Genomic DNA, 140,178 nt, shown 5'->3' with positions numbered 1-140,178 from the left:
GCACTGGCACCACTGGGGATGCAGTGCAGTGAGTCCAGTGAGTGTACTGGCACCACTGGGGATGCACTGCAGTGAGTCCAGAGAGTGCATTGGCACCACTTGGGATGCACTGCAGTGAGTCCAGAGAGTGCACTGGCACCACTGGGGATGCAGTGCAGTGAGTCCAGAGAGTGCACTGGCTCCACTGAGAATGCACTTCAGTGAGTCCAGAGAGTGCACTGGCACCACTGTGGATGCAGTGCCGTGAGTCCAGCGAATGCACTGGCACCACTGGGGATACGGTGCCGGGAGTCCAGAGAGTGCACTGACACCACTGGGGATGCAGTGCAGTGAGTCCACAGAGTGCACTGACACCAGTGGGAATGCGGTGCAGTGAGTCCAGAGAGTGCACTGGCACCACTGGGGATGCACTGCAGTGAGTCCAGAGTGCACTAGCACCACTGGGGATGCAGAGCAGTGAGTCCAGAGAGTGCACTGGCACCACTGAGAATGCATTTCAGTGAGTCCAGAGAGTGCCGTTCCAGCCTCGGTATCCGCTCCAGCCGAGTCAACCCCGCGGTAGGCCCTCCAGCCGCGGCAGACGCTCCAGCCGCGGCAGCCGCTCCAGCCGCTCCAGCCGCGGCAGCCGCTCCAGCCCCTCCAGCCTCGCCAGCCTCTCCATCCGCGGCAGCCGCTCCAGCCGCGGCAGCCGCTCCAGCCGCTCCAACCGCGGCAGCCGCTCCAGCCGCTACCGAGTGGAGCGGCTGCCGCGGCTGGAGCGGCTGCCGCGGCTGGAGCAGTGCAGTGAGTCCAGGGAGTGCAAAGGCACCAGTGGGGATGGAGTGCAGTGAGTCCAAAGACTTCACTGTCACCACTGGGAATGCAGTGCAGTGAGTCCAGGGAGTGCACTTGCACCACTGGGGATGCAGTGCAGTGACTCCAGTGAGTGCACTGACACCACTGGGGATGCACTTCAGTCAGTCCAGTGAGTGTACTGGCACCACTGGGGATGCACTGCAGTGAGTCAAGAGAGTGCACTGGCAGGACTGGGGATGCAGTGCAGTGAGTCCAGAGAGTGCACTGGCACCACTGGGGATGCCCTGCAGTGAGTCCTGAGAGCGCACTGGCACCACTGGGGATGCAGTGCAGTGAGTCCAGAGAGCGCACTGGCACCAGTGGGAATGCGGTGCAGTGAGTCCAGAGAGTGCAATGGCACCACTGGGGATGCACTGCAGTGAGTCCAGAGAGTGCACTAGCACCACTGGGGATGCAGAGCAGTGAGTCCAGAGAGTGCACTGGCACCACTGAGAATGCATTTCAGTGAGTCCAGAGAGTGCCGTTCCAGCCTCGGCATCCGCTCCAGCCGAGTCAACCCCGCGGTAGCCCCTCCAGCCGCGGCAGACGCTCCAGCCGCGGCAGCCGCTCCAGCCGCTCCAGCCGCGGCAGCCGCTCCAGCCCCTCCAGCCGCGCCAGCCTCTCCATCCGCGGCAGCCGCTCCAGCCGCGGCAGCCGCTCCAGCCGCGGCAGCCGCTCCAGCCGCTACCGAGTGGAGCGGCTGCCACGGCTGGAGGGCTACCGCGGCTGGAGCGGCTGCCGCGGCTGGAGCAGTGCAGTGAGTCCAGGGAGTGCAAAGGCACCAGTGGGGATGGAGTGCAGTGAGTCCAAAGACTTCAATGTCACCACTGGGAATGCACTTCAGTCAGTCCAGTGAGTGTACTGGCACCACTGGGGATGCACAGCAGTGAGTCCAGAGAGTGCATTGGCACCACTGGGGATGCAGTGCAGTGAGTCCAGAGAGTGCACTGGCACCATTGGAGATGCAGTGCAGTGAGTCCAGAGAGTGCACTGGCACCACTGGGGATGCAGTGCAGTGAGTCCAGAGAGTGCACTGGCACCAGTGGGGATGCAGTGCAGAGTGTCCAGAGAGTGCACTGGCACCACTGGGATGCACTGCAGTGAGTCCAGAGAGTGCTCTGGCACCACTGGAGATGCACTTCAGTGAGTGCAGAGACTGCACTGGCACCACTGGGGATGCAGTGCAGTGAGTCCAGTGAGTGTACTGGCACCACTGGGGATGCACTGCAGTGAGTCCAGAGAGTGCATTGGCACCACTTGGGATGCACTGCAGTGAGTCCAGAGAGTGCACTGGCACCACTGGGGATGCAGTGCAGTGAGTCCAGAGAGTGCACTGGCTCCACTGAGAATGCACTTCAGTGAGTCCAGAGAGTGCACTGGCACCACTGTGGATGCAGTGCCGTGAGTCCAGCGAATGCACTGGCACCACTGGGGATACGGTGCCGGGAGTCCAGAGAGTGCACTGACACCACTGGGGATGCAGTGCAGTGAGTCCACAGAGTGCACTGACACCAGTGGGAATGCGGTGCAGTGAGTCCAGAGAGTGCACTGGCACCACTGGGGATGCACTGCAGTGAGTCCAGAGTGCACTAGCACCACTGGGGATGCAGAGCAGTGAGTCCAGAGAGTGCACTGGCACCACTGAGAATGCATTTCAGTGAGTCCAGAGAGTGCCGTTCCAGCCTCGGTATCCGCTCCAGCCGAGTCAACCCCGCGGTAGGCCCTCCAGCCGCGGCAGACGCTCCAGCCGCGGCAGCCGCTCCAGCCGCTCCAGCCGCGGCAGCCGCTCCAGCCCCTCCAGCCTCGCCAGCCTCTCCATCCGCGGCAGCCGCTCCAGCCGCGGCAGCCGCTCCAGCCGCTCCAACCGCGGCAGCCGCTCCAGCCGCTACCGAGTGGAGCGGCTGCCACGGCTGGAGGGCTACCGCGGCTGGAGCGGCTGCCGCGGCTGGAGCAGTGCAGTGAGTCCAGGGAGTGCAAAGGCACCAGTGGGGATGGAGTGCAGTGAGTCCAAAGACTTCACTGTCACCACTGGGAATGCACTTCAGTCAGTCCAGTGAGTGTACTGGCACCACCGGGGATGCACAGCAGTGAGTCCAGAGAGTGCATTGGCACCACTGGGGATGCAGTGCAGTGAGTCCAGAGAGTGCACTGGCACCATTGGAGATGCAGTGCAGTGAGTCCAGAGAGTGCACTGGCACCACTGGGGATGCAGTGCAGTGAGTCCAGAGAGTGCACTGGCACCAGTGGGGATGCAGTGCAGAGTGTCCAGAGAGTGCACTGGCACCACAGGTGATGCACTGCAGTGAGTCCAGAGAGTGCTCTGGCACCACTGGAGATGCACTTCAGTGAGTGCAGAGACTGCACTGGCACCACTGGGGATGCAGTGCAGTGAGTCCAGTGAGTGTACTGGCACCACTGGGGATGCACTGCAGTGAGTCCAGAGAGTGCATTGGCACCACTTCGGATGCACTGCAGTGAGTCCAGAGAGTGCACTGGCACCACTGGGGATGCAGTGCAGTGAGTCCAGAGAGTGCACTGGCTCCACTGAGAATGCACTTCAGTGAGTCCAGAGAGTGCACTGGCACCACTGTGGATGCAGTGCCGTGAGTCCAGCGAATGCACTGGCACCACTGGGGATACGGTGCCGGGAGTCCAGAGAGTGCACTGGCACCACTGGGGATGCACTGCAGTGAGTCCAGAGTGCACTAGCACCACTGGGGATGCAGAGCAGTGAGTCCAGAGAGTGCACTGGCACCACTGAGAATGCATTTCAGTGAGTCCAGAGAGTGCCGTTCCAGCCTCGGCATCCGCTCCAGCCGAGTCAACCCCGCGGTAGGCCCTCCAGCCGCGGCAGACGCTCCAGCCGCGGCAGCCGCTCCAGCCGCTCCAGCCGCGGCAGCCGCTCCAGCCCCTCCAGCCTCGCCAGCCTCTCCATCCGCGGCAGCCGCTCCAGCCGCGGCAGCCGCTCCAGCCGCTCCAACCGCGGCAGCCGCTCCAGCCGCTACCGAGTGGAGCGGCTGCCACGGCTGGAGGGCTACCGCGGCTGGAGCGGCTGCCGCGGCTGGAGCAGTGCAGTGAGTCCAGGGAGTGCAAAGGCACCAGTGGGGATGGAGTGCAGTGAGTCCAAAGACTTCACTGTCACCACTGGGAATGCAGTGCAGTGAGTCCAGGGAGTGCACTTGCACCACTGGGGATGCAGTGCAGTGACTCCAGTGAGTGCACTGACACCACTGGGGATGCACTTCAGTCAGTCCAGTGAGTGTACTGGCACCACTGGGGATGCACTGCAGTGAGTCAAGAGAGTGCACTGGCAGGACTGGGGATGCAGTGCAGTGAGTCCAGAGAGTGCACTGGCACCACTGGGGATGCCCTGCAGTGAGTCCTGAGAGTGCACTGGCACCACTGAGAATGCATTTCAGTGAGTCCAGAGAGTGCCGTTCCAGCCTCGGCATCCGCTCCAGCCGAGTCAACCCCGCGGTAGCCCCTCCAGCCGCGGCAGACGCTCCAGCCGCGGCAGCCGCTCCAGCCGCTCCAGCCGCGGCAGCCGCTCCAGCCCCTCCAGCCGCGCCAGCCTCTCCAGCCGCGGCAGCCGCTCCAGCCGCGGTAGCCCTCCAGCCGTGGCAGCCGCTCCACTCGGTAGCGGCTGGAGCGGCTGCCGCGGCTGGAGCGGCTGGAGCGGCTGCCGCGACTGGAGCGGCTGCCGCGGTTGGAGCGGCTGCCGCGGCTGGAGCGGCTGGAGCGGATGCCGCGGCTGGAGCGGCTGGAGCGGCTGCCGCGGCTGGAGCGGCTGGCGCGGCTGGAGGAGCTACCGCGGCTGGAGCGGTTAACGCGGCTGGAGCGGATGCCGAGGCTGGAGCGGATGCCGCGGCTGGTGCGCCTGGAGAGGCTGCCGCGGCTGGAGCAGTGCAGTGAGTCCAGAGAGTGCACTGGCACCATTGGGGATGCAGTGCAGTGAGTCCAGAGAGTGCACTGGCAGGACTGGGGATGCAGTGCAGTGAGTCCAGAGAGTGCACTGGCACCACTGAGGATGCAATGCAGTGAGTCCAGAGAGTGCACTGGCACCACTGGGCATGCAGTGCTGTGAGTCCAGAGAGTGCACTGGCACCACTGGGGATGCACTTCAGTCAGTCCAGTGAGTGTACTGGCACCACTGGGGATGCACTGCAGTGAGTCAAGAGAGTGCACTGGCAGGACTGGGGATGCAGTGCAGTGAGTCCAGAGAGTGCACTGGCACCACTGGGGATGCCCTGCAGTGAGTCCTGAGAGCGCACTGGCACCACTGGGGATGCAGTGCAGTGAGTCCAGAGAGCGCACTGGCACCAGTGGGAATGCGGTGCAGTGAGTCCAGAGAGTGCAATGGCACCACTGGGGATGCACTGCAGTGAGTCCAGAGAGTGCACTAGCACCACTGGGGATGCAGAGCACTGAGTCCAGAGAGTGCACTGGCACCACTGAGAATGCATTTCAGTGAGTCCAGAGAGTGCCGTTCCAGCCTCGGCATCCGCTCCAGCCGAGTCAACCCCGCGGTAGCCCCTCCAGCCGCGGCAGACGCTCCAGCCGCGGCAGCCGCTCCAGCCGCTCCAGCCGCGGCAGCCGCTCCAGCCCCTCCAGCCGCGCCAGCCTCTCCATCCGCGGCAGCCGCTCCAGCCGCGGCAGCCGCTCCAGCCGCGGCAGCCGCTCCAGCCGCTACCGAGTGGAGCGGCTGCCACGGCTGGAGGGCTACCGCGGCTGGAGCGGCTGCCGCGGCTGGAGCAGTGCAGTGAGTCCAGGGAGTGCAAAGGCACCAGTGGGGATGGAGTGCAGTGAGTCCAAAGACTTCAATGTCACCACTGGGAATGCACTTCAGTCAGTCCAGTGAGTGTACTGGCACCACTGGGGATGCACAGCAGTGAGTCCAGAGAGTGCATTGGCACCACTGGGGATGCAGTGCAGTGAGTCCAGAGAGTGCACTGGCACCATTGGAGATGCAGTGCAGTGAGTCCAGAGAGTGCACTGGCACCACTGGGGATGCAGTGCAGTGAGTCCAGAGAGTGCACTGGCACCAGTGGGGATGCAGTGCAGAGTGTCCAGAGAGTGCACTGGCACCACAGGTGATGCACTGCAGTGAGTCCAGAGAGTGCTCTGGCACCACTGGAGATGCACTTCAGTGAGTGCAGAGACTGCACTGGCACCACTGGGGATGCAGTGCAGTGAGTCCAGTGAGTGTACTGGCACCACTGGGGATGCAGTGCAGTGAGTCCAGAGAGTGCATTGGCACCACTTGGGATGCACTGCAGTGAGTCCAGAGAGTGCACTGGCACCACTGGGGATGCAGTGCAGTGAGTCCAGAGAGTGCACTGGCTCCACTGAGAATGCACTTCAGTGAGTCCAGAGAGTGCACTGGCACCACTGTGGATGCAGTGCCGTGAGTCCAGCGAATGCACTGGCACCACTGGGGATACGGTGCCGGGAGTCCAGAGAGTGCACTGACACCACTGGGGATGCAGTGCAGTGAGTCCACAGAGTGCACTGACACCAGTGGGAATGCGGTGCAGTGAGTCCAGAGAGTGCACTGGCACCACTGGGGATGCACTGCAGTGAGTCCAGAGTGCACTAGCACCACTGGGGATGCAGAGCAGTGAGTCCAGAGAGTGCACTGGCACCACTGAGAATGCATTTCAGTGAGTCCAGAGAGTGCCGTTCCAGCCTCGGTATCCGCTCCAGCCGAGTCAACCCCGCGGTAGGCCCTCCAGCCGCGGCAGACGCTCCAGCCGCGGCAGCCGCTCCAGCCGCTCCAGCCGCGGCAGCCGCTCCAGCCCCTCCAGCCTCGCCAGCCTCTCCATCCGCGGCAGCCGCTCCAGCCGCGGCAGCCGCTCCAGCCGCTCCAACCGCGGCAGCCGCTCCAGCCGCTACCGAGTGGAGCGGCTGCCACGGCTGGAGGGCTACCGCGGCTGGAGCGGCTGCCGCGGCTGGAGCAGTGCAGTGAGTCCAGGGAGTGCAAAGGCACCAGTGGGGATGGAGTGCAGTGAGTCCAAAGACTTCACTGTCACCACTGGGAATGCAGTGCAGTGAGTCCAGGGAGTGCACTTGCACCACTGGGGATGCAGTGCAGTGACTCCAGTGAGTGCACTGACACCACTGGGGATGCACTTCAGTCAGTCCAGTGAGTGTACTGGCACCACTGGGGATGCACTGCAGTGAGTCAAGAGAGTGCACTGGCAGGACTGGGGATGCAGTGCAGTGAGTCCAGAGAGTGCACTGGCACCACTGGGGATGCCCTGCAGTGAGTCCTGAGAGCGCACTGGCACCACTGGGGATGCAGTGCAGTGAGTCCAGAGAGCGCACTGGCACCAGTGGGAATGCGGTGCAGTGAGTCCAGAGAGTGCAATGGCACCACTGGGGATGCACTGCAGTGAGTCCAGAGAGTGCACTAGCACCACTGGGGATGCAGAGCAGTGAGTCCAGAGAGTGCACTGGCACCACTGAGAATGCATTTCAGTGAGTCCAGAGAGTGCCGTTCCAGCCTCGGCATCCGCTCCAGCCGAGTCAACCCCGCGGTAGCCCCTCCAGCCGCGGCAGACGCTCCAGCCGCGGCAGCCGCTCCAGCCGCTCCAGCCGCGGCAGCCGCTCCAGCCCCTCCAGCCGCGCCAGCCTCTCCATCCGCGGCAGCCGCTCCAGCCGCGGCAGCCGCTCCAGCCGCTCCAGCCGCGGCAGCCGCTCCAGCCGCTACCGAGTGGAGCGGCTGCCACGGCTGGAGGGCTACCGCGGCTGGAGCGGCTGCCGCGGCTGGAGCAGTGCAGTGAGTCCAGGGAGTGCAAAGGCACCAGTGGGGATGGAGTGCAGTGAGTCCAAAGACTTCAATGTCACCACTGGGAATGCACTTCAGTCAGTCCAGTGAGTGTACTGGCACCACTGGGGATGCACAGCAGTGAGTCCAGAGAGTGCATTGGCACCACTGGGGATGCAGTGCAGTGAGTCCAGAGAGTGCACTGGCACCATTGGAGATGCAGTGCAGTGAGTCCAGAGAGTGCACTGGCACCACTGGGGATGCAGTGCAGTGAGTCCAGAGAGTGCACTGGCACCAGTGGGGATGCAGTGCAGAGTGTCCAGAGAGTGCACTGGCACCACTGGGATGCACTGCAGTGAGTCCAGAGAGTGCTCTGGCACCACTGGAGATGCACTTCAGTGAGTGCAGAGACTGCACTGGCACCACTGGGGATGCAGTGCAGTGAGTCCAGTGAGTGTACTGGCACCACTGGGGATGCAGTGCAGTGAGTCCAGAGAGTGCACTGGCTCCACTGAGAATGCACTTCAGTGAGTCCAGAGAGTGCACTGGCACCACTGTGGATGCAGTGCCGTGAGTCCAGCGAATGCACTGGCACCACTGGGGATACGGTGCCGGGAGTCCAGAGAGTGCACTGACACCACTGGGGATGCAGTGCAGTGAGTCCACAGAGTGCACTGACACCAGTGGGAATGCGGTGCAGTGAGTCCAGAGAGTGCACTGGCACCACTGGGGATGCACTGCAGTGAGTCCAGAGTGCACTAGCACCACTGGGGATGCAGAGCAGTGAGTCCAGAGAGTGCACTGGCACCACTGAGAATGCATTTCAGTGAGTCCAGAGAGTGCCGTTCCAGCCTCGGTATCCGCTCCAGCCGAGTCAACCCCGCGGTAGGCCCTCCAGCCGCGGCAGACGCTCCAGCCGCGGCAGCCGCTCCAGCCGCTCCAGCCGCGGCAGCCGCTCCAGCCCCTCCAGCCTCGCCAGCCTCTCCATCCGCGGCAGCCGCTCCAGCCGCGGCAGCCGCTCCAGCCGCTCCAACCGCGGCAGCCGCTCCAGCCGCTACCGAGTGGAGCGGCTGCCACGGCTGGAGGGCTACCGCGGCTGGAGCGGCTGCCGCGGCTGGAGCAGTGCAGTGAGTCCAGGGAGTGCAAAGGCACCAGTGGGGATGGAGTGCAGTGAGTCCAAAGACTTCACTGTCACCACTGGGAATGCAGTGCAGTGAGTCCAGGGAGTGCACTTGCACCACTGGGGATGCAGTGCAGTGACTCCAGTGAGTGCACTGACACCACTGGGGATGCACTTCAGTCAGTCCAGTGAGTGTACTGGCACCACTGGGGATGCACTGCAGTGAGTCAAGAGAGTGCACTGGCAGGACTGGGGATGCAGTGCAGTGAGTCCAGAGAGTGCACTGGCACCACTGGGGATGCCCTGCAGTGAGTCCTGAGAGCGCACTGGCACCACTGGGGATGCAGTGCAGTGAGTCCAGAGAGCGCACTGGCACCAGTGGGAATGCGGTGCAGTGAGTCCAGAGAGTGCAATGGCACCACTGGGGATGCACTGCAGTGAGTCCAGAGAGTGCTCTAGCACCACTGGGGATGCAGAGCAGTGAGTCCAGAGAGTGCACTGGCACCACTGAGAATGCATTTCAGTGAGTCCAGAGAGTGCCGTTCCAGCCTCGGCATCCGCTCCAGCCGAGTCAACCCCGCGGTAGCCCCTCCAGCCGCGGCAGACGCTCCAGCCGCGGCAGCCGCTCCAGCCGCTCCAGCCGCGGCAGCCGCTCCAGCCCCTCCAGCCGCGCCAGCCTCTCCATCCGCGGCAGCCGCTCCAGCCGCGGCAGCCGCTCCAGCCGCTCCAGCCGCGGCAGCCGCTCCAGCCGCTACCGAGTGGAGCGGCTGCCACGGCTGGAGGGCTACCGCGGCTGGAGCGGCTGCCGCGGCTGGAGCAGTGCAGTGAGTCCAGGGAGTGCAAAGGCACCAGTGGGGATGGAGTGCAGTGAGTCCAAAGACTTCAATGTCACCACTGGGAATGCACTTCAGTCAGTCCAGTGAGTGTACTGGCACCACTGGGGATGCACAGCAGTGAGTCCAGAGAGTGCATTGGCACCACTGGGGATGCAGTGCAGTGAGTCCAGAGAGTGCACTGGCACCATTGGAGATGCAGTGCAGTGAGTCCAGAGAGTGCACTGGCACCACTGGGGATGCAGTGCAGTGAGTCCAGAGAGTGCACTGGCACCAGTGGGGATGCAGTGCAGAGTGTCCAGAGAGTGCACTGGCACCACTGGGATGCACTGCAGTGAGTCCAGAGAGTGCTCTGGCACCACTGGAGATGCACTTCAGTGAGTGCAGAGACTGCACTGGCACCACTGGGGATGCAGTGCAGTGAGTCCAGTGAGTGTACTGGCACCACTGGGGATGCACTGCAGTGAGTCCAGAGAGTGCATTGGCACCACTTGGGATGCACTGCAGTGAGTCCAGAGAGTGCACTGGCACCACTGGGGATGCAGTGCAGTGAGTCCAGAGAGTGCACTGGCTCCACTGAGAATGCACTTCAGTGAGTCCAGAGAGTGCACTGGCACCACTGTGGATGCAGTGCCGTGAGTCCAGCGAATGCACTGGCACCACTGGGGATACGGTGCCGGGAGTCCAGAGAGTGCACTGACACCACTGGGGATGCAGTGCAGTGAGTCCACAGAGTGCACTGACACCAGTGGGAATGCGGTGCAGTGAGTCCAGAGAGTGCACTGGCACCACTGGGGATGCACTGCAGTGAGTCCAGAGTGCACTAGCACCACTGGGGATGCAGAGCAGTGAGTCCAGAGAGTGCACTGGCACCACTGAGAATGCATTTCAGTGAGTCCAGAGAGTGCCGTTCCAGCCTCGGTATCCGCTCCAGCCGAGTCAACCCCGCGGTAGGCCCTCCAGCCGCGGCAGACGCTCCAGCCGCGGCAGCCGCTCCAGCCGCTCCAGCCGCGGCAGCCGCTCCAGCCCCTCCAGCCTCGCCAGCCTCTCCATCCGCGGCAGCCGCTCCAGCCGCGGCAGCCGCTCCAGCCGCTCCAACCGCGGCAGCCGCTCCAGCCGCGGCAGCCGCTCCAGCCGCGGTAGCCCTCCAGCCGTGGCAGCCGCTCCACTCGGTAGCGGCTGGAGCGGCTGCCGCGGCTGGAGCGGCTGGAGCGGCTGCCGCGACTGGAGCGGCTGCCGCGGTTGGAGCGGCTGCCGCTGCTGGAGCGGCTGGAGCGGATGCCGCGGCTGGAGCGGCTGGAGCGGCTGCCGCGGCTGGAGCGGCTGGCGCGGCTGGAGGAGCTACCGCGGCTGGAGCGGTTAACGCGGCTGGAGCGGATGCCGAGGCTGGAGCGGATGCCGCGGCTGGTGCGCCTGGAGAGGCTGCCGCGGCTGGAGCAGTGCAGTGAGTCCAGAGAGTGCACTGGCACCATTGGGGATGCAGTGCAGTGAGTCCAGAGAGTGCACTGGCAGGACTGGGGATGCAGTGCAGTGAGTCCAGAGAGTGCACTGGCACCACTGAGGATGCAATGCAGTGAGTCCAGAGAGTGCACTGGCACCACTGGGCATGCAGTGCTGTGAGTCCAGAGAGTGCACTGGCACCACTGGGGATGCACTTCAGTCAGTCCAGTGAGTGTACTGGCACCACTGGGGATGCACTGCAGTGAGTCAAGAGAGTGCACTGGCAGGACTGGGGATGCAGTGCAGTGAGTCCAGAGAGTGCACTGGCACCACTGGGGATGCCCTGCAGTGAGTCCTGAGAGCGCACTGGCACCACTGGGGATGCAGTGCAGTGAGTCCAGAGAGAGCACTGGCACCAGTGGGAATGCGGTGCAGTGAGTCCAGAGAGTGCAATGGCACCACTGGGGATGCACTGCAGTGAGTCCAGAGAGTGCACTAGCACCACTGGGGATGCAGAGCAGTGAGTCCAGAGAGTGCACTGGCACCACTGAGAATGCATTTCAGTGAGTCCAGAGAGTGCCGTTCCAGCCTCGGCATCCGCTCCAGCCGAGTCAACCCCGCGGTAGCCCCTCCAGCCGCGGCAGACGCTCCAGCCGCGGCAGCCGCTCCAGCCGCTCCAGCCGCGGCAGCCGCTCCAGCCCCTCCAGCCGCGCCAGCCTCTCCATCCGCGGCAGCCGCTCCAGCCGCGGCAGCCGCTCCAGCCGCGGCAGCCGCTCCAGCCGCTACCGAGTGGAGCGGCTGCCACGGCTGGAGGGCTACCGCGGCTGTAGCGGCTGCCGCGGCTGGAGCAGTGCAGTGAGTCCAGGGAGTGCAAAGGCACCAGTGGGGATGGAGTGCAGTGAGTCCAAAGACTTCAATGTCACCACTGGGAATGCACTTCAGTCAGTCCAGTGAGTGTACTGGCACCACTGGGGATGCACAGCAGTGAGTCCAGAGAGTGCATTGGCACCACTGGGGATGCAGTGCAGTGAGTCCAGAGAGTGCACTGGCACCATTGGAGATGCAGTGCAGTGAGTCCAGAGAGTGCACTGGCACCACTGGGGATGCAGTGCAGTGAGTCCAGAGAGTGCACTGGCACCAGTGGGGATGCAGTGCAGAGTGTCCAGAGAGTGCACTGGCACCACAGGTGATGCACTGCAGTGAGTCCAGAGAGTGCTCTGGCACCACTGGAGATGCACTTCAGTGAGTGCAGAGACTGCACTGGCACCACTGGGGATGCAGTGCAGTGAGTCCAGTGAGTGTACTGGCACCACTGGGGATGCACTGCAGTGAGTCCAGAGAGTGCATTGGCACCACTTGGGATGCACTGCAGTGAGTCCAGAGAGTGCACTGGCACCACTGGGGATGCAGTGCAGTGAGTCCAGAGAGTGCACTGGCTCCACTGAGAATGCACTTCAGTGAGTCCAGAGAGTGCACTGGCACCACTGTGGATGCAGTGCCGTGAGTCCAGCGAATGCACTGGCACCACTGGGGATACGGTGCCGGGAGTCCAGAGAGTGCACTGACACCACTGGGGATGCAGTGCAGTGAGTCCACAGAGTGCACTGACACCAGTGGGAATGCGGTGCAGTGAGTCCAGAGAGTGCACTGGCACCACTGGGGATGCACTGCAGTGAGTCCAGAGTGCACTAGCACCACTGGGGATGCAGAGCAGTGAGTCCAGAGAGTGCACTGGCACCACTGAGAATGCATTTCAGTGAGTCCAGAGAGTGCCGTTCCAGCCTCGGTATCCGCTCCAGCCGAGTCAACCCCGCGGTAGGCCCTCCAGCCGCGGCAGACGCTCCAGCCGCGGCAGCCGCTCCAGCCGCTCCAGCCGCGGCAGCCGCTCCAGCCCCTCCAGCCTCGCCAGCCTCTCCATCCGCGGCAGCCGCTCCAGCCGCGGCAGCCGCTCCAGCCGCTCCAACCGCGGCAGCCGCTCCAGCCGCTACCGAGTGGAGCGGCTGCCACGGCTGGAGGGCTACCGCGGCTGGAGCGGCTGCCGCGGCTGGAGCAGTGCAGTGAGTCCAGGGAGTGCAAAGGCACCAGTGGGGATGGAGTGCAGTGAGTCCAAAGACTTCACTGTCACCACTGGGAATGCAGTGCAGTGAGTCCAGGGAGTGCACTTGCACCACTGGGGATGCAGTGCAGTGACTCCAGTGAGTGCACTGACACCACTGGGGATGCACTTCAGTCAGTCCAGTGAGTGTACTGGCACCACTGGGGATGCACTGCAGTGAGTCAAGAGAGTGCACTGGCAGGACTGGGGATGCAGTGCAGTGAGTCCAGAGAGTGCACTGGCACCACTGGGGATGCCCTGCAGTGAGTCCTGAGAGCGCACTGGCACCACTGGGGATGCAGTGCAGTGAGTCCAGAGAGCGCACTGGCACCAGTGGGAATGCGGTGCAGTGAGTCCAGAGAGTGCAATGGCACCACTGGGGATGCACTGCAGTGAGTCCAGAGAGTGCACTAGCACCACTGGGGATGCAGAGCAGTGAGTCCAGAGAGTGCACTGGCACCACTGAGAATGCATTTCAGTGAGTCCAGAGAGTGCCGTTCCAGCCTCGGCATCCGCTCCAGCCGAGTCAACCCCGCGGTAGCCCCTCCAGCCGCGGCAGACGCTCCAGCCGCGGCAGCCGCTCCAGCCGCTCCAGCCGCGGCAGCCGCTCCAGCCCCTCCAGCCGCGCCAGCCTCTCCATCCGCGGCAGCCGCTCCAGCCGCGGCAGCCGCTCCAGCCGCTCCAGCCGCGGCAGCCGCTCCAGCCGCTACCGAGTGGAGCGGCTGCCACGGCTGGAGGGCTACCGCGGCTGGAGCGGCTGCCGCGGCTGGAGCAGTGCAGTGAGTCCAGGGAGTGCAAAGGCACCAGTGGGGATGGAGTGCAGTGAGTCCAAAGACTTCAATGTCACCACTGGGAATGCACTTCAGTCAGTCCAGTGAGTGTACTGGCACCACTGGGGATGCACAGCAGTGAGTCCAGAGAGTGCATTGGCACCACTGGGGATGCAGTGCAGTGAGTCCAGAGAGTGCACTGGCACCATTGGAGATGCAGTGCAGTGAGTCCAGAGAGTGCACTGGCACCACTGGGGATGCAGTGCAGTGAGTCCAGAGAGTGCACTGGCACCAGTGGGGATGCAGTGCAGAGTGTCCAGAGAGTGCACTGGCACCACTGGGATGCACTGCAGTGAGTCCAGAGAGTGCTCTGGCACCACTGGAGATGCACTTCAGTGAGTGCAGAGACTGCACTGGCACCACTGGGGATGCAGTGCAGTGAGTCCAGTGAGTGTACTGGCACCACTGGGGATGCACTGCAGTGAGTCCAGAGAGTGCATTGGCACCACTTGGGATGCACTGCAGTGAGTCCAGAGAGTGCACTGGCACCACTGGGGATGCAGTGCAGTGAGTCCAGAGAGTGCACTGGCTCCACTGAGAATGCACTTCAGTGAGTCCAGAGAGTGCACTGGCACCACTGTGGATGCAGTGCCGTGAGTCCAGCGAATGCACTGGCACCACTGGGGATACGGTGCCGGGAGTCCAGAGAGTACACTGACACCACTGGGGATGCAGTGCAGTGAGTCCACAGAGTGCACTGACACCAGTGGGAATGCGGTGCAGTGAGTCCAGAGAGTGCACTGGCACCACTGGGGATGCACTGCAGTGAGTCCAGAGTGCACTAGCACCACTGGGGATGCAGAGCAGTGAGTCCAGAGAGTGCACTGGCACCACTGAGAATGCATTTCAGTGAGTCCAGAGAGTGCCGTTCCAGCCTCGGTATCCGCTCCAGCCGAGTCAACCCCGCGGTAGGCCCTCCAGCCGCGGCAGACGCTCCAGCCGCGGCAGCCGCTCCAGCCGCGGCAGCCGCTCCAGCCCCTCCAGCCTCGCCAGCCTCTCCATCCGCGGCAGCCGCTCCAGCCGCGGCAGCCGCTCCAGCCGCTCCAACCGCGGCAGCCGCTCCAGCCGCTACCGAGTGGAGCGGCTGCCACGGCTGGAGGGCTACCGCGGCTGGAGCGGCTGCCGCGGCTGGAGCAGTGCAGTGAGTCCAGGGAGTGCAAAGGCACCAGTGGGGATGGAGTGCAGTGAGTCCAAAGACTTCACTGTCACCACTGGGAATGCAGTGCAGTGAGTCCAGGGAGTGCACTTGCACCACTGGGGATGCAGTGCAGTGACTCCAGTGAGTGCACTGACACCACTGGGGATGCACTTCAGTCAGTCCAGTGAGTGTACTGGCACCACTGGGGATGCACTGCAGTGAGTCAAGAGAGTGCACTGGCAGGACTGGGGATGCAGTGCAGTGAGTCCAGAGAGTGCACTGGCACCACTGGGGATGCCCTGCAGTGAGTCCTGAGAGCGCACTGGCACCACTGGGGATGCAGTGCAGTGAGTCCAGAGAGCGCACTGGCACCAGTGGGAATGCGGTGCAGTGAGTCCAGAGAGTGCAATGGCACCACTGGGGATGCACTGCAGTGAGTCCAGAGAGTGCACTAGCACCACTGGGGATGCAGAGCAGTGAGTCCAGAGAGTGCTCTGGCACCACTGAGAATGCATTTCAGTGAGTCCAGAGAGTGCCGTTCCAGCCTCGGCATCCGCTCCAGCCGAGTCAACCCCGCGGTAGCCCCTCCAGCCGCGGCAGACGCTCTAGCCGCGGCAGCCGCTCCAGCCGCTCCAGCCGCGGCAGCCGCTCCAGCCCCTCCAGCCGCGCCAGCCTCTCCATCCGCGGCAGCCGCTCCAGCCGCGGCAGCCGCTCCAGCCGCTCCAGCCGCGGCAGCCGCTCCAGCCGCTACCGAGTGGAGCGGCTGCCACGGCTGGAGGGCTACCGCGGCTGGAGCGGCTGCCGCGGCTGGAGCAGTGCAGTGAGTCCAGGGAGTGCAAAGGCACCAGTGGGGATGGAGTGCAGTGAGTCCAAAGACTTCAATGTCACCACTGGGAATGCACTTCAGTCAGTCCAGTGAGTGTACTGGCACCACTGGGGATGCACAGCAGTGAGTCCAGAGAGTGCATTGGCACCACTGGGGATGCAGTGCAGTGAGTCCAGAGAGTGCACTGGCACCATTGGAGATGCAGTGCAGTGAGTCCAGAGAGTGCACTGGCACCACTGGGGATGCAGTGCAGTGAGTCCAGAGAGTGCACTGGCACCACTGGGATGCACTGCAGTGAGTCCAGAGAGTGCTCTGGCACCACTGGAGATGCACTTCAGTGAGTGCAGAGACTGCACTGGCACCACTGGGGATGCAGTGCAGTGAGTCCAGTGAGTGTACTGGCACCACTGGGGATGCACTGCAGTGAGTCCAGAGAGTGCATTGGCACCACTTGGGATGCACTGCAGTGAGTCCAGAGAGTGCACTGGCACCACTGGGGATGCAGTGCAGTGAGTCCAGAGAGTGCACTGGCTCCACTGAGAATGCACTTCAGTGAGTCCAGAGAGTGCACTGGCACCACTGTGGATGCAGTGCCGTGAGTCCAGCGAATGCACTGGCACCACTGGGGATACGGTGCCGGGAGTCCAGAGAGTGCACTGACACCACTGGGGATGCAGTGCAGTGAGTCCACAGAGTGCACTGACACCAGTGGGAATGCGGTGCAGTGAGTCCAGAGAGTGCACTGGCACCACTGGGGATGCACTGCAGTGAGTCCAGAGTGCACTAGCACCACTGGGGATGCAGAGCAGTGAGTCCAGAGAGTGCACTGGCACCACTGAGAATGCATTTCAGTGAGTCCAGAGAGTGCCGTTCCAGCCTCGGTATCCGCTCCAGCCGAGTCAACCCCGCGGTAGGCCCTCCAGCCGCGGCAGACGCTCCAGCCGCGGCAGCCGCTCCAGCCGCTCCAGCCGCGGCAGCCGCTCCAGCCCCTCCAGCCTCGCCAGCCTCTCCATCCGCGGCAGCCGCTCCAGCCGCGGCAGCCGCTCCAGCCGCTCCAACCGCGGCAGCCGCTCCAGCCGCTACCGAGTGGAGCGGCTGCCACGGCTGGAGGGCTACCGCGGCTGGAGCGGCTGCCGCGGCTGGAGCAGTGCAGTGAGTCCAGGGAGTGCAAAGGCACCAGTGGGGATGGAGTGCAGTGAGTCCAAAGACTTCACTGTCACCACTGGGAATGCAGTGCAGTGAGTCCAGGGAGTGCACTTGCACCACTGGGGATGCAGTGCAGTGACTCCAGTGAGTGCACTGACACCACTGGGGATGCACTTCAGTCAGTCCAGTGAGTGTACTGGCACCACTGGGGATGCACTGCAGTGAGTCAAGAGAGTGCACTGGCAGGACTGGGGATGCAGTGCAGTGAGTCCAGAGAGTGCACTGGCACCACTGGGGATGCAGTGCAGTGAGTCCAGAGAGTGCACTGGCACCACTGAGAATGCATTTCAGTGAGTCCAGAGAGTGCCGTTCCAGCCTCGGCATCCGCTCCAGCCGAGTCAACCCCGCGGTAGCCCCTCCAGCCGCGGCAGACGCTCCAGCCGCGGCAGCCGCTCCAGCCGCTCCAGCCGCGGCAGCCGCTCCAGCCCCTCCAGCCGCGCCAGCCTCTCCAGCCGCGGCAGCCGCTCCAGCCGCGGTAGCCCTCCAGCCGTGGCAGCCGCTCCACTCGGTAGCGGCTGGAGCGGCTGCCGCGGCTGGAGCGGCTGCCGCGACTGGAGCGGCTGCCGCGGTTGGAGCGGCTGCCGCGGCTGGAGCGGCTGGAGCGGATGCCGCGGCTGGAGCGGCTGGAGCGGCTGCCGCGGCTGGAGCGGCTGGCGCGGCTGGAGGAGCTACCGCGGCTGGAGCGGTTAACGCGGCTGGAGCGGATGCCGAGGCTGGAGCGGATGCCGCGGCTGGTGCGCCTGGAGAGGCTGCCGCGGCTGGAGCAGTGCAGTGAGTCCAGAGAGTGCACTGGCACCATTGGAGATGCAGTGCAGTGAGTCCAGAGAGTGCACTGGCAGGACTGGGGATGCAGTGCAGTGAGTCCAGAGAGTGCACTGGCACCACTGAGGATGCAATGCAGTGAGTCCAGAGAGTGCACTGGCACCACTGGGCATGCAGTGCTGTGAGTCCAGAGAGTGCACTGGCACCACTGGGGATGCACTTCAGTCAGTCCAGTGAGTGTACTGGCACCACTGGGGATGCACTGCAGTGAGTCAAGAGAGTGCACTGGCAGGACTGGGGATGCAGTGCAGTGAGTCCAGAGAGTGCACTGGCACCACTGGGGATGCCCTGCAGTGAGTCCTGAGAGCGCACTGGCACCACTGGGGATGCAGTGCAGTGAGTCCAGAGAGCGCACTGGCACCAGTGGGAATGCGGTGCAGTGAGTCCAGAGAGTGCAATGGCACCACTGGGGATGCACTGCAGTGAGTCCAGAGAGTGCACTAGCACCACTGGGGATGCAGAGCAGTGAGTCCAGAGAGTGCACTGGCACCACTGAGAATGCATTTCAGTGAGTCCAGAGAGTGCCGTTCCAGCCTCGGCATCCGCTCCAGCCGAGTCAACCCCGCGGTAGCCCCTCCAGCCGCGGCAGACGCTCCAGCCGCGGCAGCCGCTCCAGCCGCTCCAGCCGCGGCAGCCGCTCCAGCCCCTCCAGCCGCGCCAGCCTCTCCATCCGCGGCAGCCGCTCCAGCCGCGGCAGCCGCTCCAGCCGCGGCAGCCGCTCCAGCCGCTACCGAGTGGAGCGGCTGCCACGGCTGGAGGGCTACCGCGGCTGGAGCGGCTGCCGCGGCTGGAGCAGTGCAGTGAGTCCAGGGAGTGCAAAGGCACCAGTGGGGATGGAGTGCAGTGAGTCCAAAGACTTCAATGTCACCACTGGGAATGCACTTCAGTCAGTCCAGTGAGTGTACTGGCACCACTGGGGATGCACAGCAGTGAGTCCAGAGAGTGCATTGGCACCACTGGGGATGCAGTGCAGTGAGTCCAGAGAGTGCACTGGCACCATTGGAGATGCAGTGCAGTGAGTCCAGAGAGTGCACTGGCACCACTGGGGATGCAGTGCAGTGAGTCCAGAGAGTGCACTGGCACCAGTGGGGATGCAGTGCAGAGTGTCCAGAGAGTGCACTGGCACCACAGGTGATGCACTGCAGTGAGTCCAGAGAGTGCTCTGGCACCACTGGAGATGCACTTCAGTGAGTGCAGAGACTGCACTGGCACCACTGGGGATGCAGTGCAGTGAGTCCAGTGAGTGTACTGGCACCACTGGGGATGCACTGCAGTGAGTCCAGAGAGTGCATTGGCACCACTTGGGATGCACTGCAGTGAGTCCAGAGAGTGCACTGGCACCACTGGGGATGCAGTGCAGTGAGTCCAGAGAGTGCACTGGCTCCACTGAGAATGCACTTCAGTGAGTCCAGAGAGTGCACTGGCACCACTGTGGATGCAGTGCCGTGAGTCCAGCGAATGCACTGGCACCACTGGGGATACGGTGCCGGGAGTCCAGAGAGTGCACTGACACCACTGGGGATGCAGTGCAGTGAGTCCACAGAGTGCACTGACACCAGTGGGAATGCGGTGCAGTGAGTCCAGAGAGTGCACTGGCACCACTGGGGATGCACTGCAGTGAGTCCAGAGTGCACTAGCACCACTGGGGATGCAGAGCAGTGAGTCCAGAGAGTGCACTGGCACCACTGAGAATGCATTTCAGTGAGTCCAGAGAGTGCCGTTCCAGCCTCGGCATCCGCTCCAGCCGAGTCAACCCCGCGGTAGGCCCTCCAGCCGCGGCAGACGCTCCAGCCGCGGCAGCCGCTCCAGCCGCTCCAGCCGCGGCAGCCGCTCCAGCCCCTCCAGCCTCGCCAGCCTCTCCATCCGCGGCAGCCGCTCCAGCCGCGGCAGCCGCTCCAGCCGCTCCAACCGCGGCAGCCGCTCCAGCCGCTACCGAGTGGAGCGGCTGCCACGGCTGGAGGGCTACCGCGGCTGGAGCGGCTGCCGCGGCTGGAGCAGTGCAGTGAGTCCAGGGAGTGCAAAGGCACCAGTGGGGATGGAGTGCAGTGAGTCCAAAGACTTCACTGTCACCACTGGGAATGCAGTGCAGTGAGTCCAGGGAGTGCACTTGCACCACTGGGGATGCAGTGCAGTGACTCCAGTGAGTGCACTGACACCACTGGGGATGCACTTCAGTCAGTCCAGTGAGTGTACTGGCACCACTGGGGATGCACTGCAGTGAGTCAAGAGAGTGCACTGGCAGGACTGGGGATGCAGTGCAGTGAGTCCAGAGAGTGCACTGGCACCACTGGGGATGCCCTGCAGTGAGTCCTGAGAGCGCACTGGCACCACTGGGGATGCAGTGCAGTGAGTCCAGAGAGCGCACTGGCACCAGTGGGAATGCGGTGCAGTGAGTCCAGAGAGTGCAATGGCACCACTGGGGATGCACTGCAGTGAGTCCAGAGAGTGCACTAGCACCACTGGGGATGCAGAGCAGTGAGTCCAGAGAGTGCACTGGCACCACTGAGAATGCATTTCAGTGAGTCCAGAGAGTGCCGTTCCAGCCTCGGCATCCGCTCCAGCCGAGTCAACCCCGCGGTAGCCCCTCCAGCCGCGGCAGACGCTCCAGCCGCGGCAGCCGCTCCAGCCGCTCCAGCCGCGGCAGCCGCTCCAGCCCCTCCAGCCGCGCCAGCCTCTCCATCCGCGGCAGCCGCTCCAGCCGCGGCAGCCGCTCCAGCCGCTCCAGCCGCGGCAGCCGCTCCAGCCGCTACCGAGTGGAGCGGCTGCCACGGCTGGAGGGCTACCGCGGCTGGAGCGGCTGCCGCGGCTGGAGCAGTGCAGTGAGTCCAGGGAGTGCAAAGGCACCAGTGGGGATGGAGTGCAGTGAGTCCAAAGACTTCAATGTCACCACTGGGAATGCACTTCAGTCAGTCCAGTGAGTGTACTGGCACCACTGGGGATGCACAGCAGTGAGTCCAGAGAGTGCATTGGCACCACTGGGGATGCAGTGCAGTGAGTCCAGAGAGTGCACTGGCACCATTGGAGATGCAGTGCAGTGAGTCCAGAGAGTGCACTGGCACCACTGGGGATGCAGTGCAGTGAGTCCAGAGAGTGCACTGGCACCAGTGGGGATGCAGTGCAGAGTGTCCAGAGAGTGCACTGGCACCACTGGGATGCACTGCAGTGAGTCCAGAGAGTGCTCTGGCACCACTGGAGATGCACTTCAGTGAGTGCAGAGACTGCACTGGCACCACTGGGGATGCAGTGCAGTGAGTCCAGTGAGTGTACTGGCACCACTGGGGATGCACTGCAGTAAGTCCAGAGAGTGCATTGGCACCACTTGGGATGCACTGCAGTGAGTCCAGAGAGTGCACTGGCACCACTGGGGATGCAGTGCCGTGAGTCCAGCGAATGCACTGGCACCACTGGGGATACGGTGCCGGGAGTCCAGAGAGTGCACTGACACCACTGGGGATGCAGTGCAGTGAGTCCACAGAGTGCACTGACACCAGTGGGAATGCGGTGCAGTGAGTCCAGAGAGTGCACTGGCACCACTGGGGATGCACTGCAGTGAGTCCAGAGTGCACTAGCACCACTGGGGATGCAGAGCAGTGAGTCCAGAGAGTGCACTGGCACCACTGAGAATGCATTTCAGTGAGTCCAGAGAGTGCCGTTCCAGCCTCGGTATCCGCTCCAGCCGAGTCAACCCCGCGGTAGGCCCTCCAGCCGCGGCAGACGCTCCAGCCGCGGCAGCCGCTCCAGCCGCTCCAGCCGCGGCAGCCGCTCCAGCCCCTCCAGCCTCGCCAGCCTCTCCATCCGCGGCAGCCGCTCCAGCCGCGGCAGCCGCTCCAGCCGCTCCAACCGCGGCAGCCGCTCCAGCCGCTACCGAGTGGAGCGGCTGCCACGGCTGGAGGGCTACCGCGGCTGGAGCGGCTGCCGCGGCTGGAGCAGTGCAGTGAGTCCAGGGAGTGCAAAGGCACCAGTGGGGATGGAGTGCAGTGAGTCCAAAGACTTCACTGTCACCACTGGGAATGCAGTGCAGTGAGTCCAGGGAGTGCACTTGCACCACTGGGGATGCAGTGCAGTGACTCCAGTGAGTGCACTGACACCACTGGGGATGCACTTCAGTCAGTCCAGTGAGTGTACTGGCACCACTGGGGATGCACTGCAGTGAGTCAAGAGAGTGCACTGGCAGGACTGGGGATGCAGTGCAGTGAGTCCAGAGAGTGCACTGGCACCACTGGGGATGCCCTGCAGTGAGTCCTGAGAGCGCACTGGCACCACTGGGGATGCAGTGCAGTGAGTCCAGAGAGCGCACTGGCACCAGTGGGAATGCGGTGCAGTGAGTCCAGAGAGTGCAATGGCACCACTGGGGATGCACTGCAGTGAGTCCAGAGAGTGCACTAGCACCACTGGGGATGCAGAGCAGTGAGTCCAGAGAGTGCACTGGCACCACTGAGAATGCATTTCAGTGAGTCCAGAGAGTGCCGTTCCAGCCTCGGCATCCGCTCCAGCCGAGTCAACCCCGCGGTAGCCCCTCCAGCCGCGGCAGACGCTCCAGCCGCGGCAGCCGCTCCAGCCGCTCCAGCCGCGGCAGCCGCTCCAGCCCCTCCAGCCGCGCCAGCCTCTCCATCCGCGGCAGCCGCTCCAGCCGCGGCAGCCGCTCCAGCCGCTCCAGCCGCGGCAGCCGCTCCAGCCGCTACCGAGTGGAGCGGCTGCCACGGCTGGAGGGCTACCGCGGCTGGAGCGGCTGCCGCGGCTGGAGCAGTGCAGTGAGTCCAGGGAGTGCAAAGGCACCAGTGGGGATGGAGTGCAGTGAGTCCAAAGACTTCAATGTCACCACTGGGAATGCACTTCAGTCAGTCCAGTGAGTGTACTGGCACCACTGGGGATGCACAGCAGTGAGTCCAGAGAGTGCATTGGCACCACTGGGGATGCAGTGCAGTGAGTCCAGAGAGTGCACTGGCACCATTGGAGATGCAGTGCAGTGAGTCCAGAGAGTGCACTGGCACCACTGGGGATGCAGTGCAGTGAGTCCAGAGAGTGCACTGGCACCAGTGGGGATGCAGTGCAGAGTGTCCAGAGAGTGCACTGGCACCACTGGGATGCACTGCAGTGAGTCCAGAGAGTGCTCTGGCACCACTGGAGATGCACTTCAGTGAGTGCAGAGACTGCACTGGCACCACTGGGGATGCAGTGCATTGAGTCCAGTGAGTGTACTGGCACCACTGGGGATGCACTGCAGTGAGTCCAGAGAGTGCATTGGCACCACTTGGGATGCACTGCAGTGAGTCCAGAGAGTGCACTGGCACCACTGGGGATGCAGTGCAGTGAGTCCAGAGAGTGCACTGGCTCCACTGAGAATGCACTTCAGTGAGTCCAGAGAGTGCACTGGCACCACTGTGGATGCAGTGCCGTGAGTCCAGCGAATGCACTGGCACCACTGGGGATACGGTGCCGGGAGTCCAGAGAGTGCACTGACACCACTGGGGTTGCAGTGCAGTGAGTCCACAGAGTGCACTGACACCAGTGGGAATGCGGTGCAGTGAGTCCAGAGAGTGCACTGGCACCACTGGGGATGCACTGCAGTGAGTCCAGAGTGCACTAGCACCACTGGGGATGCAGAGCAGTGAGTCCAGAGAGTGCACTGGCACCACTGAGAATGCATTTCAGTGAGTCCAGAGAGTGCCGTTCCAGCCTCGGTATCCGCTCCAGCCGAGTCAACCCCGCGGTAGGCCCTCCAGCCGCGGCAGACGCTCCAGCCGCGGCAGCCGCTCCAGCCGCTCCAGCCGCGGCAGCCGCTCCAGCCCCTCCAGCCTCGCCAGCCTCTCCATCCGCGGCAGCCGCTCCAGCCGCGGCAGCCGCTCCAGCCGCTCCAACCGCGGCAGCCGCTCCAGCCGCTACCGAGTGGAGCGGCTGCCACGGCTGGAGGGCTACCGCGGCTGGAGCGGCTGCCGCGGCTGGAGCAGTGCAGTGAGTCCAGGGAGTGCAAAGGCACCAGTGGGGATGGAGTGCAGTGAGTCCAAAGACTTCACTGTCACCACTGGGAATGCAGTGCAGTGAGTCCAGGGAGTGCACTTGCACCACTGGGGATGCACTTCAGTCAGTCCAGTGAGTGTACTGGCACCACTGGGGATGCACTGCAGTGAGTCAAGAGAGTGCACTGGCAGGACTGGGGATGCAGTGCAGTGAGTCCAGAGAGTGCACTGGCACCACTGGGGATGCCCTGCAGTGAGTCCTGAGAGCGCACTGGCACCACTGGGGATGCAGTGCAGTGAGTCCAGAGAGCGCACTGGCACCAGTGGGAATGCGGTGCAGTGAGTCCAGAGAGTGCAATGGCACCACTGGGGATGCACTGCAGTGAGTCCAGAGAGTGCACTAGCACCACTGGGGATGCAGAGCAGTGAGTCCAGAGAGTGCACTGGCACCACTGAGAATGCATTTCAGTGAGTCCAGAGAGTGCCGTTCCAGCCTCGGCATCCGCTCCAGCCGAGTCAACCCCGCGGTAGCCCCTCCAGCCGCGGCAGACGCTCCAGCCGCGGCAGCCGCTCCAGCCGCTCCAGCCGCGGCAGCCGCTCCAGCCCCTCCAGCCGCGCCAGCCTCTCCAGCCGCGGCAGCCGCTCCAGCCGCGGTAGCCCTCCAGCCGTGGCAGCCGCTCCACTCGGTAGCGGCTGGAGCGGCTGCCGCGGCTGGAGCGGCTGGAGCGTCTGCCGCGACTGGAGCGGCTGCCGCGGTTGGAGCGGCTGCCGCGGCTGGAGCGGCTGGAGCGGATGCCGCGGCTGGAGCGGCTGGAGCGGCTGCCGCGGCTGGAGCGGCTGGCGCGGCTGGAGGAGCTACCGCGGCTGGAGCGGTTAACGCGGCTGGAGCGGATGCCGAGGCTGGAGCGGATGCCGCGGCTGGTGCGCCTGGAGAGGCTGCCGCGGCTGGAGCAGTGCAGTGAGTCCAGAGAGTGCACTGGCACCATTGGGGATGCAGTGCAGTGAGTCCAGAGAGTGCACTGGCAGGACTGGGGATGCAGTGCAGTGAGTCCAGAGAGTGCACTGGCACCACTGAGGATGCAATGCAGTGAGTCCAGAGAGTGCACTGGCACCACTGGGCATGCAGTGCTGTGAGTCCAGAGAGTGCACTGGCACCACTGGGGATGCACTTCAGTCAGTCCAGTGAGTGTACTGGCACCACTGGGGATGCACTGCAGTGAGTCAAGAGAGTGCACTGGCAGGACTGGGGATGCAGTGCAGTGAGTCCAGAGAGTGCACTGGCACCACTGGGGATGCCCTGCAGTGAGTCCTGAGAGCGCACTGGCACCACTGGGGATGCAGTGCAGTGAGTCCAGAGAGAGCACTGGCACCAGTGGGAATGCGGTGCAGTGAGTCCAGAGAGTGCAATGGCACCACTGGGGATGCACTGCAGTGAGTCCAGAGAGTGCACTAGCACCACTGGGGATGCAGAGCAGTGAGTCCAGAGAGTGCACTGGCACCACTGAGAATGCATTTCAGTGAGTCCAGAGAGTGCCGTTCCAGCCTCGGCATCCGCTCCAGCCGAGTCAACCCCGCGGTAGCCCCTCCAGCCGCGGCAGACGCTCCAGCCGCGGCAGCCGCTCCAGCCGCTCCAGCCGCGGCAGCCGCTCCAGCCCCTCCAGCCGCGCCAGCCTCTCCATCCGCGGCAGCCGCTCCAGCCGCGGCAGCCGCTCCAGCCGCGGCAGCCGCTCCAGCCGCTACCGAGTGGAGCGGCTGCCACGGCTGGAGGGCTACCGCGGCTGTAGCGGCTGCCGCGGCTGGAGCAGTGCAGTGAGTCCAGGGAGTGCAAAGGCACCAGTGGGGATGGAGTGCAGTGAGTCCAAAGACTTCAATGTCACCACTGGGAATGCACTTCAGTCAGTCCAGTGAGTGTACTGGCACCACTGGGGATGCACAGCAGTGAGTCCAGAGAGTGCATTGGCACCACTGGGGATGCAGTGCAGTGAGTCCAGAGAGTGCACTGGCACCATTGGAGATGCAGTGCAGTGAGTCCAGAGAGTGCACTGGCACCACTGGGGATGCAGTGCAGTGAGTCCAGAGAGTGCACTGGCACCAGTGGGGATGCAGTGCAGAGTGTCCAGAGAGTGCACTGGCACCACAGGTGATGCACTGCAGTGAGTCCAGAGAGTGCTCTGGCACCACTGGAGATGCACTTCAGTGAGTGCAGAGACTGCACTGGCACCACTGGGGATGCAGTGCAGTGAGTCCAGTGAGTGTACTGGCACCACTGGGGATGCACTGCAGTGAGTCCAGAGAGTGCATTGGCACCACTTGGGATGCACTGCAGTGAGTCCAGAGAGTGCACTGGCACCACTGGGGATGCAGTGCAGTGAGTCCAGAGAGTGCACTGGCTCCACTGAGAATGCACTTCAGTGAGTCCAGAGAGTGCACTGGCACCACTGTGGATGCAGTGCCGTGAGTCCAGCGAATGCACTGGCACCACTGGGGATACGGTGCCGGGAGTCCAGAGAGTGCACTGACACCACTGGGGATGCAGTGCAGTGAGTCCACAGAGTGCACTGACACCAGTGGGAATGCGGTGCAGTGAGTCCAGAGAGTGCACTGGCACCACTGGGGATGCACTGCAGTGAGTCCAGAGTGCACTAGCACCACTGGGGATGCAGAGCAGTGAGTCCAGAGAGTGCACTGGCACCACTGAGAATGCATTTCAGTGAGTCCAGAGAGTGCCGTTCCAGCCTCGGTATCCGCTCCAGCCGAGTCAACCCCGCGGTAGGCCCTCCAGCCGCGGCAGACGCTCCAGCCGCGGCAGCCGCTCCAGCCGCTCCAGCCGCGGCAGCCGCTCCAGCCCCTCCAGCCTCGCCAGCCTCTCCATCCGCGGCAGCCGCTCCAGCCGCGGCAGCCGCTCCAGCCGCTCCAACCGCGGCAGCCGCTCCAGCCGCTACCGAGTGGAGCGGCTGCCACGGCTGGAGGGCTACCGCGGCTGGAGCGGCTGCCGCGGCTGGAGCAGTGCAGTGAGTCCAGGGAGTGCAAAGGCACCAGTGGGGATGGAGTGCAGTGAGTCCAAAGACTTCACTGTCACCACTGGGAATGCAGTGCAGTGAGTCCAGGGAGTGCACTTGCACCACTGGGGATGCAGTGCAGTGACTCCAGTGAGTGCACTGACACCACTGGGGATGCACTTCAGTCAGTCCAGTGAGTGTACTGGCACCACTGGGGATGCACTGCAGTGAGTCAAGAGAGTGCACTGGCAGGACTGGGGATGCAGTGCAGTGAGTCCAGAGAGTGCACTGGCACCACTGGGGATGCCCTGCAGTGAGTCCTGAGAGCGCACTGGCACCACTGGGGATGCAGTGCAGTGAGTCCAGAGAGCGCACTGGCACCAGTGGGAATGCGGTGCAGTGAGTCCAGAGAGTGCAATGGCACCACTGGGGATGCACTGCAGTGAGTCCAGAGAGTGCACTAGCACCACTGGGGATGCAGAGCAGTGAGTCCAGAGAGTGCACTGGCACCACTGAGAATGCATTTCAGTGAGTCCAGAGAGTGCCGTTCCAGCCTCGGCATCCGCTCCAGCCGAGTCAACCCCGCGGTAGCCCCTCCAGCCGCGGCAGACGCTCCAGCCGCGGCAGCCGCTCCAGCCGCTCCAGCCGCGGCAGCCGCTCCAGCCCCTCCAGCCGCGCCAGCCTCTCCATCCGCGGCAGCCGCTCCAGCCGCGGCAGCCGCTCCAGCCGCGGCAGCCGCGGCAGCCGCTCCAGCCGCTACCGAGTGGAGCGGCTGCCACGGCTGGAGGGCTACCGCGGCTGGAGCGGCTGCCGCGGCTGGAGCAGTGCAGTGAGTCCAGGGAGTGCAAAGGCACCAGTGGGGATGGAGTGCAGTGAGTCCAAAGACTTCACTGTCACCACTGGGAATGCACTTCAGTCAGTCCAGTGAGTGTACTGGCACCACCGGGGATGCACAGCAGTGAGTCCAGAGAGTGCATTGGCACCACTGGGGATGCAGTGCAGTGAGTCCAGAGAGTGCACTGGCACCATTGGAGATGCAGTGCAGTGAGTCCAGAGAGTGCACTGGCACCACTGGGGATGCAGTGCAGTGAGTCCAGAGAGTGCACTGGCACCAGTGGGGATGCAGTGCAGAGTGTCCAGAGAGTGCACTGGCACCACAGGTGATGCACTGCAGTGAGTCCAGAGAGTGCTCTGGCACCACTGGAGATGCACTTCAGTGAGTGCAGAGACTGCACTGGCACCACTGGGGATGCAGTGCAGTGAGTCCAGTGAGTGTACTGGCACCACTGGGGATGCACTGCAGTGAGTCCAGAGAGTGCATTGGCACCACTTCGGATGCACTGCAGTGAGTCCAGAGAGTGCACTGGCACCACTGGGGATGCAGTGCAGTGAGTCCAGAGAGTGCACTGGCTCCACTGAGAATGCACTTCAGTGAGTCCAGAGAGTGCACTGGCACCACTGTGGATGCAGTGCCGTGAGTCCAGCGAATGCACTGGCACCACTGGGGATACGGTGCCGGGAGTCCAGAGAGTGCACTGGCACCACTGGGGATGCACTGCAGTGAGTCCAGAGTGCACTAGCACCACTGGGGATGCAGAGCAGTGAGTCCAGAGAGTGCACTGGCACCACTGAGAATGCATTTCAGTGAGTCCAGAGAGTGCCGTTCCAGCCTCGGCATCCGCTCCAGCCGAGTCAACCCCGCGGTAGGCCCTCCAGCCGCGGCAGACGCTCCAGCCGCGGCAGCCGCTCCAGCCGCTCCAGCCGCGGCAGCCGCTCCAGCCCCTCCAGCCTCGCCAGCCTCTCCATCCGCGGCAGCCGCTCCAGCCGCGGCAGCCGCTCCAGCCGCTCCAACCGCGGCAGCCGCTCCAGCCGCTACCGAGTGGAGCGGCTGCCACGGCTGGAGGGCTACCGCGGCTGGAGCGGCTGCCGCGGCTGGAGCAGTGCAGTGAGTCCAGGGAGTGCAAAGGCACCAGTGGGGATGGAGTGCAGTGAGTCCAAAGACTTCACTGTCACCACTGGGAATGCAGTGCAGTGAGTCCAGGGAGTGCACTTGCACCACTGGGGATGCAGTGCAGTGACTCCAGTGAGTGCACTGACACCACTGGGGATGCACTTCAGTCAGTCCAGTGAGTGTACTGGCACCACTGGGGATGCACTGCAGTGAGTCAAGAGAGTGCACTGGCAGGACTGGGGATGCAGTGCAGTGAGTCCAGAGAGTGCACTGGCACCACTGGGGATGCCCTGCAGTGAGTCCTGAGAGTGCACTGGCACCACTGAGAATGCATTTCAGTGAGTCCAGAGAGTGCCGTTCCAGCCTCGGCATCCGCTCCAGCCGAGTCAACCCCGCGGTAGCCCCTCCAGCCGCGGCAGACGCTCCAGCCGCGGCAGCCGCTCCAGCCGCTCCAGCCGCGGCAGCCGCTCCAGCCCCTCCAGCCGCGCCAGCCTCTCCAGCCGCGGCAGCCGCTCCAGCCGCGGTAGCCCTCCAGCCGTGGCAGCCGCTCCACTCGGTAGCGGCTGGAGCGGCTGCCGCGGCTGGAGCGGCTGGAGCGGCTGCCGCGACTGGAGCGGCTGCCGCGGTTGGAGCGGCTGCCGCGGCTGGAGCGGCTGGAGCGGATGCCGCGGCTGGAGCGGCTGGAGCGGCTGCCGCGGCTGGAGCGGCTGGCGCGGCTGGAGGAGCTACCGCGGCTGGAGCGGTTAACGCGGCTGGAGCGGATGCCGAGGCTGGAGCGGATGCCGCGGCTGGTGCGCCTGGAGAGGCTGCCGCGGCTGGAGCAGTGCAGTGAGTCCAGAGAGTGCACTGGCACCATTGGGGATGCAGTGCAGTGAGTCCAGAGAGTGCACTGGCAGGACTGGGGATGCAGTGCAGTGAGTCCAGAGAGTGCACTGGCACCACTGAGGATGCAATGCAGTGAGTCCAGAGAGTGCACTGGCACCACTGGGCATGCAGTGCTGTGAGTCCAGAGAGTGCACTGGCACCACTGGGGATGCACTTCAGTCAGTCCAGTGAGTGTACTGGCACCACTGGGGATGCACTGCAGTGAGTCAAGAGAGTGCACTGGCAGGACTGGGGATGCAGTGCAGTGAGTCCAGAGAGTGCACTGGCACCACTGGGGATGCCCTGCAGTGAGTCCTGAGAGCGCACTGGCACCACTGGGGATGCAGTGCAGTGAGTCCAGAGAGCGCACTGGCACCAGTGGGAATGCGGTGCAGTGAGTCCAGAGAGTGCAATGGCACCACTGGGGATGCACTGCAGTGAGTCCAGAGAGTGCACTAGCACCACTGGGGATGCAGAGCACTGAGTCCAGAGAGTGCACTGGCACCACTGAGAATGCATTTCAGTGAGTCCAGAGAGTGCCGTTCCAGCCTCGGCATCCGCTCCAGCCGAGTCAACCCCGCGGTAGCCCCTCCAGCCGCGGCAGACGCTCCAGCCGCGGCAGCCGCTCCAGCCGCTCCAGCCGCGGCAGCCGCTCCAGCCCCTCCAGCCGCGCCAGCCTCTCCATCCGCGGCAGCCGCTCCAGCCGCGGCAGCCGCTCCAGCCGCGGCAGCCGCTCCAGCCGCTACCGAGTGGAGCGGCTGCCACGGCTGGAGGGCTACCGCGGCTGGAGCGGCTGCCGCGGCTGGAGCAGTGCAGTGAGTCCAGGGAGTGCAAAGGCACCAGTGGGGATGGAGTGCAGTGAGTCCAAAGACTTCAATGTCACCACTGGGAATGCACTTCAGTCAGTCCAGTGAGTGTACTGGCACCACTGGGGATGCACAGCAGTGAGTCCAGAGAGTGCATTGGCACCACTGGGGATGCAGTGCAGTGAGTCCAGAGAGTGCACTGGCACCATTGGAGATGCAGTGCAGTGAGTCCAGAGAGTGCACTGGCACCACTGGGGATGCAGTGCAGTGAGTCCAGAGAGTGCACTGGCACCAGTGGGGATGCAGTGCAGAGTGTCCAGAGAGTGCACTGGCACCACAGGTGATGCACTGCAGTGAGTCCAGAGAGTGCTCTGGCACCACTGGAGATGCACTTCAGTGAGTGCAGAGACTGCACTGGCACCACTGGGGATGCAGTGCAGTGAGTCCAGTGAGTGTACTGGCACCACTGGGGATGCACTGCAGTGAGTCCAGAGAGTGCATTGGCACCACTTGGGATGCACTGCAGTGAGTCCAGAGAGTGCACTGGCACCACTGGGGATGCAGTGCAGTGAGTCCAGAGAGTGCACTGGCTCCACTGAGAATGCACTTCAGTGAGTCCAGAGAGTGCACTGGCACCACTGTGGATGCAGTGCCGTGAGTCCAGCGAATGCACTGGCACCACTGGGGATACGGTGCCGGGAGTCCAGAGAGTGCACTGACACCACTGGGGATGCAGTGCAGTGAGTCCACAGAGTGCACTGACACCAGTGGGAATGCGGTGCAGTGAGTCCAGAGAGTGCACTGGCACCACTGGGGATGCACTGCAGTGAGTCCAGAGTGCACTAGCACCACTGGGGATGCAGAGCAGTGAGTCCAGAGAGTGCACTGGCACCACTGAGAATGCATTTCAGTGAGTCCAGAGAGTGCCGTTCCAGCCTCGGCATCCGCTCCAGCCGAGTCAACCCCGCGGTAGGCCCTCCAGCCGCGGCAGACGCTCCAGCCGCGGCAGCCGCTCCAGCCGCTCCAGCCGCGGCAGCCGCTCCAGCCCCTCCAGCCTCGCCAGCCTCTCCATCCGCGGCAGCCGCTCCAGCCGCGGCAGCCGCTCCAGCCGCTCCAACCGCGGCAGCCGCTCCAGCCGCTACCGAGTGGAGCGGCTGCCACGGCTGGAGGGCTACCGCGGCTGGAGCGGCTGCCGCGGCTGGAGCAGTGCAGTGAGTCCAGGGAGTGCAAAGGCACCAGTGGGGATGGAGTGCAGTGAGTCCAAAGACTTCACTGTCACCACTGGGAATGCAGTGCAGTGAGTCCAGGGAGTGCACTTGCACCACTGGGGATGCAGTGCAGTGACTCCAGTGAGTGCACTGACACCACTGGGGATGCACTTCAGTCAGTCCAGTGAGTGTACTGGCACCACTGGGGATGCACTGCAGTGAGTCAAGAGAGTGCACTGGCAGGACTGGGGATGCAGTGCAGTGAGTCCAGAGAGTGCACTGGCACCACTGGGGATGCCCTGCAGTGAGTCCTGAGAGCGCACTGGCACCACTGGGGATGCAGTGCAGTGAGTCCAGAGAGCGCACTGGCACCAGTGGGAATGCGGTGCAGTGAGTCCAGAGAGTGCAATGGCACCACTGGGGATGCACTGCAGTGAGTCCAGAGAGTGCACTAGCACCACTGGGGATGCAGAGCAGTGAGTCCAGAGAGTGCACTGGCACCACTGAGAATGCATTTCAGTGAGTCCAGAGAGTGCCGTTCCAGCCTCGGCATCCGCTCCAGCCGAGTCAACCCCGCGGTAGCCCCTCCAGCCGCGGCAGACGCTCCAGCCGCGGCAGCCGCTCCAGCCGCTCCAGCCGCGGCAGCCGCTCCAGCCCCTCCAGCCGCGCCAGCCTCTCCATCCGCGGCAGCCGCTCCAGCCGCGGCAGCCGCTCCAGCCGCTCCAGCCGCGGCAGCCGCTCCAGCCGCTACCGAGTGGAGCGGCTGCCACGGCTGGAGGGCTACCGCGGCTGGAGCGGCTGCCGCGGCTGGAGCAGTGCAGTGAGTCCAGGGAGTGCAAAGGCACCAGTGGGGATGGAGTGCAGTGAGTCCAAAGACTTCAATGTCACCACTGGGAATGCACTTCAGTCAGTCCAGTGAGTGTACTGGCACCACTGGGGATGCACAGCAGTGAGTCCAGAGAGTGCATTGGCACCACTGGGGATGCAGTGCAGTGAGTCCAGAGAGTGCACTGGCACCATTGGAGATGCAGTGCAGTGAGTCCAGAGAGTGCACTGGCACCACTGGGGATGCAGTGCAGTGAGTCCAGAGAGTGCACTGGCACCAGTGGGGATGCAGTGCAGAGTGTCCAGAGAGTGCACTGGCACCACTGGGATGCACTGCAGTGAGTCCAGAGAGTGCTCTGGCACCACTGGAGATGCACTTCAGTGAGTGCAGAGACTGCACTGGCACCACTGGGGATGCAGTGCAGTGAGTCCAGTGAGTGTACTGGCACCACTGGGGATGCACTGCAGTAAGTCCAGAGAGTGCATTGGCACCACTTGGGATGCACTGCAGTGAGTCCAGAGAGTGCACTGGCACCACTGGGGATGCAGTGCCGTGAGTCCAGCGAATGCACTGGCACCACTGGGGATACGGTGCCGGGAGTCCAGAGAGTGCACTGACACCACTGGGGATGCAGTGCAGTGAGTCCACAGAGTGCACTGACACCAGTGGGAATGCGGTGCAGTGAGTCCAGAGAGTGCACTGGCACCACTGGGGATGCACTGCAGTGAGTCCAGAGTGCACTAGCACCACTGGGGATGCAGAGCAGTGAGTCCAGAGAGTGCACTGGCACCACTGAGAATGCATTTCAGTGAGTCCAGAGAGTGCCGTTCCAGCCTCGGTATCCGCTCCAGCCGAGTCAACCCCGCGGTAGGCCCTCCAGCCGCGGCAGACGCTCCAGCCGCGGCAGCCGCTCCAGCCGCTCCAGCCGCGGCAGCCGCTCCAGCCCCTCCAGCCTCGCCAGCCTCTCCATCCGCGGCAGCCGCTCCAGCCGCGGCAGCCGCTCCAGCCGCTCCAACCGCGGCAGCCGCTCCAGCCGCTACCGAGTGGAGCGGCTGCCACGGCTGGAGGGCTACCGCGGCTGGAGCGGCTGCCGCGGCTGGAGCAGTGCAGTGAGTCCAGGGAGTGCAAAGGCACCAGTGGGGATGGAGTGCAGTGAGTCCAAAGACTTCACTGTCACCACTGGGAATGCAGTGCAGTGAGTCCAGGGAGTGCACTTGCACCACTGGGGATGCAGTGCAGTGACTCCAGTGAGTGCACTGACACCACTGGGGATGCACTTCAGTCAGTCCAGTGAGTGTACTGGCACCACTGGGGATGCACTGCAGTGAGTCAAGAGAGTGCACTGGCAGGACTGGGGATGCAGTGCAGTGAGTCCAGAGAGTGCACTGGCACCACTGGGGATGCCCTGCAGTGAGTCCTGAGAGCGCACTGGCACCACTGGGGATGCAGTGCAGTGAGTCCAGAGAGCGCACTGGCACCAGTGGGAATGCGGTGCAGTGAGTCCAGAGAGTGCAATGGCACCACTGGGGATGCACTGCAGTGAGTCCAGAGAGTGCACTAGCACCACTGGGGATGCAGAGCAGTGAGTCCAGAGAGTGCACTGGCACCACTGAGAATGCATTTCAGTGAGTCCAGAGAGTGCCGTTCCAGCCTCGGCATCCGCTCCAGCCGAGTCAACCCCGCGGTAGCCCCTCCAGCCGCGGCAGACGCTCCAGCCGCGGCAGCCGCTCCAGCCGCTCCAGCCGCGGCAGCCGCTCCAGCCCCTCCAGCCGCGCCAGCCTCTCCATCCGCGGCAGCCGCTCCAGCCGCGGCAGCCGCTCCAGCCGCTCCAGCCGCGGCAGCCGCTCCAGCCGCTACCGAGTGGAGCGGCTGCCACGGCTGGAGGGCTACCGCGGCTGGAGCGGCTGCCGCGGCTGGAGCAGTGCAGTGAGTCCAGGGAGTGCAAAGGCACCAGTGGGGATGGAGTGCAGTGAGTCCAAAGACTTCAATGTCACCACTGGGAATGCACTTCAGTCAGTCCAGTGAGTGTACTGGCACCACTGGGGATGCACAGCAGTGAGTCCAGAGAGTGCATTGGCACCACTGGGGATGCAGTGCAGTGAGTCCAGAGAGTGCACTGGCACCATTGGAGATGCAGTGCAGTGAGTCCAGAGAGTGCACTGGCACCACTGGGGATGCAGTGCAGTGAGTCCAGAGAGTGCACTGGCACCAGTGGGGATGCAGTGCAGAGTGTCCAGAGAGTGCACTGGCACCACTGGGATGCACTGCAGTGAGTCCAGAGAGTGCTCTGGCACCACTGGAGATGCACTTCAGTGAGTGCAGAGACTGCACTGGCACCACTGGGGATGCAGTGCATTGAGTCCAGTGAGTGTACTGGCACCACTGGGGATGCACTGCAGTGAGTCCAGAGAGTGCATTGGCACCACTTGGGATGCACTGCAGTGAGTCCAGAGAGTGCACTGGCACCACTGGGGATGCAGTGCAGTGAGTCCAGAGAGTGCACTGGCTCCACTGAGAATGCACTTCAGTGAGTCCAGAGAGTGCACTGGCACCACTGTGGATGCAGTGCCGTGAGTCCAGCGAATGCACTGGCACCACTGGGGATACGGTGCCGGGAGTCCAGAGAGTGCACTGACACCACTGGGGTTGCAGTGCAGTGAGTCCACAGAGTGCACTGACACCAGTGGGAATGCGGTGCAGTGAGTCCAGAGAGTGCACTGGCACCACTGGGGATGCACTGCAGTGAGTCCAGAGTGCACTAGCACCACTGGGGATGCAGAGCAGTGAGTCCAGAGAGTGCACTGGCACCACTGAGAATGCATTTCAGTGAGTCCAGAGAGTGCCGTTCCAGCCTCGGTATCCGCTCCAGCCGAGTCAACCCCGCGGTAGGCCCTCCAGCCGCGGCAGACGCTCCAGCCGCGGCAGCCGCTCCAGCCGCTCCAGCCGCGGCAGCCGCTCCAGCCCCTCCAGCCTCGCCAGCCTCTCCATCCGCGGCAGCCGCTCCAGCCGCGGCAGCCGCTCCAGCCGCTCCAACCGCGGCAGCCGCTCCAGCCGCTACCGAGTGGAGCGGCTGCCACGGCTGGAGGGCTACCGCGGCTGGAGCGGCTGCCGCGGCTGGAGCAGTGCAGTGAGTCCAGGGAGTGCAAAGGCACCAGTGGGGATGGAGTGCAGTGAGTCCAAAGACTTCACTGTCACCACTGGGAATGCAGTGCAGTGAGTCCAGGGAGTGCACTTGCACCACTGGGGATGCACTTCAGTCAGTCCAGTGAGTGTACTGGCACCACTGGGGATGCACTGCAGTGAGTCAAGAGAGTGCACTGGCAGGACTGGGGATGCAGTGCAGTGAGTCCAGAGAGTGCACTGGCACCACTGGGGATGCCCTGCAGTGAGTCCTGAGAGCGCACTGGCACCACTGGGGATGCAGTGCAGTGAGTCCAGAGAGCGCACTGGCACCAGTGGGAATGCGGTGCAGTGAGTCCAGAGAGTGCAATGGCACCACTGGGGATGCACTGCAGTGAGTCCAGAGAGTGCACTAGCACCACTGGGGATGCAGAGCAGTGAGTCCAGAGAGTGCACTGGCACCACTGAGAATGCATTTCAGTGAGTCCAGAGAGTGCCGTTCCAGCCTCGGCATCCGCTCCAGCCGAGTCAACCCCGCGGTAGCCCCTCCAGCCGCGGCAGCCGCTCCAGCCGCGGCAGCCGCTCCAGCCGCTCCAGCCGCGGCAGCCGCTCCAGCCCCTCCAGCCGCGCCAGCCTCTCCAGCCGCGGCAGCCGCTCCAGCCGCGGTAGCCCTCCAGCCGTGGCAGCCGCTCCACTCGGTAGCGGCTGGAGCGGCTGCCGCGGCTGGAGCGGCTGGAGCGTCTGCCGCGACTGGAGCGGCTGCCGCGGTTGGAGCGGCTGCCGCGGCTGGAGCGGCTGGAGCGGATGCCGCGGCTGGAGCGGCTGGAGCGGCTGCCGCGGCTGGAGCGGCTGGCGCGGCTGGAGGAGCTACCGCGGCTGGAGCGGTTAACGCGGCTGGAGCGGATGCCGAGGCTGGAGCGGATGCCGCGGCTGGTGCGCCTGGAGAGGCTGCCGCGGCTGGAGCAGTGCAGTGAGTCCAGAGAGTGCACTGGCACCATTGGGGATGCAGTGCAGTGAGTCCAGAGAGTGCACTGGCAGGACTGGGGATGCAGTGCAGTGAGTCCAGAGAGTGCACTGGCACCACTGAGGATGCAATGCAGTGAGTCCAGAGAGTGCACTGGCACCACTGGGCATGCAGTGCTGTGAGTCCAGAGAGTGCACTGGCACCACTGGGGATGCACTTCAGTCAGTCCAGTGAGTGTACTGGCACCACTGGGGATGCACTGCAGTGAGTCAAGAGAGTGCACTGGCAGGACTGGGGATGCAGTGCAGTGAGTCCAGAGAGTGCACTGGCACCACTGGGGATGCCCTGCAGTGAGTCCTGAGAGCGCACTGGCACCACTGGGGATGCAGTGCAGTGAGTCCAGAGAGAGCACTGGCACCAGTGGGAATGCGGTGCAGTGAGTCCAGAGAGTGCAATGGCACCACTGGGGATGCACTGCAGTGAGTCCAGAGAGTGCACTAGCACCACTGGGGATGCAGAGCAGTGAGTCCAGAGAGTGCACTGGCACCACTGAGAATGCATTTCAGTGAGTCCAGAGAGTGCCGTTCCAGCCTCGGCATCCGCTCCAGCCGAGTCAACCCCGCGGTAGCCCCTCCAGCCGCGGCAGACGCTCCAGCCGCGGCAGCCGCTCCAGCCGCTCCAGCCGCGGCAGCCGCTCCAGCCCCTCCAGCCGCGCCAGCCTCTCCATCCGCGGCAGCCGCTCCAGCCGCGGCAGCCGCTCCAGCCGCGGCAGCCGCTCCAGCCGCTACCGAGTGGAGCGGCTGCCACGGCTGGAGGGCTACCGCGGCTGTAGCGGCTGCCGCGGCTGGAGCAGTGCAGTGAGTCCAGGGAGTGCAAAGGCACCAGTGGGGATGGAGTGCAGTGAGTCCAAAGACTTCAATGTCACCACTGGGAATGCACTTCAGTCAGTCCAGTGAGTGTACTGGCACCACTGGGGATGCACAGCAGTGAGTCCAGAGAGTGCATTGGCACCACTGGGGATGCAGTGCAGTGAGTCCAGAGAGTGCACTGGCACCATTGGAGATGCAGTGCAGTGAGTCCAGAGAGTGCACTGGCACCACTGGGGATGCAGTGCAGTGAGTCCAGAGAGTGCACTGGCACCAGTGGGGATGCAGTGCAGAGTGTCCAGAGAGTGCACTGGCACCACAGGTGATGCACTGCAGTGAGTCCAGAGAGTGCTCTGGCACCACTGGAGATGCACTTCAGTGAGTGCAGAGACTGCACTGGCACCACTGGGGATGCAGTGCAGTGAGTCCAGTGAGTGTACTGGCACCACTGGGGATGCACTGCAGTGAGTCCAGAGAGTGCATTGGCACCACTTGGGATGCACTGCAGTGAGTCCAGAGAGTGCACTGGCACCACTGGGGATGCAGTGCAGTGAGTCCAGAGAGTGCACTGGCTCCACTGAGAATGCACTTCAGTGAGTCCAGAGAGTGCACTGGCACCACTGTGGATGCAGTGCCGTGAGTCCAGCGAATGCACTGGCACCACTGGGGATACGGTGCCGGGAGTCCAGAGAGTGCACTGACACCACTGGGGATGCAGTGCAGTGAGTCCACAGAGTGCACTGACACCAGTGGGAATGCGGTGCAGTGAGTCCAGAGAGTGCACTGGCACCACTGGGGATGCACTGCAGTGAGTCCAGAGTGCACTAGCACCACTGGGGATGCAGAGCAGTGAGTCCAGAGAGTGCACTGGCACCACTGAGAATGCATTTCAGTGAGTCCAGAGAGTGCCGTTCCAGCCTCGGTATCCGCTCCAGCCGAGTCAACCCCGCGGTAGGCCCTCCAGCCGCGGCAGACGCTCCAGCCGCGGCAGCCGCTCCAGCCGCTCCAGCCGCGGCAGCCGCTCCAGCCCCTCCAGCCTCGCCAGCCTCTCCATCCGCGGCAGCCGCTCCAGCCGCGGCAGCCGCTCCAGCCGCTCCAACCGCGGCAGCCGCTCCAGCCGCTACCGAGTGGAGCGGCTGCCACGGCTGGAGGGCTACCGCGGCTGGAGCGGCTGCCGCGGCTGGAGCAGTGCAGTGAGTCCAGGGAGTGCAAAGGCACCAGTGGGGATGGAGTGCAGTGAGTCCAAAGACTTCACTGTCACCACTGGGAATGCAGTGCAGTGAGTCCAGGGAGTGCACTTGCACCACTGGGGATGCAGTGCAGTGACTCCAGTGAGTGCACTGACACCACTGGGGATGCACTTCAGTCAGTCCAGTGAGTGTACTGGCACCACTGGGGATGCACTGCAGTGAGTCAAGAGAGTGCACTGGCAGGACTGGGGATGCAGTGCAGTGAGTCCAGAGAGTGCACTGGCACCACTGGGGATGCCCTGCAGTGAGTCCTGAGAGCGCACTGGCACCACTGGGGATGCAGTGCAGTGAGTCCAGAGAGCGCACTGGCACCAGTGGGAATGCGGTGCAGTGAGTCCAGAGAGTGCAATGGCACCACTGGGGATGCACTGCAGTGAGTCCAGAGAGTGCACTAGCACCACTGGGGATGCAGAGCAGTGAGTCCAGAGAGTGCACTGGCACCACTGAGAATGCATTTCAGTGAGTCCAGAGAGTGCCGTTCCAGCCTCGGCATCCGCTCCAGCCGAGTCAACCCCGCGGTAGCCCCTCCAGCCGCGGCAGACGCTCCAGCCGCGGCAGCCGCTCCAGCCGCTCCAGCCGCGGCAGCCGCTCCAGCCCCTCCAGCCGCGCCAGCCTCTCCATCCGCGGCAGCCGCTCCAGCCGCGGCAGCCGCTCCAGCCGCGGCAGCCGCGGCAGCCGCTCCAGCCGCTACCGAGTGGAGCGGCTGCCACGGCTGGAGGGCTACCGCGGCTGGAGCGGCTGCCGCGGCTGGAGCAGTGCAGTGAGTCCAGGGAGTGCAAAGGCACCAGTGGGGATGGAGTGCAGTGAGTCCAAAGACTTCACTGTCACCACTGGGAATGCACTTCAGTCAGTCCAGTGAGTGTACTGGCACCACCGGGGATGCACAGCAGTGAGTCCAGAGAGTGCATTGGCACCACTGGGGATGCAGTGCAGTGAGTCCAGAGAGTGCACTGGCACCATTGGAGATGCAGTGCAGTGAGTCCAGAGAGTGCACTGGCACCACTGGGGATGCAGTGCAGTGAGTCCAGAGAGTGCACTGGCACCAGTGGGGATGCAGTGCAGAGTGTCCAGAGAGTGCACTGGCACCACAGGTGATGCACTGCAGTGAGTCCAGAGAGTGCTCTGGCACCACTGGAGATGCACTTCAGTGAGTGCAGAGACTGCACTGGCACCACTGGGGATGCAGTGCAGTGAGTCCAGTGAGTGTACTGGCACCACTGGGGATGCACTGCAGTGAGTCCAGAGAGTGCATTGGCACCACTTCGGATGCACTGCAGTGAGTCCAGAGAGTGCACTGGCACCACTGGGGATGCAGTGCAGTGAGTCCAGAGAGTGCACTGGCTCCACTGAGAATGCACTTCAGTGAGTCCAGAGAGTGCACTGGCACCACTGTGGATGCAGTGCCGTGAGTCCAGCGAATGCACTGGCACCACTGGGGATACGGTGCCGGGAGTCCAGAGAGTGCACTGGCACCACTGGGGATGCACTGCAGTGAGTCCAGAGTGCACTAGCACCACTGGGGATGCAGAGCAGTGAGTCCAGAGAGTGCACTGGCACCACTGAGAATGCATTTCAGTGAGTCCAGAGAGTGCCGTTCCAGCCTCGGCATCCGCTCCAGCCGAGTCAACCCCGCGGTAGGCCCTCCAGCCGCGGCAGACGCTCCAGCCGCGGCAGCCGCTCCAGCCGCTCCAGCCGCGGCAGCCGCTCCAGCCCCTCCAGCCTCGCCAGCCTCTCCATCCGCGGCAGCCGCTCCAGCCGCGGCAGCCGCTCCAGCCGCTCCAACCGCGGCAGCCGCTCCAGCCGCTACCGAGTGGAGCGGCTGCCACGGCTGGAGGGCTACCGCGGCTGGAGCGGCTGCCGCGGCTGGAGCAGTGCAGTGAGTCCAGGGAGTGCAAAGGCACCAGTGGGGATGGAGTGCAGTGAGTCCAAAGACTTCACTGTCACCACTGGGAATGCAGTGCAGTGAGTCCAGGGAGTGCACTTGCACCACTGGGGATGCAGTGCAGTGACTCCAGTGAGTGCACTGACACCACTGGGGATGCACTTCAGTCAGTCCAGTGAGTGTACTGGCACCACTGGGGATGCACTGCAGTGAGTCAAGAGAGTGCACTGGCAGGACTGGGGATGCAGTGCAGTGAGTCCAGAGAGTGCACTGGCACCACTGGGGATGCCCTGCAGTGAGTCCTGAGAGTGCACTGGCACCACTGAGAATGCATTTCAGTGAGTCCAGAGAGTGCCGTTCCAGCCTCGGCATCCGCTCCAGCCGAGTCAACCCCGCGGTAGCCCCTCCAGCCGCGGCAGACGCTCCAGCCGCGGCAGCCGCTCCAGCCGCTCCAGCCGCGGCAGCCGCTCCAGCCCCTCCAGCCGCGCCAGCCTCTCCAGCCGCGGCAGCCGCTCCAGCCGCGGTAGCCCTCCAGCCGTGGCAGCCGCTCCACTCGGTAGCGGCTGGAGCGGCTGCCGCGGCTGGAGCGGCTGGAGCGGCTGCCGCGACTGGAGCGGCTGCCGCGGTTGGAGCGGCTGCCGCGGCTGGAGCGGCTGGAGCGGATGCCGCGGCTGGAGCGGCTGGAGCGGCTGCCGCGGCTGGAGCGGCTGGCGCGGCTGGAGGAGCTACCGCGGCTGGAGCGGTTAACGCGGCTGGAGCGGATGCCGAGGCTGGAGCGGATGCCGCGGCTGGTGCGCCTGGAGAGGCTGCCGCGGCTGGAGCAGTGCAGTGAGTCCAGAGAGTGCACTGGCACCATTGGGGATGCAGTGCAGTGAGTCCAGAGAGTGCACTGGCAGGACTGGGGATGCAGTGCAGTGAGTCCAGAGAGTGCACTGGCACCACTGAGGATGCAATGCAGTGAGTCCAGAGAGTGCACTGGCACCACTGGGCATGCAGTGCTGTGAGTCCAGAGAGTGCACTGGCACCACTGGGGATGCACTTCAGTCAGTCCAGTGAGTGTACTGGCACCACTGGGGATGCACTGCAGTGAGTCAAGAGAGTGCACTGGCAGGACTGGGGATGCAGTGCAGTGAGTCCAGAGAGTGCACTGGCACCACTGGGGATGCCCTGCAGTGAGTCCTGAGAGCGCACTGGCACCACTGGGGATGCAGTGCAGTGAGTCCAGAGAGCGCACTGGCACCAGTGGGAATGCGGTGCAGTGAGTCCAGAGAGTGCAATGGCACCACTGGGGATGCACTGCAGTGAGTCCAGAGAGTGCACTAGCACCACTGGGGATGCAGAGCACTGAGTCCAGAGAGTGCACTGGCACCACTGAGAATGCATTTCAGTGAGTCCAGAGAGTGCCGTTCCAGCCTCGGCATCCGCTCCAGCCGAGTCAACCCCGCGGTAGCCCCTCCAGCCGCGGCAGACGCTCCAGCCGCGGCAGCCGCTCCAGCCGCTCCAGCCGCGGCAGCCGCTCCAGCCCCTCCAGCCGCGCCAGCCTCTCCATCCGCGGCAGCCGCTCCAGCCGCGGCAGCCGCTCCAGCCGCGGCAGCCGCTCCAGCCGCTACCGAGTGGAGCGGCTGCCACGGCTGGAGGGCTACCGCGGCTGGAGCGGCTGCCGCGGCTGGAGCAGTGCAGTGAGTCCAGGGAGTGCAAAGGCACCAGTGGGGATGGAGTGCAGTGAGTCCAAAGACTTCAATGTCACCACTGGGAATGCACTTCAGTCAGTCCAGTGAGTGTACTGGCACCACTGGGGATGCACAGCAGTGAGTCCAGAGAGTGCATTGGCACCACTGGGGATGCAGTGCAGTGAGTCCAGAGAGTGCACTGGCACCATTGGAGATGCAGTGCAGTGAGTCCAGAGAGTGCACTGGCACCACTGGGGATGCAGTGCAGTGAGTCCAGAGAGTGCACTGGCACCAGTGGGGATGCAGTGCAGAGTGTCCAGAGAGTGCACTGGCACCACAGGTGATGCACTGCAGTGAGTCCAGAGAGTGCTCTGGCACCACTGGAGATGCACTTCAGTGAGTGCAGAGACTGCACTGGCACCACTGGGGATGCAGTGCAGTGAGTCCAGTGAGTGTACTGGCACCACTGGGGATGCAGTGCAGTGAGTCCAGAGAGTGCATTGGCACCACTTGGGATGCACTGCAGTGAGTCCAGAGAGTGCACTGGCACCACTGGGGATGCAGTGCAGTGAGTCCAGAGAGTGCACTGGCTCCACTGAGAATGCACTTCAGTGAGTCCAGAGAGTGCACTGGCACCACTGTGGATGCAGTGCCGTGAGTCCAGCGAATGCACTGGCACCACTGGGGATACGGTGCCGGGAGTCCAGAGAGTGCACTGACACCACTGGGGATGCAGTGCAGTGAGTCCACAGAGTGCACTGACACCAGTGGGAATGCGGTGCAGTGAGTCCAGAGAGTGCACTGGCACCACTGGGGATGCACTGCAGTGAGTCCAGAGTGCACTAGCACCACTGGGGATGCAGAGCAGTGAGTCCAGAGAGTGCACTGGCACCACTGAGAATGCATTTCAGTGAGTCCAGAGAGTGCCGTTCCAGCCTCGGTATCCGCTCCAGCCGAGTCAACCCCGCGGTAGGCCCTCCAGCCGCGGCAGACGCTCCAGCCGCGGCAGCCGCTCCAGCCGCTCCAGCCGCGGCAGCCGCTCCAGCCCCTCCAGCCTCGCCAGCCTCTCCATCCGCGGCAGCCGCTCCAGCCGCGGCAGCCGCTCCAGCCGCTCCAACCGCGGCAGCCGCTCCAGCCGCTACCGAGTGGAGCGGCTGCCACGGCTGGAGGGCTACCGCGGCTGGAGCGGCTGCCGCGGCTGGAGCAGTGCAGTGAGTCCAGGGAGTGCAAAGGCACCAGTGGGGATGGAGTGCAGTGAGTCCAAAGACTTCACTGTCACCACTGGGAATGCAGTGCAGTGAGTCCAGGGAGTGCACTTGCACCACTGGGGATGCAGTGCAGTGACTCCAGTGAGTGCACTGACACCACTGGGGATGCACTTCAGTCAGTCCAGTGAGTGTACTGGCACCACTGGGGATGCACTGCAGTGAGTCAAGAGAGTGCACTGGCAGGACTGGGGATGCAGTGCAGTGAGTCCAGAGAGTGCACTGGCACCACTGGGGATGCCCTGCAGTGAGTCCTGAGAGCGCACTGGCACCACTGGGGATGCAGTGCAGTGAGTCCAGAGAGCGCACTGGCACCAGTGGGAATGCGGTGCAGTGAGTCCAGAGAGTGCAATGGCACCACTGGGGATGCACTGCAGTGAGTCCAGAGAGTGCACTAGCACCACTGGGGATGCAGAGCAGTGAGTCCAGAGAGTGCACTGGCACCACTGAGAATGCATTTCAGTGAGTCCAGAGAGTGCCGTTCCAGCCTCGGCATCCGCTCCAGCCGAGTCAACCCCGCGGTAGCCCCTCCAGCCGCGGCAGACGCTCCAGCCGCGGCAGCCGCTCCAGCCGCTCCAGCCGCGGCAGCCGCTCCAGCCCCTCCAGCCGCGCCAGCCTCTCCATCCGCGGCAGCCGCTCCAGCCGCGGCAGCCGCTCCAGCCGCTCCAGCCGCGGCAGCCGCTCCAGCCGCTACCGAGTGGAGCGGCTGCCACGGCTGGAGGGCTACCGCGGCTGGAGCGGCTGCCGCGGCTGGAGCAGTGCAGTGAGTCCAGGGAGTGCAAAGGCACCAGTGGGGATGGAGTGCAGTGAGTCCAAAGACTTCAATGTCACCACTGGGAATGCACTTCAGTCAGTCCAGTGAGTGTACTGGCACCACTGGGGATGCACAGCAGTGAGTCCAGAGAGTGCATTGGCACCACTGGGGATGCAGTGCAGTGAGTCCAGAGAGTGCACTGGCACCATTGGAGATGCAGTGCAGTGAGTCCAGAGAGTGCACTGGCACCACTGGGGATGCAGTGCAGTGAGTCCAGAGAGTGCACTGGCACCAGTGGGGATGCAGTGCAGAGTGTCCAGAGAGTGCACTGGCACCACTGGGATGCACTGCAGTGAGTCCAGAGAGTGCTCTGGCACCACTGGAGATGCACTTCAGTGAGTGCAGAGACTGCACTGGCACCACTGGGGATGCAGTGCAGTGAGTCCAGTGAGTGTACTGGCACCACTGGGGATGCAGTGCAGTGAGTCCAGAGAGTGCACTGGCTCCACTGAGAATGCACTTCAGTGAGTCCAGAGAGTGCACTGGCACCACTGTGGATGCAGTGCCGTGAGTCCAGCGAATGCACTGGCACCACTGGGGATACGGTGCCGGGAGTCCAGAGAGTGCACTGACACCACTGGGGATGCAGTGCAGTGAGTCCAGAGAGTGCACTGACACCAGTGGGAATGCGGTGCAGTGAGTCCAGAGAGTGCACTGGCACCACTGGGGATGCACTGCAGTGAGTCCAGAGTGCACTAGCACCACTGGGGATGCAGAGCAGTGAGTCCAGAGAGTGCACTGGCACCACTGAGAATGCATTTCAGTGAGTCCAGAGAGTGCCGTTCCAGCCTCGGTATCCGCTCCAGCCGAGTCAACCCCGCGGTAGGCCCTCCAGCCGCGGCAGACGCTCCAGCCGCGGCAGCCGCTCCAGCCGCTCCAGCCGCGGCAGCCGCTCCAGCCCCTCCAGCCTCGCCAGCCTCTCCATCCGCGGCAGCCGCTCCAGCCGCGGCAGCCGCTCCAGCCGCTCCAACCGCGGCAGCCGCTCCAGCCGCTACCGAGTGGAGCGGCTGCCACGGCTGGAGGGCTACCGCGGCTGGAGCGGCTGCCGCGGCTGGAGCAGTGCAGTGAGTCCAGGGAGTGCAAAGGCACCAGTGGGGATGGAGTGCAGTGAGTCCAAAGACTTCACTGTCACCACTGGGAATGCAGTGCAGTGAGTCCAGGGAGTGCACTTGCACCACTGGGGATGCAGTGCAGTGACTCCAGTGAGTGCACTGACACCACTGGGGATGCACTTCAGTCAGTCCAGTGAGTGTACTGGCACCACTGGGGATGCACTGCAGTGAGTCAAGAGAGTGCACTGGCAGGACTGGGGATGCAGTGCAGTGAGTCCAGAGAGTGCACTGGCACCACTGGGGATGCCCTGCAGTGAGTCCTGAGAGCGCACTGGCACCACTGGGGATGCAGTGCAGTGAGTCCAGAGAGCGCACTGGCACCAGTGGGAATGCGGTGCAGTGAGTCCAGAGAGTGCAATGGCACCACTGGGGATGCACTGCAGTGAGTCCAGAGAGTGCACCAGCACCACTGGGGATGCAGAGCAGTGAGTCCAGAGAGTGCACTGGCACCACTGAGAATGCATTTCAGTGAGTCCAGAGAGTGCCGTTCCAGCCTCGGCATCCGCTCCAGCCGAGTCAACCCCGCGGTAGCCCCTCCAGCCGCGGCAGACGCTCCAGCCGCGGCAGCCGCTCCAGCCGCTCCAGCCGCGGCAGCCGCTCCAGCCCCTCCAGCCGCGCCAGCCTCTCCATCCGCGGCAGCCGCTCCAGCCGCGGCAGCCGCTCCAGCCGCTCCAGCCGCGGCAGCCGCTCCAGCCGCTACCGAGTGGAGCGGCTGCCACGGCTGGAGGGCTACCGCGGCTGGAGCGGCTGCCGCGGCTGGAGCAGTGCAGTGAGTCCAGGGAGTGCAAAGGCACCAGTGGGGATGGAGTGCAGTGAGTCCAAAGACTTCAATGTCACCACTGGGAATGCACTTCAGTCAGTCCAGTGAGTGTACTGGCACCACTGGGGATGCACAGCAGTGAGTCCAGAGAGTGCATTGGCACCACTGGGGATGCAGTGCAGTGAGTCCAGAGAGTGCACTGGCACCATTGGAGATGCAGTGCAGTGAGTCCAGAGAGTGCACTGGCACCACTGGGGATGCAGTGCAGTGAGTCCAGAGAGTGCACTGGCACCAGTGGGGATGCAGTGCAGAGTGTCCAGAGAGTGCACTGGCACCACTGGGATGCACTGCAGTGAGTCCAGAGAGTGCTCTGGCACCACTGGAGATGCACTTCAGTGAGTGCAGAGACTGCACTGGCACCACTGGGGATGCAGTGCAGTGAGTCCAGTGAGTGTACTGGCACCACTGGGGATGCAGTGCAGTGAGTCCAGAGAGTGCACTGGCTCCACTGAGAATGCACTTCAGTGAGTCCAGAGAGTGCACTGGCACCACTGTGGATGCAGTGCCGTGAGTCCAGCGAATGCACTGGCACCACTGGGGATACGGTGCCGGGAGTCCAGAGAGTGCACTGACACCACTGGGGATGCAGTGCAGTGAGTCCACAGAGTGCACTGACACCAGTGGGAATGCGGTGCAGTGAGTCCAGAGAGTGCACTGGCACCACTGGGGATGCACTGCAGTGAGTCCAGAGTGCACTAGCACCACTGGGGATGCAGAGCAGTGAGTCCAGAGAGTGCACTGGCACCACTGAGAATGCATTTCAGTGAGTCCAGAGAGTGCCGTTCCAGCCTCGGTATCCGCTCCAGCCGAGTCAACCCCGCGGTAGGCCCTCCAGCCGCGGCAGACGCTCCAGCCGCGGCAGCCGCTCCAGCCGCTCCAGCCGCGGCAGCCGCTCCAGCCCCTCCAGCCTCGCCAGCCTCTCCATCCGCGGCAGCCGCTCCAGCCGCGGCAGCCGCTCCAGCCGCTCCAACCGCGGCAGCCGCTCCAGCCGCTACCGAGTGGAGCGGCTGCCACGGCTGGAGGGCTACCGCGGCTGGAGCGGCTGCCGCGGCTGGAGCAGTGCAGTGAGTCCAGGGAGTGCAAAGGCACCAGTGGGGATGGAGTGCAGTGGGTCCAAAGACTTCACTGTCACCACTGGGAATGCAGTGCAGTGAGTCCAGGGAGTGCACTTGCACCACTGGGGATGCAGTGCAGTGACTCCAGTGAGTGCACTGACACCACTGGGGATGCACTTCAGTCAGTCCAGTGAGTGTACTGGCACCACTGGGGATGCACTGCAGTGAGTCAAGAGAGTGCACTGGCAGGACTGGGGATGCAGTGCAGTGAGTCCAGAGAGTGCACTGGCACCACTGGGGATGCCCTGCAGTGAGTCCTGAGAGCGCACTGGCACCACTGGGGATGCAGTGCAGTGAGTCCAGAGAGCGCACTGGCACCAGTGGGAATGCGGTGCAGTGAGTCCAGAGAGTGCAATGGTACCACTGGGGATGCACTGCAGTGAGTCCAGAGAGTGCACTAGCACCACTGGGGATGCAGAGCAGTGAGTCCAGAGAGTGCACTGGCACCACTGAGAATGCATTTCAGTGAGTCCAGAGAGTGCCTTTCCAGCCTCGGCATCCGCTCCAGCCGAGTCAACCCCGCGGTAGCCCCTCCAGCCGCGGCAGACGCTCCAGCCGCGGCAGCCGCTCCAGCCGCTCCAGCCGCGGCAGCCGCTCCAGCCCCTCCAGCCGCGCCAGCCTCTCCATCCTCGGCAGCCGCTCCAGCCGCGGCAGCCGCTCCAGCCGCTCCAGCCGCGGCAGCCGCTCCAGCCGCTACCGAGTGGAGCGGCTGCCACGGCTGGAGGGCTACCGCGGCTGGAGCGGCTGCCGCGGCTGGAGCAGTGCAGTGAGTCCAGGGAGTGCAAAGGCACCAGTGGGGATGGAGTGCAGTGAGTCCAAAGACTTCAATGTCACCACTGGGAATGCACTTCAGTCAGTCCAGTGAGTGTACTGGCACCACTGGGGATGCACAGCAGTGAGTCCAGAGAGTGCATTGGCACCACTGGGGATGCAGTGCAGTGAGTCCAGAGAGTGCACTGGCACCATTGGAGATGCAGTGCAGTGAGTCCAGAGAGTGCACTGGCACCACTGGGGATGCAGTGCAGTGAGTCCAGAGAGTGCACTGGCACCAGTGGGGATGCAGTGCAGAGTGTCCAGAGAGTGCACTGGCACCACTGGGATGCACTGCAGTGAGTCCAGAGAGTGCTCTGGCACCACTGGAGATGCACTTCAGTGAGTGCAGAGACTGCACTGGCACCACTGGGGATGCAGTGCAGTGAGTCCAGTGAGTGTACTGGCACCACTGGGGATGCACTGCAGTGAGTCCAGAGAGTGCATTGGCACCACTTGGGATGCACTGCAGTGAGTCCAGAGAGTGCACTGGCACCACTGGGGATGCAGTGCAGTGAGTCCAGAGAGTGCACTGGCACCACTGAGAATGCACTTCAGTGAGTCCAGAGAGTGCACTGGCACCACTGTGGATGCAGTGCCGTGAGTCCAGCGAATGCACTGGCACCACTGGGGATACGGTGCCGGGAGTCCAGAGAGTGCACTGACACCACTGGGGATGCAGTGCAGTGAGTCCACAGAGTGCACTGACACCAGTGGGAATGCGGTGCAGTGAGTCCAGAGAGTGCACTGGCACCACTGGGGATGCACTGCAGTGAGTCCAGAGTGCACTAGCACCACTGGGGATGCAGAGCAGTGAGTCCAGAGAGTGCACTGGCACCACTGAGAATGCATTTCAGTGAGTCCAGAGAGTGCCGTTCCAGCCTCGGTATCCGCTCCAGCCGAGTCAACCCCGCGGTAGGCCCTCCAGCCGCGGCAGACGCTCCAGCCGCGGCAGCCGCTCCAGCCGCTCCAGCCGCGGCAGCCGCTCCAGCCCCTCCAGCCTCGCCAGCCTCTCCATCCGCGGCAGCCGCTCCAGCCGCGGCAGCCGCTCCAGCCGCTCCAACCGCGGCAGCCGCTCCAGCCGCTACCGAGTGGAGCGGCTGCCACGGCTGGAGGGCTACCGCGGCTGGAGCGGCTGCCGCGGCTGGAGCAGTGCAGTGAGTCCAGGGAGTGCAAAGGCACCAGTGGGGATGGAGTGCAGTGAGTCCAAAGACTTCACTGTCACCACTGGGAATGCAGTGCAGTGAGTCCAGGGAGTGCACTTGCACCACTGGGGATGCAGTGCAGTGACTCCAGTGAGTGCACTGACACCACTGGGGATGCACTTCAGTCAGTCCAGTGAGTGTACTGGCACCACTGGGGATGCACTGCAGTGAGTCAAGAGAGTGCACTGGCAGGACTGGGGATGCAGTGCAGTGAGTCCAGAGAGTGCACTGGCACCACTGGGGATGCCCTGCAGTGAGTCCTGAGAGCGCACTGGCACCACTGGGGATGCAGTGCAGTGAGTCCAGAGAGCGCACTGGCACCAGTGGGAATGCGGTGCAGTGAGTCCAGAGAGTGCAATGGCACCACTGGGGATGCACTGCAGTGAGTCCAGAGAGTGCACTAGCACCACTGGGGATGCAGAGCAGTGAGTCCAGAGAGTGCACTGGCACCACTGAGAATGCATTTCAGTGAGTCTAGAGAGTGCCGTTCCAGCCTCGGCATCCGCTCCAGCCGAGTCAACCCCGCGGTAGCCCCTCCAGCCGCGGCAGACGCTCCAGCCGCGGCAGCCGCTCCAGCCGCTCCAGCCGCGGCAGCCGCTCCAGCCCCTCCAGCCGCGCCAGCCTCTCCATCCGCGGCAGCCGCTCCAGCCGCGGCAGCCGCTCCAGCCGCTCCAGCCGCGGCAGCCGCTCCAGCCGCTACCGAGTGGAGCGGCTGCCACGGCTGGAGGGCTACCGCGGCTGGAGCGGCTGCCGCGGCTGGAGCAGTGCAGTGAGTCCAGGGAGTGCAAAGGCACCAGTGGGGATGGAGTGCAGTGAGTCCAAAGACTTCAATGTCACCACTGGGAATGCACTTCAGTCAGTCCAGTGAGTGTACTGGCACCACTGGGGATGCACAGCAGTGAGTCCAGAGAGTGCATTGGCACCACTGGGGATGCAGTGCAGTGAGTCCAGAGAGTGCACTGGCACCATTGGAGATGCAGTGCAGTGAGTCCAGAGAGTGCACTGGCACCACTGGGGATGCAGTGCAGTGAGTCCAGAGAGTGCACTGGCACCAGTGGGGATGCAGTGCAGAGTGTCCAGAGAGTGCACTGGCACCACTGGGATGCACTGCAGTGAGTCCAGAGAGTGCTCTGGCACCACTGGAGATGCACTTCAGTGAGTGCAGAGACTGCACTGGCACCACTGGGGATGCAGTGCAGTGAGTCCAGTGAGTGTACTGGCACCACTGGGGATGCACTGCAGTGAGTCCAGAGAGTGCATTGGCACCACTTGGGATGCACTGCAGTGAGTCCAGAGAGTGCACTGGCACCACTGGGGATGCAGTGCAGTGAGTCCAGAGAGTGCACTGGCTCCACTGAGAATGCACTTCAGTGAGTCCAGAGAGTGCACTGGCACCACTGTGGATGCAGTGCCGTGAGTCCAGCGAATGCACTGGCACCACTGGGGATACGGTGCCGGGAGTCCAGAGAGTGCACTGACACCACTGGGGATGCAGTGCAGTGAGTCCACAGAGTGCACTGACACCAGTGGGAATGCGGTGCAGTGAGTCCAGAGAGTGCACTGGCACCACTGGGGATGCACTGCAGTGAGTCCAGAGTGCACTAGCACCACTGGGGATGCAGAGCAGTGAGTCCAGAGAGTGCACTGGCACCACTGAGAATGCATTTCAGTGAGTCCAGAGAGTGCCGTTCCAGCCTCGGTATCCGCTCCAGCCGAGTCAACCCCGCGGTAGGCCCTCCAGCCGCGGCAGACGCTCCAGCCGCGGCAGCCGCTCCAGCCGCTCCAGCCGCGGCAGCCGCTCCAGCCCCTCCAGCCTCGCCAGCCTCTCCATCCGCGGCAGCCGCTCCAGCCGCGGCAGCCGCTCCAGCCGCTCCAACCGCGGCAGCCGCTCCAGCCGCTACCGAGTGGAGCGGCTGCCACGGCTGGAGGGCTACCGCGGCTGGAGCGGCTGCCGCGGCTGGAGCAGTGCAGTGAGTCCAGGGAGTGCAAAGGCACCAGTGGGGATGGAGTGCAGTGAGTCCAAAGACTTCACTGTCACCACTGGGAATGCAGTGCAGTGAGTCCAGGGAGTGCACTTGCACCACTGGGGATGCAGTGCAGTGACTCCAGTGAGTGCACTGACACCACTGGGGATGCACTTCAGTCAGTCCAGTGAGTGTACTGGCACCACTGGGGATGCACTGCAGTGAGTCAAGAGAGTGCACTGGCAGGACTGGGGATGCAGTGCAGTGAGTCCAGAGAGTGCACTGGCACCACTGGGGATGCCCTGCAGTGAGTCCTGAGAGCGCACTGGCACCACTGGGGATGCAGTGCAGTGAGTCCAGAGAGCGCACTGGCACCAGTGGGAATGCGGTGCAGTGAGTCCAGAGAGTGCAATGGCACCACTGGGGATGCACTGCAGTGAGTCCAGAGAGTGCACTAGCACCACTGGGGATGCAGAGCAGTGAGTCCAGAGAGTGCACTGGCACCACTGAGAATGCATTTCAGTGAGTCCAGAGAGTGCCGTTCCAGCCTCGGCATCCGCTCCAGCCGAGTCAACCCCGCGGTAGCCCCTCCAGCCGCGGCAGACGCTCCAGCCGCGGCAGCCGCTCCAGCCGCTCCAGCCGCGGCAGCCGCTCCAGCCCCTCCAGCCGCGCCAGCCTCTCCATCCGCGGCAGCCGCTCCAGCCGCGGCAGCCGCTCCAGCCGCTCCAACCGCGGCAGCCGCTCCAGCCGCGGCAGCCGCTCCAGCCGCTCCAGCCGCGGCAGCCGCTCCAGCCGCTACCGAGTGGAGCGGCTGCCACGGCTGGAGGGCTACCGCGGCTGGAGCGGCTGCCGCGGCTGGAGCAGTGCAGTGAGTCCAGGGAGTGCAAAGGCACCAGTGGGGATGGAGTGCAGTGAGTCCAAAGACTTCAATGTCACCACTGGGAATGCACTTCAGTCAGTCCAGTGAGTGTACTGGCACCACTGGGGATGCACAGCAGTGAGTCCAGAGAGTGCATTGGCACCACTGGGGATGCAGTGCAGTGAGTCCAGAGAGTGCACTGGCACCATTGGAGATGCAGTGCAGTGAGTCCAGAGAGTGCACTGGCACCACTGGGGATGCAGTGCAGTGAGTCCAGAGAGTGCACTGGCACCAGTGGGGATGCAGTGCAGAGTGTCCAGAGAGTGCACTGGCACCACTGGGATGCACTGCAGTGAGTCCAGAGAGTGCTCTGGCACCACTGGAGATGCACTTCAGTGAGTGCAGAGACTGCACTGGCACCACTGGGGATGCAGTGCAGTGAGTCCAGTGAGTGTACTGGCACCACTGGGGATGCACTGCAGTGAGTCCAGAGAGTGCATTGGCACCACTTGGGATGCACTGCAGTGAGTCCAGAGAGTGCACTGGCACCACTGGGGATGCAGTGCAGTGAGTCCAGAGAGTGCACTGGCTCCACTGAGAATGCACTTCAGTGAGTCCAGAGAGTGCACTGGCACCACTGTGGATGCAGTGCCGTGAGTCCAGCGAATGCACTGGCACCACTGGGGATACGGTGCCGGGAGTCCAGAGAGTGCACTGACACCACTGGGGATGCAGTGCAGTGAGTCCACAGAGTGCACTGACACCAGTGGGAATGCGGTGCAGTGAGTCCAGAGAGTGCACTGGCACCACTGGGGATGCACTGCAGTGAGTCCAGAGTGCACTAGCACCACTGGGGATGCAGAGCAGTGAGTCCAGAGAGTGCACTGGCACCACTGAGAATGCATTTCAGTGAGTCCAGAGAGTGCCGTTCCAGCCTCGGTATCCGCTCCAGCCGAGTCAACCCCGCGGTAGGCCCTCCAGCCGCGGCAGACGCTCCAGCCGCGGCAGCCGCTCCAGCCGCTCCAGCCGCGGCAGCCGCTCCAGCCCCTCCAGCCTCGCCAGCCTCTCCATCCGCGGCAGCCGCTCCAGCCGCGGCAGCCGCTCCAGCCGCTCCAACCGCGGCAGCCGCTCCAGCCGCTACCGAGTGGAGCGGCTGCCACGGCTGGAGGGCTACCGCGGCTGGAGCGGCTGCCGCGGCTGGAGCAGTGCAGTGAGTCCAGGGAGTGCAAAGGCACCAGTGGGGATGGAGTGCAGTGAGTCCAAAGACTTCACTGTCACCACTGGGAATGCAGTGCAGTGAGTCCAGGGAGTGCACTTGCACCACTGGGGATGCAGTGCAGTGACTCCAGTGAGTGCACTGACACCACTGGGGATGCACTTCAGTCAGTCCAGTGAGTGTACTGGCACCACTGGGGATGCACTGCAGTGAGTCAAGAGAGTGCACTGGCAGGACTGGGGATGCAGTGCAGTGAGTCCAGAGAGTGCACTGGCACCACTGGGGATGCCCTGCAGTGAGTCCTGAGAGCGCACTGGCACCACTGGGGATGCAGTGCAGTGAGTCCAGAGAGCGCACTGGCACCAGTGGGAATGCGGTGCAGTGAGTCCAGAGAGTGCAATGGCACCACTGGGGATGCACTGCAGTGAGTCCAGAGAGTGCACTAGCACCACTGGGGATGCAGAGCACTGAGTCCAGAGAGTGCACTGGCACCACTGAGAATGCATTTCAGTGAGTCCAGAGAGTGCCGTTCCAGCCTCGGCATCCGCTCCAGCCGAGTCAACCCCGCGGTAGCCCCTCCAGCCGCGGCAGACGCTCCAGCCGCGGCAGCCGCTCCAGCCGCTCCAGCCGCGGCAGCCGCTCCAGCCCCTCCAGCCGCGCCAGCCTCTCCATCCGCGGCAGCCGCTCCAGCCGCGGCAGCCGCTCCAGCCGCGGCAGCCGCTCCAGCCGCTACCGAGTGGAGCGGCTGCCACGGCTGGAGGGCTACCGCGGCTGGAGCGGCTGCCGCGGCTGGAGCAGTGCAGTGAGTCCAGGGAGTGCAAAGGCACCAGTGGGGATGGAGTGCAGTGAGTCCAAAGACTTCAATGTCACCACTGGGAATGCACTTCAGTCAGTCCAGTGAGTGTACTGGCACCACTGGGGATGCACAGCAGTGAGTCCAGAGAGTGCATTGGCACCACTGGGGATGCAGTGCAGTGAGTCCAGAGAGTGCACTGGCACCATTGGAGATGCAGTGCAGTGAGTCCAGAGAGTGCACTGGCACCACTGGGGATGCAGTGCAGTGAGTCCAGAGAGTGCACTGGCACCAGTGGGGATGCAGTGCAGAGTGTCCAGAGAGTGCACTGGCACCACAGGTGATGCACTGCAGTGAGTCCAGAGAGTGCTCTGGCACCACTGGAGATGCACTTCAGTGAGTGCAGAGACTGCACTGGCACCACTGGGGATGCAGTGCAGTGAGTCCAGTGAGTGTACTGGCACCACTGGGGATGCACTGCAGTGAGTCCAGAGAGTGCATTGGCACCACTTGGGATGCACTGCAGTGAGTCCAGAGAGTGCACTGGCACCACTGGGGATGCAGTGCAGTGAGTCCAGAGAGTGCACTGGCTCCACTGAGAATGCACTTCAGTGAGTCCAGAGAGTGCACTGGCACCACTGTGGATGCAGTGCCGTGAGTCCAGCGAATGCACTGGCACCACTGGGGATACGGTGCCGGGAGTCCAGAGAGTGCACTGACACCACTGGGGATGCAGTGCAGTGAGTCCACAGAGTGCACTGACACCAGTGGGAATGCGGTGCAGTGAGTCCAGAGAGTGCACTGGCACCACTGGGGATGCACTGCAGTGAGTCCAGAGTGCACTAGCACCACTGGGGATGCAGAGCAGTGAGTCCAGAGAGTGCACTGGCACCACTGAGAATGCATTTCAGTGAGTCCAGAGAGTGCCGTTCCAGCCTCGGTATCCGCTCCAGCCGAGTCAACCCCGCGGTAGGCCCTCCAGCCGCGGCAGACGCTCCAGCCGCGGCAGCCGCTCCAGCCGCTCCAGCCGCGGCAGCCGCTCCAGCCCCTCCAGCCTCGCCAGCCTCTCCATCCGCGGCAGCCGCTCCAGCCGCGGCAGCCGCTCCAGCCGCTCCAACCGCGGCAGCCGCTCCAGCCGCTACCGAGTGGAGCGGCTGCCACGGCTGGAGGGCTACCGCGGCTGGAGCGGCTGCCGCGGCTGGAGCAGTGCAGTGAGTCCAGGGAGTGCAAAGGCACCAGTGGGGATGGAGTGCAGTGAGTCCAAAGACTTCACTGTCACCACTGGGAATGCAGTGCAGTGAGTCCAGGGAGTGCACTTGCACCACTGGGGATGCAGTGCAGTGACTCCAGTGAGTGCACTGACACCACTGGGGATGCACTTCAGTCAGTCCAGTGAGTGTACTGGCACCACTGGGGATGCACTGCAGTGAGTCAAGAGAGTGCACTGGCAGGACTGGGGATGCAGTGCAGTGAGTCCAGAGAGTGCACTGGCACCACTGGGGATGCCCTGCAGTGAGTCCAGAGAGTGCACTGGCACCACTGGGGATGCAGTGCAGTGAGTCCAGAGAGCGCACTGGCACCAGTGGGAATGCGGTGCAGTGAGTCCAGAGAGTGCAATGGCACCACTGGGGATGCACTGCAGTGAGTCCAGAGAGTGCACTAGCACCACTGGGGATGCAGAGCAGTGAGTCCAGAGAGTGCACTGGCACCACTGAGAATGCATTTCAGTGAGTCCAGAGAGTGCCGTTCCAGCCTCGGCATCCGCTCCAGCCGAGTCAACCCCGCGGTAGCCCCTCCAGCCGCGGCAGACGCTCCAGCCGCGGCAGCCGCTCCAGCCGCTCCAGCCGCGGCAGCCGCTCCAGCCCCTCCAGCCGCGCCAGCCTCTCCATCCGCGGCAGCCGCTCCAGCCGCGGCAGCCGCTCCAGCCGCTCCAGCCGCGGCAGCCGCTCCAGCCGCTACCGAGTGGAGCGGCTGCCACGGCTGGAGGGCTACCGCGGCTGGAGCGGCTGCCGCGGCTGGAGCAGTGCAGTGAGTCCAGGGAGTGCAAAGGCACCAGTGGGGATGGAGTGCAGTGAGTCCAAAGACTTCAATGTCACCACTGGGAATGCACTTCAGTCAGTCCAGTGAGTGTACTGGCACCACTGGGGATGCACAGCAGTGAGTCCAGAGAGTGCATTGGCACCACTGGGGATGCAGTGCAGTGAGTCCAGAGAGTGCACTGGCACCATTGGAGATGCAGTGCAGTGAGTCCAGAGAGTGCACTGGCACCACTGGGGATGCAGTGCAGTGAGTCCAGAGAGTGCACTGGCACCAGTGGGGATGCAGTGCAGAGTGTCCAGAGAGTGCACTGGCACCACTGGGATGCACTGCAGTGAGTCCAGAGAGTGCTCTGGCACCACTGGAGATGCACTTCAGTGAGTGCAGAGACTGCACTGGCACCACTGGGGATGCAGTGCAGTGAGTCCAGTGAGTGTACTGGCACCACTGGGGATGCACTGCAGTGAGTCCAGAGAGTGCATTGGCACCACTTGGGATGCACTGCAGTGAGTCCAGAGAGTGCACTGGCACCACTGGGGATGCAGTGCCGTGAGTCCAGCGAATGCACTGGCACCACTGGGGATACGGTGCCGGGAGTCCAGAGAGTGCACTGACCCCACTGGGGATGCAGTGCAGTGAGTCCACAGAGTGCACTGACACCAGTGGGAATGCGGTGCAGTGAGTCCAGAGAGTGCACTGGCACCACTGGGGATGCACTGCAGTGAGTCCAGAGTGCACTAGCACCACTGGGGATGCAGAGCAGTGAGTCCAGAGAGTGCACTGGCACCACTGAGAATGCATTTCAGTGAGTCCAGAGAGTGCCGTTCCAGCCTCGGTATCCGCTCCAGCCGAGTCAACCCCGCGGTAGGCCCTCCAGCCGCGGCAGACGCTCCAGCCGCGGCAGCCGCTCCAGCCGCTCCAGCCGCGGCAGCCGCTCCAGCCCCTCCAGCCTCGCCAGCCTCTCCATCCGCGGCAGCCGCTCCAGCCGCGGCAGCCGCTCCAGCCGCTCCAACCGCGGCAGCCGCTCCAGCCGCTACCGAGTGGAGCGGCTGCCACGGCTGGAGGGCTACCGCGGCTGGAGCGGCTGCCGCGGCTGGAGCAGTGCAGTGAGTCCAGGGAGTGCAAAGGCACCAGTGGGGATGGAGTGCAGTGAGTCCAAAGACTTCACTGTCACCACTGGGAATGCAGTGCAGTGAGTCCAGGGAGTGCACTTGCACCACTGGGGATGCAGTGCAGTGACTCCAGTGAGTGCACTGACACCACTGGGGATGCACTTCAGTCAGTCCAGTGAGTGTACTGGCACCACTGGGGATGCACTGCAGTGAGTCAAGAGAGTGCACTGGCAGGACTGGGGATGCAGTGCAGTGAGTCCAGAGAGTGCACTGGCACCACTGGGGATGCCCTGCAGTGAGTCCTGAGAGCGCACTGGCACCACTGGGGATGCAGTGCAGTGAGTCCAGAGAGCGCACTGGCACCAGTGGGAATGCGGTGCAGTGAGTCCAGAGAGTGCAATGGCACCACTGGGGATGCACTGCAGTGAGTCCAGAGAGTGCACTAGCACCACTGGGGATGCAGAGCAGTGAGTCCAGAGAGTGCACTGGCACCACTGAGAATGCATTTCAGTGAGTCCAGAGAGTGCCGTTCCAGCCTCGGCATCCGCTCCAGCCGAGTCAACCCCGCGGTAGCCCCTCCAGCCGCGGCAGACGCTCCAGCCGCGGCAGCCGCTCCAGCCGCTCCAGCCGCGGCAGCCGCTCCAGCCCCTCCAGCCGCGCCAGCCTCTCCATCCGCGGCAGCCGCTCCAGCCGCGGCAGCCGCTCCAGCCGCTCCAGCCGCGGCAGCCGCTCCAGCCGCTACCGAGTGGAGCGGCTGCCACGGCTGGAGGGCTACCGCGGCTGGAGCGGCTGCCGCGGCTGGAGCAGTGCAGTGAGTCCAGGGAGTGCAAAGGCACCAGTGGGGATGGAGTGCAGTGAGTCCAAAGACTTCAATGTCACCACTGGGAATGCACTTCAGTCAGTCCAGTGAGTGTACTGGCACCACTGGGGATGCACAGCAGTGAGTCCAGAGAGTGCATTGGCACCACTGGGGATGCAGTGCAGTGAGTCCAGAGAGTGCACTGGCACCATTGGAGATGCAGTGCAGTGAGTCCAGAGAGTGCACTGGCACCACTGGGGATGCAGTGCAGTGAGTCCAGAGAGTGCACTGGCACCAGTGGGGATGCAGTGCAGAGTGTCCAGAGAGTGCACTGGCACCACTGGGATGCACTGCAGTGAGTCCAGAGAGTGCTCTGGCACCACTGGAGATGCACTTCAGTGAGTGCAGAGACTGCACTGGCACCACTGGGGATGCAGTGCAGTGAGTCCAGTGAGTGTACTGGCACCACTGGGGATGCACTGCAGTGAGTCCAGAGAGTGCATTGGCACCACTTGGGATGCACTGCAGTGAGTCCAGAGAGTGCACTGGCACCACTGGGGATGCAGTGCAGTGAGTCCAGAGAGTGCACTGGCTCCACTGAGAATGCACTTCAGTGAGTCCAGAGAGTGCACTGGCACCACTGTGGATGCAGTGCCGTGAGTCCAGCGAATGCACTGGCACCACTGGGGATACGGTGCCGGGAGTCCAGAGAGTGCACTGACACCACTGGGGATGCAGTGCAGTGAGTCCACAGAGTGCACTGACACCAGTGGGAATGCGGTGCAGTGAGTCCAGAGAGTGCACTGGCACCACTGGGGATGCACTGCAGTGAGTCCAGAGTGCACTAGCACCACTGGGGATGCAGAGCAGTGAGTCCAGAGAGTGCACTGGCACCACTGAGAATGCATTTCAGTGAGTCCAGAGAGTGCCGTTCCAGCCTCGGTATCCGCTCCAGCCGAGTCAACCCCGCGGTAGGCCCTCCAGCCGCGGCAGACGCTCCAGCCGCGGCAGCCGCTCCAGCCGCTCCAGCCGCGGCAGCCGCTCCAGCCCCTCCAGCCTCGCCAGCCTCTCCATCCGCGGCAGCCGCTCCAGCCGCGGCAGCCGCTCCAGCCGCTCCAACCGCGGCAGCCGCTCCAGCCGCTACCGAGTGGAGCGGCTGCCACGGCTGGAGGGCTACCGCGGCTGGAGCGGCTGCCGCGGCTGGAGCAGTGCAGTGAGTCCAGGGAGTGCAAAGGCACCAGTGGGGATGGAGTGCAGTGAGTCCAAAGACTTCACTGTCACCACTGGGAATGCAGTGCAGTGAGTCCAGGGAGTGCACTTGCACCACTGGGGATGCAGTGCAGTGACTCCAGAGAGTGCACTGACACCACTGGGGATGCACTTCAGTCAGTCCAGTGAGTGTACTGGCACCACTGGGGATGCACTGCAGTGAGTCAAGAGAGTGCACTGGCAGGACTGGGGATGCAGTGCAGTGAGTCCAGAGAGTGCACTGGCACCACTGGGGATGCAGTGCAGTGAGTCCAGAGAGTGCACTGGCACCACTGAGAATGCATTTCAGTGAGTCCAGAGAGTGCCGTTCCAGCCTCGGCATCCGCTCCAGCCGAGTCAACCCCGCGGTAGCCCCTCCAGCCGCGGCAGACGCTCCAGCCGCGGCAGCCGCTCCAGCCGCTCCAGCCGCGGCAGCCGCTCCAGCCCCTCCAGCCGCGCCAGCCTCTCCAGCCGCGGCAGCCGCTCCAGCCGCGGTAGCCCTCCAGCCGTGGCAGCCGCTCCACTCGGTAGCGGCTGGAGCGGCTGCCGCGGCTGGAGCGGCTGGAGCGGCTGCCGCGACTGGAGCGGCTGCCGCGGTTGGAGCGGCTGCCGCGGCTGGAGCGGCTGGAGCGGATGCCGCGGCTGGAGCGGCTGGAGCGGCTGCCGCGGCTGGAGCGGCTGGCGCGGCTGGAGGAGCTACCGCGGCTGGAGCGGTTAACGCGGCTGGAGCGGATGCCGAGGCTGGAGCGGATGCCGCGGCTGGTGCGCCTGGAGAGGCTGCCGCGGCTGGAGCAGTGCAGTGAGTCCAGAGAGTGCACTGGCACCATTGGGGATGCAGTGCAGTGAGTCCAGAGAGTGCACTGGCAGGACTGGGGATGCAGTGCAGTGAGTCCAGAGAGTGCACTGGCACCACTGAGGATGCAATGCAGTGAGTCCAGAGAGTGCACTGGCACCACTGGGCATGCAGTGCTGTGAGTCCAGAGAGTGCACTGGCACCACTGGGGATGCACTTCAGTCAGTCCAGTGAGTGTACTGGCACCACTGGGGATGCACTGCAGTGAGTCAAGAGAGTGCACTGGCAGGACTGGGGATGCAGTGCAGTGAGTCCAGAGAGTGCACTGGCACCACTGGGGATGCCCTGCAGTGAGTCCTGAGAGCGCACTGGCACCACTGGGGATGCAGTGCAGTGAGTCCAGAGAGCGCACTGGCACCAGTGGGAATGCGGTGCAGTGAGTCCAGAGAGTGCAATGGCACCACTGGGGATGCACTGCAGTGAGTCCAGAGAGTGCACTAGCACCACTGGGGATGCAGAGCAGTGAGTCCAGAGAGTGCACTGGCACCACTGAGAATGCATTTCAGTGAGTCCAGAGAGTGCCGTTCCAGCCTCGGCATCCGCTCCAGCCGAGTCAACCCCGCGGTAGCCCCTCCAGCCGCGGCAGACGCTCCAGCCGCGGCAGCCGCTCCAGCCGCTCCAGCCGCGGCAGCCGCTCCAGCCCCTCCAGCCGCGCCAGCCTCTCCATCCGCGGCAGCCGCTCCAGCCGCGGCAGCCGCTCCAGCCGCGGCAGCCGCTCCAGCCGCTACCGAGTGGAGCGGCTGCCACGGCTGGAGGGCTACCGCGGCTGGAGCGGCTGCCGCGGCTGGAGCAGTGCAGTGAGTCCAGGGAGTGCAAAGGCACCAGTGGGGATGGAGTGCAGTGAGTCCAAAGACTTCAATGTCACCACTGGGAATGCACTTCAGTCAGTCCAGTGAGTGTACTGGCACCACTGGGGATGCACAGCAGTGAGTCCAGAGAGTGCATTGGCACCACTGGGGATGCAGTGCAGTGAGTCCAGAGAGTGCACTGGCACCATTGGAGATGCAGTGCAGTGAGTCCAGAGAGTGCACTGGCACCACTGGGGATGCAGTGCAGTGAGTCCAGAGAGTGCACTGGCACCAGTGGGGATGCAGTGCAGAGTGTCCAGAGAGTGCACGGGCACCACAGGTGATGCACTGCAGTGAGTCCAGAGAGTGCTCTGGCACCACTGGAGATGCACTTCAGTGAGTGCAGAGACTGCACTGGCACCACTGGGGATGCAGTGCAGTGAGTCCAGTGAGTGTACTGGCACCACTGGGGATGCACTGCAGTGAGTCCAGAGAGTGCATTGGCACCACTTGGGATGCACTGCAGTGAGTCCAGAGAGTGCACTGGCACCACTGGGGATGCAGTGCAGTGAGTCCAGAGAGTGCACTGGCTCCACTGAGAATGCACTTCAGTGAGTCCAGAGAGTGCACTGGCACCACTGTGGATGCAGTGCCGTGAGTCCAGCGAATGCACTGGCACCACTGGGGATACGGTGCCGGGAGTCCAGAGAGTGCACTGACACCACTGGGGATGCAGTGCAGTGAGTCCACAGAGTGCACTAGCACCACTGGGGATGCAGAGCAGTGAGTCCAGAGAGTACACTGGCACCACTGAGAATGCATTTCAGTGAGTCCAGAGAGTGCCGTTCCAGCCTCGGCATCCGCTCCAGCCGAGTCAACCCCGCGGTAGGCCCTCCAGCCGCGGCAGACGCTCCAGCCGCGGCAGCCGCTCCAGCCGCTCCAGCCGCGGCAGCCGCTCCAGCCCCTCCAGCCTCGCCAGCCTCTCCATCCGCGGCAGCCGCTCCAGCCGCGGCAGCCGCTCCAGCCGCTCCAACCGCGGCAGCCGCTCCAGCCGCTACCGAGTGGAGCGGCTGCCACGGCTGGAGGGCTACCGCGGCTGGAGCGGCTGCCGCGGCTGGAGCAGTGCAGTGAGTCCAGGGAGTGCAAAGGCACCAGTGGGGATGGAGTGCAGTGAGTCCAAAGACTTCACTGTCACCACTGGGAATGCAGTGCAGTGAGTCCAGGGAGTGCACTTGCACCACTGGGGATGCACTTCAGTCAGTCCAGTGAGTGTACTGGCACCACTGGGGATGCACTGCAGTGAGTCAAGAGAGTGCACTGGCAGGACTGGGGATGCAGTGCAGTGAGTCCAGAGAGTGCACTGGCACCACTGGGGATGCCCTGCAGTGAGTCCTGAGAGTGCACTGGCACCACTGAGAATGCATTTCAGTGAGTCCAGAGAGTGCCGTTCCAGCCTCGGCATCCGCTCCAGCCGAGTCAACCCCGCGGTAGCCCCTCCAGCCGCGGCAGACGCTCCAGCCGCGGCAGCCGCTCCAGCCGCTCCAGCCGCGGCAGCCGCTCCAGCCCCTCCAGCCGCGCCAGCCTCTCCAGCCGCGGCAGCCGCTCCAGCCGCGGTAGCCCTCCAGCCGTGGCAGCCGCTCCACTCGGTAGCGGCTGGAGCGGCTGCCGCGGCTGGAGCGGCTGGAGCGGCTGCCGCGACTGGAGCGGCTGCCGCGGTTGGAGCGGCTGCCGCGGCTGGAGCGGCTGGAGCGGATGCCGCGGCTGGAGCGGCTGGAGCGGCTGCCGCGGCTGGAGCGGCTGGCGCGGCTGGAGGAGCTACCGCGGCTGGAGCGGTTAACGCGGCTGGAGCGGATGCCGAGGCTGGAGCGGATGCCGCGGCTGGTGCGCCTGGAGAGGCTGCCGCGGCTGGAGCAGTGCAGTGAGTCCAGAGAGTGCACTGGCACCATTGGGGATGCAGTGCAGTGAGTCCAGAGAGTGCACTGGCAGGACTGGGGATGCAGTGCAGTGAGTCCAGAGAGTGCACTGGCACCACTGAGGATGCAATGCAGTGAGTCCAGAGAGTGCACTGGCACCACTGGGCATGCAGTGCTGTGAGTCCAGAGAGTGCACTGGCACCACTGGGGATGCACTTCAGTCAGTCCAGTGAGTGTACTGGCACCACTGGGGATGCACTGCAGTGAGTCAAGAGAGTGCACTGGCAGGACTGGGGATGCAGTGCAGTGAGTCCAGAGAGTGCACTGGCACCACTGGGGATGCCCTGCAGTGAGTCCTGAGAGCGCACTGGCACCACTGGGGATGCAGTGCAGTGAGTCCAGAGAGCGCACTGGCACCAGTGGGAATGCGGTGCAGTGAGTCCAGAGAGTGCAATGGCACCACTGGGGATGCACTGCAGTGAGTCCAGAGAGTGCACTAGCACCACTGGGGATGCAGAGCAGTGAGTCCAGAGAGTGCACTGGCACCACTGAGAATGCATTTCAGTGAGTCCAGAGAGTGCCGTTCCAGCCTCGGCATCCGCTCCAGCCGAGTCAACCCCGCGGTAGCCCCTCCAGCCGCGGCAGACGCTCCAGCCGCGGCAGCCGCTCCAGCCGCTCCAGCCGCGGCAGCCGCTCCAGCCCCTCCAGCCGCGCCAGCCTCTCCATCCGCGGCAGCCGCTCCAGCCGCGGCAGCCGCTCCAGCCGCGGCAGCCGCTCCAGCCGCTACCGAGTGGAGCGGCTGCCACGGCTGGAGGGCTACCGCGGCTGGAGCGGCTGCCGCGGCTGGAGCAGTGCAGTGAGTCCAGGGAGTGCAAAGGCACCAGTGGGGATGGAGTGCAGTGAGTCCAAAGACTTCAATATCACCACTGGGAATGCACTTCAGTCAGTCCAGTGAGTGTACTGGCACCACTGGGGATGCACAGCAGTGAGTCCAGAGAGTGCATTGGCACCACTGGGGATGCAGTGCAGTGAGTCCAGAGAGTGCACTGGCACCATTGGAGATGCAGTGCAGTGAGTCCAGAGAGTGCACTGGCACCACTGGGGATGCAGTGCAGTGAGTCCAGAGAGTGCACTGGCACCAGTGGGGATGCAGTGCAGAGTGTCCAGAGAGTGCACTGGCACCACAGGTGATGCACTGCAGTGAGTCCAGAGAGTGCTCTGGCACCACTGGAGATGCACTTCAGTGAGTGCAGAGACTGCACTGGCACCACTGGGGATGCAGTGCAGTGAGTCCAGTGAGTGTACTGGCACCACTGGGGATGCACTGCAGTGAGTCCAGAGAGTGCATTGGCACCACTTGGGATGCACTGCAGTGAGTCCAGAGAGTGCACTGGCACCACTGGGGATGCAGTGCAGTGAGTCCAGAGAGTGCACTGGCTCCACTGAGAATGCACTTCAGTGAGTCCAGAGAGTGCACTGGCACCACTGTGGATGCAGTGCCGTGAGTCCAGCGAATGCACTGGCACCACTGGGGATACGGTGCCGGGAGTCCAGAGAGTGCACTGGCACCACTGGGGATGCACTGCAGTGAGTCCAGAGTGCACTAGCACCACTGGGGATGCAGAGCAGTGAGTCCAGAGAGTGCACTGGCACCACTGAGAATGCATTTCAGTGAGTCCAGAGAGTGCCGTTCCAGCCTCGGCATCCGCTCCAGCCGAGTCAACCCCGCGGTAGGCCCTCCAGCCGCGGCAGACGCTCCAGCCGCGGCAGCCGCTCCAGCCGCTCCAGCCGCGGCAGCCGCTCCAGCCCCTCCAGCCTCGCCAGCCTCTCCATCCGCGGCAGCCGCTCCAGCCGCGGCAGCCGCTCCAGCCGCTCCAACCGCGGCAGCCGCTCCAGCCGCTACCGAGTGGAGCGGCTGCCACGGCTGGAGGGCTACCGCGGCTGGAGCGGCTGCCGCGGCTGGAGCAGTGCAGTGAGTCCAGGGAGTGCAAAGGCACCAGTGGGGATGGAGTGCAGTGAGTCCAAAGACTTCACTGTCACCACTGGGAATGCAGTGCAGTGAGTCCAGGGAGTGCACTTGCACCACTGGGGATGCAGTGCAGTGACTCCAGTGAGTGCACTGACACCACTGGGGATGCACTTCAGTCAGTCCAGTGAGTGTACTGGCACCACTGGGGATGCACTGCAGTGAGTCAAGAGAGTGCACTGGCAGGACTGGGGATGCAGTGCAGTGAGTCCAGAGTGCACTGGCACCACTGGGGATGCCCTGCAGTGAGTCCTGAGAGTGCACTGGCACCACTGAGAATGCATTTCAGTGAGTCCAGAGAGTGCCGTTCCAGCATCGGCATCCGCTCCAGCCGAGTCAACCCCGCGGTAGCCCCTCCAGCCGCGGCAGACGCTCCAGCCGCGGCAGCCGCTCCAGCCGCTCCAGCCGCGGCAGCCGCTCCAGCCCCTCCAGCCGCGCCAGCCTCTCCAGCCGCGGCAGCCGCTCCAGCCGCGGTAGCCCTCCAGCCGTGGCAGCCGCTCCACTCGGTAGCGGCTGGAGCGGCTGCCGCGGCTGGAGCGGCTGGAGCGGCTGCCGCGACTGGAGCGGCTGCCGCGGTTGGAGCGGCTGCCGCGGCTGGAGCGGCTGGAGCGGATGCCGCGGCTGGAGCGGCTGGAGCGGCTGCCGCGGCTGGAGCGGCTGGCGCGGCTGGAGGAGCTACCGCGGCTGGAGCGGTTAACGCGGCTGGAGCGGATGCCGAGGCTGGAGCGGATGCCGCGGCTGGTGCGCCTGGAGAGGCTGCCGCGGCTGGAGCAGTGCAGTGAGTCCAGAGAGTGCACTGGCACCATTGGGGATGCAGTGCAGTGAGTCCAGAGAGTGCACTGGCAGGACTGGGGATGCAGTGCAGTGAGTCCAGAGAGTGCACTGGCACCACTGAGGATGCAATGCAGTGAGTCCAGAGAGTGCACTGGCACCACTGGGCATGCAGTGCTGTGAGTCCAGAGAGTGCACTGGCACCACTGGGGATGCACTTCAGTCAGTCCAGTGAGTGTACTGGCACCACTGGGGATGCACTGCAGTGAGTCAAGAGAGTGCACTGGCAGGACTGGGGATGCAGTGCAGTGAGTCCAGAGAGTGCACTGGCACCACTGGGGATGCCCTGCAGTGAGTCCTGAGAGCGCACTGGCACCACTGGGGATGCAGTGCAGTGAGTCCAGAGAGCGCACTGGCACCAGTGGGAATGCGGTGCAGTGAGTCCAGAGAGTGCAATGGCACCACTGGGGATGCACTGCAGTGAGTCCAGAGAGTGCACTAGCACCACTGGGGATGCAGAGCAGTGAGTCCAGAGAGTGCACTGGCACCACTGGGAATGCATTTCAGTGAGTCCAGAGAGTGCCGTTCCAGCCTCGGCATCCGCTCCAGCCGAGTCAACCCCGCGGTAGCCCCTCCAGCCGCGGCAGACGCTCCAGCCGCGGCAGCCGCTCCAGCCGCTCCAGCCGCGGCAGCCGCTCCAGCCCCTCCAGCCGCGCCAGCCTCTCCATCCGCGGCAGCCGCTCCAGCCGCGGCAGCCGCTCCAGCCGCGGCAGCCGCTCCAGCCGCTACCGAGTGGAGCGGCTGCCACGGCTGGAGGGCTACCGCGGCTGGAGCGGCTGCCGCGGCTGGAGCAGTGCAGTGAGTCCAGGGAGTGCAAAGGCACCAGTGGGGATGGAGTGCAGTGAGTCCAAAGACTTCAATGTCACCACTGGGAATGCACTTCAGTCAGTCCAGTGAGTGTACTGGCACCACTGGGGATGCACAGCAGTGAGTCCAGAGAGTGCATTGGCACCACTGGGGATGCAGTGCAGTGAGTCCAGAGAGTGCACTGGCACCATTGGAGATGCAGTGCAGTGAGTCCAGAGAGTGCACTGGCACCACTGGGGATGCAGTGCAGTGAGTCCAGAGAGTGCACTGGCACCAGTGGGGATGCAGTGCAGAGTGTCCAGAGAGTGCACTGGCACCACAGGTGATGCACTGCAGTGAGTCCAGAGAGTGCTCTGGCACCACTGGAGATGCACTTCAGTGAGTGCAGAGACTGCACTGGCACCACTGGGGATGCAGTGCAGTGAGTCCAGTGAGTGTACTGGCACCACTGGGGATGCAGTGCAGTGAGTCCAGAGAGTGCATTGGCACCACTTGGGATGCACTGCAGTGAGTCCAGAGAGTGCACTGGCACCACTGGGGATGCAGTGCAGTGAGTCCAGAGAGTGCACTGGCTCCACTGAGAATGCACTTCAGTGAGTCCAGAGAGTGCACTGGCACCACTGTGGATGCAGTGCCGTGAGTCCAGCGAATGCACTGGCACCACTGGGGATACGGTGCCGGGAGTCCAGAGAGTGCACTGACACCACTGGGGATGCAGTGCAGTGAGTCCACAGAGTGCACTGACACCAGTGGGAATGCGGTGCAGTGAGTCCAGAGAGTGCACTGGCACCACTGGGGATGCACTGCAGTGAGTCCAGAGTGCACTAGCACCACTGGGGATGCAGAGCAGTGAGTCCAGAGAGTGCACTGGCACCACTGAGAATGCATTTCAGTGAGTCCAGAGAGTGCCGTTCCAGCCTCGGTATCCGCTCCAGCCGAGTCAACCCCGCGGTAGGCCCTCCAGCCGCGGCAGACGCTCCAGCCGCGGCAGCCGCTCCAGCCGCTCCAGCCGCGGCAGCCGCTCCAGCCCCTCCAGCCTCGCCAGCCTCTCCATCCGCGGCAGCCGCTCCAGCCGCGGCAGCCGCTCCAGCCGCTCCAACCGCGGCAGCCGCTCCAGCCGCTACCGAGTGGAGCGGCTGCCACGGCTGGAGGGCTACCGCGGCTGGAGCGGCTGCCGCGGCTGGAGCAGTGCAGTGAGTCCAGGGAGTGCAAAGGCACCAGTGGGGATGGAGTGCAGTGAGTCCAAAGACTTCACTGTCACCACTGGGAATGCAGTGCAGTGAGTCCAGGGAGTGCACTTGCACCACTGGGGATGCAGTGCAGTGACTCCAGTGAGTGCACTGACACCACTGGGGATGCACTTCAGTCAGTCCAGTGAGTGTACTGGCACCACTGGGGATGCACTGCAGTGAGTCAAGAGAGTGCACTGGCAGGACTGGGGATGCAGTGCAGTGAGTCCAGAGAGTGCACTGGCACCACTGGGGATGCCCTGCAGTGAGTCCTGAGAGCGCACTGGCACCACTGGGGATGCAGTGCAGTGAGTCCAGAGAGCGCACTGGCACCAGTGGGAATGCGGTGCAGTGAGTCCAGAGAGTGCAATGGCACCACTGGGGATGCACTGCAGTGAGTCCAGAGAGTGCACTAGCACCACTGGGGATGCAGAGCAGTGAGTCCAGAGAGTGCACTGGCACCACTGAGAATGCATTTCAGTGAGTCCAGAGAGTGCCGTTCCAGCCTCGGCATCCGCTCCAGCCGAGTCAACCCCGCGGTAGCCCCTCCAGCCGCGGCAGACGCTCCAGCCGCGGCAGCCGCTCCAGCCGCTCCAGCCGCGGCAGCCGCTCCAGCCCCTCCAGCCGCGCCAGCCTCTCCATCCGCGGCAGCCGCTCCAGCCGCGGCAGCCGCTCCAGCCGCTCCAGCCGCGGCAGCCGCTCCAGCCGCTACCGAGTGGAGCGGCTGCCACGGCTGGAGGGCTACCGCGGCTGGAGCGGCTGCCGCGGCTGGAGCAGTGCAGTGAGTCCAGGGAGTGCAAAGGCACCAGTGGGGATGGAGTGCAGTGAGTCCAAAGACTTCAATGTCACCACTGGGAATGCACTTCAGTCAGTCCAGTGAGTGTACTGGCACCACTGGGGATGCACAGCAGTGAGTCCAGAGAGTGCATTGGCACCACTGGGGATGCAGTGCAGTGAGTCCAGAGAGTGCACTGGCACCATTGGAGATGCAGTGCAGTGAGTCCAGAGAGTGCACTGGCACCACTGGGGATGCAGTGCAGTGAGTCCAGAGAGTGCACTGGCACCAGTGGGGATGCAGTGCAGAGTGTCCAGAGAGTGCACTGGCACCACTGGGATGCACTGCAGTGAGTCCAGAGAGTGCTCTGGCACCACTGGAGATGCACTTCAGTGAGTGCAGAGACTGCACTGGCACCACTGGGGATGCAGTGCAGTGAGTCCAGTGAGTGTACTGGCACCACTGGGGATGCAGTGCAGTGAGTCCAGAGAGTGCACTGGCTCCACTGAGAATGCACTTCAGTGAGTCCAGAGAGTGCACTGGCACCACTGTGGATGCAGTGCCGTGAGTCCAGCGAATGCACTGGCACCACTGGGGATACGGTGCCGGGAGTCCAGAGAGTGCACTGACACCACTGGGGATGCAGTGCAGTGAGTCCACAGAGTGCACTGACACCAGTGGGAATGCGGTGCAGTGAGTCCAGAGAGTGCACTGGCACCACTGGGGATGCACTGCAGTGAGTCCAGAGTGCACTAGCACCACTGGGGATGCAGAGCAGTGAGTCCAGAGAGTGCACTGGCACCACTGAGAATGCATTTCAGTGAGTCCAGAGAGTGCCGTTCCAGCCTCGGTATCCGCTCCAGCCGAGTCAACCCCGCGGTAGGCCCTCCAGCCGCGGCAGACGCTCCAGCCGCGGCAGCCGCTCCAGCCGCTCCAGCCGCGGCAGCCGCTCCAGCCCCTCCAGCCTCGCCAGCCTCTCCATCCGCGGCAGCCGCTCCAGCCGCGGCAGCCGCTCCAGCCGCTCCAACCGCGGCAGCCGCTCCAGCCGCTACCGAGTGGAGCGGCTGCCACGGCTGGAGGGCTACCGCGGCTGGAGCGGCTGCCGCGGCTGGAGCAGTGCAGTGAGTCCAGGGAGTGCAAAGGCACCAGTGGGGATGGAGTGCAGTGAGTCCAAAGACTTCACTGTCACCACTGGGAATGCAGTGCAGTGAGTCCAGGGAGTGCACTTGCACCACTGGGGATGCAGTGCAGTGACTCCAGTGAGTGCACTGACACCACTGGGGATGCACTTCAGTCAGTCCAGTGAGTGTACTGGCACCACTGGGGATGCACTGCAGTGAGTCAAGAGAGTGCACTGGCAGGACTGGGGATGCAGTGCAGTGAGTCCAGAGAGTGCACTGGCACCACTGGGGATGCCCTGCAGTGAGTCCTGAGAGCGCACTGGCACCACTGGGGATGCAGTGCAGTGAGTCCAGAGAGCGCACTGGCACCAGTGGGAATGCGGTGCAGTGAGTCCAGAGAGTGCAATGGCACCACTGGGGATGCACTGCAGTGAGTCCAGAGAGTGCACTAGCACCACTGGGGATGCAGAGCAGTGAGTCCAGAGAGTGCACTGGCACCACTGAGAATGCATTTCAGTGAGTCCAGAGAGTGCCGTTCCAGCCTCGGCATCCGCTCCAGCCGAGTCAACCCCGCGGTAGCCCCTCCAGCCGCGGCAGACGCTCCAGCCGCGGCAGCCGCTCCAGCCGCTCCAGCCGCGGCAGCCGCTCCAGCCCCTCCAGCCGCGCCAGCCTCTCCATCCGCGGCAGCCGCTCCAGCCGCGGCAGCCGCTCCAGCCGCTCCAGCCGCGGCAGCCGCTCCAGCCGCTACCGAGTGGAGCGGCTGCCACGGCTGGAGGGCTACCGCGGCTGGAGCGGCTGCCGCGGCTGGAGCAGTGCAGTGAGTCCAGGGAGTGCAAAAGCACCAGTGGGGATGGAGTGCAGTGAGTCCAAAGACTTCAATGTCACCACTGGGAATGCACTTCAGTCAGTCCAGTGAGTGTACTGGCACCACTGGGGATGCACAGCAGTGAGTCCAGAGAGTGCATTGGCACCACTGGGGATGCAGTGCAGTGAGTCCAGAGAGTGCACTGGCACCATTGGAGATGCAGTGCAGTGAGTCCAGAGAGTGCACTGGCACCACTGGGGATGCAGTGCAGTGAGTCCAGAGAGTGCACTGGCACCAGTGGGGATGCAGTGCAGAGTGTCCAGAGAGTGCACTGGCACCACTGGGATGCACTGCAGTGAGTCCAGAGAGTGCTCTGGCACCACTGGAGATGCACTTCAGTGAGTGCAGAGACTGCACTGGCACCACTGGGGATGCAGTGCAGTGAGTCCAGTGAGTGTACTGGCACCACTGGGGATGCACTGCAGTGAGTCCAGAGAGTGCATTGGCACCACTTGGGATGCACTGCAGTGAGTCCAGAGAGTGCACTGGCACCACTGGGGATGCAGTGCAGTGAGTCCAGAGAGTGCACTGGCACCACTGAGAATGCACTTCAGTGAGTCCAGAGAGTGCACTGGCACCACTGTGGATGCAGTGCCGTGAGTCCAGCGAATGCACTGGCACCACTGGGGATACGGTGCCGGGAGTCCAGAGAGTGCACTGACACCACTGGGGATGCAGTGCAGTGAGTCCACAGAGTGCACTGACACCAGTGGGAATGCGGTGCAGTGAGTCCAGAGAGTGCACTGGCACCACTGGGGATGCACTGCAGTGAGTCCAGAGTGCACTAGCACCACTGGGGATGCAGAGCAGTGAGTCCAGAGAGTGCACTGGCACCACTGAGAATGCATTTCAGTGAGTCCAGAGAGTGCCGTTCCAGCCTCGGTATCCGCTCCAGCCGAGTCAACCCCGCGGTAGGCCCTCCAGCCGCGGCAGACGCTCCAGCCGCGGCAGCCGCTCCAGCCGCTCCAGCCGCGGCAGCCGCTCCAGCCCCTCCAGCCTCGCCAGCCTCTCCATCCGCGGCAGCCGCTCCAGCCGCGGCAGCCGCTCCAGCCGCTCCAACCGCGGCAGCCGCTCCAGCCGCTACCGAGTGGAGCGGCTGCCACGGCTGGAGGGCTACCGCGGCTGGAGCGGCTGCCGCGGCTGGAGCAGTGCAGTGAGTCCAGGGAGTGCAAAGGCACCAGTGGGGATGGAGTGCAGTGAGTCCAAAGACTTCACTGTCACCACTGGGAATGCAGTGCAGTGAGTCCAGGGAGTGCACTTGCACCACTGGGGATGCAGTGCAGTGACTCCAGTGAGTGCACTGACACCACTGGGGATGCACTTCAGTCAGTCCAGTGAGTGTACTGGCACCACTGGGGATGCACTGCAGTGAGTCAAGAGAGTGCACTGGCAGGACTGGGGATGCAGTGCAGTGAGTCCAGAGAGTGCACTGGCACCACTGGGGATGCCCTGCAGTGAGTCCTGAGAGCGCACTGGCACCACTGGGGATGCAGTGCAGTGAGTCCAGAGAGCGCACTGGCACCAGTGGGAATGCGGTGCAGTGAGTCCAGAGAGTGCAATGGCACCACTGGGGATGCACTGCAGTGAGTCCAGAGAGTGCACTAGCACCACTGGGGATGCAGAGCAGTGAGTCCAGAGAGTGCACTGGCACCACTGAGAATGCATTTCAGTGAGTCCAGAGAGTGCCGTTCCAGCCTCGGCATCCGCTCCAGCCGAGTCAACCCCGCGGTAGCCCCTCCAGCCGCGGCAGACGCTCCAGCCGCGGCAGCCGCTCCAGCCGCTCCAGCCGCGGCAGCCGCTCCAGCCCCTCCAGCCGCGCCAGCCTCTCCATCCGCGGCAGCCGCTCCAGCCGCGGCAGCCGCTCCAGCCGCTCCAGCCGCGGCAGCCGCTCCAGCCGCTACCGAGTGGAGCGGCTGCCACGGCTGGAGGGCTACCGCGGCTGGAGCGGCTGCCGCGGCTGGAGCAGTGCAGTGAGTCCAGGGAGTGCAAAGGCACCAGTGGGGATGGAGTGCAGTGAGTCCAAAGACTTCAATGTCACCACTGGGAATGCACTTCAGTCAGTCCAGTGAGTGTACTGGCACCACTGGGGATGCACAGCAGTGAGTCCAGAGAGTGCATTGGCACCACTGGGGATGCAGTGCAGTGAGTCCAGAGAGTGCACTGGCACCATTGGAGATGCAGTGCAGTGAGTCCAGAGAGTGCACTGGCACCACTGGGGATGCAGTGCAGTGAGTCCAGAGAGTGCACTGGCACCAGTGGGGATGCAGTGCAGAGTGTCCAGAGAGTGCACTGGCACCACTGGGATGCACTGCAGTGAGTCCAGAGAGTGCTCTGGCACCACTGGAGATGCACTTCAGTGAGTGCAGAGACTGCACTGGCACCACTGGGGATGCAGTGCAGTGAGTCCAGTGAGTGTACTGGCACCACTGGGGATGCACTGCAGTGAGTCCAGAGAGTGCATTGGCACCACTTGGGATGCACTGCAGTGAGTCCAGAGAGTGCACTGGCACCACTGGGGATGCAGTGCAGTGAGTCCAGAGAGTGCACTGGCTCCACTGAGAATGCACTTCAGTGAGTCCAGAGAGTGCACTGGCACCACTGTGGATGCAGTGCCGTGAGTCCAGCGAATGCACTGGCACCACTGGGGATACGGTGCCGGGAGTCCAGAGAGTGCACTGACACCACTGGGGATGCAGTGCAGTGAGTCCACAGAGTGCACTGACACCAGTGGGAATGCGGTGCAGTGAGTCCAGAGAGTGCACTGGCACCACTGGGGATGCACTGCAGTGAGTCCAGAGTGCACTAGCACCACTGGGGATGCAGAGCAGTGAGTCCAGAGAGTGCACTGGCACCACTGAGAATGCATTTCAGTGAGTCCAGAGAGTGCCGTTCCAGCCTCGGTATCCGCTCCAGCCGAGTCAACCCCGCGGTAGGCCCTCCAGCCGCGGCAGACGCTCCAGCCGCGGCAGCCGCTCCAGCCGCTCCAGCCGCGGCAGCCGCTCCAGCCCCTCCAGCCTCGCCAGCCTCTCCATCCGCGGCAGCCGCTCCAGCCGCGGCAGCCGCTCCAGCCGCTCCAACCGCGGCAGCCGCTCCAGCCGCTACCGAGTGGAGCGGCTGCCACGGCTGGAGGGCTACCGCGGCTGGAGCGGCTGCCGCGGCTGGAGCAGTGCAGTGAGTCCAGGGAGTGCAAAGGCACCAGTGGGGATGGAGTGCAGTGAGTCCAAAGACTTCACTGTCACCACTGGGAATGCAGTGCAGTGAGTCCAGGGAGTGCACTTGCACCACTGGGGATGCAGTGCAGTGACTCCAGTGAGTGCACTGACACCACTGGGGATGCACTTCAGTCAGTCCAGTGAGTGTACTGGCACCACTGGGGATGCACTGCAGTGAGTCAAGAGAGTGCACTGGCAGGACTGGGGATGCAGTGCAGTGAGTCCAGAGAGTGCACTGGCACCACTGGGGATGCCCTGCAGTGAGTCCTGAGAGCGCACTGGCACCACTGGGGATGCAGTGCAGTGAGTCCAGAGAGCGCACTGGCACCAGTGGGAATGCGGTGCAGTGAGTCCAGAGAGTGCAATGGCACCACTGGGGATGCACTGCAGTGAGTCCAGAGAGTGCACTAGCACCACTGGGGATGCAGAGCAGTGAGTCCAGAGAGTGCACTGGCACCACTGAGAATGCATTTCAGTGAGTCCAGAGAGTGCCGTTCCAGCCTCGGCATCCGCTCCAGCCGAGTCAACCCCGCGGTAGCCCCTCCAGCCGCGGCAGACGCTCCAGCCGCGGCAGCCGCTCCAGCCGCTCCAGCCGCGGCAGCCGCTCCAGCCCCTCCAGCCGCGCCAGCCTCTCCATCCGCGGCAGCCGCTCCAGCCGCGGCAGCCGCTCCAGCCGCTCCAACCGCGGCAGCCGCTCCAGCCGCGGCAGCCGCTCCAGCCGCTCCAGCCGCGGCAGCCGCTCCAGCCGCTACCGAGTGGAGCGGCTGCCACGGCTGGAGGGCTACCGCGGCTGGAGCGGCTGCCGCGGCTGGAGCAGTGCAGTGAGTCCAGGGAGTGCAAAGGCACCAGTGGGGATGGAGTGCAGTGAGTCCAAAGACTTCAATGTCACCACTGGGAATGCACTTCAGTCAGTCCAGTGAGTGTACTGGCACCACTGGGGATGCACAGCAGTGAGTCCAGAGAGTGCATTGGCACCACTGGGGATGCAGTGCAGTGAGTCCAGAGAGAGCACTGGCACCATTGGAGATGCAGTGCAGTGAGTCCAGAGAGTGCACTGGCACCACTGGGGATGCAGTGCAGTGAGTCCAGAGAGTGCACTGGCACCAGTGGGGATGCAGTGCAGAGTGTCCAGAGAGTGCACTGGCACCACTGGGATGCACTGCAGTGAGTCCAGAGAGTGCTCTGGCACCACTGGAGATGCACTTCAGTGAGTGCAGAGACTGCACTGGCACCACTGGGGATGCAGTGCAGTGAGTCCAGTGAGTGTACTGGCACCACTGGGGATGCACTGCAGTGAGTCCAGAGAGTGCATTGGCACCACTTGGGATGCACTGCAGTGAGTCCAGAGAGTGCACTGGCACCACTGGGGATGCAGTGCAGTGAGTCCAGAGAGTGCACTGGCTCCACTGAGAATGCACTTCAGTGAGTCCAGAGAGTGCACTGGCACCACTGTGGATGCAGTGCCGTGAGTCCAGCGAATGCACTGGCACCACTGGGGATACGGTGCCGGGAGTCCAGAGAGTGCACTGACACCACTGGGGATGCAGTGCAGTGAGTCCACAGAGTGCACTGACACCAGTGGGAATGCGGTGCAGTGAGTCCAGAGAGTGCACTGGCACCACTGGGGATGCACTGCAGTGAGTCCAGAGTGCACTAGCACCACTGGGGATGCAGAGCAGTGAGTCCAGAGAGTGCACTGGCACCACTGAGAATGCATTTCAGTGAGTCCAGAGAGTGCCGTTCCAGCCTCGGTATCCGCTCCAGCCGAGTCAACCCCGCGGTAGGCCCTCCAGCCGCGGCAGACGCTCCAGCCGCGGCAGCCGCTCCAGCCGCTCCAGCCGCGGCAGCCGCTCCAGCCCCTCCAGCCTCGCCAGCCTCTCCATCCGCGGCAGCCGCTCCAGCCGCGGCAGCCGCTCCAGCCGCTCCAACCGCGGCAGCCGCTCCAGCCGCTACCGAGTGGAGCGGCTGCCACGGCTGGAGGGCTACCGCGGCTGGAGCGGCTGCCGCGGCTGGAGCAGTGCAGTGAGTCCAGGGAGTGCAAAGGCACCAGTGGGGATGGAGTGCAGTGAGTCCAAAGACTTCACTGTCACCACTGGGAATGCAGTGCAGTGAGTCCAGGGAGTGCACTTGCACCACTGGGGATGCAGTGCAGTGACTCCAGTGAGTGCACTGACACCACTGGGGATGCACTTCAGTCAGTCCAGTGAGTGTACTGGCACCACTGGGGATGCACTGCAGTGAGTCAAGAGAGTGCACTGGCAGGACTGGGGATGCAGTGCAGTGAGTCCAGAGAGTGCACTGGCACCACTGGGGATGCCCTGCAGTGAGTCCTGAGAGCGCACTGGCACCACTGGGGATGCAGTGCAGTGAGTCCAGAGAGCGCACTGGCACCAGTGGGAATGCGGTGCAGTGAGTCCAGAGAGTGCAATGGCACCACTGGGGATGCACTGCAGTGAGTCCAGAGAGTGCACTAGCACCACTGGGGATGCAGAGCACTGAGTCCAGAGAGTGCACTGGCACCACTGAGAATGCATTTCAGTGAGTCCAGAGAGTGCCGTTCCAGCCTCGGCATCCGCTCCAGCCGAGTCAACCCCGCGGTAGCCCCTCCAGCCGCGGCAGACGCTCCAGCCGCGGCAGCCGCTCCAGCCGCTCCAGCCGCGGCAGCCGCTCCAGCCCCTCCAGCCGCGCCAGCCTCTCCATCCGCGGCAGCCGCTCCAGCCGCGGCAGCCGCTCCAGCCGCGGCAGCCGCTCCAGCCGCTACCGAGTGGAGCGGCTGCCACGGCTGGAGGGCTACCGCGGCTGGAGCGGCTGCCGCGGCTGGAGCAGTGCAGTGAGTCCAGGGAGTGCAAAGGCACCAGTGGGGATGGAGTGCAGTGAGTCCAAAGACTTCAATGTCACCACTGGGAATGCACTTCAGTCAGTCCAGTGAGTGTACTGGCACCACTGGGGATGCACAGCAGTGAGTCCAGAGAGTGCATTGGCACCACTGGGGATGCAGTGCAGTGAGTCCAGAGAGTGCACTGGCACCATTGGAGATGCAGTGCAGTGAGTCCAGAGAGTGCACTGGCACCACTGGGGATGCAGTGCAGTGAGTCCAGAGAGTGCACTGGCACCAGTGGGGATGCAGTGCAGAGTGTCCAGAGAGTGCACTGGCACCACTGGGATGCACTGCAGTGAGTCCAGAGAGTGCTCTGGCACCACTGGAGATGCACTTCAGTGAGTGCAGAGACTGCACTGGCACCACTGGGGATGCAGTGCAGTGAGTCCAGTGAGTGTACTGGCACCACTGGGGATGCACTGCAGTGAGTCCAGAGAGTGCATTGGCACCACTTGGGATGCACTGCAGTGAGTCCAGAGAGTGCACTGGCACCACTGGGGATGCAGTGCCGTGAGTCCAGCGAATGCACTGGCACCACTGGGGATACGGTGCCGGGAGTCCAGAGAGTGCACTGACACCACTGGGGATGCAGTGCAGTGAGTCCACAGAGTGCACTGACACCAGTGGGAATGCGGTGCAGTGAGTCCAGAGAGTGCACTGGCACCACTGGGGATGCACTGCAGTGAGTCCAGAGTGCACTAGCACCACTGGGGATGCAGAGCAGTGAGTCCAGAGAGTGCACTGGCACCACTGAGAATGCATTTCAGTGAGTCCAGAGAGTGCCGTTCCAGCCTCGGTATCCGCTCCAGCCGAGTCAACCCCGCGGTAGGCCCTCCAGCCGCGGCAGACGCTCCAGCCGCGGCAGCCGCTCCAGCCGCTCCAGCCGCGGCAGCCGCTCCAGCCCCTCCAGCCTCGCCAGCCTCTCCATCCGCGGCAGCCGCTCCAGCCGCGGCAGCCGCTCCAGCCGCTCCAACCGCGGCAGCCGCTCCAGCCGCTACCGAGTGGAGCGGCTGCCACGGCTGGAGGGCTACCGCGGCTGGAGCGGCTGCCGCGGCTGGAGCAGTGCAGTGAGTCCAGGGAGTGCAAAGGCACCAGTGGGGATGGAGTGCAGTGAGTCCAAAGACTTCACTGTCACCACTGGGAATGCAGTGCAGTGAGTCCAGGGAGTGCACTTGCACCACTGGGGATGCAGTGCAGTGACTCCAGTGAGTGCACTGACACCACTGGGGATGCACTTCAGTCAGTCCAGTGAGTGTACTGGCACCACTGGGGATGCACTGCAGTGAGTCAAGAGAGTGCACTGGCAGGACTGGGGATGCAGTGCAGTGAGTCCAGAGAGTGCACTGGCACCACTGGGGATGCCCTGCAGTGAGTCCTGAGAGCGCACTGGCACCACTGGGGATGCAGTGCAGTGAGTCCAGAGAGCGCACTGGCACCAGTGGGAATGCGGTGCAGTGAGTCCAGAGAGTGCAATGGCACCACTGGGGATGCACTGCAGTGAGTCCAGAGAGTGCACTAGCACCACTGGGGATGCAGAGCAGTGAGTCCAGAGAGTGCACTGGCACCACTGAGAATGCATTTCAGTGAGTCCAGAGAGTGCCGTTCCAGCCTCGGCATCCGCTCCAGCCGAGTCAACCCCGCGGTAGCCCCTCCAGCCGCGGCAGACGCTCCAGCCGCGGCAGCCGCTCCAGCCGCTCCAGCCGCGGCAGCCGCTCCAGCCCCTCCAGCCGCGCCAGCCTCTCCATCCGCGGCAGCCGCTCCAGCCGCGGCAGCCGCTCCAGCCGCTCCAGCCGCGGCAGCCGCTCCAGCCGCTACCGAGTGGAGCGGCTGCCACGGCTGGAGGGCTACCGCGGCTGGAGCGGCTGCCGCGGCTGGAGCAGTGCAGTGAGTCCAGGGAGTGCAAAGGCACCAGTGGGGATGGAGTGCAGTGAGTCCAAAGACTTCAATGTCACCACTGGGAATGCACTTCAGTCAGTCCAGTGAGTGTACTGGCACCACTGGGGATGCACAGCAGTGAGTCCAGAGAGTGCATTGGCACCACTGGGGATGCAGTGCAGTGAGTCCAGAGAGTGCACTGGCACCATTGGAGATGCAGTGCAGTGAGTCCAGAGAGTGCACTGGCACCACTGGGGATGCAGTGCAGTGAGTCCAGAGAGTGCACTGGCACCAGTGGGGATGCAGTGCAGAGTGTCCAGAGAGTGCACTGGCACCACTGGGATGCACTGCAGTGAGTCCAGAGAGTGCTCTGGCACCACTGGAGATGCACTTCAGTGAGTGCAGAGACTGCACTGGCACCACTGGGGATGCAGTGCAGTGAGTCCAGTGAGTGTACTGGCACCACTGGGGATGCACTGCAGTGAGTCCAGAGAGTGCATTGGCACCACTTGGGATGCACTGCAGTGAGTCCAGAGAGTGCACTGGCACCACTGGGGATGCAGTGCAGTGAGTCCAGAGAGTGCACTGGCTCCACTGAGAATGCACTTCAGTGAGTCCAGAGAGTGCACTGGCACCACTGTGGATGCAGTGCCGTGAGTCCAGCGAATGCACTGGCACCACTGGGGATACGGTGCCGGGAGTCCAGAGAGTGCACTGACACCACTGGGGATGCAGTGCAGTGAGTCCACAGAGTGCACTGACACCAGTGGGAATGCGGTGCAGTGAGTCCAGAGAGTGCACTGGCACCACTGGGGATGCACTGCAGTGAGTCCAGAGTGCACTAGCACCACTGGGGATGCAGAGCAGTGAGTCCAGAGAGTGCACTGGCACCACTGAGAATGCATTTCAGTGAGTCCAGAGAGTGCCGTTCCAGCCTCGGTATCCGCTCCAGCCGAGTCAACCCCGCGGTAGGCCCTCCAGCCGCGGCAGACGCTCCAGCCGCGGCAGCCGCTCCAGCCGCTCCAGCCGCGGCAGCCGCTCCAGCCCCTCCAGCCTCGCCAGCCTCTCCATCCGCGGCAGCCGCTCCAGCCGCGGCAGCCGCTCCAGCCGCTCCAACCGCGGCAGCCGCTCCAGCCGCTACCGAGTGGAGCGGCTGCCACGGCTGGAGGGCTACCGCGGCTGGAGCGGCTGCCGCGGCTGGAGCAGTGCAGTGAGTCCAGGGAGTGCAAAGGCACCAGTGGGGATGGAGTGCAGTGAGTCCAAAGACTTCACTGTCACCACTGGGAATGCAGTGCAGTGAGTCCAGGGAGTGCACTTGCACCACTGGGGATGCAGTGCAGTGACTCCAGTGAGTGCACTGACACCACTGGGGATGCACTTCAGTCAGTCCAGTGAGTGTACTGGCACCACTGGGGATGCACTGCAGTGAGTCAAGAGAGTGCACTGGCAGGACTGGGGATGCAGTGCAGTGAGTCCAGAGAGTGCACTGGCACCACTGGGGATGCAGTGCAGTGAGTCCAGAGAGTGCACTGGCACCACTGAGAATGCATTTCAGTGAGTCCAGAGAGTGCCGTTCCAGCCTCGGCATCCGCTCCAGCCGAGTCAACCCCGCGGTAGCCCCTCCAGCCGCGGCAGACGCTCCAGCCGCGGCAGCCGCTCCAGCCGCTCCAGCCGCGGCAGCCGCTCCAGCCCCTCCAGCCGCGCCAGCCTCTCCAGCCGCGGCAGCCGCTCCAGCCGCGGTAGCCCTCCAGCCGTGGCAGCCGCTCCACTCGGTAGCGGCTGGAGCGGCTGCCGCGGCTGGAGCGGCTGGAGCGGCTGCCGCGACTGGAGCGGCTGCCGCGGTTGGAGCGGCTGCCGCGGCTGGAGCGGCTGGAGCGGATGCCGCGGCTGGAGCGGCTGGAGCGGCTGCCGCGGCTGGAGCGGCTGGCGCGGCTGGAGGAGCTACCGCGGCTGGAGCGGTTAACGCGGCTGGAGCGGATGCCGAGGCTGGAGCGGATGCCGCGGCTGGTGCGCCTGGAGAGGCTGCCGCGGCTGGAGCAGTGCAGTGAGTCCAGAGAGTGCACTGGCACCATTGGGGATGCAGTGCAGTGAGTCCAGAGAGTGCACTGGCAGGACTGGGGATGCAGTGCAGTGAGTCCAGAGAGTGCACTGGCACCACTGAGGATGCAATGCAGTGAGTCCAGAGAGTGCACTGGCACCACTGGGCATGCAGTGCTGTGAGTCCAGAGAGTGCACTGGCACCACTGGGGATGCACTTCAGTCAGTCCAGTGAGTGTACTGGCACCACTGGGGATGCACTGCAGTGAGTCAAGAGAGTGCACTGGCAGGACTGGGGATGCAGTGCAGTGAGTCCAGAGAGTGCACTGGCACCACTGGGGATGCCCTGCAGTGAGTCCTGAGAGCGCACTGGCACCACTGGGGATGCAGTGCAGTGAGTCCAGAGAGCGCACTGGCACCAGTGGGAATGCGGTGCAGTGAGTCCAGAGAGTGCAATGGCACCACTGGGGATGCACTGCAGTGAGTCCAGAGAGTGCACTAGCACCACTGGGGATGCAGAGCAGTGAGTCCAGAGAGTGCACTGGCACCACTGAGAATGCATTTCAGTGAGTCCAGAGAGTGCCGTTCCAGCCTCGGCATCCGCTCCAGCCGAGTCAACCCCGCGGTAGCCCCTCCAGCCGCGGCAGACGCTCCAGCCGCGGCAGCCGCTCCAGCCGCTCCAGCCGCGGCAGCCGCTCCAGCCCCTCCAGCCGCGCCAGCCTCTCCATCCGCGGCAGCCGCTCCAGCCGCGGCAGCCGCTCCAGCCGCGGCAGCCGCTCCAGCCGCTACCGAGTGGAGCGGCTGCCACGGCTGGAGGGCTACCGCGGCTGGAGCGGCTGCCGCGGCTGGAGCAGTGCAGTGAGTCCAGGGAGTGCAAAGGCACCAGTGGGGATGGAGTGCAGTGAGTCCAAAGACTTCAATGTCACCACTGGGAATGCACTTCAGTCAGTCCAGTGAGTGTACTGGCACCACTGGGGATGCACAGCAGTGAGTCCAGAGAGTGCATTGGCACCACTGGGGATGCAGTGCAGTGAGTCCAGAGAGTGCACTGGCACCATTGGAGATGCAGTGCAGTGAGTCCAGAGAGTGCACTGGCACCACTGGGGATGCAGTGCAGTGAGTCCAGAGAGTGCACTGGCACCAGTGGGGATGCAGTGCAGAGTGTCCAGAGAGTGCACTGGCACCACAGGTGATGCACTGCAGTGAGTCCAGAGAGTGCTCTGGCACCACTGGAGATGCACTTCAGTGAGTGCAGAGACTGCACTGGCACCACTGGGGATGCAGTGCAGTGAGTCCAGTGAGTGTACTGGCACCACTGGGGATGCACTGCAGTGAGTCCAGAGAGTGCATTGGCACCACTTGGGATGCACTGCAGTGAGTCCAGAGAGTGCACTGGCACCACTGGGGATGCAGTGCAGTGAGTCCAGAGAGTGCACTGGCTCCACTGAGAATGCACTTCAGTGAGTCCAGAGAGTGCACTGGCACCACTGTGGATGCAGTGCCGTGAGTCCAGCGAATGCACTGGCACCACTGGGGATACGGTGCCGGGAGTCCAGAGAGTGCACTGACACCACTGGGGATGCAGTGCAGTGAGTCCACAGAGTGCACTGACACCAGTGGGAATGCGGTGCAGTGAGTCCAGAGAGTGCACTGGCACCACTGGGGATGCACTGCAGTGAGTCCAGAGTGCACTAGCACCACTGGGGATGCAGAGCAGTGAGTCCAGAGAGTGCACTGGCACCACTGAGAATGCATTTCAGTGAGTCCAGAGAGTGCCGTTCCAGCCTCGGCATCCGCTCCAGCCGAGTCAACCCCGCGGTAGGCCCTCCAGCCGCGGCAGACGCTCCAGCCGCGGCAGCCGCTCCAGCCGCTCCAGCCGCGGCAGCCGCTCCAGCCCCTCCAGCCTCGCCAGCCTCTCCATCCGCGGCAGCCGCTCCAGCCGCGGCAGCCGCTCCAGCCGCTCCAACCGCGGCAGCCGCTCCAGCCGCTACCGAGTGGAGCGGCTGCCACGGCTGGAGGGCTACCGCGGCTGGAGCGGCTGCCGCGGCTGGAGCAGTGCAGTGAGTCCAGGGAGTGCAAAGGCACCAGTGGGGATGGAGTGCAGTGAGTCCAAAGACTTCACTGTCACCACTGGGAATGCAGTGCAGTGAGTCCAGGGAGTGCACTTGCACCACTGGGGATGCAGTGCAGTGACTCCAGTGAGTGCACTGACACCACTGGGGATGCACTTCAGTCAGTCCAGTGAGTGTACTGGCACCACTGGGGATGCACTGCAGTGAGTCAAGAGAGTGCACTGGCAGGACTGGGGATGCAGTGCAGTGAGTCCAGAGAGTGCACTGGCACCACTGGGGATGCCCTGCAGTGAGTCCTGAGAGTGCACTGGCACCACTGAGAATGCATTTCAGTGAGTCCAGAGAGTGCCGTTCCAGCCTCGGCATCCGCTCCAGCCGAGTCAACCCCGCGGTAGCCCCTCCAGCCGCGGCAGACGCTCCAGCCGCGGCAGCCGCTCCAGCCGCTCCAGCCGCGGCAGCCGCTCCAGCCCCTCCAGCCGCGCCAGCCTCTCCAGCCGCGGCAGCCGCTCCAGCCGCGGTAGCCCTCCAGCCGTGGCAGCCGCTCCACTCGGTAGCGGCTGGAGCGGCTGCCGCGGCTGGAGCGGCTGGAGCGGCTGCCGCGACTGGAGCGGCTGCCGCGGTTGGAGCGGCTGCCGCGGCTGGAGCGGCTGGAGCGGATGCCGCGGCTGGAGCGGCTGGAGCGGCTGCCGCGGCTGGAGCGGCTGGCGCGGCTGGAGGAGCTACCGCGGCTGGAGCGGTTAACGCGGCTGGAGCGGATGCCGAGGCTGGAGCGGATGCCGCGGCTGGTGCGCCTGGAGAGGCTGCCGCGGCTGGAGCAGTGCAGTGAGTCCAGAGAGTGCACTGGCACCATTGGGGATGCAGTGCAGTGAGTCCAGAGAGTGCACTGGCAGGACTTTGGATGCAGTGCATTGAGTCCAGAGAGTGCACTGGCACCACTGAGGATGCAATGCAGTGAGTCCAGAGAGTGCACTGGCACCACTGGGCATGCAGTGCTGTGAGTCCAGAGAGTGCACTGGCACCACTGGGGATGCACTTCAGTCAGTCCAGTGAGTGTACTGGCACCACTGGGGATGCACTGCAGTGAGTCAAGAGAGTGCACTGGCAGGACTGGGGATGCAGTGCAGTGAGTCCAGAGAGTGCACTGGCACCACTGGGGATGCCCTGCAGTGAGTCCTGAGAGCGCACTGGCACCACTGGGGATGCAGTGCAGTGAGTCCAGAGAGCGCACTGGCACCAGTGGGAATGCGGTGCAGTGAGTCCAGAGAGTGCAATGGCACCACTGGGGATGCACTGCAGTGAGTCCAGAGAGTGCACTAGCACCACTGGGGATGCAGAGCAGTGAGTCCAGAGAGTGCTCTGGCACCACTGAGAATGCATTTCAGTGAGTCCAGAGAGTGCCGTTCCAGCCTCGGCATCCGCTCCAGCCGAGTCAACCCCGCGGTAGCCCCTCCAGCCGCGGCAGACGCTCCAGCCGCGGCAGCCGCTCCAGCCGCTCCAGCCGCGGCAGCCGCTCCAGCCCCTCCAGCCGCGCCAGCCTCTCCATCCGCGGCAGCCGCTCCAGCCGCGGCAGCCGCTCCAGCCGCGGCAGCCGCTCCAGCCGCTACCGAGTGGAGCGGCTGCCACGGCTGGAGGGCTACCGCGGCTGGAGCGGCTGCCGCGGCTGGAGCAGTGCAGTGAGTCCAGGGAGTGCAAAGGCACCAGTGGGGATGGAGTGCAGTGAGTCCAAAGACTTCAATGTCACCACTGGGAATGCACTTCAGTCAGTCCAGTGAGTGTACTGGCACCACTGGGGATGCACAGCAGTGAGTCCAGAGAGTGCATTGGCACCACTGGGGATGCAGTGCAGTGAGTCCAGAGAGTGCACTGGCACCATTGGAGATGCAGTGCAGTGAGTCCAGAGAGTGCACTGGCACCACTGGGGATGCAGTGCAGTGAGTCCAGAGAGTGCACTGGCACCAGTGGGGATGCAGTGCAGAGTGTCCAGAGAGTGCACTGGCACCACAGGTGATGCACTGCAGTGAGTCCAGAGAGTGCTCTGGCACCACTGGAGATGCACTTCAGTGAGTGCAGAGACTGCACTGGCACCACTGGGGATGCAGTGCAGTGAGTCCAGTGAGTGTACTGGCACCACTGGGGATGCACTGCAGTGAGTCCAGAGAGTGCATTGGCACCACTTGGGATGCACTGCAGTGAGTCCAGAGAGTGCACTGGCACCACTGGGGATGCAGTGCAGTGAGTCCAGAGAGTGCACTGGCTCCACTGAGAATGCACTTCAGTGAGTCCAGAGAGTGCACTGGCACCACTGTGGATGCAGTGCCGTGAGTCCAGCGAATGCACTGGCACCACTGGGGATACGGTGCCGGGAGTCCAGAGAGTGCACTGGCACCACTGGGGATGCACTGCAGTGAGTCCAGAGTGCACTAGCACCACTGGGGATGCAGAGCAGTGAGTCCAGAGAGTGCACTGGCACCACTGAGAATGCATTTCAGTGAGTCCAGAGAGTGCCGTTCCAGCCTCGGCATCCGCTCCAGCCGAGTCAACCCCGCGGTAGGCCCTCCAGCCGCGGCAGACGCTCCAGCCGCGGCAGCCGCTCCAGCCGCTCCAGCCGCGGCAGCCGCTCCAGCCCCTCCAGCCTCGCCAGCCTCTCCATCCGCGGCAGCCGCTCCAGCCGCGGCAGCCGCTCCAGCCGCTCCAACCGCGGCAGCCGCTCCAGCCGCTACCGAGTGGAGCGGCTGCCACGGCTGGAGGGCTACCGCGGCTGGAGCGGCTGCCGCGGCTGGAGCAGTGCAGTGAGTCCAGGGAGTGCAAAGGCACCAGTGGGGATGGAGTGCAGTGAGTCCAAAGACTTCACTGTCACCACTGGGAATGCAGTGCAGTGAGTCCAGGGAGTGCACTTGCACCACTGGGGATGCAGTGCAGTGACTCCAGTGAGTGCACTGACACCACTGGGGATGCACTTCAGTCAGTCCAGTGAGTGTACTGGCACCACTGGGGATGCACTGCAGTGAGTCAAGAGAGTGCACTGGCAGGACTGGGGATGCAGTGCAGTGAGTCCAGAGAGTGCACTGGCACCACTGGGGATGCCCTGCAGTGAGTCCTGAGAGTGCACTGGCACCACTGAGAATGCATTTCAGTGAGTCCAGAGAGTGCCGTTCCAGCCTCGGCATCCGCTCCAGCCGAGTCAACCCCGCGGTAGCCCCTCCAGCCGCGGCAGACGCTCCAGCCGCGGCAGCCGCTCCAGCCGCTCCAGCCGCGGCAGCCGCTCCAGCCCCTCCAGCCGCGCCAGCCTCTCCAGCCGCGGCAGCCGCTCCAGCCGCGGTAGCCCTCCAGCCGTGGCAGCCGCTCCACTCGGTAGCGGCTGGAGCGGCTGCCGCGGCTGGAGCGGCTGGAGCGGCTGCCGCGACTGGAGCGGCTGCCGCGGTTGGAGCGGCTGCCGCGGCTGGAGCGGCTGGAGCGGATGCCGCGGCTGGAGCGGCTGGAGCGGCTGCCGCGGCTGGAGCGGCTGGCGCGGCTGGAGGAGCTACCGCGGCTGGAGCGGTTAACGCGGCTGGAGCGGATGCCGAGGCTGGAGCGGATGCCGCGGCTGGTGCGCCTGGAGAGGCTGCCGCGGCTGGAGCAGTGCAGTGAGTCCAGAGAGTGCACTGGCACCATTGGGGATGCAGTGCAGTGAGTCCAGAGAGTGCACTGGCAGGACTGGGGATGCAGTGCAGTGAGTCCAGAGAGTGCACTGGCACCACTGAGGATGCAATGCAGTGAGTCCAGAGAGTGCACTGGCACCACTGGGCATGCAGTGCTGTGAGTCCAGAGAGTGCACTGGCACCACTGGGGATGCACTTCAGTCAGTCCAGTGAGTGTACTGGCACCACTGGGGATGCACTGCAGTGAGTCAAGAGAGTGCACTGGCAGGACTGGGGATGCAGTGCAGTGAGTCCAGAGAGTGCACTGGCACCACTGGGGATGCCCTGCAGTGAGTCCTGAGAGCGCACTGGCACCACTGGGGATGCAGTGCAGTGAGTCCAGAGAGCGCACTGGCACCAGTGGGAATGCGGTGCAGTGAGTCCAGAGAGTGCAATGGCACCACTGGGGATGCACTGCAGTGAGTCCAGAGAGTGCACTAGCACCACTGGGGATGCAGAGCAGTGAGTCCAGAGAGTGCACTGGCACCACTGAGAATGCATTTCAGTGAGTCCAGAGAGTGCCGTTCCAGCCTCGGCATCCGCTCCAGCCGAGTCAACCCCGCGGTAGCCCCTCCAGCCGCGGCAGACGCTCCAGCCGCGGCAGCCGCTCCAGCCGCTCCAGCCGCGGCAGCCGCTCCAGCCCCTCCAGCCGCGCCAGCCTCTCCATCCGCGGCAGCCGCTCCAGCCGCGGCAGCCGCTCCAGCCGCGGCAGCCGCTCCAGCCGCTACCGAGTGGAGCGGCTGCCACGGCTGGAGGGCTACCGCGGCTGGAGCGGCTGCCGCGGCTGGAGCAGTGCAGTGAGTCCAGGGAGTGCAAAGGCACCAGTGGGGATGGAGTGCAGTGAGTCCAAAGACTTCAATGTCACCACTGGGAATGCACTTCAGTCAGTCCAGTGAGTGTACTGGCACCACTGGGGATGCACAGCAGTGAGTCCAGAGAGTGCATTGGCACCACTGGGGATGCAGTGCAGTGAGTCCAGAGAGTGCACTGGCACCATTGGAGATGCAGTGCAGTGAGTCCAGAGAGTGCACTGGCACCACTGGGGATGCAGTGCAGTGAGTCCAGAGAGTGCACTGGCACCAGTGGGGATGCAGTGCAGAGTGTCCAGAGAGTGCACTGGCACCACAGGTGATGCACTGCAGTGAGTCCAGAGAGTGCTCTGGCACCACTGGAGATGCACTTCAGTGAGTGCAGAGACTGCACTGGCACCACTGGGGATGCAGTGCAGTGAGTCCAGTGAGTGTACTGGCACCACTGGGGATGCAGTGCAGTGAGTCCAGAGAGTGCATTGGCACCACTTGGGATGCACTGCAGTGAGTCCAGAGAGTGCACTGGCACCACTGGGGATGCAGTGCAGTGAGTCCAGAGAGTGCACTGGCTCCACTGAGAATGCACTTCAGTGAGTCCAGAGAGTGCACTGGCACCACTGTGGATGCAGTGCCGTGAGTCCAGCGAATGCACTGGCACCACTGGGGATACGGTGCCGGGAGTCCAGAGAGTGCACTGACACCACTGGGGATGCAGTGCAGTGAGTCCACAGAGTGCACTGACACCAGTGGGAATGCGGTGCAGTGAGTCCAGAGAGTGCACTGGCACCACTGGGGATGCACTGCAGTGAGTCCAGAGTGCACTAGCACCACTGGGGATGCAGAGCAGTGAGTCCAGAGAGTGCACTGGCACCACTGAGAATGCATTTCAGTGAGTCCAGAGAGTGCCGTTCCAGCCTCGGCATCCGCTCCAGCCGAGTCAACCCCGCGGTAGGCCCTCCAGCCGCGGCAGACGCTCCAGCCGCGGCAGCCGCTCCAGCCGCTCCAGCCGCGGCAGCCGCTCCAGCCCCTCCAGCCTCGCCAGCCTCTCCATCCGCGGCAGCCGCTCCAGCCGCGGCAGCCGCTCCAGCCGCTCCAACCGCGGCAGCCGCTCCAGCCGCTACCGAGTGGAGCGGCTGCCACGGCTGGAGGGCTACCGCGGCTGGAGCGGCTGCCGCGGCTGGAGCAGTGCAGTGAGTCCAGGGAGTGCAAAGGCACCAGTGGGGATGGAGTGCAGTGAGTCCAAAGACTTCACTGTCACCACTGGGAATGCAGTGCAGTGAGTCCAGGGAGTGCACTTGCACCACTGGGGATGCAGTGCAGTGACTCCAGTGAGTGCACTGACACCACTGGGGATGCACTTCAGTCAGTCCAGTGAGTGTACTGGCACCACTGGGGATGCACTGCAGTGAGTCAAGAGAGTGCACTGGCAGGACTGGGGATGCAGTGCAGTGAGTCCAGAGAGTGCACTGGCACCACTGGGGATGCCCTGCAGTGAGTCCTGAGAGTGCACTGGCACCACTGAGAATGCATTTCAGTGAGTCCAGAGAGTGCCGTTCCAGCCTCGGCATCCGCTCCAGCCGAGTCAACCCCGCGGTAGCCCCTCCAGCCGCGGCAGACGCTCCAGCCGCGGCAGCCGCTCCAGCCGCTCCAGCCGCGGCAGCCGCTCCAGCCCCTCCAGCCGCGCCAGCCTCTCCAGCCGCGGCAGCCGCTCCAGCCGCGGTAGCCCTCCAGCCGTGGCAGCCGCTCCACTCGGTAGCGGCTGGAGCGGCTGCCGCGGCTGGAGCGGCTGGAGCGGCTGCCGCGACTGGAGCGGCTGCCGCGGTTGGAGCGGCTGCCGCGGCTGGAGCGGCTGGAGCGGATGCCGCGGCTGGAGCGGCTGGAGCGGCTGCCGCGGCTGGAGCGGCTGGCGCGGCTGGAGGAGCTACCGCGGCTGGAGCGGTTAACGCGGCTGGAGCGGATGCCGAGGCTGGAGCGGATGCCGCGGCTGGTGCGCCTGGAGAGGCTGCCGCGGCTGGAGCAGTGCAGTGAGTCCAGAGAGTGCACTGGCACCATTGGGGATGCAGTGCAGTGAGTCCAGAGAGTGCACTGGCAGGACTTTGGATGCAGTGCATTGAGTCCAGAGAGTGCACTGGCACCACTGAGGATGCAATGCAGTGAGTCCAGAGAGTGCACTGGCACCACTGGGCATGCAGTGCTGTGAGTCCAGAGAGTGCACTGGCACCACTGGGGATGCACTTCAGTCAGTCCAGTGAGTGTACTGGCACCACTGGGGATGCACTGCAGTGAGTCAAGAGAGTGCACTGGCAGGACTGGGGATGCAGTGCAGTGAGTCCAGAGAGTGCACTGGCACCACTGGGGATGCCCTGCAGTGAGTCCTGAGAGCGCACTGGCACCACTGGGGATGCAGTGCAGTGAGTCCAGAGAGCGCACTGGCACCAGTGGGAATGCGGTGCAGTGAGTCCAGAGAGTGCAATGGCACCACTGGGGATGCACTGCAGTGAGTCCAGAGAGTGCACTAGCACCACTGGGGATGCAGAGCAGTGAGTCCAGAGAGTGCTCTGGCACCACTGAGAATGCATTTCAGTGAGTCCAGAGAGTGCCGTTCCAGCCTCGGCATCCGCTCCAGCCGAGTCAACCCCGCGGTAGCCCCTCCAGCCGCGGCAGACGCTCCAGCCGCGGCAGCCGCTCCAGCCGCTCCAGCCGCGGCAGCCGCTCCAGCCCCTCCAGCCGCGCCAGCCTCTCCATCCGCGGCAGCCGCTCCAGCCGCGGCAGCCGCTCCAGCCGCGGCAGCCGCTCCAGCCGCTACCGAGTGGAGCGGCTGCCACGGCTGGAGGGCTACCGCGGCTGGAGCGGCTGCCGCGGCTGGAGCAGTGCAGTGAGTCCAGGGAGTGCAAAGGCACCAGTGGGGATGGAGTGCAGTGAGTCCAAAGACTTCAATGTCACCACTGGGAATGCACTTCAGTCAGTCCAGTGAGTGTACTGGCACCACTGGGGATGCACAGCAGTGAGTCCAGAGAGTGCATTGGCACCACTGGGGATGCAGTGCAGTGAGTCCAGAGAGTGCACTGGCACCATTGGAGATGCAGTGCAGTGAGTCCAGAGAGTGCACTGGCACCACTGGGGATGCAGTGCAGTGAGTCCAGAGAGTGCACTGGCACCAGTGGGGATGCAGTGCAGAGTGTCCAGAGAGTGCACTGGCACCACAGGTGATGCACTGCAGTGAGTCCAGAGAGTGCTCTGGCACCACTGGAGATGCACTTCAGTGAGTGCAGAGACTGCACTGGCACCACTGGGGATGCAGTGCAGTGAGTCCAGTGAGTGTACTGGCACCACTGGGGATGCACTGCAGTGAGTCCAGAGAGTGCATTGGCACCACTTGGGATGCACTGCAGTGAGTCCAGAGAGTGCACTGGCACCACTGGGGATGCACTGCAGTGAGTCCAGAGAGTGCACTGGCACCACTGGGGATGCAGTGCAGTGAGTCCAGAGAGTGCACTGGCTCCACTGAGAATGCACTTCAGTGAGTCCAGAGAGTGCACTGGCACCACTGTGGATGCAGTGCCGTGAGTCCAGCGAATGCACTGGCACCACTGGGGATACGGTGCCGGGAGTCCAGAGAGTGCACTGGCACCACTGGGGATGCACTGCAGTGAGTCCAGAGTGCACTAGCACCACTGGGGATGCAGAGCAGTGAGTCCAGAGAGTGCACTGGCACCACTGAGAATGCATTTCAGTGAGTCCAGAGAGTGCCGTTCCAGCCTCGGCATCCGCTCCAGCCGAGTCAACCCCGCGGTAGGCCCTCCAGCCGCGGCAGACGCTCCAGCCGCGGCAGCCGCTCCAGCCGCTCCAGCCGCGGCAGCCGCTCCAGCCCCTCCAGCCTCGCCAGCCTCTCCATCCGCGGCAGCCGCTCCAGCCGCGGCAGCCGCTCCAGCCGCTCCAACCGCGGCAGCCGCTCCAGCCGCTACCGAGTGGAGCGGCTGCCACGGCTGGAGGGCTACCGCGGCTGGAGCGGCTGCCGCGGCTGGAGCAGTGCAGTGAGTCCAGGGAGTGCAAAGGCACCAGTGGGGATGGAGTGCAGTGAGTCCAAAGACTTCACTGTCACCACTGGGAATGCAGTGCAGTGAGTCCAGGGAGTGCACTTGCACCACTGGGGATGCAGTGCAGTGACTCCAGTGAGTGCACTGACACCACTGGGGATGCACTTCAGTCAGTCCAGTGAGTGTACTGGCACCACTGGGGATGCACTGCAGTGAGTCAAGAGAGTGCACTGGCAGGACTGGGGATGCAGTGCAGTGAGTCCAGAGAGTGCACTGGCACCACTGGGGATGCCCTGCAGTGAGTCCTGAGAGTGCACTGGCACCACTGAGAATGCATTTCAGTGAGTCCAGAGAGTGCCGTTCCAGCCTCGGCATCCGCTCCAGCCGAGTCAACCCCGCGGTAGCCCCTCCAGCCGCGGCAGACGCTCCAGCCGCGGCAGCCGCTCCAGCCGCTCCAGCCGCGGCAGCCGCTCCAGCCCCTCCAGCCGCGCCAGCCTCTCCAGCCGCGGCAGCCGCTCCAGCCGCGGTAGCCCTCCAGCCGTGGCAGCCGCTCCACTCGGTAGCGGCTGGAGCGGCTGCCGCGGCTGGAGCGGCTGGAGCGGCTGCCGCGACTGGAGCGGCTGCCGCGGTTGGAGCGGCTGCCGCGGCTGGAGCGGCTGGAGCGGATGCCGCGGCTGGAGCGGCTGGAGCGGCTGCCGCGGCTGGAGCGGCTGGCGCGGCTGGAGGAGCTACCGCGGCTGGAGCGGTTAACGCGGCTGGAGCGGATGCCGAGGCTGGAGCGGATGCCGCGGCTGGTGCGCCTGGAGAGGCTGCCGCGGCTGGAGCAGTGCAGTGAGTCCAGAGAGTGCACTGGCACCATTGGGGATGCAGTGCAGTGAGTCCAGAGAGTGCACTGGCAGGACTGGGGATGCAGTGCAGTGAGTCCAGAGAGTGCACTGGCACCACTGAGGATGCAATGCAGTGAGTCCAGAGAGTGCACTGGCACCACTGGGCATGCAGTGCTGTGAGTCCAGAGAGTGCACTGGCACCACTGGGGATGCACTTCAGTCAGTCCAGTGAGTGTACTGGCACCACTGGGGATGCACTGCAGTGAGTCAAGAGAGTGCACTGGCAGGACTGGGGATGCAGTGCAGTGAGTCCAGAGAGTGCACTGGCACCACTGGGGATGCCCTGCAGTGAGTCCTGAGAGCGCACTGGCACCACTGGGGATGCAGTGCAGTGAGTCCAGAGAGCGCACTGGCACCAGTGGGAATGCGGTGCAGTGAGTCCAGAGAGTGCAATGGCACCACTGGGGATGCACTGCAGTGAGTCCAGAGAGTGCACTAGCACCACTGGGGATGCAGAGCAGTGAGTCCAGAGAGTGCACTGGCACCACTGAGAATGCATTTCAGTGAGTCCAGAGAGTGCCGTTCCAGCCTCGGCATCCGCTCCAGCCGAGTCAACCCCGCGGTAGCCCCTCCAGCCGCGGCAGACGCTCCAGCCGCGGCAGCCGCTCCAGCCGCTCCAGCCGCGGCAGCCGCTCCAGCCCCTCCAGCCGCGCCAGCCTCTCCATCCGCGGCAGCCGCTCCAGCCGCGGCAGCCGCTCCAGCCGCGGCAGCCGCTCCAGCCGCTACCGAGTGGAGCGGCTGCCACGGCTGGAGGGCTACCGCGGCTGGAGCGGCTGCCGCGGCTGGAGCAGTGCAGTGAGTCCAGGGAGTGCAAAGGCACCAGTGGGGATGGAGTGCAGTGAGTCCAAAGACTTCAATGTCACCACTGGGAATGCACTTCAGTCAGTCCAGTGAGTGTACTGGCACCACTGGGGATGCACAGCAGTGAGTCCAGAGAGTGCATTGGCACCACTGGGGATGCAGTGCAGTGAGTCCAGAGAGTGCACTGGCACCATTGGAGATGCAGTGCAGTGAGTCCAGAGAGTGCACTGGCACCACTGGGGATGCAGTGCAGTGAGTCCAGAGAGTGCACTGGCACCAGTGGGGATGCAGTGCAGAGTGTCCAGAGAGTGCACTGGCACCACAGGTGATGCACTGCAGTGAGTCCAGAGAGTGCTCTGGCACCACTGGAGATGCACTTCAGTGAGTGCAGAGACTGCACTGGCACCACTGGGGATGCAGTGCAGTGAGTCCAGTGAGTGTACTGGCACCACTGGGGATGCAGTGCAGTGAGTCCAGAGAGTGCATTGGCACCACTTGGGATGCACTGCAGTGAGTCCAGAGAGTGCACTGGCACCACTGGGGATGCAGTGCAGTGAGTCCAGAGAGTGCACTGGCTCCACTGAGAATGCACTTCAGTGAGTCCAGAGAGTGCACTGGCACCACTGTGGATGCAGTGCCGTGAGTCCAGCGAATGCACTGGCACCACTGGGGATACGGTGCCGGGAGTCCAGAGAGTGCACTGACACCACTGGGGATGCAGTGCAGTGAGTCCACAGAGTGCACTGACACCAGTGGGAATGCGGTGCAGTGAGTCCAGAGAGTGCACTGGCACCACTGGGGATGCACTGCAGTGAGTCCAGAGTGCACTAGCACCACTGGGGATGCAGAGCAGTGAGTCCAGAGAGTGCACTGGCACCACTGAGAATGCATTTCAGTGAGTCCAGAGAGTGCCGTTCCAGCCTCGGTATCCGCTCCAGCCGAGTCAACCCCGCGGTAGGCCCTCCAGCCGCGGCAGACGCTCCAGCCGCGGCAGCCGCTCCAGCCGCTCCAGCCGCGGCAGCCGCTCCAGCCCCTCCAGCCTCGCCAGCCTCTCCATCCGCGGCAGCCGCTCCAGCCGCGGCAGCCGCTCCAGCCGCTCCAACCGCGGCAGCCGCTCCAGCCGCTACCGAGTGGAGCGGCTGCCACGGCTGGAGGGCTACCGCGGCTGGAGCGGCTGCCGCGGCTGGAGCAGTGCAGTGAGTCCAGGGAGTGCAAAGGCACCAGTGGGGATGGAGTGCAGTGAGTCCAAAGACTTCACTGTCACCACTGGGAATGCAGTGCAGTGAGTCCAGGGAGTGCACTTGCACCACTGGGGATGCAGTGCAGTGACTCCAGTGAGTGCACTGACACCACTGGGGATGCACTTCAGTCAGTCCAGTGAGTGTACTGGCACCACTGGGGATGCACTGCAGTGAGTCAAGAGAGTGCACTGGCAGGACTGGGGATGCAGTGCAGTGAGTCCAGAGAGTGCACTGGCACCACTGGGGATGCCCTGCAGTGAGTCCTGAGAGCGCACTGGCACCACTGGGGATGCAGTGCAGTGAGTCCAGAGAGCGCACTGGCACCAGTGGGAATGCGGTGCAGTGAGTCCAGAGAGTGCAATGGCACCACTGGGGATGCACTGCAGTGAGTCCAGAGAGTGCACTAGCACCACTGGGGATGCAGAGCAGTGAGTCCAGAGAGTGCACTGGCACCACTGAGAATGCATTTCAGTGAGTCCAGAGAGTGCCGTTCCAGCCTCGGCATCCGCTGCAGCCGAGTCAACCCCGCGGTAGCCCCTCCAGCCGCGGCAGACGCTCCAGCCGCGGCAGCCGCTCCAGCCGCTCCAGCCGCGGCAGCCGCTCCAGCCCCTCCAGCCGCGCCAGCCTCTCCATCCGCGGCAGCCGCTCCAGCCGCGGCAGCCGCTCCAGCCGCTCCAGCCGCGGCAGCCGCTCCAGCCGCTACCGAGTGGAGCGGCTGCCACGGCTGGAGGGCTACCGCGGCTGGAGCGGCTGCCGCGGCTGGAGCAGTGCAGTGAGTCCAGGGAGTGCAAAGGCACCAGTGGGGATGGAGTGCAGTGAGTCCAAAGACTTCAATGTCACCACTGGGAATGCACTTCAGTCAGTCCAGTGAGTGTACTGGCACCACTGGGGATGCACAGCAGTGAGTCCAGAGAGTGCATTGGCACCACTGGGGATGCAGTGCAGTGAGTCCAGAGAGTGCACTGGCACCATTGGAGATGCAGTGCAGTGAGTCCAGAGAGTGCACTGGCACCACTGGGGATGCAGTGCAGTGAGTCCAGAGAGTGCACTGGCACCAGTGGGGATGCAGTGCAGAGTGTCCAGAGAGTGCACTGGCACCACTGGGATGCACTGCAGTGAGTCCAGAGAGTGCTCTGGCACCACTGGAGATGCACTTCAGTGAGTGCAGAGACTGCACTGGCACCACTGGGGATGCAGTGCAGTGAGTCCAGTGAGTGTACTGGCACCACTGGGGATGCAGTGCAGTGAGTCCAGAGAGTGCACTGGCTCCACTGAGAATGCACTTCAGTGAGTCCAGAGAGTGCACTGGCACCACTGTGGATGCAGTGCCGTGAGTCCAGCGAATGCACTGGCACCACTGGGGATACGGTGCCGGGAGTCCAGAGAGTGCACTGACACCACTGGGGATGCAGTGCAGTGAGTCCACAGAGTGCACTGACACCAGTGGGAATGCGGTGCAGTGAGTCCAGAGAGTGCACTGGCACCACTGGGGATGCACTGCAGTGAGTCCAGAGTGCACTAGCACCACTGGGGATGCAGAGCAGTGAGTCCAGAGAGTGCACTGGCACCACTGAGAATGCATTTCAGTGAGTCCAGAGAGTGCCGTTCCAGCCTCGGTATCCGCTCCAGCCGAGTCAACCCCGCGGTAGGCCCTCCAGCCGCGGCAGACGCTCCAGCCGCGGCAGCCGCTCCAGCCGCTCCAGCCGCGGCAGCCGCTCCAGCCCCTCCAGCCTCGCCAGCCTCTCCATCCGCGGCAGCCGCTCCAGCCGCGGCAGCCGCTCCAGCCGCTCCAACCGCGGCAGCCGCTCCAGCCGCTACCGAGTGGAGCGGCTGCCACGGCTGGAGGGCTACCGCGGCTGGAGCGGCTGCCGCGGCTGGAGCAGTGCAGTGAGTCCAGGGAGTGCAAAGGCACCAGTGGGGATGGAGTGCAGTGAGTCCAAAGACTTCACTGTCACCACTGGGAATGCAGTGCAGTGAGTCCAGGGAGTGCACTTGCACCACTGGGGATGCAGTGCAGTGACTCCAGTGAGTGCACTGACACCACTGGGGATGCACTTCAGTCAGTCCAGTGAGTGTACTGGCACCACTGGGGATGCACTGCAGTGAGTCAAGAGAGTGCACTGGCAGGACTGGGGATGCAGTGCAGTGAGTCCAGAGAGTGCACTGGCACCACTGGGGATGCCCTGCAGTGAGTCCTGAGAGCGCACTGGCACCACTGGGGATGCAGTGCAGTGAGTCCAGAGAGCGCACTGGCACCAGTGGGAATGCGGTGCAGTGAGTCCAGAGAGTGCAATGGCACCACTGGGGATGCACTGCAGTGAGTCCAGAGAGTGCACTAGCACCACTGGGGATGCAGAGCAGTGAGTCCAGAGAGTGCACTGGCACCACTGAGAATGCATTTCAGTGAGTCCAGAGAGTGCCGTTCCAGCCTCGGCATCCGCTCCAGCCGAGTCAACCCCGCGGTAGCCCCTCCAGCCGCGGCAGACGCTCCAGCCGCGGCAGCCGCTCCAGCCGCTCCAGCCGCGGCAGCCGCTCCAGCCCCTCCAGCCGCGCCAGCCTCTCCATCCGCGGCAGCCGCTCCAGCCGCGGCAGCCGCTCCAGCCGCTCCAGCCGCGGCAGCCGCTCCAGCCGCTACCGAGTGGAGCGGCTGCCACGGCTGGAGGGCTACCGCGGCTGGAGCGGCTGCCGCGGCTGGAGCAGTGCAGTGAGTCCAGGGAGTGCAAAGGCACCAGTGGGGATGGAGTGCAGTGAGTCCAAAGACTTCAATGTCACCACTGGGAATGCACTTCAGTCAGTCCAGTGAGTGTACTGGCACCACTGGGGATGCACAGCAGTGAGTCCAGAGAGTGCATTGGCACCACTGGGGATGCAGTGCAGTGAGTCCAGAGAGTGCACTGGCACCATTGGAGATGCAGTGCAGTGAGTCCAGAGAGTGCACTGGCACCACTGGGGATGCAGTGCAGTGAGTCCAGAGAGTGCACTGGCACCACTGGAGATGCACTTCAGTGAGTGCAGAGACTGCACTGGCACCACTGGGGATGCAGTGCAGTGAGTCCAGTGAGTGTACTGGCACCACTGGGGATGCACTGCAGTGAGTCCAGAGAGTGCATTGGCACCACTTGGGATGCACTGCAGTGAGTCCAGAGAGTGCACTGGCACCACTGGGGATGCAGTGCAGTGAGTCCAGAGAGTGCACTGGCTCCACTGAGAATGCACTTCAGTGAGTCCAGAGAGTGCACTGGCACCACTGTGGATGCAGTGCCGTGAGTCCAGCGAATGCACTGGCACCACTGGGGATACGGTGCCGGGAGTCCAGAGAGTGCACTGACACCACTGGGGATGCAGTGCAGTGAGTCCACAGAGTGCACTGACACCAGTGGGAATGCGGTGCAGTGAGTCCAGAGAGTGCACTGGCACCACTGGGGATGCACTGCAGTGAGTCCAGAGTGCACTAGCACCACTGGGGATGCAGAGCAGTGAGTCCAGAGAGTGCACTGGCACCACTGAGAATGCATTTCAGTGAGTCCAGAGAGTGCCGTTCCAGCCTCGGTATCCGCTCCAGCCGAGTCAACCCCGCGGTAGGCCCTCCAGCCGCGGCAGACGCTCCAGCCGCGGCAGCCGCTCCAGCCCCTCCAGCCTCGCCAGCCTCTCCATCCGCGGCAGCCGCTCCAGCCGCGGCAGCCGCTCCAGCCGCTCCAACCGCGGCAGCCGCTCCAGCCGCTACCGAGTGGAGCGGCTGCCACGGCTGGAGGGCTACCGCGGCTGGAGCGGCTGCCGCGGCTGGAGCAGTGCAGTGAGTCCAGGGAGTGCAAAGGCACCAGTGGGGATGGAGTGCAGTGAGTCCAAAGACTTCACTGTCACCACTGGGAATGCAGTGCAGTGAGTCCAGGGAGTGCACTTGCACCACTGGGGATGCAGTGCAGTGACTCCAGTGAGTGCACTGACACCACTGGGGATGCACTTCAGTCAGTCCAGTGAGTGTACTGGCACCACTGGGGATGCACTGCAGTGAGTCAAGAGAGTGCACTGGCAGGACTGGGGATGCAGTGCAGTGAGTCCAGAGAGTGCACTGGCACCACTGGGGATGCCCTGCAGTGAGTCCTGAGAGCGCACTGGCACCACTGGGGATGCAGTGCAGTGAGTCCAGAGAGCGCACTGGCACCAGTGGGAATGCGGTGCAGTGAGTCCAGAGAGTGCAATGGCACCACTGGGGATGCACTGCAGTGAGTCCAGAGAGTGCACTAGCACCACTGGGGATGCAGAGCAGTGAGTCCAGAGAGTGCACTGGCACCACTGAGAATGCATTTCAGTGAGTCCAGAGAGTGCCGTTCCAGCCTCGGCATCCGCTCCAGCCGAGTCAACCCCGCGGTAGCCCCTCCAGCCGCGGCAGACGCTCCAGCCGCGGCAGCCGCTCCAGCCGCTCCAGCCGCGGCAGCCGCTCCAGCCCCTCCAGCCGCGCCAGCCTCTCCATCCGCGGCAGCCGCTCCAGCCGCGGCAGCCGCTCCAGCCGCTCCAACCGCGGCAGCCGCTCCAGCCGCGGCAGCCGCTCCAGCCGCTCCAGCCGCGGCAGCCGCTCCAGCCGCTACCGAGTGGAGCGGCTGCCACGGCTGGAGGGCTACCGCGGCTGGAGCGGCTGCCGCGGCTGGAGCAGTGCAGTGAGTCCAGGGAGTGCAAAGGCACCAGTGGGGATGGAGTGCAGTGAGTCCAAAGACTTCAATGTCACCACTGGGAATGCACTTCAGTCAGTCCAGTGAGTGTACTGGCACCACTGGGGATGCACTTCAGTCAGTCCAGTGAGTGTACTGGCACCACTGGGGATGCACTGCAGTGAGTCAAGAGAGTGCACTGGCAGGACTGGGGATGCAGTGCAGTGAGTCCAGAGAGTGCACTGGCACCACTGGGGATGCCCTGCAGTGAGTCCTGAGAGCGCACTGGCACCACTGGGGATGCAGTGCAGTGAGTCCAGAGAGCGCACTGGCACCAGTGGGAATGCGGTGCAGTGAGTCCAGAGAGTGCAATGGCACCACTGGGGATGCACTGCAGTGAGTCCAGAGAGTGCACTAGCACCACTGGGGATGCAGAGCAGTGAGTCCAGAGAGTGCACTGGCACCACTGAGAATGCATTTCAGTGAGTCCAGAGAGTGCCGTTCCAGCCTCGGCATCCGCTCCAGCCGAGTCAACCCCGCGGTAGCCCCTCCAGCCGCGGCAGACGCTCCAGCCGCGGCAGCCGCTCCAGCCGCTCCAGCCGCGGCAGCCGCTCCAGCCCCTCCAGCCGCGCCAGCCTCTCCATCCGCGGCAGCCGCTCCAGCCGCGGCAGCCGCTCCAGCCGCTCCAACCGCGGCAGCCGCTCCAGCCGCGGCAGCCGCTCCAGCCGCTCCAGCCGCGGCAGCCGCTCCAGCCGCTACCGAGTGGAGCGGCTGCCACGGCTGGAGGGCTACCGCGGCTGGAGCGGCTGCCGCGGCTGGAGCAGTGCAGTGAGTCCAGGGAGTGCAAAGGCACCAGTGGGGATGGAGTGCAGTGAGTCCAAAGACTTCAATGTCACCACTGGGAATGCACTTCAGTCAGTCCAGTGAGTGTACTGGCACCACTGGGGATGCACAGCAGTGAGTCCAGAGAGTGCATTGGCACCACTGGGGATGCAGTGCAGTGAGTCCAGAGAGTGCACTGGCACCATTGGAGATGCAGTGCAGTGAGTCCAGAGAGTGCACTGGCACCACTGGGGATGCAGTGCAGTGAGTCCAGAGAGTGCACTGGCACCAGTGGGGATGCAGTGCAGAGTGTCCAGAGAGTGCACTGGCACCACTGGGATGCACTGCAGTGAGTCCAGAGAGTGCTCTGGCACCACTGGAGATGCACTTCAGTGAGTGCAGAGACTGCACTGGCACCACTGGGGATGCAGTGCAGTGAGTCCAGTGAGTGTACTGGCACCACTGGGGATGCACTGCAGTGAGTCCAGAGAGTGCATTGGCACCACTTGGGATGCACTGCAGTGAGTCCAGAGAGTGCACTGGCACCACTGGGGATGCAGTGCAGTGAGTCCAGAGAGTGCACTGGCTCCACTGAGAATGCACTTCAGTGAGTCCAGAGAGTGCACTGGCACCACTGTGGATGCAGTGCCGTGAGTCCAGCGAATGCACTGGCACCACTGGGGATACGGTGCCGGGAGTCCAGAGAGTGCACTGACACCACTGGGGATGCAGTGCAGTGAGTCCACAGAGTGCACTGACACCAGTGGGAATGCGGTGCAGTGAGTCCAGAGAGTGCACTGGCACCACTGGGGATGCACTGCAGTGAGTCCAGAGTGCACTAGCACCACTGGGGATGCAGAGCAGTGAGTCCAGAGAGTGCACTGGCACCACTGAGAATGCATTTCAGTGAGTCCAGAGAGTGCCGTTCCAGCCTCGGTATCCGCTCCAGCCGAGTCAACCCCGCGGTAGGCCCTCCAGCCGCGGCAGACGCTCCAGCCGCGGCAGCCGCTCCAGCCGCTCCAGCCGCGGCAGCCGCTCCAGCCCCTCCAGCCTCGCCAGCCTCTCCATCCGCGGCAGCCGCTCCAGCCGCGGCAGCCGCTCCAGCCGCTCCAACCGCGGCAGCCGCTCCAGCCGCTACCGAGTGGAGCGGCTGCCACGGCTGGAGGGCTACCGCGGCTGGAGCGGCTGCCGCGGCTGGAGCAGTGCAGTGAGTCCAGGGAGTGCAAAGGCACCAGTGGGGATGGAGTGCAGTGAGTCCAAAGACTTCACTGTCACCACTGGGAATGCAGTGCAGTGAGTCCAGGGAGTGCACTTGCACCACTGGGGATGCAGTGCAGTGACTCCAGTGAGTGCACTGACACCACTGGGGATGCACTTCAGTCAGTCCAGTGAGTGTACTGGCACCACTGGGGATGCACTGCAGTGAGTCAAGAGAGTGCACTGGCAGGACTGGGGATGCAGTGCAGTGAGTCCAGAGAGTGCACTGGCACCACTGGGGATGCCCTGCAGTGAGTCCTGAGAGCGCACTGGCACCACTGGGGATGCAGTGCAGTGAGTCCAGAGAGCGCACTGGCACCAGTGGGAATGCGGTGCAGTGAGTCCAGAGAGTGCAATGGCACCACTGGGGATGCACTGCAGTGAGTCCAGAGAGTGCACTAGCACCACTGGGGATGCAGAGCACTGAGTCCAGAGAGTGCACTGGCACCACTGAGAATGCATTTCAGTGAGTCCAGAGAGTGCCGTTCCAGCCTCGGCATCCGCTCCAGCCGAGTCAACCCCGCGGTAGCCCCTCCAGCCGCGGCAGACGCTCCAGCCGCGGCAGCCGCTCCAGCCGCTCCAGCCGCGGCAGCCGCTCCAGCCCCTCCAGCCGCGCCAGCCTCTCCATCCGCGGCAGCCGCTCCAGCCGCGGCAGCCGCTCCAGCCGCGGCAGCCGCTCCAGCCGCTACCGAGTGGAGCGGCTGCCACGGCTGGAGGGCTACCGCGGCTGGAGCGGCTGCCGCGGCTGGAGCAGTGCAGTGAGTCCAGGGAGTGCAAAGGCACCAGTGGGGATGGAGTGCAGTGAGTCCAAAGACTTCAATGTCACCACTGGGAATGCACTTCAGTCAGTCCAGTGAGTGTACTGGCACCACTGGGGATGCACAGCAGTGAGTCCAGAGAGTGCATTGGCACCACTGGGGATGCAGTGCAGTGAGTCCAGAGAGTGCACTGGCACCATTGGAGATGCAGTGCAGTGAGTCCAGAGAGTGCACTGGCACCACTGGGGATGCAGTGCAGTGAGTCCAGAGAGTGCACTGGCACCAGTGGGGATGCAGTGCAGAGTGTCCAGAGAGTGCACTGGCACCACAGGTGATGCACTGCAGTGAGTCCAGAGAGTGCTCTGGCACCACTGGAGATGCACTTCAGTGAGTGCAGAGACTGCACTGGCACCACTGGGGATGCAGTGCAGTGAGTCCAGTGAGTGTACTGGCACCACTGGGGATGCACTGCAGTGAGTCCAGAGAGTGCATTGGCACCACTTGGGATGCACTGCAGTGAGTCCAGAGAGTGCACTGGCACCACTGGGGATGCAGTGCAGTGAGTCCAGAGAGTGCACTGGCTCCACTGAGAATGCACTTCAGTGAGTCCAGAGAGTGCACTGGCACCACTGTGGATGCAGTGCCGTGAGTCCAGCGAATGCACTGGCACCACTGGGGATACGGTGCCGGGAGTCCAGAGAGTGCACTGACACCACTGGGGATGCAGTGCAGTGAGTCCACAGAGTGCACTGACACCAGTGGGAATGCGGTGCAGTGAGTCCAGAGAGTGCACTGGCACCACTGGGGATGCACTGCAGTGAGTCCAGAGTGCACTAGCACCACTGGGGATGCAGAGCAGTGAGTCCAGAGAGTGCACTGGCACCACTGAGAATGCATTTCAGTGAGTCCAGAGAGTGCCGTTCCAGCCTCGGTATCCGCTCCAGCCGAGTCAACCCCGCGGTAGGCCCTCCAGCCGCGGCAGACGCTCCAGCCGCGGCAGCCGCTCCAGCCGCTCCAGCCGCGGCAGCCGCTCCAGCCCCTCCAGCCTCGCCAGCCTCTCCATCCGCGGCAGCCGCTCCAGCCGCGGCAGCCGCTCCAGCCGCTCCAACCGCGGCAGCCGCTCCAGCCGCTACCGAGTGGAGCGGCTGCCACGGCTGGAGGGCTACCGCGGCTGGAGCGGCTGCCGCGGCTGGAGCAGTGCAGTGAGTCCAGGGAGTGCAAAGGCACCAGTGGGGATGGAGTGCAGTGAGTCCAAAGACTTCACTGTCACCACTGGGAATGCAGTGCAGTGAGTCCAGGGAGTGCACTTGCACCACTGGGGATGCAGTGCAGTGACTCCAGTGAGTGCACTGACACCACTGGGGATGCACTTCAGTCAGTCCAGTGAGTGTACTGGCACCACTGGGGATGCACTGCAGTGAGTCAAGAGAGTGCACTGGCAGGACTGGGGATGCAGTGCAGTGAGTCCAGAGAGTGCACTGGCACCACTGGGGATGCCCTGCAGTGAGTCCTGAGAGCGCACTGGCACCACTGGGGATGCAGTGCAGTGAGTCCAGAGAGCGCACTGGCACCAGTGGGAATGCGGTGCAGTGAGTCCAGAGAGTGCAATGGCACCACTGGGGATGCACTGCAGTGAGTCCAGAGAGTGCACTAGCACCACTGGGGATGCAGAGCAGTGAGTCCAGAGAGTGCACTGGCACCACTGAGAATGCATTTCAGTGAGTCCAGAGAGTGCCGTTCCAGCCTCGGCATCCGCTCCAGCCGAGTCAACCCCGCGGTAGCCCCTCCAGCCGCGGCAGACGCTCCAGCCGCGGCAGCCGCTCCAGCCGCTCCAGCCGCGGCAGCCGCTCCAGCCCCTCCAGCCGCGCCAGCCTCTCCATCCGCGGCAGCCGCTCCAGCCGCGGCAGCCGCTCCAGCCGCTCCAGCCGCGGCAGCCGCTCCAGCCGCTACCGAGTGGAGCGGCTGCCACGGCTGGAGGGCTACCGCGGCTGGAGCGGCTGCCGCGGCTGGAGCAGTGCAGTGAGTCCAGGGAGTGCAAAGGCACCAGTGGGGATGGAGTGCAGTGAGTCCAAAGACTTCAATGTCACCACTGGGAATGCACTTCAGTCAGTCCAGTGAGTGTACTGGCACCACTGGGGATGCACAGCAGTGAGTCCAGAGAGTGCATTGGCACCACTGGGGATGCAGTGCAGTGAGTCCAGAGAGTGCACTGGCACCATTGGAGATGCAGTGCAGTGAGTCCAGAGAGTGCACTGGCACCACTGGGGATGCAGTGCAGTGAGTCCAGAGAGTGCACTGGCACCAGTGGGGATGCAGTGCAGAGTGTCCAGAGAGTGCACTGGCACCACTGGGATGCACTGCAGTGAGTCCAGAGAGTGCTCTGGCACCACTGGAGATGCACTTCAGTGAGTGCAGAGACTGCACTGGCACCACTGGGGATGCAGTGCAGTGAGTCCAGTGAGTGTACTGGCACCACTGGGGATGCACTGCAGTGAGTCCAGAGAGTGCATTGGCACCACTTGGGATGCACTGCAGTGAGTCCAGAGAGTGCACTGGCACCACTGGGGATGCAGTGCCGTGAGTCCAGCGAATGCACTGGCACCACTGGGGATACGGTGCCGGGAGTCCAGAGAGTGCACTGACACCACTGGGGATGCAGTGCAGTGAGTCCACAGAGTGCACTGACACCAGTGGGAATGCGGTGCAGTGAGTCCAGAGAGTGCACTGGCACCACTGGGGATGCACTGCAGTGAGTCCAGAGTGCACTAGCACCACTGGGGATGCAGAGCAGTGAGTCCAGAGAGTGCACTGGCACCACTGAGAATGCATTTCAGTGAGTCCAGAGAGTGCCGTTCCAGCCTCGGTATCCGCTCCAGCCGAGTCAACCCCGCGGTAGGCCCTCCAGCCGCGGCAGACGCTCCAGCCGCGGCAGCCGCTCCAGCCGCTCCAGCCGCGGCAGCCGCTCCAGCCCCTCCAGCCTCGCCAGCCTCTCCATCCGCGGCAGCCGCTCCAGCCGCGGCAGCCGCTCCAGCCGCTCCAACCGCGGCAGCCGCTCCAGCCGCTACCGAGTGGAGCGGCTGCCACGGCTGGAGGGCTACCGCGGCTGGAGCGGCTGCCGCGGCTGGAGCAGTGCAGTGAGTCCAGGGAGTGCAAAGGCACCAGTGGGGATGGAGTGCAGTGAGTCCAAAGACTTCACTGTCACCACTGGGAATGCAGTGCAGTGAGTCCAGGGAGTGCACTTGCACCACTGGGGATGCAGTGCAGTGACTCCAGTGAGTGCACTGACACCACTGGGGATGCACTTCAGTCAGTCCAGTGAGTGTACTGGCACCACTGGGGATGCACTGCAGTGAGTCAAGAGAGTGCACTGGCAGGACTGGGGATGCAGTGCAGTGAGTCCAGAGAGTGCACTGGCACCACTGGGGATGCCCTGCAGTGAGTCCTGAGAGCGCACTGGCACCACTGGGGATGCAGTGCAGTGAGTCCAGAGAGCGCACTGGCACCAGTGGGAATGCGGTGCAGTGAGTCCAGAGAGTGCAATGGCACCACTGGGGATGCACTGCAGTGAGTCCAGAGAGTGCACTAGCACCACTGAGAATGCATTTCAGTGAGTCCAGAGAGTGCCGTTCCAGCCTCGGCATCCGCTCCAGCCGAGTCAACCCCGCGGTAGCCCCTCCAGCCGCGGCAGACGCTCCAGCCGCGGCAGCCGCTCCAGCCGCTCCAGCCGCGGCAGCCGCTCCAGCCCCTCCAGCCGCGCCAGCCTCTCCATCCGCGGCAGCCGCTCCAGCCGCGGCAGCCGCTCCAGCCGCTCCAGCCGCGGCAGCCGCTCCAGCCGCTACCGAGTGGAGCGGCTGCCACGGCTGGAGGGCTACCGCGGCTGGAGCGGCTGCCGCGGCTGGAGCAGTGCAGTGAGTCCAGGGAGTGCAAAGGCACCAGTGGGGATGGAGTGCAGTGAGTCCAAAGACTTCAATGTCACCACTGGGAATGCACTTCAGTCAGTCCAGTGAGTGTACTGGCACCACTGGGGATGCACAGCAGTGAGTCCAGAGAGTGCATTGGCACCACTGGGGATGCAGTGCAGTGAGTCCAGAGAGTGCACTGGCACCATTGGAGATGCAGTGCAGTGAGTCCAGAGAGTGCACTGGCACCACTGGGGATGCAGTGCAGTGAGTCCAGAGAGTGCACTGGCACCAGTGGGGATGCAGTGCAGAGTGTCCAGAGAGTGCACTGGCACCACTGGGATGCACTGCAGTGAGTCCAGAGAGTGCTCTGGCACCACTGGAGATGCACTTCAGTGAGTGCAGAGACTGCACTGGCACCACTGGGGATGCAGTGCAGTGAGTCCAGTGAGTGTACTGGCACCACTGGGGATGCACTGCAGTGAGTCCAGAGAGTGCATTGGCACCACTTGGGATGCACTGCAGTGAGTCCAGAGAGTGCACTGGCACCACTGGGGATGCAGTGCAGTGAGTCCAGAGAGTGCACTGGCTCCACTGAGAATGCACTTCAGTGAGTCCAGAGAGTGCACTGGCACCACTGTGGATGCAGTGCCGTGAGTCCAGCGAATGCACTGGCACCACTGGGGATACGGTGCCGGGAGTCCAGAGAGTGCACTGACACCACTGGGGTTGCAGTGCAGTGAGTCCACAGAGTGCACTGACACCAGTGGGAATGCGGTGCAGTGAGTCCAGAGAGTGCACTGGCACCACTGGGGATGCACTGCAGTGAGTCCAGAGTGCACTAGCACCACTGGGGATGCAGAGCAGTGAGTCCAGAGAGTGCACTGGCACCACTGAGAATGCATTTCAGTGAGTCCAGAGAGTGCCGTTCCAGCCTCGGTATCCGCTCCAGCCGAGTCAACCCCGCGGTAGGCCCTCCAGCCGCGGCAGACGCTCCAGCCGCGGCAGCCGCTCCAGCCGCTCCAGCCGCGGCAGCCGCTCCAGCCCCTCCAGCCTCGCCAGCCTCTCCATCCGCGGCAGCCGCTCCAGCCGCGGCAGCCGCTCCAGCCGCTCCAACCGCGGCAGCCGCTCCAGCCGCTACCGAGTGGAGCGGCTGCCACGGCTGGAGGGCTACCGCGGCTGGAGCGGCTGCCGCGGCTGGAGCAGTGCAGTGAGTCCAGGGAGTGCAAAGGCACCAGTGGGGATGGAGTGCAGTGAGTCCAAAGACTTCACTGTCACCACTGGGAATGCAGTGCAGTGAGTCCAGGGAGTGCACTTGCACCACTGGGGATGCACTTCAGTCAGTCCAGTGAGTGTACTGGCACCACTGGGGATGCACTGCAGTGAGTCAAGAGAGTGCACTGGCAGGACTGGGGATGCAGTGCAGTGAGTCCAGAGAGTGCACTGGCACCACTGGGGATGCCCTGCAGTGAGTCCTGAGAGCGCACTGGCACCACTGGGGATGCAGTGCAGTGAGTCCAGAGAGCGCACTGGCACCAGTGGGAATGCGGTGCAGTGAGTCCAGAGAGTGCAATGGCACCACTGGGGATGCACTGCAGTGAGTCCAGAGAGTGCACTAGCACCACTGGGGATGCAGAGCAGTGAGTCCAGAGAGTGCACTGGCACCACTGAGAATGCATTTCAGTGAGTCCAGAGAGTGCCGTTCCAGCCTCGGCATCCGCTCCAGCCGAGTCAACCCCGCGGTAGCCCCTCCAGCCGCGGCAGACGCTCCAGCCGCGGCAGCCGCTCCAGCCGCTCCAGCCGCGGCAGCCGCTCCAGCCCCTCCAGCCGCGCCAGCCTCTCCAGCCGCGGCAGCCGCTCCAGCCGCGGTAGCCCTCCAGCCGTGGCAGCCGCTCCACTCGGTAGCGGCTGGAGCGGCTGCCGCGGCTGGAGCGGCTGGAGCGGCTGCCGCGACTGGAGCGGCTGCCGCGGTTGGAGCGGCTGCCGCGGCTGGAGCGGATGCCGCGGCTGGAGCGGCTGGAGCGGCTGCCGCGGCTGGAGCGGCTGGCGCGGCTGGAGGAGCTACCGCGGCTGGAGCGGTTAACGCGGCTGGAGCGGATGCCGAGGCTGGAGCGGATGCCGCGGCTGGTGCGCCTGGAGAGGCTGCCGCGGCTGGAGCAGTGCAGTGAGTCCAGAGAGTGCACTGGCACCATTGGGGATGCAGTGCAGTGAGTCCAGAGAGTGCACTGGCAGGACTGGGGATGCAGTGCATTGAGTCCAGAGAGTGCACTGGCACCACTGAGGATGCAATGCAGTGAGTCCAGAGAGTGCACTGGCACCACTGGGCATGCAGTGCTGTGAGTCCAGAGAGTGCACTGGCACCACTGGGGATGCCCTGCAGTGAGTCCTGAGAGCGCACTGGCACCACTGGGGATGCAGTGCAGTGAGTCCAGAGAGAGCACTGGCACCAGTGGGAATGCGGTGCAGTGAGTCCAGAGAGTGCAATGGCACCACTGGGGATGCACTGCAGTGAGTCCAGAGAGTGCACTAGCACCACTGGGGATGCAGAGCAGTGAGTCCAGAGAGTGCACTGGCACCACTGAGAATGCATTTCAGTGAGTCCAGAGAGTGCCGTTCCAGCCTCGGCATCCGCTCCAGCCGAGTCAACCCCGCGGTAGCCCCTCCAGCCGCGGCAGACGCTCCAGCCGCGGCAGCCGCTCCAGCCGCTCCAGCCGCGGCAGCCGCTCCAGCCCCTCCAGCCGCGCCAGCCTCTCCATCCGCGGCAGCCGCTCCAGCCGCGGCAGCCGCTCCAGCCGCGGCAGCCGCTCCAGCCGCTACCGAGTGGAGCGGCTGCCACGGCTGGAGGGCTACCGCGGCTGTAGCGGCTGCCGCGGCTGGAGCAGTGCAGTGAGTCCAGGGAGTGCAAAGGCACCAGTGGGGATGGAGTGCAGTGAGTCCAAAGACTTCAATGTCACCACTGGGAATGCACTTCAGTCAGTCCAGTGAGTGTACTGGCACCACTGGGGATGCACAGCAGTGAGTCCAGAGAGTGCATTGGCACCACTGGGGATGCAGTGCAGTGAGTCCAGAGAGTGCACTGGCACCATTGGAGATGCAGTGCAGTGAGTCCAGAGAGTGCACTGGCACCACTGGGGATGCAGTGCAGTGAGTCCAGAGAGTGCACTGGCACCAGTGGGGATGCAGTGCAGAGTGTCCAGAGAGTGCACTGGCACCACAGGTGATGCACTGCAGTGAGTCCAGAGAGTGCTCTGGCACCACTGGAGATGCACTTCAGTGAGTGCAGAGACTGCACTGGCACCACTGGGGATGCAGTGCAGTGAGTCCAGTGAGTGTACTGGCACCACTGGGGATGCACTGCAGTGAGTCCAGAGAGTGCATTGGCACCACTTGGGATGCACTGCAGTGAGTCCAGAGAGTGCACTGGCACCACTGGGGATGCAGTGCAGTGAGTCCAGAGAGTGCACTGGCTCCACTGAGAATGCACTTCAGTGAGTCCAGAGAGTGCACTGGCACCACTGTGGATGCAGTGCCGTGAGTCCAGCGAATGCACTGGCACCACTGGGGATACGGTGCCGGGAGTCCAGAGAGTGCACTGACACCACTGGGGATGCAGTGCAGTGAGTCCACAGAGTGCACTGACACCAGTGGGAATGCGGTGCAGTGAGTCCAGAGAGTGCACTGGCACCACTGGGGATGCACTGCAGTGAGTCCAGAGTGCACTAGCACCACTGGGGATGCAGAGCAGTGAGTCCAGAGAGTGCACTGGCACCACTGAGAATGCATTTCAGTGAGTCCAGAGAGTGCCGTTCCAGCCTCGGTATCCGCTCCAGCCGAGTCAACCCCGCGGTAGGCCCTCCAGCCGCGGCAGACGCTCCAGCCGCGGCAGCCGCTCCAGCCGCTCCAGCCGCGGCAGCCGCTCCAGCCCCTCCAGCCTCGCCAGCCTCTCCATCCGCGGCAGCCGCTCCAGCCGCGGCAGCCGCTCCAGCCGCTCCAACCGCGGCAGCCGCTCCAGCCGCTACCGAGTGGAGCGGCTGCCACGGCTGGAGGGCTACCGCGGCTGGAGCGGCTGCCGCGGCTGGAGCAGTGCAGTGAGTCCAGGGAGTGCAAAGGCACCAGTGGGGATGGAGTGCAGTGAGTCCAAAGACTTCACTGTCACCACTGGGAATGCAGTGCAGTGAGTCCAGGGAGTGCACTTGCACCACTGGGGATGCAGTGCAGTGACTCCAGTGAGTGCACTGACACCACTGGGGATGCACTTCAGTCAGTCCAGTGAGTGTACTGGCACCACTGGGGATGCACTGCAGTGAGTCAAGAGAGTGCACTGGCAGGACTGGGGATGCAGTGCAGTGAGTCCAGAGAGTGCACTGGCACCACTGGGGATGCCCTGCAGTGAGTCCTGAGAGCGCACTGGCACCACTGGGGATGCAGTGCAGTGAGTCCAGAGAGCGCACTGGCACCAGTGGGAATGCGGTGCAGTGAGTCCAGAGAGTGCAATGGCACCACTGGGGATGCACTGCAGTGAGTCCAGAGAGTGCACTAGCACCACTGGGGATGCAGAGCAGTGAGTCCAGAGAGTGCACTGGCACCACTGAGAATGCATTTCAGTGAGTCCAGAGAGTGCCGTTCCAGCCTCGGCATCCGCTCCAGCCGAGTCAACCCCGCGGTAGCCCCTCCAGCCGCGGCAGACGCTCCAGCCGCGGCAGCCGCTCCAGCCGCTCCAGCCGCGGCAGCCGCTCCAGCCCCTCCAGCCGCGCCAGCCTCTCCATCCGCGGCAGCCGCTCCAGCCGCGGCAGCCGCTCCAGCCGCTCCAGCCGCGGCAGCCGCTCCAGCCGCTACCGAGTGGAGCGGCTGCCACGGCTGGAGGGCTACCGCGGCTGGAGCGGCTGCCGCGGCTGGAGCAGTGCAGTGAGTCCAGGGAGTGCAAAGGCACCAGTGGGGATGGAGTGCAGTGAGTCCAAAGACTTCAATGTCACCACTGGGAATGCACTTCAGTCAGTCCAGTGAGTGTACTGGCACCACTGGGGATGCACAGCAGTGAGTCCAGAGAGTGCATTGGCACCACTGGGGATGCAGTGCAGTGAGTCCAGAGAGTGCACTGGCACCATTGGAGATGCAGTGCAGTGAGTCCAGAGAGTGCACTGGCACCACTGGGGATGCAGTGCAGTGAGTCCAGAGAGTGCACTGGCACCAGTGGGGATGCAGTGCAGAGTGTCCAGAGAGTGCACTGGCACCACTGGGATGCACTGCAGTGAGTCCAGAGAGTGCTCTGGCACCACTGGAGATGCACTTCAGTGAGTGCAGAGACTGCACTGGCACCACTGGGGATGCAGTGCAGTGAGTCCAGTGAGTGTACTGGCACCACTGGGGATGCACTGCAGTGAGTCCAGAGAGTGCATTGGCACCACTTGGGATGCACTGCAGTGAGTCCAGAGAGTGCACTGGCACCACTGGGGATGCAGTGCAGTGAGTCCAGAGAGTGCACTGGCTCCACTGAGAATGCACTTCAGTGAGTCCAGAGAGTGCACTGGCACCACTGTGGATGCAGTGCCGTGAGTCCAGCGAATGCACTGGCACCACTGGGGATACGGTGCCGGGAGTCCAGAGAGTGCACTGGCACCACTGGGATGCACTGCAGTGAGTCCAGAGAGTGCTCTGGCACCACTGGAGATGCACTTCAGTGAGTGCAGAGACTGCACTGGCACCACTGGGGATGCAGTGCAGTGAGTCCAGTGAGTGTACTGGCACCACTGGGGATGCACTGCAGTGAGTCCAGAGAGTGCATTGGCACCACTTGGGATGCAGTGCATTGAGTCCAGAGAGTGCACTGGCACCACTGGGGATGCAGTGCAGTGAGTCCAGAGAGTGCACTGGCTCCACTGAGAATGCACTTCAGTGAGTCCAGAGAGTGCACTGGCACCACTGTGGATGCAGTGCCGTGAGTCCAGCGAATGCACTGGCACCACTGGGGATACGGTGCCGGGAGTCCAGAGAGTGCACTGACACCACTGGGGATGCAGTGCAGTGAGTCCACAGAGTGCACTGACACCAGTGGGAATGCGGTGCAGTGAGTCCAGAGAGTGCACTGGCACCACTGGGGATGCACTGCAGTGAGTCCAGAGTGCACTAGCACCACTGGGGATGCAGAGCAGTGAGTCCAGAGAGTGCACTGGCACCACTGAGAATGCATTTCAGTGAGTCCAGAGAGTGCCGTTCCAGCCTCGGTATCCGCTCCAGCCGAGTCAACCCCGCGGTAGGCCCTCCAGCCGCGGCAGACGCTCCAGCCGCGGCAGCCGCTCCAGCCGCTCCAGCCGCGGCAGCCGCTCCAGCCCCTCCAGCCTCGCCAGCCTCTCCATCCGCGGCAGCCGCTCCAGCCGCGGCAGCCGCTCCAGCCGCTCCAACCGCGGCAGCCGCTCCAGCCGCTACCGAGTGGAGCGGCTGCCACGGCTGGAGGGCTACCGCGGCTGGAGCGGCTGCCGCGGCTGGAGCAGTGCAGTGAGTCCAGGGAGTGCAAAGGCACCAGTGGGGATGGAGTGCAGTGAGTCCAAAGACTTCACTGTCACCACTGGGAATGCAGTGCAGTGAGTCCAGGGAGTGCACTTGCACCACTGGGGATGCAGTGCAGTGACTCCAGTGAGTGCACTGACACCACTGGGGATGCACTTCAGTCAGTCCAGTGAGTGTACTGGCACCACTGGGGATGCACTGCAGTGAGTCAAGAGAGTGCACTGGCAGGACTGGGGATGCAGTGCAGTGAGTCCAGAGAGTGCACTGGCACCACTGGGGATGCAGTGCAGTGAGTCCAGAGAGTGCACTGGCACCACTGAGAATGCATTTCAGTGAGTCCAGAGAGTGCCGTTCCAGCCTCGGCATCCGCTCCAGCCGAGTCAACCCCGCGGTAGCCCCTCCAGCCGCGGCAGACGCTCCAGCCGCGGCAGCCGCTCCAGCCGCTCCAGCCGCGGCAGCCGCTCCAGCCCCTCCAGCCGCGCCAGCCTCTCCAGCCGCGGCAGCCGCTCCAGCCGCGGTAGCCCTCCAGCCGTGGCAGCCGCTCCACTCGGTAGCGGCTGGAGCGGCTGCCGCGGCTGGAGCGGCTGGAGCGGCTGCCGCGACTGGAGCGGCTGCCGCGGTTGGAGCGGCTGCCGCGGCTGGAGCGGCTGGAGCGGATGCCGCGGCTGGAGCGGCTGGAGCGGCTGCCGCGGCTGGAGCGGCTGGCGCGGCTGGAGGAGCTACCGCGGCTGGAGCGGTTAACGCGGCTGGAGCGGATGCCGAGGCTGGAGCGGATGCCGCGGCTGGTGCGCCTGGAGAGGCTGCCGCGGCTGGAGCAGTGCAGTGAGTCCAGAGAGTGCACTGGCACCATTGGGGATGCAGTGCAGTGAGTCCAGAGAGTGCACTGGCAGGACTGGGGATGCAGTGCAGTGAGTCCAGAGAGTGCACTGGCACCACTGAGGATGCAATGCAGTGAGTCCAGAGAGTGCACTGGCACCACTGGGCATGCAGTGCTGTGAGTCCAGAGAGTGCACTGGCACCACTGGGGATGCACTTCAGTCAGTCCAGTGAGTGTACTGGCACCACTGGGGATGCACTGCAGTGAGTCAAGAGAGTGCACTGGCAGGACTGGGGATGCAGTGCAGTGAGTCCAGAGAGTGCACTGGCACCACTGGGGATGCCCTGCAGTGAGTCCTGAGAGCGCACTGGCACCACTGGGGATGCAGTGCAGTGAGTCCAGAGAGCGCACTGGCACCAGTGGGAATGCGGTGCAGTGAGTCCAGAGAGTGCAATGGCACCACTGGGGATGCACTGCAGTGAGTCCAGAGAGTGCACTAGCACCACTGGGGATGCAGAGCAGTGAGTCCAGAGAGTGCACTGGCACCACTGAGAATGCATTTCAGTGAGTCCAGAGAGTGCCGTTCCAGCCTCGGCATCCGCTCCAGCCGAGTCAACCCCGCGGTAGCCCCTCCAGCCGCGGCAGACGCTCCAGCCGCGGCAGCCGCTCCAGCCGCTCCAGCCGCGGCAGCCGCTCCAGCCCCTCCAGCCGCGCCAGCCTCTCCATCCGCGGCAGCCGCTCCAGCCGCGGCAGCCGCTCCAGCCGCGGCAGCCGCTCCAGCCGCTACCGAGTGGAGCGGCTGCCACGGCTGGAGGGCTACCGCGGCTGGAGCGGCTGCCGCGGCTGGAGCAGTGCAGTGAGTCCAGGGAGTGCAAAGGCACCAGTGGGGATGGAGTGCAGTGAGTCCAAAGACTTCAATGTCACCACTGGGAATGCACTTCAGTCAGTCCAGTGAGTGTACTGGCACCACTGGGGATGCACAGCAGTGAGTCCAGAGAGTGCATTGGCACCACTGGGGATGCAGTGCAGTGAGTCCAGAGAGTGCACTGGCACCATTGGAGATGCAGTGCAGTGAGTCCAGAGAGTGCACTGGCACCACTGGGGATGCAGTGCAGTGAGTCCAGAGAGTGCACTGGCACCAGTGGGGATGCAGTGCAGAGTGTCCAGAGAGTGCACTGGCACCACAGGTGATGCACTGCAGTGAGTCCAGAGAGTGCTCTGGCACCACTGGAGATGCACTTCAGTGAGTGCAGAGACTGCACTGGCACCACTGGGGATGCAGTGCAGTGAGTCCAGTGAGTGTACTGGCACCACTGGGGATGCACTGCAGTGAGTCCAGAGAGTGCATTGGCACCACTTGGGATGCACTGCAGTGAGTCCAGAGAGTGCACTGGCACCACTGGGGATGCAGTGCAGTGAGTCCAGAGAGTGCACTGGCTCCACTGAGAATGCACTTCAGTGAGTCCAGAGAGTGCACTGGCACCACTGTGGATGCAGTGCCGTGAGTCCAGCGAATGCACTGGCACCACTGGGGATACGGTGCCGGGAGTCCAGAGAGTGCACTGACACCACTGGGGATGCAGTGCAGTGAGTCCACAGAGTGCACTGACACCAGTGGGAATGCGGTGCAGTGAGTCCAGAGAGTGCACTGGCACCACTGGGGATGCACTGCAGTGAGTCCAGAGTGCACTAGCACCACTGGGGATGCAGAGCAGTGAGTCCAGAGAGTGCACTGGCACCACTGAGAATGCATTTCAGTGAGTCCAGAGAGTGCCGTTCCAGCCTCGGAATCCGCTCCAGCCGAGTCAACCCCGCGGTAGGCCCTCCAGCCGCGGCAGACGCTCCAGCCGCGGCAGCCGCTCCAGCCGCTCCAGCCGCGGCAGCCGCTCCAGCCCCTCCAGCCTCGCCAGCCTCTCCATCCGCGGCAGCCGCTCCAGCCGCGGCAGCCGCTCCAGCCGCTCCAACCGCGGCAGCCGCTCCAGCCGCTACCGAGTGGAGCGGCTGCCACGGCTGGAGGGCTACCGCGGCTGGAGCGGCTGCCGCGGCTGGAGCAGTGCAGTGAGTCCAGGGAGTGCAAAGGCACCAGTGGGGATGGAGTGCAGTGAGTCCAAAGACTTCACTGTCACCACTGGGAATGCAGTGCAGTGAGTCCAGGGAGTGCACTTGCACCACTGGGGATGCAGTGCAGTGACTCCAGTGAGTGCACTGACACCACTGGGGATGCACTTCAGTCAGTCCAGTGAGTGTACTGGCACCACTGGGGATGCACTGCAGTGAGTCAAGAGAGTGCACTGGCAGGACTGGGGATGCAGTGCAGTGAGTCCAGAGAGTGCACTGGCACCACTGGGGATGCCCTGCAGTGAGTCCTGAGAGTGCACTGGCACCACTGAGAATGCATTTCAGTGAGTCCAGAGAGTGCCGTTCCAGCCTCGGCATCCGCTCCAGCCGAGTCAACCCCGCGGTAGCCCCTCCAGCCGCGGCAGACGCTCCAGCCGCGGCAGCCGCTCCAGCCGCTCCAGCCGCGGCAGCCGCTCCAGCCCCTCCAGCCGCGCCAGCCTCTCCAGCCGCGGCAGCCGCTCCAGCCGCGGTAGCCCTCCAGCCGTGGCAGCCGCTCCACTCGGTAGCGGCTGGAGCGGCTGCCGCGGCTGGAGCGGCTGGAGCGGCTGCCGCGACTGGAGCGGCTGCCGCGGTTGGAGCGGCTGCCGCGGCTGGAGCGGCTGGAGCGGATGCCGCGGCTGGAGCGGCTGGAGCGGCTGCCGCGGCTGGAGCGGCTGGCGCGGCTGGAGGAGCTACCGCGGCTGGAGCGGTTAACGCGGCTGGAGCGGATGCCGAGGCTGGAGCGGATGCCGCGGCTGGTGCGCCTGGAGAGGCTGCCGCGGCTGGAGCAGTGCAGTGAGTCCAGAGAGTGCACTGGCACCATTGGGGATGCAGTGCAGTGAGTCCAGAGAGTGCACTGGCAGGACTGGGGATGCAGTGCAGTGAGTCCAGAGAGTGCACTGGCACCACTGAGGATGCAATGCAGTGAGTCCAGAGAGTGCACTGGCACCACTGGGCATGCAGTGCTGTGAGTCCAGAGAGTGCACTGGCACCACTGGGGATGCACTTCAGTCAGTCCAGTGAGTGTACTGGCACCACTGGGGATGCACTGCAGTGAGTCAAGAGAGTGCACTGGCAGGACTGGGGATGCAGTGCAGTGAGTCCAGAGAGTGCACTGGCACCACTGGGGATGCCCTGCAGTGAGTCCTGAGAGCGCACTGGCACCACTGGGGATGCAGTGCAGTGAGTCCAGAGAGTGCACTGGCACCAGTGGGGATGCAGTGCAGAGTGTCCAGAGAGTGCACTGGCACCACAGGTGATGCACTGCAGTGAGTCCAGAGAGTGCTCTGGCACCACTGGAGATGCACTTCAGTGAGTGCAGAGACTGCACTGGCACCACTGGGGATGCAGTGCAGTGAGTCCAGTGAGTGTACTGGCACCACTGGGGATGCACTGCAGTGAGTCCAGAGAGTGCATTGGCACCACTTGGGATGCACTGCAGTGAGTCCAGAGAGTGCACTGGCACCACTGGGGATGCAGTGCAGTGAGTCCAGAGAGTGCACTGGCTCCACTGAGAATGCACTTCAGTGAGTCCAGAGAGTGCACTGGCACCACTGTGGATGCAGTGCCGTGAGTCCAGCGAATGCACTGGCACCACTGGGGATACGGTGCCGGGAGTCCAGAGAGTGCACTGGCACCACTGGGGATGCACTGCAGTGAGTCCAGAGTGCACTAGCACCACTGGGGATGCAGAGCAGTGAGTCCAGAGAGTGCACTGGCACCACTGAGAATGCATTTCAGTGAGTCCAGAGAGTGCCGTTCCAGCCTCGGCATCCGCTCCAGCCGAGTCAACCCCGCGGTAGGCCCTCCAGCCGCGGCAGACGCTCCAGCCGCGGCAGCCGCTCCAGCCGCTCCAGCCGCGGCAGCCGCTCCAGCCCCTCCAGCCTCGCCAGCCTCTCCATCCGCGGCAGCCGCTCCAGCCGCGGCAGCCGCTCCAGCCGCTCCAACCGCGGCAGCCGCTCCAGCCGCTACCGAGTGGAGCGGCTGCCACGGCTGGAGGGCTACCGCGGCTGGAGCGGCTGCCGCGGCTGGAGCAGTGCAGTGAGTCCAGGGAGTGCAAAGGCACCAGTGGGGATGGAGTGCAGTGAGTCCAAAGACTTCACTGTCACCACTGGGAATGCAGTGCAGTGAGTCCAGGGAGTGCACTTGCACCACTGGGGATGCAGTGCAGTGACTCCAGTGAGTGCACTGACACCACTGGGGATGCACTTCAGTCAGTCCAGTGAGTGTACTGGCACCACTGGGGATGCACTGCAGTGAGTCAAGAGAGTGCACTGGCAGGACTGGGGATGCAGTGCAGTGAGTCCAGAGAGTGCACTGGCACCACTGGGGATGCCCTGCAGTGAGTCCTGAGAGTGCACTGGCACCACTGAGAATGCATTTCAGTGAGTCCAGAGAGTGCCGTTCCAGCCTCGGCATCCGCTCCAGCCGAGTCAACCCCGCGGTAGCCCCTCCAGCCGCGGCAGACGCTCCAGCCGCGGCAGCCGCTCCAGCCGCTCCAGCCGCGGCAGCCGCTCCAGCCCCTCCAGCCGCGCCAGCCTCTCCAGCCGCGGCAGCCGCTCCAGCCGCGGTAGCCCTCCAGCCGTGGCAGCCGCTCCACTCGGTAGCGGCTGGAGCGGCTGCCGCGGCTGGAGCGGCTGGAGCGGCTGCCGCGACTGGAGCGGCTGCCGCGGTTGGAGCGGCTGCCGCGGCTGGAGCGGCTGGAGCGGATGCCGCGGCTGGAGCGGCTGGAGCGGCTGCCGCGGCTGGAGCGGCTGGCGCGGCTGGAGGAGCTACCGCGGCTGGAGCGGTTAACGCGGCTGGAGCGGATGCCGAGGCTGGAGCGGATGCCGCGGCTGGTGCGCCTGGAGAGGCTGCCGCGGCTGGAGCAGTGCAGTGAGTCCAGAGAGTGCACTGGCACCATTGGGGATGCAGTGCAGTGAGTCCAGAGAGTGCACTGGCAGGACTGGGGATGCAGTGCAGTGAGTCCAGAGAGTGCACTGGCACCACTGAGGATGCAATGCAGTGAGTCCAGAGAGTGCACTGGCACCACTGGGCATGCAGTGCTGTGAGTCCAGAGAGTGCACTGGCACCACTGGGGATGCACTTCAGTCAGTCCAGTGAGTGTACTGGCACCACTGGGGATGCACTGCAGTGAGTCAAGAGAGTGCACTGGCAGGACTGGGGATGCAGTGCAGTGAGTCCAGAGAGTGCACTGGCACCACTGGGGATGCCCTGCAGTGAGTCCTGAGAGCGCACTGGCACCACTGGGGATGCAGTGCAGTGAGTCCAGAGAGCGCACTGGCACCAGTGGGAATGCGGTGCAGTGAGTCCAGAGAGTGCAATGGCACCACTGGGGATGCACTGCAGTGAGTCCAGAGAGTGCACTAGCACCACTGGGGATGCAGAGCAGTGAGTCCAGAGAGTGCACTGGCACCACTGAGAATGCATTTCAGTGAGTCCAGAGAGTGCCGTTCCAGCCTCGGCATCCGCTCCAGCCGAGTCAACCCCGCGGTAGCCCCTCCAGCCGCGGCAGACGCTCCAGCCGCGGCAGCCGCTCCAGCCGCTCCAGCCGCGGCAGCCGCTCCAGCCCCTCCAGCCGCGCCAGCCTCTCCATCCGCGGCAGCCGCTCCAGCCGCGGCAGCCGCTCCAGCCGCGGCAGCCGCTCCAGCCGCTACCGAGTGGAGCGGCTGCCACGGCTGGAGGGCTACCGCGGCTGGAGCGGCTGCCGCGGCTGGAGCAGTGCAGTGAGTCCAGGGAGTGCAAAGGCACCAGTGGGGATGGAGTGCAGTGAGTCCAAAGACTTCAATGTCACCACTGGGAATGCACTTCAGTCAGTCCAGTGAGTGTACTGGCACCACTGGGGATGCACAGCAGTGAGTCCAGAGAGTGCATTGGCACCACTGGGGATGCAGTGCAGTGAGTCCAGAGAGTGCACTGGCACCATTGGAGATGCAGTGCAGTGAGTCCAGAGAGTGCACTGGCACCACTGGGGATGCAGTGCAGTGAGTCCAGAGAGTGCACTGGCACCAGTGGGGATGCAGTGCAGAGTGTCCAGAGAGTGCACTGGCACCACAGGTGATGCACTGCAGTGAGTCCAGAGAGTGCTCTGGCACCACTGGAGATGCACTTCAGTGAGTGCAGAGACTGCACTGGCACCACTGGGGATGCAGTGCAGTGAGTCCAGTGAGTGTACTGGCACCACTGGGGATGCAGTGCAGTGAGTCCAGAGAGTGCATTGGCACCACTTGGGATGCACTGCAGTGAGTCCAGAGAGTGCACTGGCACCACTGGGGATGCAGTGCAGTGAGTCCAGAGAGTGCACTGGCTCCACTGAGAATGCACTTCAGTGAGTCCAGAGAGTGCACTGGCACCACTGTGGATGCAGTGCCGTGAGTCCAGCGAATGCACTGGCACCACTGGGGATACGGTGCCGGGAGTCCAGAGAGTGCACTGACACCACTGGGGATGCAGTGCAGTGAGTCCACAGAGTGCACTGACACCAGTGGGAATGCGGTGCAGTGAGTCCAGAGAGTGCACTGGCACCACTGGGGATGCACTGCAGTGAGTCCAGAGTGCACTAGCACCACTGGGGATGCAGAGCAGTGAGTCCAGAGAGTGCACTGGCACCACTGAGAATGCATTTCAGTGAGTCCAGAGAGTGCCGTTCCAGCCTCGGTATCCGCTCCAGCCGAGTCAACCCCGCGGTAGGCCCTCCAGCCGCGGCAGACGCTCCAGCCGCGGCAGCCGCTCCAGCCGCTCCAGCCGCGGCAGCCGCTCCAGCCCCTCCAGCCTCGCCAGCCTCTCCATCCGCGGCAGCCGCTCCAGCCGCGGCAGCCGCTCCAGCCGCTCCAACCGCGGCAGCCGCTCCAGCCGCTACCGAGTGGAGCGGCTGCCACGGCTGGAGGGCTACCGCGGCTGGAGCGGCTGCCGCGGCTGGAGCAGTGCAGTGAGTCCAGGGAGTGCAAAGGCACCAGTGGGGATGGAGTGCAGTGAGTCCAAAGACTTCACTGTCACCACTGGGAATGCAGTGCAGTGAGTCCAGGGAGTGCACTTGCACCACTGGGGATGCAGTGCAGTGACTCCAGTGAGTGCACTGACACCACTGGGGATGCACTTCAGTCAGTCCAGTGAGTGTACTGGCACCACTGGGGATGCACTGCAGTGAGTCAAGAGAGTGCACTGGCAGGACTGGGGATGCAGTGCAGTGAGTCCAGAGAGTGCACTGGCACCACTGGGGATGCCCTGCAGTGAGTCCTGAGAGCGCACTGGCACCACTGGGGATGCAGTGCAGTGAGTCCAGAGAGCGCACTGGCACCAGTGGGAATGCGGTGCAGTGAGTCCAGAGAGTGCAATGGCACCACTGGGGATGCACTGCAGTGAGTCCAGAGAGTGCACTAGCACCACTGGGGATGCAGAGCAGTGAGTCCAGAGAGTGCACTGGCACCACTGAGAATGCATTTCAGTGAGTCCAGAGAGTGCCGTTCCAGCCTCGGCATCCGCTCCAGCCGAGTCAACCCCGCGGTAGCCCCTCCAGCCGCGGCAGACGCTCCAGCCGCGGCAGCCGCTCCAGCCGCTCCAGCCGCGGCAGCCGCTCCAGCCCCTCCAGCCGCGCCAGCCTCTCCATCCGCGGCAGCCGCTCCAGCCGCGGCAGCCGCTCCAGCCGCTCCAGCCGCGGCAGCCGCTCCAGCCGCTACCGAGTGGAGCGGCTGCCACGGCTGGAGGGCTACCGCGGCTGGAGCGGCTGCCGCGGCTGGAGCAGTGCAGTGAGTCCAGGGAGTGCAAAGGCACCAGTGGGGATGGAGTGCAGTGAGTCCAAAGACTTCAATGTCACCACTGGGAATGCACTTCAGTCAGTCCAGTGAGTGTACTGGCACCACTGGGGATGCACAGCAGTGAGTCCAGAGAGTGCATTGGCACCACTGGGGATGCAGTGCAGTGAGTCCAGAGAGTGCACTGGCACCATTGGAGATGCAGTGCAGTGAGTCCAGAGAGTGCACTGGCACCACTGGGGATGCAGTGCAGTGAGTCCAGAGAGTGCACTGGCACCAGTGGGGATGCAGTGCAGAGTGTCCAGAGAGTGCACTGGCACCACTGGGATGCACTGCAGTGAGTCCAGAGAGTGCTCTGGCACCACTGGAGATGCACTTCAGTGAGTGCAGAGACTGCACTGGCACCACTGGGGATGCAGTGCAGTGAGTCCAGTGAGTGTACTGGCACCACTGGGGATGCACTGCAGTGAGTCCAGAGAGTGCATTGGCACCACTTGGGATGCACTGCAGTGAGTCCAGAGAGTGCACTGGCACCACTGGGGATGCAGTGCAGTGAGTCCAGAGAGTGCACTGGCACCACTGAGAATGCACTTCAGTGAGTCCAGAGAGTGCACTGGCACCACTGTGGATGCAGTGCCGTGAGTCCAGCGAATGCACTGGCACCACTGGGGATACGGTGCCGGGAGTCCAGAGAGTGCACTGACACCACTGGGGATGCAGTGCAGTGAGTCCACAGAGTGCACTGACACCAGTGGGAATGCGGTGCAGTGAGTCCAGAGAGTGCACTGGCACCACTGGGGATGCACTGCAGTGAGTCCAGAGTGCACTAGCACCACTGGGGATGCAGAGCAGTGAGTCCAGAGAGTGCACTGGCACCACTGAGAATGCATTTCAGTGAGTCCAGAGAGTGCCGTTCCAGCCTCGGTATCCGCTCCAGCCGAGTCAACCCCGCGGTAGGCCCTCCAGCCGCGGCAGACGCTCCAGCCGCGGCAGCCGCTCCAGCCGCTCCAGCCGCGGCAGCCGCTCCAGCCCCTCCAGCCTCGCCAGCCTCTCCATCCGCGGCAGCCGCTCCAGCCGCGGCAGCCGCTCCAGCCGCTCCAACCGCGGCAGCCGCTCCAGCCGCTACCGAGTGGAGCGGCTGCCACGGCTGGAGGGCTACCGCGGCTGGAGCGGCTGCCGCGGCTGGAGCAGTGCAGTGAGTCCAGGGAGTGCAAAGGCACCAGTGGGGATGGAGTGCAGTGAGTCCAAAGACTTCACTGTCACCACTGGGAATGCAGTGCAGTGAGTCCAGGGAGTGCACTTGCACCACTGGGGATGCAGTGCAGTGACTCCAGTGAGTGCACTGACACCACTGGGGATGCACTTCAGTCAGTCCAGTGAGTGTACTGGCACCACTGGGGATGCACTGCAGTGAGTCAAGAGAGTGCACTGGCAGGACTGGGGATGCAGTGCAGTGAGTCCAGAGAGTGCACTGGCACCACTGGGGATGCCCTGCAGTGAGTCCTGAGAGCGCACTGGCACCACTGGGGATGCAGTGCAGTGAGTCCAGAGAGCGCACTGGCACCAGTGGGAATGCGGTGCAGTGAGTCCAGAGAGTGCAATGGCACCACTGGGGATGCACTGCAGTGAGTCCAGAGAGTGCACTAGCACCACTGGGGATGCAGAGCAGTGAGTCCAGAGAGTGCACTGGCACCACTGAGAATGCATTTCAGTGAGTCCAGAGAGTGCCGTTCCAGCCTCGGCATCCGCTCCAGCCGAGTCAACCCCGCGGTAGCCCCTCCAGCCGCGGCAGACGCTCCAGCCGCGGCAGCCGCTCCAGCCGCTCCAGCCGCGGCAGCCGCTCCAGCCCCTCCAGCCGCGCCAGCCTCTCCATCCGCGGCAGCCGCTCCAGCCGCGGCAGCCGCTCCAGCCGCTCCAGCCGCGGCAGCCGCTCCAGCCGCTACCGAGTGGAGCGGCTGCCACGGCTGGAGGGCTACCGCGGCTGGAGCGGCTGCCGCGGCTGGAGCAGTGCAGTGAGTCCAGGGAGTGCAAAGGCACCAGTGGGGATGGAGTGCAGTGAGTCCAAAGACTTCAATGTCACCACTGGGAATGCACTTCAGTCAGTCCAGTGAGTGTACTGGCACCACTGGGGATGCACAGCAGTGAGTCCAGAGAGTGCATTGGCACCACTGGGGATGCAGTGCAGTGAGTCCAGAGAGTGCACTGGCACCATTGGAGATGCAGTGCAGTGAGTCCAGAGAGTGCACTGGCACCACTGGGGATGCAGTGCAGTGAGTCCAGAGAGTGCACTGGCACCAGTGGGGATGCAGTGCAGAGTGTCCAGAGAGTGCACTGGCACCACTGGGATGCACTGCAGTGAGTCCAGAGAGTGCTCTGGCACCACTGGAGATGCACTTCAGTGAGTGCAGAGACTGCACTGGCACCACTGGGGATGCAGTGCAGTGAGTCCAGTGAGTGTACTGGCACCACTGGGGATGCACTGCAGTGAGTCCAGAGAGTGCATTGGCACCACTTGGGATGCACTGCAGTGAGTCCAGAGAGTGCACTGGCACCACTGGGGATGCAGTGCAGTGAGTCCAGAGAGTGCACTGGCTCCACTGAGAATGCACTTCAGTGAGTCCAGAGAGTGCACTGGCACCACTGTGGATGCAGTGCCGTGAGTCCAGCGAATGCACTGGCACCACTGGGGATACGGTGCCGGGAGTCCAGAGAGTGCACTGACACCACTGGGGATGCAGTGCAGTGAGTCCACAGAGTGCACTGACACCAGTGGGAATGCGGTGCAGTGAGTCCAGAGAGTGCACTGGCACCACTGGGGATGCACTGCAGTGAGTCCAGAGTGCACTAGCACCACTGGGGATGCAGAGCAGTGAGTCCAGAGAGTGCACTGGCACCACTGAGAATGCATTTCAGTGAGTCCAGAGAGTGCCGTTCCAGCCTCGGTATCCGCTCCAGCCGAGTCAACCCCGCGGTAGGCCCTCCAGCCGCGGCAGACGCTCCAGCCGCGGCAGCCGCTCCAGCCGCTCCAGCCGCGGCAGCCGCTCCAGCCCCTCCAGCCTCGCCAGCCTCTCCATCCGCGGCAGCCGCTCCAGCCGCGGCAGCCGCTCCAGCCGCTCCAACCGCGGCAGCCGCTCCAGCCGCTACCGAGTGGAGCGGCTGCCACGGCTGGAGGGCTACCGCGGCTGGAGCGGCTGCCGCGGCTGGAGCAGTGCAGTGAGTCCAGGGAGTGCAAAGGCACCAGTGGGGATGGAGTGCAGTGAGTCCAAAGACTTCACTGTCACCACTGGGAATGCAGTGCAGTGAGTCCAGGGAGTGCACTTGCACCACTGGGGATGCAGTGCAGTGACTCCAGTGAGTGCACTGACACCACTGGGGATGCACTTCAGTCAGTCCAGTGAGTGTACTGGCACCACTGGGGATGCACTGCAGTGAGTCAAGAGAGTGCACTGGCAGGACTGGGGATGCAGTGCAGTGAGTCCAGAGAGTGCACTGGCACCACTGGGGATGCCCTGCAGTGAGTCCTGAGAGCGCACTGGCACCACTGGGGATGCAGTGCAGTGAGTCCAGAGAGCGCACTGGCACCAGTGGGAATGCGGTGCAGTGAGTCCAGAGAGTGCAATGGCACCACTGGGGATGCACTGCAGTGAGTCCAGAGAGTGCACTAGCACCACTGGGGATGCAGAGCAGTGAGTCCAGAGAGTGCACTGGCACCACTGAGAATGCATTTCAGTGAGTCCAGAGAGTGCCGTTCCAGCCTCGGCATCCGCTCCAGCCGAGTCAACCCCGCGGTAGCCCCTCCAGCCGCGGCAGACGCTCCAGCCGCGGCAGCCGCTCCAGCCGCTCCAGCCGCGGCAGCCGCTCCAGCCCCTCCAGCCGCGCCAGCCTCTCCATCCGCGGCAGCCGCTCCAGCCGCGGCAGCCGCTCCAGCCGCTCCAGCCGCGGCAGCCGCTCCAGCCGCTACCGAGTGGAGCGGCTGCCACGGCTGGAGGGCTACCGCGGCTGGAGCGGCTGCCGCGGCTGGAGCAGTGCAGTGAGTCCAGGGAGTGCAAAGGCACCAGTGGGGATGGAGTGCAGTGAGTCCAAAGACTTCAATGTCACCACTGGGAATGCACTTCAGTCAGTCCAGTGAGTGTACTGGCACCACTGGGGATGCACAGCAGTGAGTCCAGAGAGTGCATTGGCACCACTGGGGATGCAGTGCAGTGAGTCCAGAGAGTGCACTGGCACCATTGGAGATGCAGTGCAGTGAGTCCAGAGAGTGCACTGGCACCACTGGGGATGCAGTGCAGTGAGTCCAGAGAGTGCACTGGCACCAGTGGGGATGCAGTGCAGTGAGTCCAGAGAGTGCTCTGGCACCACTGGAGATGCACTTCAGTGAGTGCAGAGACTGCACTGGCACCACTGGGGATGCAGTGCAGTGAGTCCAGTGAGTGTACTGGCACCACTGGGGATGCACTGCAGTGAGTCCAGAGAGTGCATTGGCACCACTTGGGATGCACTGCAGTGAGTCCAGAGAGTGCACTGGCACCACTGGGGATGCAGTGCAGTGAGTCCAGAGAGTGCACTGGCTCCACTGAGAATGCACTTCAGTGAGTCCAGAGAGTGCACTGGCACCGCTGGGGATGCAGTGCAGTGAGTCAAGAGAGTGCACTGGCAGGACTGGGGATGCAGTGCAGTGAGTCCAGAGAGTGCACTGGCACCACTGGGGATGCAGTGCAGTGAGTCCAGAGAGTGCACTGGCAGCACTGGGGATGCAGTGCAGTGAGTCCAGAGAGTGCACTGGCACCACTGAAAATGCACTTCAGTGTGTCCAGAGAGTGCACTGGCACCACTGGGGATGCACTGCAGTGAGTCCAGAGAGTGCACTAGCGCCACTGGGGATGCAGTGCAGTGAGTCCAGAGAGTGGCGCTCCAGCCTCGGTTTCCGCTCCAGCCGCGTCAACCGCTCCAGCCGCGGTAGCCCCTCCAGCCGCGGCAGACGCTCTAGACGCTTCAACCGCGTCAGCCTCTCCAGCCGCGTTAGCTCCTCCAGCCGCGGCAGCCGCTCCAGCCGCGGCAGCCGCTCCAGCCGCTACCGAGTGGAGCGGCTGCCACGGCTGGAGCGGTTGCCGCGGTTGGAGCGCCTGCCGCGTTTGGAGCGGCTGCCGCGGCTTTCGCGGCTGGTGCGGCTGCCGCGGTTGGAGAGTCTGCCGCGTATGCTGCGGACGGAGCGGCTACCGCGGCTGGAGCGGCTGCCGCGGCTGCCGCGGCTGCCGAGGCTGGAGGGCTACCGCGGCTGGAGCGACTGCCGCGGCTGGAGTAGTGCAGTGAGTCCAGAGAGTGCACTGGCACCACTGGGTATGCAGTGCAGTGAGTCCAGAGAGTGCACTGGCACCACTGGGGATGCACTGCAGTGAGTCCAGAGTGTGCACTGGCACCACTGGGGATGCACTGCAGTGAGTCCAGAGAGTGCAGTGGCACCACTGGGGATGCAGTGCAGTGAGTCCAGAGAGTGCACTGTCACCGTTGGGGATGCACTGCAGTGTCTGCAGAGAGTGCCCTGGCACCACTAGGGATGCAGTGCAGTGAGACCAGAGAGTGCACTGGCACCACTGGTGATGCACTGCAGTGCGTCCAGAGAGTGCACTGGCACCACTGTGGATGCAGTGCAGTGAGTTCAGAGAGAGCCCTGGCAGCACAGGGGATGCAGTGCAGTGAGTCCAGAGAGTGCACTGGCACCACTAGGGATGCACTGCAGTGAGTCCAGAGAGTGCACTGGCACCACTCGGGATGCAGTGCAGTGAGTCCAGAGTGCATTAGCTCCTCTGGGGATGCATTGACGCGAGTCCAGAGAGTGCACTGGCACCACTGGGGATGCACTGCAGTCACTCCAGAGAGTGCACTGGCACCACTGGGGATGCGGTGCAGTGAGTCCAGAGAGTGCACTGGCACCACAGGGGATGCAGTGCAGTGAGTCCAGAGAGTGCACTGGAACCACTGGGGATGCGGTGGCGGGAGTCCAGAGAGTGCTTTGGCACCACTGGGGATGCAGTACAGTGAGTCCAGAGAGTGCACTGGCACCACTGGGGATGCAGCGCAGTGACTCTAGAGAGTGCACTGGCACCACTCAGGGTGCAGTGCGGTGAGTCCAGAGAGTGCACTGGCACCACTGGGGATGCAGTACAGTGAGTCCAGAGAGTGCACTGGCACCACTGGGTATGCAGTGCAGTGAGTCCAGAGAGTGCACTGGCACCACTGGGGATGCACTGCAGTGAGTCCAGAGTGCACTAGCACCACTGGGGATGCACTGCAGTGAGTCCAGAGAGTGCACTGGCACCACCGGGAATGCACTGCAGTGAGTCCAGGGAGTGCACTGGCACCACTGGGGATGCACTGCAGTGAGTCCAGAGTGCACTAGCACCACTGGGGATGCACTTCAGTGAGTCCAGAGAGTGCACTGGCACCACTGGGGATGCAGTGACGCGAGTCCAGAGAGTGCACTGGCACCACTGGGGATGCAGTGACGCGAGTCCAGAGAGTGCACTGGCACCACTGGGGATGCAGTGCAGTCACTCCAGAGAGCGCACTGGCACAACTGGGGATGCACTGCAGTGAGTCCAGAGAGTGCACTGGCACCACAGGTGATGCACTCCAGTGAGTCCAGAGAGTGCACTGGCACCACTGGGGATGCACTGCAGTGACTCGAAAGAGTGCACTGGCACCACTGGGGAAGCAGTGCAGTGAGTCCAGAGAGTGCACTGGCACCACTGGGGATGCACTGCAGTGAGTCCAGAGAGTGCACTGTCACTACTGGGGATGCAGTGCAGTGAGTCCAGAGAGTGCACTGGCACCACTGAGAATGCACTTCAGTGAGTCCAGAGAGTGCCCTGGCACCACTGGGGATGCACTGCAGTGAGTCCAGAGATTGCACTGGCACCACTGGGGATGCAGTACAGTGAGTCCACACAGTGCACTAGCACCACTGGGGATGCAGTGCAGTGAGTCCAGAGAGTGCACTGGCACCACTGGTGATGCACTGCTGTGAGTCCAGAGAGTGCTCTTGCACCACAGGGGATGCAGTGCAGTGACTCAAGAGAGTGCACTGGCAGCACTGGGGATGCAGTGCAGTGAGTCCAGAGATTGCACTGGCACCACTGGGGATGCAGTGCAGTGAGTCCAGAGAGTGCAATGGCACCACTGCGGATGCACTGCAGTGAGTCCAGAGAGTGCACTGGCTCCACTGGGGATGCACTGCAGTGAGTCCAGAGAGTGCACTGGCACCACTGGGGATGCACTGCAATGAGTCCAGAGAGTGCACTGGCACCACTGGGGATGCAGTGCAGTGAGTCCAGAGAGTGCACTGGCACCACTGGGGATGCACTGCAGTGAGTCCAGAGAGTGCACTGGCACCACAGGGGATGCACTGCAGTGAGTCCACAGAGTGCACTAGCACTACTGGGGATGCAGTGCAGTGAGTCCAGAGAGTGCACTGGCAGCACTGGGGATGCAGTGCAGTGAGTCCAGAGAGTGCACTGGCACCACTGGGGATGCACTGCAGTGAGTCCAGAGTGGCACCACCGTTCCAGCCTCGGCATCCGCTCCAGCCGAGTCAACCCCGCGGTAGCCCCTCCAGCCGCGGCAGACGCTCCAGCCGCGGCAGCCGCTCCAGCCGCTCCAGCCGCGGCAGCCGCTCCAGCCCCTCCAGCCGCGCCAGCCTCTCCATCCGCGGCAGCCGCTCCAGCCGCGGCAGCCGCTCCAGCCGCGGCAGCCGCTCCAGCCGCTACCGAGTGGAGCGGCTGCCACGGCTGGAGGGCTACCGCGGCTGGAGCGGCTGCCGCGGCTGGAGCAGTGCAGTGAGTCCAGGGAGTGCAAAGGCACCAGTGGGGATGGAGTGCAGTGAGTCCAAAGACTTCAATGTCACCACTGGGAATGCACTTCAGTCAGTCCAGTGAGTGTACTGGCACCACTGGGGATGCACAGCAGTGAGTCCAGAGAGTGCATTGGCACCACTTGGGATGCAGTGCAGTGAGTCCAGAGAGTGCACTGTCACCTTTGGGGATGCAATGCAGTGAGTCCAGAGAGTGCCCTGGCACCACTGGGGATGCAGTGCTGTGAGTCCAGAGAGTGCACTTGCACCAGTGGAGATGCACTGCAGTGCCTCCAGAGAGTGCACTGGCACCACTGGAGATTCAGTACAGTGAGCCCAGAGAGTGCACTGGCACTTTGGGGATGCAGTGCAGTGAGTCCAGAGAGTGCACTGGAACTTTGGGGATGCAGTGCAGTGAGTCCAGAGAGTGCACTGGCACCACTGGGGATGCACTGCAGTGAGTCCACAGAGTGCACTGGCACCACTGGGCATGCAGTGCAGTGAGTCCAGAGAGTGCACTGGCACCACTGGGGATGAAGTGCAGTGACTCCAGAGAGTGCACTAGCACCACTGGGGATGCAGTGCCGTGAGTCCAGAGATTGCACTGGCACCACTGGGGATGCAGTGCCATGAGTCTAGAGAGTGCCCTGGCAACATTGGGGATGCACTTCAGTGAGATCAGAGAGTGCACTGGCACCACTGGGGATGGAGTGCAGTGAGTCCAGAGAGTGCACTGGCACAACTGGGGATGCAGTGCAGTGAGTCCAGAGACTGCAGTGGCGCCACTGGGGATGCAGTGCATTGACTCCAGAGAGTGCACTGGCACCACTGGGGATGCAGTGCAGTGAGTCCAGAGAGTACACTGGCACCACTGGTGATGCAGTGCAGTGAGTCCAGAGAGTGCACTGGCACCGCTGGTGATGCAGTGCAGTGAGTCCAGAGAGTGCACTGGAACCACTGGGGATGTACTGCAGTGAGTCCAGAGAGTGCACTGGCACCCCTGGGGATGTACTGCAGTGAGTCCAGAGAGTGCACTGGCACCTTGTGGATGCAGTGTAGTGAGTCCACAGAGTGCACTGGCACCACTGGTGATGCACTGCAGTGAGTCCAGATAGTGCACTGGCACCACTGGGGATGCAGTGCAGTGAGTCCAGAGAGTGCACTGGCACCACTGGGGATGCAGTGCAGTGACTCAGAGTGTGCCTTGTCACCACTGGGGATGCACTACAGTGAGTCCAGAGAGTGCACTGGCACCACTGGGGATGCAGTGCAGTGAGTCCAGAGAGTGCACTGGCACCACTGGGGATGCACTGCAGTGAGTTCAGAGAGTGCACTGGCACCACTGGTGATGGACTGCAGTGAGTCCAGAGACTACACTGGCACCACTGGGGATGCACTGCAGTGAGTCCAGAGAGTGCACTGGCACCACTGGGGATTCAGAGCAGTGACTCAGAGAGTCCACTGGCACCACTGGGGATGCACTGCAATTAGTCCAGAGAGTGCACTGGCACCACTGGGGATGCAGTGCAGTGAGTCCAGAGAGTGCACTGGCACCACTGGGGATGCAGTGCAGTGAGTCGAGAGAGTGCACTGGCCCCACAGGCGATGCAGTGCAGTGAGTCCAGAGAGTGTACTGGCACCACTGGGGATGCACTGCAGTGACTCTAGATAGTGCACTGGCACCACTGGGGATGCAGTGCAGTGACTCTAGAGAGTGCAATGGCACCACTGGGGATGCAGTGCAGTGAGTCCAGAGAGTGCACTGGCACCACTGGGGATGCAGTGCAGTGAGACCAGAGAGTGCACTGGCACCACAGGGTATGCAGTGCAGTGAGTCCAGAGAGTGCAGTGGAACCACTGGGGATGCAGTGCAGTGAGTCCAGAGAGTGCACTGTCACCTTTGGGGATGCAATGCAGTGAGTCCAGAGAGTGCCCTGGCACCACTGGGGATGCACTGCAGTGAGTCCAGAGAGTGCCCTGGCACCAGTGGAGATGCACTGCAGTGTCTCCAGAGAGTGCAGTGGCACCACTGGGGATGCACTGCAGTGAGTCCAGAGAGTGCACTGGCACCACTGGAGATGCAGTGCAGTGAGCCCAGAGAGTGCACTGGCACTTTGGGGATGCAGTGCAGTGAGTCCAGAGAGTGCACTGGCACTACTGGGGATGCAGTGCAGTGAGTCCAGAGAGTGCACTGGCACCACTGCGAATGCACTGCAGTGACTCCAGAGAGTGCACTGGCACCACTGGGGATGCAGTGCAGTGACTCCAGAGAGTGCACTCGCACCACTGGGGATGCAGTGCCGTGTGTCCAGAGATTGCATTGGCACCACTGGGGATGCAGTGCCGTGAGTCTAGAGAGTGCCCTGGCAACACTGGGAATGCACTTCAGTGAGTCCAGAGAGTGCCCTGGCCACACTGGGGATGCACTGCAGTGAGTCTAGAGAGTGCACTGGCACCACTGGGGATGCAGTGCAGTGAGTCCAGAGAGTACACTGGCACCACTGAGGATGCACTGCAGTGAGTCCAGAGAGTGCACTGGCACCACTGGGGATGTACTGCAGTGAGTCCAGAGAGTGCACTGGCACCACTGGGGATGCACTGCAGTGAGTCCAGAGAGTGCACTGGCACCACTGGGGATGCAGTGCAGTGAGTCCAGAGAGTGCACTGGCACCACTGGGGATGCAGTGCAGTGACTCCAGAGAGTGCACTGGCGCAATTGGGGATGCAGTGCAGTGAGTCCAGAGAGTGCACTGGCACCACTGGCGATGCACTGCAGTGAGTCCAGAGAGTGCACTGGCACCACTGGGGATGCAGTGCAATGAGTCCAGAGAGTGCACTGGCACCACTGGGGATGCAGTGTAGTGAGTCCACAGAGTGCACTGGCACCACTGGTGATGCACTGCAGTGAGTCCAGATAGTGCACTGGCACCACTGGGATGCAGTGCAGTGAGTCCAGAGAGTGCACTGGCACCACTGGGGATGCAGTGCAGTGAGTCCAGAGAGTGCACTGGCACCACTGGGGATGCAGTGCAGTGAGTCCAGAGAGTGCACTGGCACCACTGGGGATGCAGTGTAGTGAGTCCACAGAGTGCACTGGCACCACTGGTGATGCACTGCAGTGAGTCCAGATAGTGCACTGGCACCACTGGGGATGCAGTGCAGTGAGTCCAGAGAGTGCACTGGCACCACTGGGGATGCAGTGCAGTGAGTCCAGAGAGTGCACTGGCACCACTGGGGATGCAGTGCAGTGAGTCCAGAGAGTGCACTGGCACCTTTGGGGATGCAATGCAGTGATTCCAGAGAGTGCCCTGGCACCACTGGGGATGCACTGCAGTGAGTCCAGAGAGTGCCCTGGCACCAGTGGAGATGCACTGCAGTGTCTCCAGAGAGTGCACTGGCACCACTGGGGATGCACTGCAGTGAGTCCAGAGAGTGCACTGGCACCACTGGAGATGCAGTGCAGTGAGCCCAGAGAGTGCACTGGCACTTTGGGGATGCAGTGCAGTGAGTCCAGAGAGTGCACTGGCACTACTGGGGATGCACTGCAGTGAGTCCAGAGAGTGCACTGGCACCACTGGGGATGCAGTGCAGTGAGTCCACAGAGTGCACTGCCACCACTGGGGATGCAGTGCAGTGACTCCAGAGAGTTCACTGGCACCACTGGGGATGCAGTGCAGTGACTCCAGAGAGTGCACTAGCACCACTGGGGATGCAGTGCCGTGTGTCCAGAGATTGCACTGGCACCACTGGGGATGCAGTGCCGTGAGTCTAGAGAGTGCCCTGGCAACACTGGGGATGCAGTGCAGTGAGTCCAGAGAGTACCCTGGCCACACTGGGGATGCACTGCAGTGAGTCCAGAGAGTGCACTGGCACCACTGGGGATGCACTGCAGTGAGTCCAGAGAGTGCACTGGCACCACTCGGGATGCAGTGCAGTCAGTCCAGAGAGTGCACTGGCACCACTGGGGATGCAGTGCATTGACTCCAGAGAGTGCACTGGCACCACTGGGGATGCAGTGCAGTGAGTCCAGAGAGTGCACTAGCACCACTGGGGATGCAGTGCAGTGAGTCCAGAGAGTGCACTGGCACCACAGGGGATGCACTGCAGTGAGTCCAGAGAGTGCACTGGCACCACTGGGGATGCAGTGCCGTGAGTCCAGAGATTGCACTGGCACCACTGGGGATGCAGTGCCGTGAGTCTAGAGAGTGCCCTGGCAACATTGGGGATGCACTTCAGTGAGTCCAGAGAGTACACTGGCACCACTGGGGATGCAGTGCAGTGAGTCCAGAGAGTGCCCTGGCACCACTGGGGATGCACTGCAGTGAGTCCAGAGAGTGCAGTGGCACCACTGGGGATGCAGTGCAGTGAGTCCAGAGAGTGCACTGGCACCACTGGGGATGCACTGCAGTGAGTCCAGAGAGTGCAGTGGCACCACTGGGGATGCAGTGCAGTGAGTCCAGAGAGTGCACTGGCACCACGGGGGTTGTAGTGCGGTGAATCCAGAGAGTGCACTGGCACCACTGGGGATGCAGTGTAGTGAGTCCAGAGAGTGCACTGGCACCACTGGGGATGCAGTGCAGTCAGTCCAGAGAGTGCAGTGGCGCCACTGGGGATGCACTGCAGTGAGTCCAGAGAATGCACTGGCACCACTGGGGATGCAGTGCAGTGAGTCCAGAGAGTACACTGGCACCACTGGTGATGCAGTGCAGTGACTCCAGAGAGTGCACTGGGGCAATTGGGGATGCAGTGCAGTGAGTCCAGAGAGTGCAGTGGCACCACTGGGGATGCACTGCAGTGAGTCCAGAGAGTGCACTGGCACCACTGGGGATGCAGTGCAATGAGTCCAGAGAGTGCACTGGCACCACTGGGGATGCAGTGTAGTGAGTCCACAGAGTGCACTGGCACCACTGGTGATGCACTGCAGTGAGTCCACATAGTGCACTGGCACCACTGGGGATGCAGTGCAGTGAGTCCAGAGAGTGCACTGGCACCACTGGGGATGCAGTGCAGTGAGTCCAGAGAGTGCACTGGCACCACAGGGGATGCAGTGCAGTGAGTCCAGAGAGTGTACTGGCACCACTGGGGATGCAGTGCAGTGAGTCCAGAGAGTGAACTGGCACTACTGGGGATGCAGTGCAGTGAGTCCAGAGAGTGCACTGGCACCACTGGGGATGGAGTGCAGTGAGTCCAGAGAGTGCACTGGCACAACTGGGGATGCAGTGCAGTGAGTCCAGAGACTGCACTGGCGCCACTGGGGATGCAGTGCATTGACTCCAGAGAGTGCACTGGCACCACTGGGGATGCAGTGCAGTGAGTCCAGAGAGTACACTGGCACCACTGGTGATGCAGTGCAGTGAGTCCAGAGAGTGCACTGGCACCGCTGGTGATGCAGTGCAGTGAGTCCAGAGAGTGCACTGGAACCACTGGGGATGTACTGCAGTGAGTCCAGAGAGTGCACTGGCACCACTGGGGATGTACTGCAGTGAGTCCAGAGAGTGCACTGGCACCTTGTGGATGCAGTGTAGTGAGTCCACAGAGTGCACTGGCACCACTGGTGATGCACTGCAGTGAGTCCAGATAGTGCACTGGCACCACTGGGGATGCAGTGCAGTGAGTCCAGAGAGTGCACTGGCACCACTGGGGATGCAGTGCAGTGACTCAGAGTGTGCATTGTCACCACTGGGGATGCACTACAGTGAGTCCTGAGAGTGCACTGGCACCACTGGGGATGCAGTGCAGTGAGTCCAGAGAGTGCACTGGCACCACTGGGGATGCACTGCAGTGAGTTCAGAGAGTGCACTGGCACCACTGGTGATGGACTGCAGTGAGTCCAGAGACTACACTGGCACCACTGGGGATGCACTGCAGTGAGTCCAGAGAGTGCACTGGCACCACTGTTGATGCAGTGCAGTGAGTCCAGAGAATGCACTGGCACCACTGGGGATGCAGTGCAGTGAGTCCAGAGAGTGCACTGTCACCACTGGGGATGCACTGCAGTGAGTCCAGAGAGTGCACTGGCACCACTGGGGATGCAGTGCAGTGAGTCCAGAGAGTGCACTGGCACCACTGGGGCTGAAGTGCAGTGAGTCCAGAGAGTGTACTGGCACCAGTGGGGATGGAGTGCAGTGAGTCCAGAGACTGCACTGGCACCACTGGGGATGCAGTGCAGTGAGTCCAGAGAGTGCACTGGCACCACTGGGGATGCAGTGCAGTGAGTCCAGAGAGTGCACTGGCCCCACAGGGGATGCAGTGCAGTGAGTCCAGAGAGTGTACTGGCACCACTGGGGATGCACTGCAGTGACTCTAGATAGTGCACTGGCACCACTGGGGATGCAGTGCAGTGACTCTAGAGAGTGCAATGGCACCACTGGGGATGCAGTGCAGTGAGTCCAGAGAGTGCACTGGCACCACTGGGGATGCAGTGCAGTGAGACCAGAGAGTGCACTGGCACCACAGGTTATGCAGTGCAGTGAGTCCAGAGAGTGCAGTGGAACCACTGGGGATGCAGTGCAGTGAGTCCAGAGAGTGCACTGTCACCTTTGGGGATGCAATGCAGTGAGTCCAGAGAGTGCCCTGGCACCACTGGGGATGCACTGCAGTGAGTCCAGAGAGTGCCCTGGCACCAGTGGAGATGCACTGCAGTGTCTCCAGAGAGTGCACTGGCACCACTGGGGATGCAGTGCAGTGAGTCCAGAGAGTGCACTGGCACCACTGGAGATGCAGTGCAGTGAGCCCAGAGAGTGCACTGGCACTTTGGGGATGCAGTGCAGTGAGTCCAGAGAGTGCACTGGCACTACTGGGGATGCAGTGCAGTGAGTCCAGAGAGTGCACTGGCACCACTGCGAATGCACTGCAGTGACTCCAGAGAGTGCACTGGCACCACTGGGGATGCAGTGCAGTGACTCCAGAGAGTGCACTCGCACCACTGGGGATGCAGTGCCGTGTGTCCAGAGATTGCACTGGCACCACTGGGGATGCAGTGCCGTGAGTCCAGAGAGTGCCCTGGCAACACTGGGAATGCACTTCAGTGAGTCCAGAGAGTGCCCTGGCCACACTGGGGATGCACTGCAGTGAGTCCAGAGAGTGCACTGGCACCACTGGGGATGCAGTGCAGTGAGTCCAGAGAGTACACTGGCACCACTGAGGATGCACTGCAGTGAGTCCAGAGAGTGCACTGGCACCACTGGCGATGTACTGCAGTGAGTCTAGAGAGTGCACTGGCACCACTGGGGATGCACTGCAGTGAGTCCAGAGAGTGCACTGGCACCACTGGGGATGCAGTGCAGTGAGTCCAGAGAGTGCACTGGCACCACTGGTGATGCAGTGCAGTGACTCCAGAGAGTGCACTGGCGCAATTGGGGATGCAGTGCAGTGAGTCCAGAGAGTGCACTGGCACCACTGGAGTTTTAGTGCAGTGAGACCAGAGAGTGCACTGGCACCACTGGGGATGCACTGCAGTGAGTCCAGAGAGTGCACTGGCACCACTGGGGATGCAGTGCAATGAGTCCAGAGAGTGCACTGGCACCACTGGGGATGCAGTGTAGTGAGTCCACAGAGTGCACTGGCACCACTGGTGATGCACTGCAGTGAGTCCAGAGAGTGCACTGGCACCACTGGGGATGCAGTGCAATGAGTCCAGAGAGTGCACTGGCACCACTGGGGATGCAGTGTAGTGAGTCCAGATAGTGCACTGGCACCACTGGTGATGCACTGCAGTGAGTCCAGATAGTGCACTGGCACCACTGGGGATGCACTTCAGTGAGTCCAGAGAGTGCACTGGCACCACTGGGGATGCAGTGCAGTGAGTCCAGAGAGTGCACTGGCACCACTGGGGATGCAGTGCAGTGAGTCCAGAGAGTGCACTGGCACCTTTGGGGATGCAATGCAGTGAGTCCAGAGAGTGCCCTGGCACCACTGGGGATGCACTGCAGTGAGTCCAGAGAGTGCCCTGGCACCAGTGGAGATGCACTGCAGTGTCTCCAGAGAGTGCACTGGCACCACTGGGGATGCAGTGCAGTGAGTCCAGAGAGTGCACTGGCACCACTGGAGATGCAGTGCAGTGAGCCCAGAGAGTGCACTGGCACTTTGGGGATGCAGTGCAGTGAGTCCAGAGAGTGCACTGGCACTACTGGGGATGCACTGCAGTGAGTCCAGAGAGTGCACTGGCACCACTGGGGATGCAGTGCAGTGAGTCCACAGAGTGCACTGCCACCACTGGGGATGCAGTGCAGTGACTCCAGAGAGTGCACTGGCACCACTGGGGATGCAGTGCAGTGACTCCAGAGAGTGCACTAGCACCACTGGGGATGCAGTGCCGTGTGTCCAGAGATTGCACTGGCACCACTGGGGATGCAGTGCCGTGAGTCTAGAGAGTGCCCTTGCAACACTGGAGATGCACTTCAGTGAGTCCAGAGAGTACCCTGGCCACACTGGGGATGCACTGCAGTGAGTCCAGAGAGTGCACTGGCACCACTGGGGATGCACTGCAGTGAGTCCAGAGAGTGCACTGGCACCACTCGGGATGCAGTGCAGTCAGTCCAGAGAGTGCACTGGCACCACTGGGGATGCAGTGCATTGACTCCAGAGAGTGCACTGGCACCACTGGGGATGCGGTGCAGTGAGTCCAGAGAGTGCACTAGCACCACTGGGGATGCAGTGCAGTGAGTCCAGAGAGTGCACTGGCACCACAGGGCATGCACTGCAGTGAGTCCAGAGAGTGCACTGGCACCACTGGGGATGCAGTGCCGTGAGTCCAGAGATTGCACTGGCACCACTGGGGATGCAGTGCCGTGAGTCTAGAGAGTGCCCTGGCAACATTGGGGATGCACTTCAGTGAGTCCAGAGAGTACACTGGCACCACTGGGGATGCAGTGCAGTGAGTCCAGAGAGTGCACTGGCACCACTGGAGATGCAGTGCTGTGAGTCCAGAGAGTGCACTGGCACCACTGGGGATGCACTGCAGTGAGTCCAGAGAGTGCAGTGGCACCACTGGGGATGCAGTGCAGTGAGTCCAGAGAGTGCACTGGCACCACGGGGGTTGTAGTGCGGTGAATCCAGAGAGTGCACTGGCACCACTGGGGATGCAGTGTAGTGAGTCCAGAGAGTGCACTGGCACCACTGGGGATGCAGTGCAGTCAGTCCAGAGAGTGCAGTGGCGCCACTGGGGATGCACTGCAGTGAGTCCAGAGAATGCACTGGCACCACTGGGGATGCAGTGCAGTGAGTCCAGAGAGTACACTGGCACCACTGGTGATGCAGTGCAGTGACTCCAGAGAGTGCACTGGGGCAATTGGGGATGCAGTGCAGTGAGTCCAGAGAGTGCAGTGGCACCACTGGGGATGCACTGCAGTGAGTCCAGAGAGTGCACTGGCACCATTGGGGATGCAGTGCAGTGAGTCCAGAGAGTGCACTGGCACCACTGGGGATGCAGTGTAGTGAGTCCACAGAGTGCACTGGCACTACTGGTGATGCACTGCAGTGAGTCCACATAGTGCACTGGCACCACTGGGGATGCAGTGCAGTGAGTCCAGAGAGTGTACTGGCACCACTGCGAATGCACTGCAGTGAGTCCAGAGAGTGCACTGGCACCACAGGGGATGCAGTGCAGTGAGTCCAGAGAGTGTACTGGCACCACTGGAGATGCAGTGCAGTGAGTCCAGAGAGTGAACTGGCACTACTGGGGATGCAGTGCAGTGAGTCCAGAGAGTGCACTGGCACCACTGGGGATGCAGTGCAGTGAGTCCAGAGAGTGCACTGTCACCTTTGGGGATGCAATGCAGTGAGTCCAGAGAGTGCCCTGGCACCACTGGCGATGCACTGCAGTGAGTCCAGAGAGTACACTGGCACCACTGGGGATGCAGTGCAGTGAGTCCAGAGAGTGCACTGGCACCACTGGGGATGCACTGCAGTGAGTCCAGAGAGTGCACTGGCACCACTGGAGATGCAGTGCAGTGAGCCCAGAGAGTGCACTGGCACTTTGGGGATGCAGTGCAGTGAGTCCAGAGAGTGCACTGGCACTACTGAGGATGCAGTGCAGTGAGTCCAGAGAGTGCACTGGCACCACTGGGGATGCAGTGCAGTGACTCAGAGAGTGCACTGGCACCACTGGGGATGCACTGCAATTAGTCCAGATAGTGCACTGGCACCACTGGGTATGCAGTGCAGTGAGTCCAGAGAGTGCACTGGCACCACTGGGGATGCAGTGCAGTGAGTCCAGAGAGTGCACTGGCACCACTGGGTCTGCAGTGCAGTGAGTCCAGAGAGTGTACTGGCACCAGTTGGGATGGAGTGCAGTCAGTCCAGAGACTGCACTGGCACCACTGGGGATGCACTGCAGTGAGTCTAGAGAGTGCACTGGCACCACTGGGGATGCAGTGCAGTGAGTCCAGAGAGTGCACTGGCACTACTGGGGATGCAGTGCAGTGAGTCCAGAGAGTGCAGTGGCACCACTGGGGATGCAGTGCAGTGAGTCCAGAGAGTGCACTGGCACCACGGGGGTTGTAGTGCGGTGAATCCAGAGAGTGCACTGGCACCACTGGGGATGCAGTGTAGTGAGTCCAGAGAGTGCACTGGCACCACTGGGGATGCAGTGCAGTCAGTCCAGAGAGTGCAGTGGCGCCACTGGGGATGCACTGCAGTGAGTCCAGAGAATGCACTGGCACCGCTGGGGATGCAGTGCAGTGACTCCAGAGAGTGCACTGGCGCAATTGATGATGCAGTGCAGTGAGTCCAGAGAGTGCACTGGCACCACTGGCGATGCACTGCAGTGAGTCCAGAGAGTGCACTGGCACCACTGGGGATGCACTGCAATGAGTCCAGAGAGTGCCCTGGCACCACTGGGGATGCAGTGTAGTGAGTCCACAGAGTGCACTGGCACCACTGGGGATGCACTGCAGTGAGTCCAGATAGTGCACTGGCACCACTGGGGATGCATTGCAGTGAGTCCAGAGAGTGCACTGGCACCACTGGGGATGCAGTGCAGTGAGTCCAGAGAGTGCACTGGCACCACTGGGGATGCAGTGCAGTGAGTCCAGAGAGTGCACTGGCACCTTTGGGGATGCAATGCAGTGAGTCCAGAGAGTGCCCTGGCACCACTGGGGATGCAGTGCAGTGACTCAGAGAGTGCACTGGCACCACTGGGGATGCAGTGCAGTGAGTCCAGAGAGTGCACTGGCACCACTGGGGATGCAGTGCAGTGAGTCCAGAGAGTGCACTGGCACCACTGGGGATGCACTGCAGTGAGTCCAGAGAGTGCACTGGCACCACTGGGGATGCAGTGCAGTGAGTCCAGAGGGTGCACTGGCACCACTGGGGATGCACTGCTGTGAGTCCAGAGAGTGTACTGGCAACACTGGGGTGGAGTGCAGTGAATCCAGAGACTACACTGGCACCTCTGGGGATGCAGTGCAGTGAGTCCAGAGAGTGCACTGGCACAACTGGGGATGCAGTGCAGTGAGTCCAGAGACTGCAGTGGCGCCACTGGGGATGCAGTGCATTGACTCCAGAGAGTGCACTGGCACCACTGGGGATGCAGTGCAGTGAGTCCAGAGAGTACACTGGCACCACTGGTGATGCAGTGCAGTGAGTCCAGAGAGTGCACTGGCACC

This window comes from Anser brachyrhynchus (genome assembly GCF_964034855.1).
Source record: "Anser brachyrhynchus genome assembly, contig: SCAFFOLD_179, whole genome shotgun sequence".
In the NCBI taxonomy this organism is placed as follows: domain Eukaryota; kingdom Metazoa; phylum Chordata; class Aves; order Anseriformes; family Anatidae; genus Anser; species Anser brachyrhynchus.
Note: the sequence above shows the minus strand (reverse complement) of the source record.